The sequence below is a fragment of the Ylistrum balloti genome, unplaced genomic scaffold (genome assembly GCF_031769215.1).
Source record: "Ylistrum balloti isolate Yb309-2 unplaced genomic scaffold, AGI_CSIRO_Ybal_v1 Utg370410, whole genome shotgun sequence".
Taxonomy (NCBI): domain Eukaryota; kingdom Metazoa; phylum Mollusca; class Bivalvia; order Pectinida; family Pectinidae; genus Ylistrum; species Ylistrum balloti.
In genome coordinates this window covers 49556-193734 of record NW_026782279.1, presented here as the reverse complement: position 1 = coordinate 193734, position 144179 = coordinate 49556, and the positions used below count along the sequence as shown (strand labels likewise).

General features: G+C 35.3%; 6 protein-coding genes and 1 pseudogene across 7 annotated transcripts; 1 reads left to right on the top strand and 6 right to left on the bottom strand.

Annotated features, from left to right (window-relative positions):
* Positions 1–6988: 6988 nt before the first annotated feature.
* Positions 6989–30202, bottom strand: LOC132554485 (outer dynein arm-docking complex subunit 2-like). The gene is made up of 20 exons (XM_060218797.1): positions 30181–30202; positions 29049–29313; positions 28399–28571; positions 27671–27923; positions 27169–27275; positions 26719–26861; positions 25993–26106; positions 25081–25313; positions 24793–24846; positions 24353–24509; positions 23767–23913; positions 23264–23473; positions 22493–22726; positions 22039–22149; positions 21526–21741; positions 21074–21255; positions 17482–17596; positions 15540–15728; positions 8278–8499; positions 6989–8040 (listed from the first exon to the last, which is right to left on the bottom strand). Exons 2-20 carry the CDS (start codon positions 29276–29278, stop codon positions 7927–7929), a joined length of 3204 nt encoding a protein of 1067 aa, XP_060074780.1. The 5' UTR covers positions 29279–29313; positions 30181–30202; the 3' UTR covers positions 6989–7926.
* A 3752-nt stretch (positions 30203–33954) lies between these two features.
* Positions 33955–43328, bottom strand: LOC132554489 (uncharacterized). Its single transcript, XM_060218800.1, has 6 exons — positions 43034–43328; positions 40929–40974; positions 35693–35833; positions 35043–35190; positions 34755–34814; positions 33955–34140 (listed from the first exon to the last, which is right to left on the bottom strand). The coding sequence occupies exons 1-6, from the start codon at positions 43130–43132 to the stop codon at positions 34017–34019; spliced, it is 618 nt and encodes a 205-aa protein (XP_060074783.1). The 5' UTR covers positions 43133–43328; the 3' UTR covers positions 33955–34016.
* A 26224-nt stretch (positions 43329–69552) lies between these two features.
* Positions 69553–73385, bottom strand: LOC132554494 (uncharacterized; annotated as a pseudogene).
* A 7622-nt stretch (positions 73386–81007) lies between these two features.
* On the bottom strand, positions 81008–98150 carry LOC132554483 (ubiquitin-conjugating enzyme E2 E1-like). Its single transcript, XM_060218795.1, has 4 exons — positions 97801–98150; positions 90513–90563; positions 86956–87088; positions 81008–83811 (listed from the first exon to the last, which is right to left on the bottom strand). Exons 1-4 carry the CDS (start codon positions 97941–97943, stop codon positions 83566–83568), a joined length of 573 nt encoding a protein of 190 aa, XP_060074778.1. The 5' UTR covers positions 97944–98150; the 3' UTR covers positions 81008–83565.
* A 3459-nt stretch (positions 98151–101609) lies between these two features.
* On the top strand, positions 101610–116770 carry LOC132554488 (histone-lysine N-methyltransferase EZH2-like). The gene is made up of 18 exons (XM_060218799.1): positions 101610–101680; positions 102669–102860; positions 103096–103224; positions 104672–104788; positions 105352–105568; positions 106657–106780; positions 106933–107096; positions 107371–107462; positions 108611–108776; positions 110518–110660; positions 111932–112029; positions 112340–112506; positions 113126–113239; positions 113540–113604; positions 114328–114423; positions 115058–115139; positions 115501–115666; positions 116000–116770. Exons 2-18 carry the CDS (start codon positions 102669–102671, stop codon positions 116058–116060), a joined length of 2193 nt encoding a protein of 730 aa, XP_060074782.1. The 5' UTR covers positions 101610–101680; the 3' UTR covers positions 116061–116770.
* A 1993-nt stretch (positions 116771–118763) lies between these two features.
* On the bottom strand, positions 118764–125487 carry LOC132554487 (tigger transposable element-derived protein 4-like). Its single transcript, XM_060218798.1, has one exon. The coding sequence runs from the start codon at positions 125115–125117 to the stop codon at positions 123009–123011; it is 2109 nt and encodes a 702-aa protein (XP_060074781.1). The 5' UTR covers positions 125118–125487; the 3' UTR covers positions 118764–123008.
* A 6106-nt stretch (positions 125488–131593) lies between these two features.
* Positions 131594–137843, bottom strand: LOC132554492 (monocarboxylate transporter 12-like). Of its 2 annotated transcripts, XR_009554399.1 has the most exons (5): positions 137711–137843; positions 135769–135912; positions 133759–134616; positions 132544–132837; positions 131594–131655 (listed from the first exon to the last, which is right to left on the bottom strand). XR_009554399.1 is itself a non-coding variant. In XM_060218804.1 (4 exons), the coding sequence occupies exons 1-4, from the start codon at positions 137808–137810 to the stop codon at positions 132632–132634; spliced, it is 1308 nt and encodes a 435-aa protein (XP_060074787.1). In that variant the 5' UTR covers positions 137811–137843; the 3' UTR covers positions 132515–132631. The 2 variants fall into 2 exon arrangements, 1 of the variants encoding a protein (XP_060074787.1); XM_060218804.1 differs by lacking the exon at positions 131594–131655 and having other exon boundaries at positions 132515–132837.
* Between the last annotated feature and the right edge of the window lie 6336 nt (positions 137844–144179).

Here is a 144179-nt window from a genome sequence, read left to right as displayed (position 1 = left end):
AATCACGCGGAAATGATGTGGTGAAGAGCACAAACAATAGCATTAGACATCACGTCTTGCGTGCTGTGAGATAACACGGGCTGATACTTCAGAGTGTTAGGATAATTGTGAAGAGGGAAACATTTCAACTAAGTCATTATTACTCATTTATTTTTGTATGTATGTGTACATATATATATATATAACTTACATAATCTGGTTATATCTGCACAAAGAGAATCTCGTTAATCCGGATATCTGTGGTCCATACAAAATATTCCTGATTATTAATTATACTAGAAGTTGTTAATGTTAAATTTATTTATATCTTTTCAACATACTTCGGTGATTTAACCGTGGTGTAATACTAGGTGTCCGGATCATAATTGTTCGGATTAACTCGTTTCTACAATATAGTTTAAAACTATACTGTTATGTGTATCTGTTAAAACGCTGTATTGTCTTTATAATATATAGTTACATCCCTATAATATTTTAATAATAATAAACTTGCTGTTCTCTTTAAATCAGTCTTTGTCTTTTGTGTAAGAAAGAGAGTTTGTTATTCGCCTTTTATAAATCAGTCTTTGTCTTTTGTGTAAGAAAGAGAGTTTGTTTATTCGCCTTTTATAAATCAGTCTTTGTCTTTTGTATAAGAAAGAGAGTTTCTTCATTCGCCTTTTATAAATCTGTCTTTGTCTTTTGTGTAAGAAAGAGGGTTTGTTTATTCGCCTTTTATTAATCTGTCTTTGTCTTTTGTGTAAGAAAGAGAGTTTGTTTATTCGCCTTTTATAAATCTGTCTTTGTCTTTTGTGTAAGAAAGAGAGTTTGTTTATTCGCCTTTTATAAATCTGTCTTTGTCTTTTGTGTAAGAAAGAGAGTTTCTTCATTCGCCTTTTATTAATCTGTCTTTGTCTTTTGTGTAAGAAAGAGAGTTTCTTCATTCGCCTTTTATTAATCTGTCTTTGTCTTTTGTGTAAGAAAGAGAGTTTCTTCATTCGCCTTTTATTAATCTGTCTTTGTCTTTTGTGTAAGAAAGAGAGTTTCTTCATTCGCCTTTTATTAATCTGTCTTTGTCTTTTGTGTAAGAAAGAGAGTTTGTTATTCGCCTTTAATAAATCTGTCTTTGTCTTTTGTGTAAGAAAGAGAGTTTCTTTATTCGTCTTTTATTAATCTGTCTTTGTCTTTTGTGTAAGAAAGAAAGTTTGTTTATTCGCCTTTTATTAATCTGTCTTTGTCTTTTGTGTAAGAAAGAGAGTTTGTTTATTCGCCTTTTATAAATCTGTCTTTGTCTTTTGTGTAAGAAAGAAAGTTTGTTTATTCGCCTTTTATTAATCTGTCTTTGTCTTTTGTGTAAGAAAGAGAGTTTGTTTATTCGTCTTTTATTAATCTGTCTTTGTCTTTTGTGTAAGAAAGAGAGTTTCTTTATTCGTCTTTTATTAATCTGTCTTTGTCTTTTGTGTAAGAAAGAAAGTTTGTTTATTCGCGTTTTATTAATCTGTCTTTGTCTTTTGTGTAAGAAAGAGAGTTTGTTTATTCGCCTTTTATAAATCTGTCTTTGTCTTTTGTGTAAGAAAGAAAGTTTGTTTATTCGCCTTTTATTAATCTGTCTTTGTCTTTTGTGTAAGAAAGAGAGTTTGTTTATTCGTCTTTTATTAATCTGTCTTTGTCTTTCGTGTAAGAAAGAGAGTTTGTTTATTCGTCTTTTATTAATCTGTCTTTGTCTTTCGTGTAAGAAAGAAAGTTTGTTTATTCGCCTTTTATTAATCTGTCTTTGTCTTTCGTGTAAGAAAGAGAGTTTGTTTATTCGTCTTTTATAAAACGGTCTCGCATTTTATATGAGTTTTTGTTTGAAATGTGATCTATGCACCGTGTTTAAGGAATTATAATTTAAGCCATTTGAGTTTTATCAGTTGCAGAGTACTAGGAAACAGATTTAATATCCCCTTTATTTTCTAAAAAAATCGTTGTTCCTATTGTACGGCCATGATCTCTATTGTGTTGTGTATATGTAATGGATGAAGTGATGGGAGATAATTGTTTGGTCTTATCGCTCAATCGCTCACTGGATTAGGTACGATTCAGCATTTAGTTTTACTTATATTGGAACTCTTTTGTATGAAAAGTTGGGAAAAAGAAGAATAATGAAAGAAATAGAGAGAGGGACTCCGGACAAATTTGTTTATCGTCATTTGTTACTATACCCAATTCCCCGATCACAATTGTTACAGAGTGTGTGACGTCATAATCAGGACGTCGTAAAAGATTGTTTTACTCAAGTTTTATACAAAAAATCATCACAAGATAAAAAGGCATTCGCGTGATGACCTAGTCGAAGCGATGAGAAATGCTCAAAAGTCTGAAACATGAAAAAGAACAGGTCAAAGCATATAGATACGAGAACTTAACAGACATAACGTTTAACTTTTATTTCACTCTATTGTCAACTAGTTCGCGTTCATTGACTTGGAGATTTACATTTAAACCTCGAAGCCGTGTTGCCAAAGCAAAGGACGAAGTCCGATTTGTTTTATTTGTAGGTTAAAGTCCTGGAAGTGATGAGAGAGTACAGGGACAATAAGGCCACTTATACACTTTGCTGTGTAGGGCTGTGATGTCACGTGATATCTAGATATTCAAGTTCTAACGAGCAAAGACAATGCGTAGACATAAAAGGTATTTTTTCTGTTCAATACCCTGCTTATTTCATCACTGTTAAGCACACACATTAGAATTCATTTAGATATTTAGTTGGAAAAATAACAGCGAAGTATGTAAGGATGTTGAAAATTAGAAGGACTTATTTCCTGCTTTCATTATTTTTAGTTTGGCGTGAACAACAAGGCATATTATATCAAATCTTTAGTATGCATATTACTTCCTCTGATATCTGTTTATAAGACATCTTTTTCAATTTCTCTTCGTGGATGATTTTATAAAGGATTAATTCTGAAATTCCCATCATATGGATGAACATGCCGTTAGCAGATCACATGATGACCGCTTGTGGCTTTATGGAGAGTTACATAATATATAAGGCGTGTTATATTAGAATGTCCAGTTCACTCGATGAATAATGTTATACTCCCCATTGTTCACGTTATCAGCCGATAAATGCTGGTAGCAGGCTTGTGATAGCTATCCCATCATGATCGCTGTTGGACATATGACGAGTTGCACAGAATAACAGGCATGTTGTGTTAGAAAGATTGGTGATAAATATTGTACCCTAAGCAAGGTAATAACGACAGACCGACTAAGCACTCTAGGAGTGTTAGTAACATGAGCTAGAACGTTTTGTGATAAACGTGGCTCTCATTTTGTAATTCCGATGTGCAGTCTGTGTAAATGTTTATACAACACGGCGTATTGATCTACACAAATCTTAACTGTTTACATACCAGGCAACAACAGGTGTACAGAGGTCAATACCGGACATCCTGATGATGATGTCACAATGACAATACACGAGGGTCGTCAAAGGTTTCATCAAGGAAAAACATTATTATCCAAGTTTCCTCAATATTGACGCGTTTATAGAAACATTACTCTATCATTTGTTAAAACAATTATCATTATCCAAGATTCCTCAATATTGACGCGTTTACCATATCATCTGTTAAAAGAATTATTATTCAGGTGTTGAATTACTCTCTCCTCGTCGTAATATTTCATAAACGTCTTAGAACATCAACGTAAACCTCACAGGTCTTAACCAGAAAACGGATATAGAATATATAAAAAATATGTAAAATGTATATATATAAAATGAGTCGCTATTTAATTAATTCCTTCTTCATTGTTACGAGAGAAAGAAAAGCAAACCTTCCAACTCGTGAAATTTATTTCTGATTCAAGTAATATTTGTCCCTGATTGAAAAGAATTCTGGGCATAGTAGCAACTCTTTTTTATTAACTAGGCTCAATAAGGATACATAATCGGGTGAAGACACTACCTCATCCTGAACATCTGGCCCCACTTGTATAAAACATCTCAACTTGAGATTTCCTCAAGTCAAGATTTTCCTCAGCTGATATCTCCTAAAAAACGGCTTGTATAAAATTTTCTCAAGGAACAGGAGGAAGTCATCGGCTAGGATGTCTTGAAATTCCTTGAGGAATTTTCATACAAGATATTTTCAAGGAGATATCAGCTGAGGAAAATCTCGACTTGAGGAAACCTCAAGTTGAGATGTTTTATACAAGTGAGGCCTGGTCATCCTTTTCACGAGGAAATCTGTTGTTTCTATTTTGCCCTAGCTTCGTCATATTTGTGTTAGTATCGAAATTCTGTTGACCTGTCGGTATTTTTGTTTTTCTAATACACATCTAAGGCTATTATTCACGACAAAATACATATGTTAAACATGTTCCATCTGGTTCGGTGGCAAAAAGGATTGAAATTAAAAGACTATTTCTTGCTTTAAAGTGAACCAAACTTTAACTCCGTAGATAAAGGTGAAACATGACATTGAAACATGCCTATACAGATCATTAAAGAGCACAGCAATGAGATCTTTTCCTTCAGTTGTATCACGAGTCATAAGTGACATGTCGCCTAATGTAAAATGGAGCCCAATTTTTCAGATACGTAATTAAAAGTCTGAGTTGTACTAATAGTAAATGTTCGTATAAAGGTCAGATTAATAAATGTTACTGTTAACTCCTGTGGAATGTTTCTATTGATTACATAAATACTGCCTAACATATATGGTCTGGCTATTTTACAAAAGGTCAGATAAGACTCCGGTAGACATACCAGTGAGGTTCTACAAGTAGGTAGTTTGTGCTACTCAGATGCAGTCTTTGTAATGATTTACACAATCAACGGTTCTTACATTGATGATTTATCTCATATATTCTTAATAACGAAGGAAAAAATTCGTCTTAAAAGTTGGGAGAAAAGTAATCGCTCCCTATATGTGATGTGAGAACAATCCTCCATACCAGGTAATTGCTGTTTCCACTAAATCGTTAATAATTCAATGAGGACACAACGAGAACAGCTATGATCGTTCGACATTAAACTTTTCTGGCACTAACTTGTGAGGTGACATTTCGGTCTTGATAACACTTAATATCCTATAACGGAATTAAAGTAAATGCCACGAATGCAGTAAAAAAATCTCAACATACAGCGATCCCAGTACTTGCAAAGTAAGCAGGAATTTATACACTTTCCTTATTCACACAAGACAAGGTAGATTAAACCATTCAAACGTTGTGTTCGATTGTCAATAGTCGGAACTATGAAAACTTCATGTGTGTATATTGTGTAGAGGTACTTAGTTGGTAGGTGTCCCTGGGCGACATGCAAAATAATACACAGTTTTTAAAGTTCACTTTTAACTAGGACCACAGAACGAATAACAATTGGACGCGAACAATTAAAAGTAATTCAACCAGTTCAACAGTGATCTTTTGAAAACATAAATGTTGTGTTAGATTTTAACGACCACACATGTGATTCTCTTCTTCCATTATCAAAAGACATTAGAACTATCCCAACCTCCATGTTATAAATCAGTGAATCCTATGAATATCTCCTATATGTATATCAATGCAGTCCTCTGAATGGAAACTATCTCACCGTAACGTAAATATACAATAGAACAAAATTGTAACTCGTGTCACGAAATTACAATACACAGAGATAAAAAGAATATGAAGAATCAATTCTTCGGATTGAGTCACGTGGAAAGTAAAATTCACGGATTACTGGCGACATCTTCATTTACAGCAGAAATAAACAGGTGGTGACATACATACATCAAATATGGTTTACCACACCAAGATACAAGAGCAAGATTGGGGCAAAAGTTGGAATACAATACAGATCAATATGGAACTGAAAATATTTCTCGTTTCTTTCAAAATTTTATTTTCGATGATTCAGTGAGTACTCTCAATCCACTAAGTAAATGTGTCAAAAAAAAAAAAAAAAAAAACTTGTTTTCGTAAGTACTCTATCTACAAAATTAAGTGCCAACGATGTTTCTAAGGCGCCTTTCTCTATTTGTTGTGAGTTGATTCTGTAATCGTATCCATCAAACTAGCCAAACATACGCCTACATTCCACAAATATTTTGTAGGTTCCTTAATATTAAACTGGAAGGCATGAATCATCTACTCAAAGTGCAGTGAGAAATAAGAAAATGGTCCTATAGGAGACAATACTATTGCAGATAAAACAAAGTCAAGCATGCTTTAGGGCCAATGGAAAATAGTGTTCTAGTGCATTTCGTTTTTACGTCGCATAGCCACAATATGACAGCACTTCATTAAGGATTCGGTCAGTGACAGAAAATATAAAACACATCAATCATTTAGAGTCATCAACGCCTTACGATTGGCCGTCATTTAGGTAGAAAAGAAATTCGGAAGTAGGTTTTTTCTAATTAATTAAACATATGATTACGAGAATATACGAATGTAGAATATATGTATATAGGAAAAATAAGAAACCCAAACCAACGAACATTTTCACGGAACAGAGAATCTGCTGGAATCCACCTTTAATTTGTAAGCATTGTGTCATATAGAGCCTTACACTTCCTGAAACACACGTAACTTGTTTTTACATTTTGACATACAGAGGTTATATATTTAACTGAACTGGTATTCCTGGAAACTTTCTGTGACGTTCTTTAATCAAGAATTAATTAAGAAAGTGTTGTCACAATAATCGTTAACGTAGCTATTTGAAAATGGCCACAAGAAGTACGCATTCGGCATTCATTGCACCAGAAAGATACTGACCCACTTAGGTTGCTGTGTGTTTGCCCATGTGATCAACCATATTATGCTAATGAGAGTTTCAATGCTATCAAATGATGATGGAAACTTCCCACCGAAAACTGGTTTTCCAGTTTTCAACTTTGAATATTAACGGATACTACTGCAATGAACTGTTAATAACAAATCTAATACAGTTGTATGATTTATATATATCAATATGACATACTGTTAAATAAAATAATAAAAACGTCCCATTTTCTTAAAATTCGTCTTTATTTCACAAGGTGTCCGTATGTATAGTTCTAAATAATAAAATCCTTGTAGACTGAAATAGTTTACCACTTGTGCCAACCCTGCATTATTGAATGTGATTTTCGATCCTCGAACTTATCTTGAGTTGGTATTGCTTGATTGGATAACAATGACAGTACGACTTCATGGTTTCTGTGATCTCGTCTAGTCCAATCGTTGAAATTATGGCATTTTTATCACTGTGCATTTCTAACGTCTAAACTGTTCCAGTGTCTTCAATATGATCTAAGAAATCCGCTAGCGTTTCATAATCATCATCAGATGATCCCTAACTTAAATTTTGCTTAAGAAAAATATATACTTTTATAACACTGACATCTAATTCATTTTCATTGTTTCGATTTGATATTAAAAAGTACTTATTGATGAAAGCAACTGACAGAAACTTCACAATTTGAAAAAACAAGAATAGAAAAAACATCGAAAATATCAGAATTACTGATAACAAACATATACATACACGTACATATCAACACACTTATGACCTCACTACACATATCAATTGACCTTTATAAATCACTAATAAATAATGTAGCTGACAAATATAACAATATAAAGTTATGCAATAAAACAATCACAATAAAACGGCGCCAGAATTGTTTTAGTTTTAAACATATTTAATACTTTACAAACGTTAAAGGACGGAGAAATGATTACTGGAAAGGTGTTGTAAGTATTGACTATAACAAAGGAGAATCTCAAACACGACATTTATTATCACAGTATATTGGAAGTTCCTCTCAGTTACTTTAACGAAAAGGTTTACGAAAGTAGTTCTGAAGCTTTTCGCTTCTGTCGTGTTTTGGCTTGCTTATTCTGATGTATTTATTTTTATCCATTGCTGCCCGAATTTCTTTTATATACTTTGGTTCATTTACACTCGTTTGTCTTTCGTAGCTATGAGTATCGTGCTTTCTCATTTGCCAATGCCAATCTCCTGATGTTACTGATGCAACCTGCTGCCGACTCTTGAAGGTCTTCATCGGATGATCCCACCATAGCCATCAGGGGCTGCAATGTCAAACCAAAATAAATGAGATAATGCCAATATCGAAGCAGCATGACAAAACAGAGCGACCCTTAACACACGGATGCAGAGAAGTAAAGAGACATTGTTTTAGACCAGCCACATGGCTAATTTACAATTAACTAGTCTAACTACATACGCCAGGAAAGTTTTTTTTTGGTTTACGGTTTTTATATGTGCTTTTCTCGTCTTTTGATTTCTAATCAAGGTGATTTGTTTACCTGTACAACTCCTGCCTCGTGCATGGTGATACAGTTATCAGGATTTTTGGACAGCTGGAACAAAGCTCTGGCTGTTGACCTGTGTACGTTCTCGTCTTGGGACTTAAGGTATCTGACTAAGGGAGCTACAGCCTTTTCTCTTCCAAATGCTATCCTGTTGTTGCCCCAATTACAACACCGTGCTATCGCCTCCGCTAACGTCCGCCGCAGTTTATCATCTGTCTGTAATCAAAATCATAATAACGATTTAAAAACTATTAATGATAATACGACGAACTTCATGTAATTCCTTCTTACTGTCGGAAAAATAATAAATTCTGAGTTGCAGCACGCAGGGGTTGATTTAATTATTTATTCTCACAATACAAAAAAGGGAGAGCAACTTTTTGTTAATCGTCTGGGGTCTCCAATCTTCCATATTTCATATGTATAAAATACCATTATAGATACACTAGTAAAGGTACCTTGTGGTTTGTTAAATTATCTAATGAGCTCACGTGAACAATAATAACACTTTGACATAGCAACATATGTTCCAAACAGAATGCGAACATGTGAGGATTCACTTATGAATAACATCTCCGATTACACCACGTGACGATAGACACAATTGGTTCTAAATGGCTGCACAATAAAGTAGTGCAAACCGCTGCTCAGTCAACCTTGTAAAAACAACATACAATGCCACAGAGGCTGAGGTGCGATGAATAAAACATTAAGTTGTATTGTTCACGACACTGTAGTATATAGTTATGGTGATGATAAGTAAGACATACTATGTCGGCACAGAATTATTATCAAACTGTCAGTGAAGACAACACAAAACATCCCTACTGCTGCCAAACTTTTATTTAATACACTGGGGGAATATTAAGCCATGCACGAATGTTGCATCATCTGAAGTATTTACGGTTAACCTTGAGAACAGATCTCGGATTGTCAGCACAAATATTGATCTAAGTCCAGTATATTTGCCCCAATTAACTAAAATACACATGCCACAATGCAAACATGTGACACGTCTTAAATGAGTATACATGTACCCGTCCAGATATAGTCACACAAGGATGAATATTGAGTGACAAGTGTTTGATATATGGTTACGTTAAATGTAATGTCATCTGATTATGTAACGTTTAACATTTCTGTCAAAATAAGATTATGAATTTCATTTGTGAAAAAACACACTTCTATAGACTGTGGTATACGGGTCGTCAGCTTTCCCTACACTACAAATGCATGCCAGATCAGCATTTTACTGCGTTTTCGTTACTCAACCACTGAGGTAATAACATTACATATCTTCCATATTCTCAGCTGCCCACATGTGACACCTGTCTAAAATAACACGTTATGATATAAATATAAAGTATGTAAGGGTATAAACACTTAACATAGATACGTGTGATAAAATGTCTTATACAATGGTACAGTTTATCACAGTATGACCGAAAACGACAATTCGGACTACTGGGTGTGATTGAAAACTGTCTTTTTTTATCATATAGGTGTGATTGGATACCAGATATATGACTTCTGAGGTGTGATTGAAAATCAGGTAGCTGATTGAAAGGTTTGACCGAATTCTAAAATTTTATTGAAGAGTTGTGATTGAATACAGTATTTTAATTATAGACATCATCTTTAGCAGAAATATAGGTTCCAGTTGGAAGGTCAGAAGAAATGAAGGCGTGAGGTAGACATTATCTTTCAAGGGGTAAATGAGAAATGTGGAATGTTTACCTACGACTAAGCCCGGGAATAATTTATCTCTGTAAGAGGACTTTCTAGTCTGACGTCTGCAGCGGTTTGCTTTTATGATTTAAAAAAATACAAGGATATATTACTAGTACTCTGCCACTATAAAGTGTAACCCCTCCAACTTAATACATTCTATTATACAGCTTCTTAACAACATGTAGGGTTTGCACACATTGATGATTGGTTTCTTTTTAACAGAGCAAAACTCTTAATATTCACACATAAAAAGAAGACATTCAAGGAGAAATGATTCAGTACCAGTTTCAAGAACAGAAACTAATACTTCCACAAAATTTCCATAACTTTCTTAGAATTCGAAACGCCTAACCTACTTTTCTTTCAAAACGAAAATTTCCTAAATGTTGTAACTATCACGTGTATCTAAATATATCACTAGACATTCTAAGAATAACACCTTTGTTATTCGCAAGGGAAACATTACGAAATATACTGCATGTGACGATGAACAGGTTAAACACACACGCACGCTGCATAGGTGGTAATAGTGAAATAACACGTGGGCATGAACAATTTAACTACACGCTGGGGTGGTCGTATTTTGTCAATATTTTTTCTTTAGCTAAACAATAAAAATGCCCGTACTTTAACGGATGGCTATAACTTATAGGTCAGATATTCTTTTACAAAATTTTAAGACAGAAATATTTAACGAGTAAAAAATTAAAATGTACGCGTTTAATTTCAAAAACTAAGTATACAGGAAGTTTTAACTTGCGTGTACACTTAAAAGATAAAAAAAAGGGCGTGGGCTGAAAAACATATAACACAGGATATGGCAACATAGTTATGATGTGGTATTTATTGAGTCAGAATATAATATCTTTCTGTAAAGCACCATTAGCTGCTGTATACCCGTCGTTAAACGAATGTGAGATACATTTGTCACCATTTCGTTACTGATATGTCATTGATAGATGAATTGAAACGATCTTGTAATCCCCCCTCCATGAAAACAATAAAATTCTATGAAGAGGGCACATACATATTACTTTCTATGAAGCTTTTTGAACTGTTTGGCATGTTACTTGAATTTTTTGCTACACCCAACATACCACTATAATACACAGTAGTTATAGATAGCCTGATCTACCTCCGAAAATGTCACAAAGTATTGATCCGAAATAGCAAAATATGTTTCTTTACATCTAACATAGACTCAATTATCAGCCCACCATCAAACAGCTGTCTCGATCACTGTACCATAATCTCAGAATATAAATGAATTTATTACCATACAGATCAAAGATATTTTGCCTTATATGCATAAAAGATATAAAATTGCAAGATATAACGATTTTACCATAATATAAAAAAAACAATCGCGATAAATTATCCTTTATTTTTTTTACTCTTTTTATACTTCTTTATTGAATTAACACACAGATCTTATGTGGTGGGCGGGGAGTTGTTAGTATCGAACTATTTTATTAGTATTAGTTTCTCCTAGCCGACATGTGTACACTGTGTTTGGTGTTTCTTTCCCAGAGTACTGGATACGTTTAACAAATCAAATCATATATTTTTACCAGATGTGCCTTCTTCCCTCTCATGGAATACTGTAATATTTACATGTAATTAGTGTTAAAACAACGCAGAAATCAGTATTCTTTCTCTTCATTCAAATCCTTAAAACAACGAGAATAAAATCAAGTGTTACAAAAGGAACTGCGTCTTCTGCTTCTTGATCAATCCCAGTTAGGAGTGAATATCATCTGTCAATACAAGAATTACATACAGTAGCGCCAAACATTGAAGTAAGTTGCATCATACAGCTGTTTCATCTTTCTAGAGCTCGTCAGTGAAGCCCAGAGAATAATTTCCAAACCTAGAAAGTGGTTGTGAAAATTCAGAATAGATCAAAAGAAATCTAGATTGTGAGGTGCACTAGCCTCAGAACTTAAAAGTCGTAATTTTCATACTTCAGATATTTAATAACAATTCCAATCAAGCATCGAAGACATATCGCACAAGGAATAGATCCTGTCGGAGAACTATTTTCGTTTTAATAGCGCATTTCTGTATTGAATAAACAATGGCTTTCGTATGAGCAAACCATGATACATTGACAAAACTTCTTGCCATCGGTACAGCAACATGTAGCATGCACTTATATACTGTGTGAGTGGTCTCTGTAAAACTCCTGCTATATTCCTTGTCAAGTGGACAAGGTTACAAGTTTTTATACTGTTGGCTTAACACTACAGGACAAATCAATGCAGTCATTTCTAATTGATGATGTTCATATGTCAATGATCATGAAACTACATAAAGTTTTATGTCGACATGGTAAATGTGGTAAATACTGATTGAAATTTCAATTTTGTTATGAAATTGTTTGAGGATCTGAAAGAAATTTTTCACAAGCCTGAAATATTCATGAAAATAAGAACGAAATAATTTTATATATGTTTTAATGTCCTTCAGAATCATTTGGAATACTGATAATTATGACAGTATACCCCGAGTCGTTAACTGAGAGGGCTTGTCGTTAGCCTCATAAACATGATAAGATGCGCAGTTCATTCAGTGTCACGTGATGTTTACATAGGTCAGGATATTGAGGTCCACTCAGCCTCATGAATTGTGCTGTGGAAATGAGGTCCCGGACATGACTATGAATTAATCCCTAGGTTAACGTGCTATCGTACATAGCTATTACAGTCAAATTTTCTACACGTCAGTGAAAAGCATCTATTAATACCGAGTACATAAAATACAACCAAATAACGAATTATCCTGTCGATACTTGGACAAGTCAATAATAACACACAATAGTAAAATATCAGTGTCAATAAACGGACAGATAATGTCAGTGTAAATAGATATATAAGTTGTTTGTTTTAGGGTTAACATCATAATACACTGTAACTTAGGACACATGATGTTAAACCGAGCAACAAAATGATTTATCTATAGAACCAGGACGTTAATATCTAGATACAGACAGTACCAGGACGTTAATATCTAGATACAGACAGTACCAGGACATTAATATCTAAATATAGACAGTACCAGGACGTTTATATCTAAATATAGACAGTACCAGGACATTAATATCTAAATAAGACAGTACCAGGACGTGTATATCTACATATAGACTGTACCAGGACGTTAATATCTAGATACAGACAGTACCAGGACATTAATATCTAAATATAGACAGTACCAGGACGTGTATATCTACATATAGACAGTACCAGGACGTTTACATCTAAATATAGACAGTACCAGGACGTTTATATCTAAATATATCTACATATAGACAGTACCAGGACGTTAATATCTAAATATAGACAGTACCAGGACGTTTATATCTAAATATAGACTGTACCAGGACGTTTATATCTAAATATAGACAGTACAGGACGTTAATATCTAGATATAGACAGTACCAGGACGTTTATATATAAACATAGACAGTACCGGGACGTTAATATCTAGATACAGATTGTACAAGGACATTTACATCTAAATATAGACAGTTGCTGAACGTTTTTATCTAAATATAGACAGTACCAGGACGTTTATATATAAATATAGACAGTACCGAGACGTTAATATCTAGATACAGATTGTACAAGGACATTTACATCTAAATATAGACAGTTGCTGGACGTTCATATCTAAATATAGACAGTACCAGGACGTTTATATATAAATATAGACAGTACCGGGACGTTAATATCTAGATACAGACAGTACCAGCACGTTTATATCTAAATATAGACAGTACCAGGACGTCAATATCTAGATACAGACAGTACCAGCACGTTTATATCTAAATATAGACAGTACCAGGATGTCAATATCTAGATACAGACAGTACCAGCACGTTTATATCTAAATATAGACAGTACCAGAACGTTTATATCTAAATATAGACAGCTCCTGGACATTTATATCTAAATGTAGACAGTACCAGGACGTTGATATCTAAATATAGACAGTTCCTGGACGTTCATATCTAAATATAGACAGTACCAGAACGTTTATATCTAAATATAGACAGCTCCTGGACATTTATATCTAAATGTAGACAGTACCAGGACGTTGATATCTAAATATAGACAGTACCTGGACGTTCATATCTAAATATAGACAGTACCAGGACGTTCATATCGAACTATAGACAGTACCAGGACATTTATATCTAAATATAGACAGTACCAGGACGTTTATATCTAAATATAGACAATACCAGGACGCTCCCTTTTCCCTATTTCAAAAACAGAATAGGATGACATCAATTTAAAATGATTCAGTGAAATTACAACATTCCTTTTTTTAAATCAGAGTACAATGAAGGAGATTACATAGGGTCCTATATTTTTGAATATTAGTTGTCTCCCTTGATCAACAAGTCAAAATACAAACCTGTACTCATCCATTTCACTTAGGAGTTAAGATAAACCTTATGGCCCTGAGTTCATTATGAATCGCTTTGTAATTGGTATTTTGTAATTAATATATTTTGATATGTGATAGGGGTCCATGAGAAAGTTAGACAGAACAAACCTCTTTATCAATCCAGTATATATATCACCTACACTATCAGCAACAGCAGGTGATATGATAATACATAAGGTCACATTCATCTGATAATATAATTCAAAATATCACGAATGACCTAACGGACACTTGTGATTTGAACATAAAAGGTCCATGGTCAACATCTTGACTAACCTTAGTATTAAATTATGATAAAAATCCATAAAATTAAAAGTCTGAACATTTTGTTTATATCAGGGTATATATATATAAATCTAAAACACCATGTTCCACTTAGGTGTTGTTGTATACTTTGATGTTTACTATTCATATTTCTGATAATGTTTAGATCATTCTGGATCATATAGCATGCATGTTCTACATCCCTATCTGTATACACAAATCATTCTCCTGTACATGGAAGCTTTCTTATAAATAATGAAAAATCAAGGTACTTTCACAAAAGTACATGTTATTGTATTGTAATCTTACAACACCTCCATAAACAAGGGGGGCTCCATTAAGTAACACACAGGTACACAGTAAACAACACATGGCTATCTTTTATATCAGTATCAAGGTTTATCTGATCATCACGGCTCTACATGTTAAAATGGAGGAATATAAATAACTTCAGCCTCATCACAGCTCTACATGTTAAAATGTAGGAATATAAATAACTTCAGCCTCATCACAGCTCTACATGTTAAAATGGAGGAATATAAATAACTTCAGCATCACCGCTCTACATGTTAAAATGGAGGAATATAAATAACTTCAGCCTCATCACCGCTCTACATGTTAAAATGTAAGAATATAAATAACTTGAGATTTTTTCCTGCTCCTGTCACAAACACATTGTAATGTTAAGGAACTATATGACCACAGCAAGTTGAAATCTATTCTATACCTGATAGGCATTACATGTCATTTTTGACTACCATAAACATTAATATATACCATATTACCTGACCAAGGAGACAGCAACTTACTGTGTTTGTGAGTTTGGCCAGCATTGGTACCACACCGTGGTCAGTGATAACAGCTAGATTCTCTTCATCTTTGGCTATGTTTGCAATGGCAGCACACACACTAGCCAAGACTTCCTTATCATGGGACTTGAGAAGACTCACAATCAATTCAAGACCGCCCACAAATGACCGCACCATCTCACCGGCATCCTATATCAAAGAAGCAATTATTATCTACTAGTCAACACTTACCATTCCAACATAATTAAACCAAAATGTAGAATTTTGTTAACAGCAACAATTTCAATATTTGAATCATTTTTTTTTTTTGTGCTTGACACCTTTATAATCAGCTGTATTCAGCAGTTTGCCAGATATCTTTCCAAAGTGATAAATTGTTTACAAGATTGCATGAATCTTCAGGAAACACAAAGAAAATTTAAACACAATTTTTTTCAGTGATATTCTTTCAGCCTTCTGATGTGAGGTATATGATTCATGCAAATAAATCAGATTTGTATCGTATATCTAATGCTTTGGTGAGATAAGTATTGATATGAACAGCAGGTCAATTTCATCAGCATTCTGTTCCACGTGACACAAGCACTGATGAAGGGTGTTGTTATTGAAGCTGTTACAGCCAGTCAATATATCATTATTATTACTGGCTGGTGCAGTCTACTTCATAACATAAATAATACCTACAACATATTGTATACCACAGAAACATAAATGTAAGTCTGGCTTCATATTCACATAGTTACCAGCAAATAATCATAATTATCTGTGAAAATGTGAACAATCATTTCAAGAATTTCAGATATTCTGTGACTACTTTTTGTGAACATGCTGTCTCCACAACTACACAGCTGACAGGCGAATGCATTCATTCTTTCAGATTTTAGTGTAACATGCCAGGATGTAATCAGATTTCCTGTGTTGTCAGGGTGACTACCTCCTGTGTTATCATGGTGACTCTAACCTCTGTTTGTCGCTATTACAACGACCCATTGTAAACATGCAGACTACAATCATTCCTTACTTACCACCTCTTCCTCATCCTCCTCATCTTCATCATCAGGGTCTGGCTAATTTTATAACCCCAGAATATGTTATGTGCAGTAAGCACTCTAGTTTAATACAGATCAGTTACACGGTTTCCATAAATATTAGAATAGCGAGTCTAACAACAGTTGGAATATGATTTCAGGGCTACCTTTATACATAGATCATCTGTTTATAATGGTTCCTTATATAATACAATTTATATTAATTAAACATCTGTACAAAGACCACCTGTCTGTAATGGTCACTTTTTTTATTCCCTATATAATGCTATTTATAGTAATTGATTCTCTGTACAAAGACCACCTGTCTGTAAAGGTCGCTTTTTTGATTCCCTATATAATGCTATTTATAGTAACTGATTCTCTGTACAAAGACCACCTGTCTGTAAAGGTCACTTTTTTGATTCCCTATATAATGCTATTTATAGTAATTGATTCTCTGTACAAAGACCACCTGTCTGTAAAGGTCACTTTTTTGATTCCCTATATAATGCTATTTATAGTAATTGATTCTTTGTACAAAGACCACCTGTCTGTAAAGGTCACTTTTTTGATTCCCTATATAATGCTATTTAGAGTAATTGATTCTCTGTATAAAGGTCATTTGTGTGTAAAGTCCACTTTTCTCTGCTCCCTTGAGTGACCTAAATAGACAAGTTTAACTGAAACCATAATATGGTTTAAATGTTTCACTCATATTAGAAAATTAATTATATCCTGCTATGAGCCCAGACCTTTTTATGAAATTAAGGGATAGGCTTATCATACACCAGTCTAGGCTTATCTCAGAACATGGAAATGACATTAGTTTCTGAGGTGGGTTTATTACATGACATGGCGTTATTGCTACATAAAGATCTAACCAGTCAAAATAACGGGAACAAGATGTGTTTTACCTTGGCTTTCTCTATACAGGGACAGATAGCCCACGCAGCACTGGCTTGCACTTCCGTGTTCTGGTTTTTCAGGAGTGACCACAACAATCTAACACCGTCCAGTTTCTCTATGATACTACAAAGGGCCAAAACATTAAACAATATCATGTAATACATACAAAATACACAAGCTTATCAATACAAATTAAACATCTCTTATAAATATCATAAAAAGTCATATTTGATTAATATTGATTTAATTATTAACACAATTATCAATTATACAAGGCTACATTTTTGTAAGAGTTGTGAATGAGAACAGGAGAGTTAAGTAAAATTGACACCAAGGACTTGCAGTATCATGTGATTACAAAAGTATAACATTTTTACTACTATAACATGTATAGTCTATATATACACTTAACATGTCAGTGTCAGTTCAATGTTTTATTTCTTCCTGATGTACTTTTCACCACTTGTGACCATCTATACAGACAATCATCATGTGCTTAGCGATCACATGAGTATTTGTGTAAAATTCACCTTGACATAAATTAGTGTACATGTACCGGTATGACAGCAACTTCAAACAACAGAATAGGAAAGTCAAACTTGCACAACCAGAAATCAATTTTGCAACCGAGGTAATGAATTCTGTGATTCAGTATGAATCTGTTGGAAGAATCTAGGTCAGTAAATACCGCCCTAAACCTGTGAATTTGACTCAGACATTGGTATTTATCACATCATGAACATCCCTATTATGTTGATAACTTATCAATGAACATGATAACATGTCAAACATAACATCAAAAAATTTCAAATCGTTTGTATCACTCAATAAACCTTATTATCATGTTAAACACCAATATATTTTTTTTTTTGGCTTTATTTTATCTACAATTGATTCTTTTTGTAAGATTGTTATACATCTAACAGAATTTTCAACATATTCATCATCATTGATTATCAGTTAATTAGTGCTTCACAAAATTTAAAAGTGATCATTTATCCTAAATTCAAGCTTATTCAAGAGCATGACTCTCAATGGTTGGTCCTAATTTAAACCTGTTTTTATCACTAAATCTTTGGAATTGTTCATAGCTTTAAATCTCCATCAAAATTCACCATGAATATAACATGTTTTAAGATACTGGTTTGTCGGTATGTATGTATTTAGATGGAATTTTCTTCAGCTGGAAATTTTGAACATTAGCAAAAAATTGTAAGTATGAAATGGTAAATTTCATTAATTTGAATGAATGATAAAATTGGGTCAAACTTCGATGAAAACTAGCTACCTTTTTATACTTTGACCAAAATATAAAATGTATAATTTGCTATCAACAGCAACAGGTATGTTATTTGAAGATCATGGTATTCTTTATCTTGGTGGTGTTTTTTTTCTGTAATACTTCAGTTTCTGTAAAAATTTGTGTAGGAAAGTAAACCCTAAAGCAAAGTGTAGTGACAGCATCCAATACTCACATGATCAGTAGTCAGGTGAATTTCCATCATATTGGGTTAAACACTGATATCTAATCTTATCTAGCCATAACATAACCTCACAGTAAACAAACACAGGATAGATGACCTGATGTTATCACAGTCTAACAGTGTCTATAAATAGCATTAAAGTGCAACTTATTTCAGTTAAAAACACTTTCTCTAATAATAATCTGAGAATGTCTCCATTAATGAATAAGAGTCAAACAACAGCTCACTTCAATGAACAGATGTCTGAACAGTTCTCTTCAATGAACAGATGTCTGAACAGTTCTCTTCACTGAACAGATGTCTGAACAGTTCTCTTCAATGAACAGATGTCTGAACAGTTCACTTCAATGAACAGATGTCTGAACAGCTCACTTCAATGAACAGATGTCTGAACAGTTCTCTTCAATGAACAGATGTCTGAACAGTTCTCTTCAATGAACAGATGTCTGAACAGCTCACTTCAATGAACAGATGTCTGAACAGTTCTCTTCAATGAACAGATGTCTGAACAGTTCTCTTCACTGAACTGATGTCTGAACAGTTCTCTTCAATGAACAGATGTCTGAACAGTTCTCTTCAATGAACAGATGTCTGAACAGTTCTCTTCAATGAACAGATGTCTGAACAGCTCTCTTCAATGAACAGATGTCTGAACAGTTCACTTCAATGAACAGATGTCTGAACAGTTCTCTTCAATGAACAGATGTCTGAACAGCTCACTTCAATGAACAGATGTCTGAACAGTTCACTTCAATGAACAGATGTCTGAACAGTTCTCTTCAATGAACAGATGTCTGAACAGTTCTCTTCAATGAACAGATGTCTGAACAGTTCTCTTCAATGAACAGATGTCTGAACAGTTCTCTTCAATGAACAGATGTCTGAACAGTTCTCTTCAATGAACAGATGTCTGAACAGTTCTCTTCAATGAACAGATGTCTGAACAGTTCTCTTCAATGAACAGATGTCTGAACAGCTCTCTTCAATGAACAGATGTCTGAACAGTTCTCTTCAATGAACAGATGTCTGAACAGTTCTCTTCAATGAACAGATGTCTGAACAGCTCTCTTCAATGAACAGATGTCTGAACAGCTCTCTTCACTGAACTGATGTCTGAACAGCTCTCTTCAATGAACAGATGTCTGAACAGCTCTCTTCACTGAACTGATGTCTGAAGAATACAGCCTTCATTGTACTAGAAAACATTTCTACTAAAACAGAACAACATCATATCATAAACTTAGTTACAGTATCATGCCTGACCATTAACCTAGATACAGTACCTCACCTGACCTGTAACCTAGATACAGTACCTCACCTGACCATTAACCTAGATACAGTACCTCACCTGACCTGTAACCTAGATACAGTACCTCACCTGACCATTAACCTAGATACAGTACCTCACCTGACCTGTAACCTAGATACAGTACCTCACCTGACCTGTAACCTAGATACAGTACCTCACCTGACCATTAACCTAGATACAGTACCTCACCTGACCTGTAACCTAGATACAGTACCTCACCTGACCATTAACCTAGATACAGTAACTCACCTGACCTGTAACCTAGATACAGTACCTCACCTGACCTGTAACCTAGATACAGTACCTCACCTGACCTGTAACCTAGATACAGTACCTCACCTGACCTGTAACCTAGATACATTACCTCACCTAACCATTAATCTAGATACATGAGTAAATCACTTAACCATTAACGTAGATACAGTTCCACATCTGACCATTTACCTTGCTACATTACCCCACCAGGCCCCAATTGCTCAAAAGTTGATTAAAGTTCACAACTAGTTAGTGAAAATTTTCAGTAGCCACTTAAAACTCAAGAGCATTTAAAGCAAAATTAAAATTTCAAATATTTATCAATCAATGTTTTAAAATTTTCACTGACCAATGGCTATCTCTAACCAGCATCTGAATATAAATCTGGGTACAATCCCACAACTGCATATACAGTGTTTCACGAAATTATTTGCCCACAAAGAGTGCAGCATCTCACAGTTTACCTAGACTATGCTTTCCCTTGACTATCTCGCTAGGTACAGCGTCACATCAACGTCAGCAGTTTTTAGAAAAATGCATTGCTACACTCACCCCATATTATCTTGCTCCTCAGCACACTGCCCCACAGCTTTAGTCACATTGACCAGGAGGGCCTGGTTTGTGCCGGTCAGAAGATTGACCAGTGGTGGAATTCCTCCTGATTTTCGGATAGACAGACGGTTCGGTGGGTCCTTGGCTAGTTCTCCAAGTGCTCCTACTACATTCACTAGCACCTTTTAACAGATATGATATAGTATAAGGAACATGCAGAAATAATTCAATATTGCTATAACATGTAGACATTGTTATTAATTTTGGCATTCATTTTTTAGACAGATTGAAAAAATCCTAACATTGTTTAGATGTCAGAGGCTGATACAGATTTACACTGTGTACTTGACAAAGTATTTGATTTTCATGTGTGTATACAACTTTAATACACTGTAAAGAATAGTTGAAAACAACGATAAATCACAGAAAATCATCAAAATATCAAGGAGTACCTCTTCTGGTTGGTCATTTAAAAGAGCCACCAGCATCTCTATGGCTTTGAGCTCCTGGAAGCGCTGTACATTTTCTGGACTTATGGCACATTTCCAGATAGCTCCAGTAGCTGCTGCTAGGAGCTCTTTGTTTTCTGTCTTCTGTAGCAATGAGACAAGTGGGTCCAAACCGCCATACTGTCTCACCAGGTCTCGGGTCTCTTTCTCTTCTGCACACTGGAGGAAGGGAGATAACCCAATGTAAACTTCAGCCCTTTTTTTCAATATACTTCTAAGCATTATTATATTGCTATCAAACTAATATACTGGTGAAATATTTTTACTAACTTTTGACAAATATCTACTGACTAGTACAAGTTACAGCTGTAACTTCTTTAGATTGATTAGACATGAATTGAATTTCAACTAAAACATCATCCATGAATGATCTATACATTTACATTTCACTGATCATTACAATGAGAAGTTTTTTTTATTGAAAACTAATTGTGCTGTCATCCATCTTGTTAATACCTTGAATATTGCTGAAGCACAATGCATTTGTAATTCGTCAGTCTGACTCTTGATATTCTTCACCAGATCTTCAATCATTCCCTCTGTCCTTATAGCCAATCTGTAGCTAGGCTGTAAATTAAATACTCAATGTCAAATCTAACAAAATAAAAACATTGGTATGTAGGAAAATTCAAATATTTTCATGAACAATTTAGAGAATTGGAATACTCAAGCAATAGAAGAGTAGGTAATTAAATTCTGTGATGATTTTAATCTATTACATCATGGAAATTATTTCTCTCTCAAAAAAAAAAAAAAAAAAAAAAATTAAATAAATCAAGCATTAATAAGAGTTAATTACAGAAGTTTATCTTATAGTGGCTGTTAAACTTCTTTATAAATCAACCTAATTGCAAAATTTAAAATTTCACAGAAAAAACTTCTAATTAATATATGTATGAGAAAAATGTACCTCAGAGGCACATTCCTGCAGGGTGCCGACGACTGGGATCAGCATGTCTTCATGTACAGACTTGAGAAGTTTAGCAAGAAGTGGGATGGCTCCTGCTTTCCTCATGGCTTCCTTGTTCTTTTTACTCTTACTACAACTCCACAAGGCTAGCGCTCCACATCGTGCCACCTCAATATCCTTCTCTATCTCTGGGGTCATCTGGCTGGTCAGCGAGGCACAGTCCAGCAGGCCTACCTATAATCAACAGGTGACATTTGTATAGTAACAACTTCACTAACATTTTGTCAGAACATTGTGGACAGAACTTAGCAAACCTTTTTATCACACGAATGTTCAATTTCACAGCATAAAGAAGTAAGGGAATCTTAAAAACTGGAATTATCTATCAGGTAGGCAATGTTTAGCTTTAGCAAGATGGACACTAACAATGTATTGCAAGACTTCTTAAACAGATTTGCCAGAATCTTATAAATAGATGTTCTAAATTTATGTTGATGATTAATGAACTGTCATCTCTGGACACGACCTTGTGGTTTCCAAAGATGGTTTGGTTTTAGTTAGATAGTAAAGTAAGGCAAGTTTCCTGACTTTATCACAAGTGAGATTGGGGTCTTTATAAAATAACCTGGCCATGCATTGGTAAAAAAATAAACCCGGTTGTTTTTTCAAGGTCACAATTGTGACTTATTTCAATAACATCACTTCATATCTGATAGAATCACTGCAATGATATTCCAGTTCTATTTCAGAATAATAGTAAGCTTTCCTTACCAATTTCTTTATTCCTCCATGTTGCCTAACTGTCCGTCTTGCACGGCGGAATTTGGCTACATTGGCAATAGTTTCAGCAGCCAAACATTTGAGATCCTTGTCAGGGTCACGCAGAATCTTGACCATGGTCTGTAGACCACCAAGATCAGCTATTGCACGGCGTATTTGAGTGTTACGAGAAATTTCTTTTAATATCTTAAGAGAACCAATCTGAAAAATAGGCACATTAATACATCAAAGTATATCTGCAACATCCAGAAAATTCTGACAATGAACAGAGGAAACTAACCAATATAAAGTACTAAAATGAACAGTTTAGTTTGGCCTATACAGGTTGTATATAGCTTTACACAAAATGTATATCTACTGTTAAAAGTGATAAAGATATATTGTTACTGTACTTACAGCATATCAGTATAATATTTGTTATATATAATGGATTCTGAGCTCTAAAACCTCCAGACCTTACAGAAAAGAAGATATTAGTCTTATTTCTATGTTACCTTGCACTTGATGTCCTCTGTGTCCAGGAGATTGATGAGAACCTCAAGTCCTCCAACATCTCTGATGGCCAACTGACAAGTCTCCTGTGCCAGGTTGAAATCACGCATAGCGCACAGGGCAATGATGGTGGCTGTCTGGTTACCTCCCTTTAATGTAAAATTATGTAATTAGGGAGATGGTAGCTGATTGGTTGTCTTCCTTTAATAAAGTCCCTCTTTAAGCTTGAAATAAATGCCTGGTTATACCTTTACTTAATAAATCCATATTCCACACATAAGTGTAATTGTCTGGTAAACTCTGAGGCCCCCTTCCCTTTGATCAAGTCATCTATTTTAATGTAAGCATGCTCTTGTTACCTCCCCTTAATACAGTCACTCTCAAAGTTAACACTTAAATGAATTGTCCAGTACCGTCTATAGAGTAACTTGTTTGTTCATTTTATAAATAATGGACAAAGATAAATCAACATGTACAACTAAAAAGAATAAACTCATAAAGCTTAGAACACATCAAAAGTGGTTATCTACATCTCAATAATCAGAAACTGAAATGATTGTTTCTATATTAAGATAAGAAACTGTATACCTTGAGATACTTGACAAGTTTCTGTATCTGCCAGTACTCTGAGGGGAGGTCTGCATTGGTCTCACTCCTCCTTTCTACAGCCTCCTCCTCCTCTTCACTTTCTGTTGAGCTCTCACTGAATGGATCCTCTGCATCTATCGGTGTTTTAGACTTCATCCTACAACATGGATACTTGAGTTTGATTTTGTCATCATAAATACCGAAGAAACTACAACGATTCCCTTTTAACAGCCAGATATTTAAGATTATTAGTAAATTTACACCAAGACTTCTATATGTAATTCAAGTGTTTGTTGGGTGGGGTTGCAGTTTTTAAGCGAGTGGAATTTCGCCCAAGTCTTCTTGTTAGCTGAATGCTCTAAATAGAAAACTGTAATTCCCATAGAGACCACCCTTTAAATAATAACTGAGGATCTATATTTAGAAGTGGTGTTTTTTACCTTGGTGTAACCTTCTTCTTCTTAAGTCTTCTGCCTTGGTCTCCTCGATTATCTCTGTGAATGAAAAATAAAGGTTTTCATTTTCTGAAAATCACACTGCATTCTGGATATTCTTCTCTTTGTTTCTTCACCAGAGTCAATTCACTGAATGTTTGTGAGTATATTGATACCTGTACAAGTGTGCTATTACTACATGTAAAAAAGTGTATTTAGCTTTAAGTTGTATACTGCATGACAATAACTCAGTCCGAGTAAGGACAGACATTAACTGTGATGTGTTTTACTTACTCCAATTTGTATTCTTCCATGCCCAAAGCCTTCCACTTAAGCGATGGCTCCATACGTTTTTTCCTCTGTGTCTTTTGCTTTGTTTGTTTTTCTTTCTCCTGTTCTTCCATTTCTTTCCTCCTTCTCTGCATGTCTGTTCGCTGGGTTGCTTGATCAACATCGTCATCCATGGTGTCCTCTTGGCGATGCTCTACAAATTTTTCCTTTTCTTCACGTACTCTGAGTGAGAAATCCTGAAGTAAAGAGAAAGGCAGATGAGAACATAGTGGATCTCTGTAACCTGTGATATTGTAAGGACTATCCTGAAATAGGAAGATTTTATCATGCAAACAATCTACAATCACTTGTGCTGATTAATTGCAGAATAAACTTCATCAGAAAATTTCTGAAATTGCTTCAAATAATAGCTCTTCTGAGCTCACATTACATGTCTTATTGTATCTAACAAAAAATAAAAAAATTCTTGTATCAAATGATTTTGTAGAAAAAACATCTAGAACAGAAGTTTTACAGAAGTAAATATGTCCTGTAATTCTTACTTAACTAAATATACAACAAGGTATATAAACTGTAGATCTGTACAGAGAACTTCTACAGAAAAGTTGACAACACTTTGTTGAATCAATTGCTGTCAATCAAAAATGTCATTTTTCTGTATGTTGTTGTGAGCCAAACCGTCAGACAAAAGTTTAGTGTTAGGTTATACATACAGAGTGAGATGAATGCAACTTTTCTGTCTGATTATAAATAAAACTGACTTAATTCAGTCTATAACATGTATACAGAATTTCTAACTTGCCACCAAATTTAGACCTTATGCAACCCTCAAAAAAAAAAAAAAAATAAAAACCAAGATGAACTTTCAAACAACCGTTAAATGCTACATGTTAAACATTCTCTGTGAAACATTACCTGGTTGTCGATCATTTCTGCAAACTTCGGACTTTTCTGTTTGAGGAGAAGAACCAATTCACGACAGGGTTCACCTTCGCGTTCATACTGCATCTCACCCAAACCATCTGGACCCTAGATAGCAGATTATATGTTACACTTAGACGCAGTATGAGAAAGTGCTGAACAGGCCGGAGTCTAACAACCAGGCCCAAGTTGTTCAAAGGGTGGTAAGAGTTAATCAGTGGTTAGTGAAAAATTTTATTTGTAGTCACTGAAAAAACATTTACAGACAAATTGATTCACAAAAAATATCAATCTGACCTGTATTAACAAACCTACAGCTGTGAAAGAATGTTCTCATTTTTATATAATTCATCTTCGAAACTTTTCACTAACCGGACTGGTTAACTCTAACCAAGCTTTAAGTGATTGGGGCCAGGAAATTTATTATTTTACAGGAGGCATATGATAAATAACAAAATTATGTATTTTCTAAATTTTGTAGTTTTCAAAGAGTTTTAAATTTGTGGGAGCTTCATTTCGTCAAGAGACAGCAATAAAGAATTACTTATCTAAACAGTGGATTGATTCAAGGAACTTATGTTTATAAAAGAAAGCCACAAAACCAATTAATCCCCAGAAAAATTAATATTGTGTGTTGGATACCGAAGTTTATTCTATTTGAATAAAACCATAACACAAATGAACAAGTGAGACAAATTTCATGATCAAAGTCTGTTTTACCTTGAATGTGTAATAACCAGATGTATTTGCCATTATGTAAAGAACACTAGTATCAAATGGTTGGGCCTCTATGTAGGCAATATCACCATGGAGCTGGCGATGGGTAGGAGCACGACATCCATTTTCAAACACAAATGTAGGACCTACAACACAACATTAATCAATAATTAATGTACTTTTTCATAAACATACTTAGAAGTTAGAAGTATATAAACAAGAGTGAAAGTTTTTAACAGCATGTAAAAATTGTTTGAAGCCTTGACAAAGCAACATTTTTTTCCAACTTGCAAAGTTTAAAATCTTTCTTATATTTTCCAAGTAAGGACAGAAGATTCCACTATCTCAGTTTCAAAAAAGGTCTATATAATGTGATATGATAAGACCTGTAATAATGTATAGAAACAGAGTTACCTCCTGATGCCAAAAGCCCAGTACGTCATGTATACTAACCATAAAAACCAATGCTTTTTAAGACACATGTTTCCTCCGAGGGGCCAGACAACCCTTGTAAGTTTCGCACCTCTCCATCCACAGTAGGTGGGTTCAGACGCACTTCTCTGTGAAGATGAATTGAAACCATTGATATGGATGCCATACACAAATACAACACACTCATCTACACCTTATAAGTAAGACACTGATCTATATCCTTCTGGTTTATATCAAAGTTTCAATACCTATCCAGAATGTAATGATAAAAGAACTAAATCTTCCCATCCCCATGTTACATGCAGATCCCATCAGGTATTTGTTATATACATTTCCTCACTTAATGACATATACAACATATCAAACCAGTGTAAACTACAAAGCCACACTTCATGTTCTTTGTTTACATATGCAAAATCAGATATCTGTATGTCAGTTTTTTACTGTGTCCACATGATGTTAGAGTATATATGTGTCCATAAAGCTTAACCATTTCTGAAATAATAGTGTATCTGCTCCATACTTTGATATAAGAGAGATGCTTGTGTTCATCAAGTCCTGGTCCAGTTTTGACAGCTGAAGCTTCAGCTTCAGTGTAGCTTTTTTCTCTTCAATCTCTGCTGAACGATCTTCATTTCCCTCTCCATCACTGCTTTGTTTACTCAGCTGTTCAATTTCTTTTGTGATCTCTTCAGTAAACCTGTAGATGGAATTATCCTCCCCTTCGACTGTGGCGAAGCGGTCACCAAGTATGTTGGCTACTGGATCTCTGTTGGCTGTAGGATAACAAACAAAGAGAGGCATTATTATTCAGTTTCACTACTTAGACATAAATTAATGCCAAATCTATAGTCAACACAGTTATAGTTTACAGCATTAACATTTACATAGAACAGTTATTTATCAACTAGACTTTTATCAAACCTGCTCATAATGATGTAACGACAAAAATAATGTGTTCCTTTTCCATTCAATTTTCAAAACATGTGAACTCCTATATATTTCTGAGTTATCCTTGATAGTCAAAATACAAGATTTATTGAAAATAACATTTAACGTGTACTTGTGCTCGCCAAGCCAAGCACTGCAGACACTAGATATATCCTAAATCAACATCTATACACCAATAACACAAGTGAAATAAAAATAAATCACTTATAACGATACAGTTTTTAAAATCATTTCTGAAAGTTTCGGGGTTTTCCAATTATTTTTGAAAATGAGGTGCCCTTAACTGAGAAATGCATCTACCTTCTAAGCAGGCACGAACTTCATGAAGCTTTCTATCCCCAGCTGTTTGAGACACCTTCTCTGCCCACTCAAGGCTCATTACATTGGACTCGTAGGACGAGGCATTAACCTTCATGAGTGAGAATAGGTGGTTCTCCTTATCTGCCATCTCATCTGACACCATGTCATCTCCTCTGTTTAAAAGAATTGTTCCGGTTACAAGGCAATATGTTCAAAACAACAGATCCATTTTAATTTATTATTTCAATTATAAGTGGTGTCAACCATCATATCAGCCTGACAATGTGAATGCATTCCCTGCATGTTATTGAGCACAACCTGATCAAGAATCAGGATTATTTTCTTTACAATAGGACATTTAGTATTTTTACTAGTGTGTAATGTGTAAAAATAGAGATATGGATCCTAAAATAAATATTGTTTTGATTCACAAATTTACAAATCAATGTTTGATTGTTTTACCGCTAATTATTAATCAATCATGGTCTTCTATCTTTAATTAATGATAAAACTTTACCATGGAAACTATCAAGACTTCAGTATCCTTTTTGATTTTGACTAATTGATAATTGATCATCAATCATATGTAACACATACTATATGAATACTGTATCATACTAAGTACCATAATATAAGTTTGAATTATGTACCTTTGTGAACAGCCTGTTACTGAAAACTGGTTTGGTTTTAGGGAGGATGGCCACTTCAATGGTTTTTTGAACACAAGTTTTGACTCTGCTGGAAATTTACTGCTGTAGCCATCAATGAACTGTACAATACGGTTCAGGAGTTCTTCATTAATTTTTGTGAACTCCAACTTTCCCCCTGTCCCATCTTTGGCTGACGTCCATTGGGCAGCCCTGTTGAATGTCTGACCCATCTTGGAGGTCAGTCAAACTTCCTGGCAAACTTTCTCTGCAAACACAAAAAATGGGCTGTAAATAAAACATTAATCTTTTCTCAGATGAAATTTAAAGATGTAAAAAATAACCTTCATGATCATAATGTAAAAAAAATATCTGCACTAAAGTATGGCCTAACAAAAAAGGTGGAAAGATCCAGTATTCTTTGCTTATAAAATATATTTTTTCCGGTTATTCTGCAAAATGTTATGTCCCTACATTGTATATACTGTAAAGGAAAGACTGATACTAAAACAAATGTAACAATTTCCATGAAATGTGATCTTACCAGCTGCATCTGCTTCTCAATTCAATCAGTTAAATCTTTCACTATTTAGATCACAATATCTTATAAAATACCGTTACTATTCTACATATACGTATGTAAAAGGAAGCTTAATCTGACCATCTCGAGTCTGAAGTTTGAGCTGCTGACTATCAGAAAAATGTATCACCGATAAGAATTGTATATGCATGTTTTGTTTAAATCTATACTACAATCTAGGCTATTAACCGCAAAAGGGCATCAACAATTTCATTTTTTGGGTTCAAAAGTCATCTTAAAAACAGATTTCGCAGGTTTACATAGCAGATTACTGTATTGTAATTGTATCTTTACATTTTTCAAAGTTATTCAAAAGTTTTCGAAACAAATAAGATTTAGCTGTCAAACACCACTGGCACTGCTTGGAGACTTCGATTATGACAAAATGCCTAACACACAGACTTATACAGTCTCATTCTAGCATACATTTTACAATCAGAAAATATATGCGTAAAGAATATGTAGCATGTTTGTCAAATCGATGTTAAAATATCTATTTCCATAAAAATAAACTAAATTGCACCTTTAACACCGTAAACTTTTGCCTTTGCTTACCGTAGTGCAGACAGCTTCTAAACAGGAAACCGCGTCGTTGCTAAGGTTGTCAGCGCATGTGTGACCGGAAATCCGATAATACAAGGGAAATAACTGCGACACTGCCACAAAGCTGAACAGATTATGGTAACATTACACAGTTTTTTGGTGTGGTCGTGGGCGATACTTTTGTTCATTAGATTACCCCTTTATGAAGGTTTTGATTAAAATTCTAAAATACTGTTGTTGTTTTTAAGACAGGTGTTCAGCAATAAAATTCTTTTATAAAGTTGCAGTATGAGGTATTTTTACATTTTTTATCATTTTTTTGAGTTTGGTAACCATGGCAATCAAATGTCAGAAATCAGAAGAAATTTTTGATTTACACAATTTTTTCTCTCAACTATTAATGCAATTGTTATGTAGTTTATAGATATATATACATAGAAGGATGCATTTTTCATAACCAAACTGATATACCTGTATATCTCAAACATGACCAAGAATTTCAGGAAAAATGCATATTAACTGTTTTATGCTACCTGTTTAAAATTGCACAATAGTCACATAAGAGTAATTGACGAACATATTTCTTATCTTTAAACGATTTCATAGCAACGCTTATGATGTTTCGATGCGTTGATATATACTGTTTACTTATAAATACTATTGTTGATGATATTGATTATTGTAAAAAATAACTTGACAAAAATATTACAATGTGAATCCCTGCATCCGCCATTTTGCACAAGCTTTCTGTGTTGTGATTGTTTTGAAGGATGCATTCTTCACAATAAAATTGATTTTGTTTTGAAGTTTTGAAATGAAACATCAGCACTTCTCCAGATATAGCGATAACAAGAATCGTTAAGGACAAACGGACGGACGATTTGAACAGATATTGGTGCATGTTAAAAAAAAAATAATGCCCTGATGGTCATCAAACGTATTTCTTGAGTGCCTGTGAAAAAGAGTTTTACTCTTTCCGTAATCTAGAAGAAACCTAATGTCACTCTTCGTCTGAAGGCCAGGAATGATCCTCGATACTCCAGAGGTTACGATTACTTTCATTCTCTGCACCCCTGGAACATGTCATGGCAAAATTGAATGTTCCGTGTGCGACATCTTGCGAACAAGACGAGAAGACTTCAAATGAATCTCGGGGCCGCACAGCCGGGTATATTGTAAAGTCTTTGAAGTTGGGTGTCGCTTCTTTGTAATCTTCAAAAGAAGCATATCAGTCTGTGATATGTTATTTTTCTTCCTCCTGGAACCATTGAAATTACTTTGTTTGTGCTATCAATTTTGTTTCAAGGGCGCAGAGGGCGAAAGTGATCGAAACTCCCAGAGTATCGAGGTTGGCCTGGAATACGGAATACAACATTACTTCCATGACACCTGATTTTCACTTTCACGTCTTCAATTACAAGTCAATAGAGTTCTTCCTTTCCTAAAGTAAACGCTAACAGAGACTGCTTTCAACGAAAATATCAATCAATCTGAAAAAGGCAGGCATATAAACTGAACAGAAGTAAAAGTATCAGGATGTTCTCGATCCCAACTATCCTTGGACAACACCTTTATCTCTAAACGCAAACATTAGATTTATAAAATGATGCGACATCACATCTGATGTTGAATTTGTACCGGAAAGTGCCAGTTTCATGTCCATAATTAGCTATAGTAAACATATTTTATTTTGGGAAATATCTTACCTGATTATCTGTTATTTCATATTGTCTTATCCACGGAGGTCGTTACGCCCCCCCCCCCCCCCCCATTATCTGTTATGGTCGTTACGCCCCCCCCCCATTATCTGTTATTTCATATTGTCTTATCCACGGAGGTCGTTACGTCCCCCCCCCCCACCCATTATCTGTTATTTCATATTGTCTTATCCACGGAGGTCGTTACTCCCCCCCTCCCCCCCCCCACGTTTTATTATCCTACAAAGACTCCTCCTTCAGACGGATGATTCATGACTTTATTTTATTTTTATTGTTTATTTATTTTTGTTTCGGAGTTGGTAACCCTGTTTCTCAGAAGTCAGATGGATGGTGGGCTATTCAAATCGGCCTATATCCGTGGTTCGTGCTCTGTCCACCCGTCCGTCTGTAAAAAAATTCTTGGTATCGCTATACCTTGAGAAGGACTTGATGGATCTCTTAAAAATTTTATTTGTAGGTGCTCCTATGTCACTTGGTGTGCCTTTTTTTAAATTTTGGGACCGACTATAAAAAAGCACAACGGAAAGAGGCGACCATCTTGGATTTTGTCAACGAAAGATTGTTATCGCTACTTCTTGAGAGGCACTGGATTGGTTTTCTCAGATTTCATAGACAGGCTTCACTTGGTCCCTTGTTTTTGTCCGTTTGATTCTGGGACTGCTCAGAAAAAGCAAAATAGCTTTCAGCGGCCCGATCGATATTGAACACGTGCACTGTATAGGCATTTTCTATAGTTGGACAGTTGTGACTTTACCAGCCAGCAAATCAATTTGTTTCAGAGTTGATATCATCGGAAGGTAAAGAGAAAAACCTGTCTTGTTAACACAATTTAGAAAATGTCACTCCGATTCAAGTCCAAGTTCTAGCAGAACAACCGGTTGTGTGATGCCCTTTAGTTCGTTGTTTGACTCCAAAAGTTATATAATCTTATAGTTGTTTCGAAAGACGTTGTTCAGTTAAGTCTTCAGCACAAACTTTATTTGATAAGAGTGTTACTATGGGGCTACATTTGGGGTAATTCTGTTGTCTTTTTGTCAATTTTAGAACATTGAAATAAACCTTGGTGTTGGTGAAGACTTCTGCTCAAAACACCAACACATACTTTGGTGTTGGTAAAGACCAGATCCAAACACCAACACATACTTTGGTCTTGGTAAAGACTTCAGCTCCAAACACCAACATATACCTTGGTGTTGTTAAAGACTTAAGCTACAAACACCAACCTATACCTTGGTGTTGGTAAAGACTTCATCTACAAACACCAACATATACCTTGGTGTTGGTAAAGACTTCAGCTCTAAACACCAACATATACCTTGGTGTTGGTAAAGACTTCAGCTCTAAACACCAACATATACCTTGGTGTTGGTAAAGACTTCATCTACAAACACCAACATATACCTTGGTGTTGGTAAAGACTTCATCTACAAACACCAACATATACTTTGGTGTTGGTAAAGACTTCATCTACAAACACCAACATATACCTTGGTGTTGGTAAAGACATCAGCTCAAAACACCAACATATACCTTGGTGTTGATAAAGACATCAGCTCCAAACACCAACATATACCTTGGTGTTGGTAAAGACTTCAGCTCCAAACACCAACATATACTTTGTTGTTAGTAAAGACTTCATCTACAAACATCAACATATACCGTGGTGTTGGTTAAGACTTCAGCTACAAACACCAACATATACTTTGTTGTTGGTAAAGACTTCATCTACAAACACCAACATATACTGTGGTGTTGGTAAAGACTTCGACTTCAAACATCAACATATACCTCGGTGTTGGTAAAGACTTCAGCTCTCAATACCAACACATACCTTGGTTTTTGTAAAGACTTTAGCTCCAAACACCAACATATACCTTGGTGTTGGTAAAGAAATCAGCTCCAAACAACAACATATACCTTGGTGTTGGTAAAGACTTCAGCTCCAAACACCAACATATATGATGGTATTTGTCATCTTTTCAGTTAGTAAAGTATCCTGATTTCCTTTTTTGATTTGTATTAACTACACAGTTGTTTCCTTATACATATAAATAACTCAACACTGAAATCTGTAACAAACACATTCTCTGTAATCTTTTTTTAAAATATACATGAAGTATCACTGAAGATTCACGTGTCCATAGACTCCTCCTGCAGGAGTTTGTTTTGCAAGTGTTCTTTGATTGTGTCTGTGGGATTTTCTTTGTAAGAAGAATGTGCTAACACTTGCTTGAAAAGAGAAATGTCATTCAACCTGCAATTTAGAAAATGAGAGCATTAAACAACTATCGCTTGTTCATTTTTAATACCTACTGTGACCAATTTGGAATTTTTTCAGTTATCTAATATAGGTTTCAATGATCTATATCCTAAGCAGCATTGATGCATCCTAAAGAATGAAACAACTGTATGATATATTTCTACATCACGAACATTTCTTTTGTACAATGTTCCATACCAAAATTTACTGATATAACATGGCACGAAGCCTCTGAATCCATGATCTGTAATTAATTAGCTATTTTTATTTTCATTGACTTATTGAAATTTCAATTCTGTACTTTTGACACCTACACAAATAACATGTTAGTAGCGCCATTTACAAAACCCAATTTAAACTTTTCATATATTTTACTGATACACCACGGTAAAAAATACAACATTAAAATTTCTCATTATATTCTATATATAAACTGTTATAAAGAGTTTATACCTTTCATGACATCAAAGCTGAAGATTTTGGTCTTTTTCAATGTTAAACATCTGCTCCAGAAAATAACACAGCACATTAACAAAAAGAAATGACTTTAAGTTAAGCTGTAATATTTCTGTCATGTTTATTAATGTATTGTGATGCTGGACACTTACATTTGTTTTCGTCTTTGTTTTTCCTTTGGGACACTTTTCCTTGTAGTTTCTTTATTGTCACTGGAAGTAAAATGATCAAATTAAAGACATCTTTTAGTGATGTCATTCTTTCTACATTTCTTAAATATCTTACCTCTATCTTTAACGAAAAGTCTCCAAAATTACATGTAACAAAAATGTTTCAAATCTTATAATATAAATGTTATGGTTTTATTTCTACTTATACAAAATGAAATATGATAATTTCCTTAAAACAGTGTACGTATCTATTAGCTTTACATCACTAACCTTGACTTCAGCCCTGTTGACCCCTTTAACAGAAGATCAAGTGTAGGCAGAGCTTCACCGAGGATTCCAATATCACCAACTACAGGTGTTTGCTGTCTTTTCTTCTTTGCCTTGGCATCTTTCTTGGCTTTGTCTATAGAACTCAGCTCTGCAAAAATTGATATGATCAGCACTTTCGCCCCATAATTAAGTTAACAGACTAATTAAAGCTTTCTCTTGTCTTCATTTTTGTCTGTGCATTACTTCAACTGTACATATAGACCTTATGTTTTGTCAATGTAATATGGAAATTCTTAAACAATATCAATAATATGACATGCCAGGGGTCTTTTAAGTGAGGGATCATAATAAATCATTAGATAAGTTTAATTAATTCCATATTACATTGGTACAAGTGTAAATATTATCTATCATATAACACATATTCTTGAAAAATAAGCAAACACTCCAAGATTGATATCACTGTGAAAAAGCATATTACGATGAAGATGGAAACCGTATGTTTTTCACTACCATGACAACCATGCAACGTCTTCAAAATGTGACTTATTTATGAGGTCAAAATAGTGTTGTTACACATGATATGACTTTTATGACATGGCCATATGACAAGACAAACCAGATTAGTTATGTGATAAAAACTTTCTTACTTTTCATCCACCGTTCATGTCTTAGTTTCTGTTTGTCCTTTTTCTTTATGTTGAGGCCTTTGAGAGACTTGCTGGTTATTGTACTGCGAGTATCAAAGTCTGGCAGTTCTTGTTTCAGGGTATCCTTGTTAATCTTTAGTCCTAGTAATAAAAAATAACAACATCAAAGTCAGGCAGTTCTTGTTTCGGGGCATCCTTGTTAATCTTTAGTCCTAGTAATAAAAAATAACAACATCAAAGTCAGGCAGTTCTTGTTTCGGGGCATCCTTGTTAATCTTTAGTCCTAGTAATAAAAAATAACAACATCAAAGTCAGGCAGTTCTTGTTTCAAGGGTATCCTTGTTAATCTTTAGTCCTAGTAATAAAAAATAACAACATCAAAGTCAGGCAGTTCTTGTTTCGGGGCATCCTTGTTAATCTTTAGTCCTAGTAATAAAAAATAACAACATCAAAGTCAGGCAGTTCTTGTTTCAAGGGTATCCTTGTTAATCTTTAGTCCTAGTAATAAAAAATAACAACATCAAAGTCAGGCAGTTCTTGTTTCGGGGCATCCTTGTTAATCTTTAGTCCTAGTAATAAAAAATAACATCAAAGACAGGCAGTTCTTGTTTCAAGGGTATCCTTGTTAATCTTTAGTCCTAGTAATAAAAAATAACATCAAAGTCTGGCAGTTCTTGTTTCAAGGGTATCCTTGTTAATCTTTAGTCCTAGTAATAAAAAATAACAACATCAAAGTCAGGCAGTTCTTGTTTCAGGGCATCCTACATTGGTGCATTGTGATCCTAATAATCAGTTTTGGATTGTTTTATGAATTTCCTGTTTTATGAACTTTTGGACGTTTTAACTCCATGTGATACTCTATATCATTGTGACTATCAGACCATGACTTTTACCTACACCAGGTGCCTATTGTTAGCACTGAGACATGTGAAGCATGTGCCTAATCAGCCGTGGCAGAATGTTATTGAGAGACTAAATCTGTGTGCTACTAAGTCTCCATCTACCCTGACCAGTGAATTTTGCTCACGCACTAGGAGAGGTACTAATGGTGGCAGAAAAGTTATAAGAACAATACCCTGTATAACTACAAATGGCCAAAACACCATCAACACTGTTATTAGGCAGTCAGGTGTTAATAGAAACAACTTAGTACACCTAATTACACAGCATGGCCTCTCAGCATCATCTACATCTGATGTTAATGATACTGTGTGTGTTATACCATCTCGTTTCCATAAGGTCCAAGACATCAGGACAACAAAGACTTGTCAATTATGGAAACCTCAAATATCTAAGGAAACATCATGGACATATTCCATCGCCTTCCCCTCTGAAACTGATAACATTAAATTGTCGTTCTGTTAAGAACAAGGCATCGTCCATTAGCGATCTATTGATATCTAATGACTCAGACATTTTGGCAATAACTGAAACCTGGTTGGGTACTTCAATAGACTCGAGTGTAATTTCTGAACTTCTGCCCACTGGTTACAGCATCCTGCATTCCTCTCGTGATAGACGGGGAGGAGGAATCGCAGTGGTTTACAAGTCCAATTTGGTGTTAAAGCAAGTGGTGTCTCCAGATGAGAATGACTGGACTAACTTTGAGCATGCAGAGTACTCAGTAACTGCTGGCTCTACTTCACATTTTAGACTCTGTGTAATATATCGGCCACCGCCTTCTAAAAAGAACAGCTTTCGAAACAGTCAGTTTTTCGAACAGTGGTCTTCCTATCTTGATCTTCAAGCTGCAATATCACAGAATGTTGTTATAACTGGTGACTTGAACTTTCACCTTGAAGACTCTAACAACGGCAACGCCCGTCAGTTTTTGAATCTCTTGGAAGGCTACAACCTAGTTCAACACGTTACAAGGGCCACATACATAAATGGACACACGTTGGATGTAGTAATCACACGCGATGGAAGTCCTCTCATTCTGTCTGTGCCATCCATCTTTGATCCTCATCTCAGTGATTCCAAAAGCAATATCATGTGTGACCACCTGGCTATTTGTACCTCCTTAAATGTCTCAAAGCCCAAACAAATCAGGAAAGAAGTCTCATTTCGGAGATTCAAATCAGTTTGTACGGCAGATTTGATTGAGGATATTAAATCATCCCATACTCTACAGTCTGTAGATGGCACAGTGGATGACCTCGTAACTGCCGACAATACTGGTATAAGTACCATCATTGACAAACATGCTCCATTGATTTCTAAAGTTGTGACATTGAGGCCTAATACCCCGTGGTATAATGAAGAACTCTGCGGTGAGAAACAGAAACGGCGCACAGCTGAGAGGTTATGGAGGAGAACACGACTTGCAATCCACAATCAGTTATACAAAGACCAGTGTCGAAAAGTGAGCAAACGTCTTATTCAAACCAAACGTGAATATTACTCCACTAAAATTGAACATTGTCGCAATAATCATAAACAACTGCACAAACTTGCCAAAGGCTTAATGGGTCAGAAACATGATACTGTTCTTCCAAGTTGCAGGTCTCAAGAAGACTTATCAGAACAGTTTAGTTCATTCTTCATAAACAAAATTGTCACATTAAGAAATGAACTTGCTTTGATGAATGCTTCAGTGGATGTTAATACTGTTTCTATGTCATCAGACAGTGAATTTCAAGGTGAACATTTGACAAAGTTTGACCTGGTATCTATTGACGAACTTCGCAAGATTATCATCAGTGCGCCTTCCAAATCCTGTGAACTTGACCCTATTCCTACATACCTTTTGAAACAGTGTGTGGAACACCTACTCCCGCTGATTTCTGCTATCATTAACAAGTCTCTGTTTGAGCAAAAGTTACCGATTTGTTTTAAAACAGCCATCATTCGGCCATTGCTAAAAAGACATGGTTTGGAAAAGGAGGTGATGAAAAACTACCGGCCGGTATCAAACCTGCCATTCCTGTCTAAAATTCTGGAGAAGGTAGTGGTAAAGCGTCTAGAAGCACATCTCGATGTAAACCATCTTAACGACAGCCATCAGTCAGCTTACCGTCCATTCCATTCAACAGAGACTGCTCTTTTGAGGGTACACCATGACATAGCAAATGCGTTGGACTGCAATTGTTCAGCTGTTCTTGTACTGTTGGACTTATCCTCCGCGTTTGATGTTATTGATCACGGTATACTGTTTAAGCGGTTGGAACATACATACTGTGTGTCCAATGATGCACTCTCCTGGATACAGTCTTACTTAACTGACAGGAGGCAAAGTGTGGCTATAGGCAGTACTACTTCCAAGGATAGAACACTGTCTTTTGGTGTACCCCAAGGATCAGTACTTGGGCCAAGAAAGCACTGTCTTTACTCCAAAGCGATCGGAGATATTTGTCGCCGTCACAACCTGTCCTATCATTGCTATGCGGATGATACCCAATTGTATATGGTTATAAGACCCACTGACAATTTGGTTGACCTATCTGCACGGATGGAAGCATGTCTATCAGACATTAGTTCATGGACAGTTTCGAATATGTTAAAACTGAATCAAGACAAAACGGAGGTCATTGTGTTCACTCCAAAACACAAAATGAAAAACATTCCAGCATTCCAGGTTCAAGTTGGCAACAACTCTATCAGGGCTGTCCCATTTGTAAAGAACCTTGGAGTTTTCATGGATAGCTCTCTGAGTATGGAAAAATAAGTGACTTCTGTAACAAAGTCATGCCACTTTCAAATAAGGAATATCGGGTGTATTCGGCAATTTCTGTCCACTGATGCCTACAAGACTCTAGTGCATTCACTCGTAACATCCAGACTGGACTATGGGAACGCTTTGTTATATGGCATTCCAGGTACATTGGCTAAGCGTCTCCAGAGAGTGCAAAATACTGCGGCGCGACTCATTACACGAACTAAAAAAAGGGACCATATAACACCTGTGCTGGAGTCCTTACAATGGCTTCCGTTTGAATATCGCTGTCAGTATAAGCTGCTCATGACTGTGTTTAAGGCTCTCCATGGGAACTCACCAGAGTACCTCAAGGAACTTGTATGTCCCTATAAACCAACTCAGACATGAGGTCACAGTCTGGTGCATTGCTTATTTCCCCCAAAGCAAGGGCTGCCACATATGGACACCGCTGCTTTGATACAGCAGCAGCACACTTGTGGAATAATCTTCCATTTTCCATGAGGAACTTAGAATCTCTGTCTGCTTTTAAATCCGAAATGAAAACACATCTTTTTAAAACAGCCTTTAAATTGTGATAGGATTTCTACTGATAGACAGTGTATGACATAGTTTTAATGTTTTAGGTTTTTTGTGATGGACATTTTACATTGATGGATATTGAACGATATACTTTTATGCTTATTTTTTCATGTTAATTTTATGTAAAGTGCTTTAGTGTAATCCTAACGAATTAGATAAGGTAATTTAGTATATTATTATTATTATTATTAATCTTTAGCCCTAGTAATCAAAAATAACAACATCAAAGTCTACACTAATCTACCAACCTATTAATTACAGTCTTTTCTTGCTTATCTCCCCTTAAAATCAATTACCAGGTAAATATCTAAGATATATCTTGGAGTGCAATATTTACGATCTGTATTAATAAAAGAATTTTAAGATGGAGGCCAGTTCTACTGAAAATCTAGTACTTCCAGTTTCATTAATTCTTCGTCGACTTTTAGTCCTAACAAGAGGAGATAACCCAGATGTGTTGGTGAGACACAAATGATCTATCACTAACAGATGTAACTGATGATTTCTTAAAATATTTGAAATTCATGAGACATAACTCTAGTTAAAATGATTCAGTTGTAGACCCAAATACAGATATTACATATGTCATGCATCTGCTCATAAGTTAATATAAGCATTACATCTCAGTATATGTTATGACCATTGGACTAAATAAATGGCAAGGTCCGTTTCTGAAACACAACTTAGTATCATAATTGTACTTTTTTACTAATGCCTTGCAAGTACACATCGTACCATTTTTTACACTCTCAAAGCTTTGTTTAGCAGGAAAGTGTTGACAGAAAATACTCCCTTTTTAGGCAAAAACAATGAAAAACATCAAGAATATAATCAAACATGGCAGTAGATGATTTAAAATGATCACAATGGTGGAACTGATATCTACAAGCATCACACCAACTACTACTCATAACAATATATTTATATGACATCTATACGAGTATACCTTTCTGATACACACATGGTTGTGATGATTTCGGAGACTTGTGAATACTTTACCTTTGAATATATTGTCATCCTCCTGTGGCATTGTTGGTGGTGGTACCTGTTAATATACAACCCACTGTGTTATATATCATATATAACCCTATGTATTATAGATCACACACAACCCATCATTGTTTATATTATATACAGCCCACTCTATAACATCATCATACTGTAGTACCTCACACGGCAGTTGAATAACTGCAGCTTTTACTAAAGAATCAACAACACCCAGAACTATCAAGTATCATGACCAGTAACCAAACCCTTTCTGAAAATGTCTGTCCTGCTGCATAAAGCAACAAACTTGAAAATACCAAAATATATTATCACAATCATAATCTAACCTCAAATTCAATAAAGCTAGGGCAAAACCAGAACAAAAGAAATATTTATAAAGAAACTCCTAAGAAAGTACAAGGAGAAAAAGATCAGGTGTTCTGAAGAATAAGCGTCTTCTCATTCGCCAGCGACACCCACCATGTAAATCACGGTCAATCTTAGCAAGTAATGTCATGTTCCCTTTTTAGAGCACAGTACACAACAATGGAACCAACAAGTAGGTAAGTTGATCAGATTAATTGAGAAAAAATCAAATGTGATGTTTAAGCTAAAACTTACAATTGATTTCAATATCAATAGTTTATAATATGTTATGTCACACTGCTAAGAATGGCATCAGATTTTTTTATTCTTTATAATCTGATAACTAGAAAAGTTCATCAGAGACTAGAAAATGTCTACAAGTTTAGGACATAAATACACATACTCCCTTACGTATAAGTTACAATGTTAACTCACTAGAATATTTATACATGTATGCTACCGTTTTAATCAGATTTCTGTTTTTTTATTTTGATTTTTTGTTTCTTTAATATGTAATATATTATATTTTTTTCCTCTTCTAAATGTAAAGAAAATACAATGTGATTATTTTTTCATGGGTATTGATTGTTCTTGTTTCTTGTTTGTTTTCTAGGGGTTAATATCCGGTGAACAGCCAGGATATTTTGAGTTGGAGATTCCTATGTTAGTTGGTAGCTAGCTCACTGAACAACATAGGGGAGGCTAGTCGCATGCCAGATCAATTAATTTTGTGTAACTAACAAACACTTTGGATACAAGAAAGTCAGAATGGTCAATACCATAATCTTATAATTCACTTTTATCGTATGATTCCCTTGATGTTATCCAGTGACCATACTCTTGTTTGTAATATTTTTGCAGAATATATCACTTGTGTAATATGACCTATTTGTGACATCAGGTTAGGATAATGAAATGACATCACCCATCATGTAACCCATTGTGAAGTAACAGGGGTTTTGGTGACTGTTATAGAACCAAAATGAGATTCCAACTTTGAAGTGGACACATATATAGGCAGATTCCTTCAATATTTTTCTGAATCGTCAGTTATTTGATACAAAAGATCTTTAACTTTTTTCCATTAAATGTTTAATTTATAAATCTTGTTCCAAACACCTGTTAGAATTAAAAAGAATTCTTAGACTCCTTTAATAAATCAGAAAATCCCTATACAGTGGTGCCAACTTCTTGTCTGTCTGGTCATGGCCTAGAAAATAAAGTCACAGGTCGATGTTTTAAAGGGTCATCAGGTAAAAAGATCTTATTAAAATCATTTCTATTTTTATAGTTATTTATTTCAGTGATGGTTCTTTATCATGAATGAAAATTATTTAGACAATTTTTATGAAGTCCAAAATTGAATTTGAGACTATTAAATAATGATCAAAGGTTAAAATGATACTAACGTTTTTCAAAATCCCCATAGGTCATGATATGGCCTATATTTTTTGACCTGATGAATTCAAGTGAGTTGGCCACACATCCTATATGTTTGTGTCGTTGCCTTTTTGTAACAGCTGTTTTCTGGTTGGTATGGAGCAAATACATAAATTTGGTGAAAGAGAAACAAACAAAAATATTGATTTTGTCCTAAAAGTTATCGAAGACAGAAAAAGTGCTTTTGATATCGCTCGGCTCGGATTTCTTTTAATCTGTTTATGAAATAAAATGGGGATATTCTACGAATTTGCGTGGGATCAAACACACCCTCTCAATTTAAAAGATAAAAATGATGTACTTCGTCTTACCTTCATGTCAGTTTCCATATCAACTATTTCTACTTTGCTGTCACTATTCTTCTTGGCCCCTGCATGGAACTTTTGACGGTTCTTTCTCATTTTCCCCATTTTGTGATGATGGTTTTTCTTATCACTTAATGTCAATTATCAACTTGGGTGGTACATTAAATATGCCAATGACTTATAAAAATATTGTGAAAATTACATCCTCTTTTCAATTATAGAACTTCAATGATATTAATTTGAAATCTTCCTTGGAACATCACACAAATGTCACACTATATTTCACCAGTGTATGTCCACAAGCACGTTGAATACATGGGCGTCGCCATTTTGGTATAAACTAATAAGTATTAGGATGTCCGGATAGAGCAATCCGGAAAATATGGTGGCTATGATGGCTGATTACTGCAGCGCGGATATTGCAGGGGATCTGTTTTAAAGCGCATCTTACCGACATCCAACCACCTAAACCTTTTCGACCCCAGCAATTTCGCCCCGACATCATTAATTACTCCCGAAAATAAAAAAAAAGCCCACTGTGCCGCTACATCTAACTAACCGTTACCAAATACCCCAATGATAGCCAGAGAGACGTGAAGCAAAATTAATTGATTATGATCTATAAGGATACATAAAAGACACTGGGTATAAGTCTCTATGTCCATATCAATTTATAACTTTACATTATTAAAGTTTCAAACTGTTTGAACGTAGTAGCATTCAAAAGAGTGATTTATATAAGTTGGAAAAGCTTGCTTCGCAAATTGTTGTAAAATAAATAAAGTTTATTATCATACCATTATTCAAAATATGTTGGGCCAGAGACGTATATATCACATATGATATGTACGTCTCTGGTTGGGCCAAGCTGTTTCACAAATTTACAGTATGTTGGTTGACTGAAGAAATGCTTTCTTACATTATGTAAGTCAAAGCGAGAATATTTCTTATAAAGTTTTTGAGAATATGGTTGTAGTTGTAGTTCCCATCTCATATAAGTTTTCAGTAACTCTCTTATCGTACATATTGTTTGTAACTTTAAAGGTGTTGATCATATCCTTCGATATTTCAAGGTCGGAAGATTCAGTTTTTCAAAGCGTTCTTCGTATGATGAATTCTTAAAACCCGACGTTATATCCTATTTGTATCCCCATCATAAAAGTATCCGGATACTTTTTCAGGCCATCATAAAATATCTCCCCTATAGTATTTGTATCCCCCTTAAACATCTTTTTTCGCCAACATCATACAAGTTTAATTTCAGGAAGACAACCAGTGTCATGGTGACTTAATTAGTTAGTTACCTGGACCCACTTGTATAAAATATCTCAATTTCAGATTTCCTCAAGCCCAGATTTTCCTCAGTTAATATCTCCTTGAAAATATCCTGTATGAAAATTCCTCAAGGAATTTCAGGACATCCTAGCCGAGGACTTCCTCCTGTTCCTTGAGAAAATTTTATACAAGCCGTTTTTGAGTAGATATCAGCTGAGGAAAATCTCGACTTGAGGAAATGGGCCTGGCCATGGTCAAGCTGTACAGGTATTATATAACAGGAGAGTAGGGATCATACCTGTCACTGAGGACACCTGCTGAGTACAGGTAAATTTACCTGTATTATATAACAGGAGAGTAGGGATCACACTTGTCACTGAGGACACCTGCTGGGTACAGGTAAATTTACCTGTATTATATAACAGGAGAGCAGGGATAACACCTGTCACTGAGGAGACCTGCTGAGTACAGGTAAATTTACCTGTATTATATAACAGGAGAGCAGGGATCACACCTGCCAGAGAGGAGACCTGCTGGGTACAGGTAAATTTACCTGTATTATATAACAGGAGAGCAGGGATCACACCTGTCACTGAGGAGACCTGCTGGGTACAGGTAAATTTACCTGTATTATATAACAGGAGAGCAGGGATCACACCTGTCACTGAGGAGACCTGCTGGGTACAGGTAAATTTACCTGTATTATATAACAGGAGAGCAGGGATCACACCTGTCACTGAGGAGACCTGCTGGGTACAGGTAAATTTACCTGTATTATATAACAGGAGAGCAGGGATCACACCTGCCAGAGAGGAGACCTGCTGGGTACAGATAAATTTACCTGTATTATATAACAGGAAAGCAGGGATCACACCTGTCACTGAGGAGACCTGCTGGGTACAGGTAAATTTACCTGTATTATATAACAGGAGAGCAGGGATCACACCTGTCACTGAGGAGACCTGCTGGGTACAGGTAAATTTACCTGTATTATATAACAGGAGAGCAGGGATCACACCTGTCACTGAGGAGACCTGCTGGGTACAGGTAAATTTACCTGTATTATAATACAGGAGAGCAGGGATCACACCTGCCAGAGAGGAGACCTGCTGGGTACAGGTAAATGTACCTGTATTATATAACAGGAGAGCAGGGATAACACCTGTCATTGAGGAGACCTGCTGGGTACAGGTAAATTTACCTGTATTATATAACAGGAGAGCAGGGATCACACCTGTCACTGAGGAGACCTGCTGGGTACAGGTAAATTTACCTGTATTATATTACAGGAGAGCAGGGATAACACCTGTCACTGAGGAGACCTGCTGAGTACAGGTAAATGTACCTGTATTATATAACAGGAGAGCAAGGATCACACCTGTCACTGAGGAGACCTGCTGAGTACAGGTAAATGTACCTGTATTATATAACAGGAGAGCAGGGATCATACCTGTCACTGAGGACACCTGCTGAGTACAGGAAAATGTACCTGTATTATATAACAGGAGAGCAGGGATCACACCTGTCACTGAGGAGACCTGCTGGGTACAGATAAATTTACCTGTATTATATAACAGGAGAGCAGGGATCACACCTGTCACTGAGGACACCTGCTGAGTACAGGTAAATGTACCTGTATTATATAACAGGAGAGCAGGGATAACACCTGTCACTGAGGAGACCTGCTGGGTACAGATAAATGTACCTGTATTATATAACAGGAGAGCAGGGATCACACCTGTCACTGAGGACACCTGCTGGGTACAGGTAAATGTACCTGTATTATATAACAGGAGAGCAGGGATCACACCTGTCACTGAGGAGACCTGCTGGGTACAGGTAAATTTACCTGTATTATATAACAGGAGAGCAGGGATAACACCTGTCACTGAGGAGACCTGCTGGGTACAGGTAAATGTACCTGTATTATAATACAGGAGAGCAGGGATCACACCTGCCAGAGAGGAGACCTGCTGGGTACAGGTAAATTTACCTGTATTATATAACAGGAGAGCAGGGATAACACCTGTCACTGAGGAGACCTGCTGGGTACAGGTAAATTTACCTGTATTATATAACAGGAGAGCAGGGATAACACCTGTCACTGAGGAGACCTGCTGAGTACAGGTAAATTTACCTGTATTATATTACAGGAGAGCAGGGATAACACCTGTCACTGAGGAGACCTGCTGAGTACAGGTAAATGTACCTGTATTATATAACAGGAGAGCAGGGATCACACCTGTCACTGAGGAGACCTGCTGAGTACAGGTAAATGTACCTGTATTATATAACAGGAGAGCAGGGATCATACCTGTCACTGAGGACACCTGCTGAGTACAGGAAAATGTACCTGTATTATATAACAGGAGAGCAAGGATCACACCTGTCACTGAGGAGACCTGCTGGGTACAGATAAATGTACCTGTATTATATAACAGGAGAGCAGGGATCACACCTGTCACTGAGGACACCTGCTGAGTACAGGTAAATGTACCTGTATTATATAACAGGAGAGCAGGGATCACACCTGTCACTGAGGAGACCTGCTGGGTACAGATAAATGTACCTGTATTATATAACAGGAGAGCAGGGATCACACCTGTCACTGAGGACACCTGCTGAGTACAGGTAAATGTACCTGTATTATATAACAGGAGAGCAAGGATCACACCTGTCACTGAGGAGACCTGCTGGGTACAGGTACATTTACATGTATTATATAACAGGAGAGCAGGGATAACACCTGTCACTGAGGAGACCTGCTGAGTACAGGTAAATGTACCTGTATTATATAACAGGAGAGCAGGGATCACACCTGCCAGAGAGGAGACCTGCTGGGTACAGATAAATTTACCTGTATTATATAACAGGAGAGCAGGGATCACACCTGTCACTGAGGACACCTGCTGGGTACAGGTAAATTTACCTGTATTATATAACAGGAGAGCAGGGATCACACCTGTCACTGAGGAGACCTGCTGGGTACAGGTAAATTTACCTGTATTATATAACAGGAGAGCAGGGATCACACCTGTCACTGAGGAGACCTGCTGAGTACAGGTAAATGTACCTGTATTATATAACAGGAGAGCAGGGATCACACCTGCCACAGAGGAGACCTGCTGGGTACAGATAAATTTACCTGTATTATATAACAGGAGAGCAGGGATCACACCTGTCATTGAGGAGACCTGCTTGGTACAGATAAATGTACCTGTATTATATAACAGGAGAGCAGGGATCACACCTGTCACTGAGGAGACCTGCTGGGTACAGATAAATTTACCTGTATTATATAACAGGAGAGCAGGGATCACACCTGTCACTGAGGAGACCTGCTGGGTACAGATAAATTTACCTGTATTATATAACAGGAGAGCAGGGATCACACCTGTCACTGAGGAGACCTGCTGGGTACAGGTAAATTTACCTGTATTATATAACAGGAGAGCAGGGATCACACCTGTCACTGAGGAGACCTGCTGGGTACAGGTAAATTTACCTGTATTATATTACAGGAGAGCAGGGATCACACCTGTCACTGAGGACACCTGCTGAGTACAGGTAAATGTACCTGTATTATATAACAGGAGAGCAAGGATCACACCTGTCACTGAGGAGACCTGCTGGGTACAGATAAATTTACCTGTTTCACACTGTACCTAAAGACACCGATGACCCAAACCTCTCTCTCAAGATTTGTTTTCTTCTCATTTTGTAATTATACATCAGCTTGATCATCTAAAATTGTATAATGTATTGATGTGTACAAAATTTGTATATCAAATAAATGAGCCAAATTATTGATGACTGGCAGTTTTAAAATTTATTACACTCAGATATTTAAAATCAAATCTTAATTTTGATAAAGGAACGTAATATATTTGTATGGCATTTGCCTTATATAATCATGATAAAAATACACTTAAAGTAATCCTTCATTTCATACATTACTGTATGATCCTGGTAATGCTGAATCCATATGGAACTAATTATGTATACAAATAGTAACTTGTAAATACTGTAAACATACATGGCCATCAGAAAAGTATCTGGGGGGAGGTTCATCATATATATAGGGAGATATATGATGGCCATCAGAAAAGTATCCGGGGGGAGGTTCATCATATATATAGGGAGATATATGATGGCCATCAGAAAAGTATCTAGGGGGAGGTTAATCATATATATAGGGAGATATATGATGGCCATCAGAAAAGTATCTAGGGGGAGGTTCATCATATATATATAGGGGGATACATATATGATGGTCATCAGAAAAGTATCTAGGGGGAGGTTTATCATATATATAGGGAGATATATGATGGCCATCAGAAAAGTATCCGGGGGGAAGTTTATCATATATATAGGGGGGCATACATATATGATGGTCATCAGAAAAGTATCTAGGGGGAGGTTAATCATATATATAGGGATACATATATGATGGCCATCAGAAAAGTATCCGGGGGGGAGTTTATCATATATATAGGGGGGTATACATATATGATGGTTATCAGAAAAGTATCTAGGGGGAGGTTTATCATATATATAGGGGGCTACATATATGATGACCATCAGAAAAGTATCTAGGGGGAGGTTTATCATATGTATACTCAACAAAAAAAGAAAGGTTAACATGTTTCCTTGGCGAATACCTGTAAATGAATGAAAACAAAATGACGTTTGTGCAATATTAGAAAATGGTAATGTTTTACATTATAAAATCTAAGGGGGTTACCAAAATCATTCAAGCGTGAAAGTATGTATTAGCGAAAGAGCTGCACGAGGTTTTCTGCCACTAACTTGTATCTTCGCTTGAATTTCATAAACATTCAAACTGACAACTATTCCTTAGATCCTTAGGACTTAGAAATCACCGAATCTTGCTATCTATCAACTTTATCATTATGCCCCGGCTGTCACAAGTACAGAGAGAAAGGGCTATAGGCATGATCCAGGCTGGGGAGTCTCGCCGTCGAGTTGCACGGCATTTTGGTTGCAATGTTAAGACAATTTGCCAGTTGGTAAGTCGTTTAAACCAAACTGGGTCAACATCCGATCGTCCCCGAAGCGGCCGACTCCGTAAAACGAGCGCCAGTGATGACCGTCGTATACGATTGATACACTTGCGCAATCGATTCGTAACCGCAGTAGAGACTACAAGGACATTGTTTGGGCGTCGTGTGTCTCCCCAAACAGTCCGCAACAGGTTGAGGGCCTGCCAATTGAAAGCGCGGCGTCCCTACACTGGACCCAATTTGTTGCGACGTCACCGTAATAATCGGCGTAACTGGACCCGTGTTCACCGTCGTTGGGCCTTACGACAATGGAACAATGTTCTGTTTTCAGATGAGTCCAGGTTTTGTCTGCAACACGGTGACGGAAGGCGCAGAGTGTGGAGGCGACGAGGGGAGCGTTTTGCGAACTGCTGCGTCGCAGAACGGGACCGCTTTGGCGGCGGAAGTGTAATGGTTTGGGGTGGTATTTGTGGGGGCACTCGTACCAGGCTTGTTGTATTAAATGGCAATTAAACCGGCATTCGATATCGGGACGAAATTTTAAAGACCAGTGGTTCTGCCATTCTTAAGACGCCATGGCGTTGGCGCCATTTTTCAACAGGATAACGCACCAGCGAACAGCAGTCGCGTCATCAGAACTTTCTTGCAGCAGAATAACGTAGAGGTGTCTAAATCACCTGATTTGTCACCCATTGAGCATGTCTGGGACGTTCTTGGGCGACGCGTGAGAGAACATCAAAATCAGCCGTCAAACTTGCAGGAGCTGGCCCAAGCCTTGATCGCTGAATGGAACAACATCTCTCCTCGAATTATCCGCCGGTTTACGAGTTCCATGCGACGACGCTGCAATGCTGTTTACTTCGCAAACGGTGGCCATACCCGTTACTAATGGTGTTACCTTTGAAATTGACCCCAACGTCCTTTACAGTCGAATAAAATCAACTGAACGCAAAGTTTTATAATGAACCATGACTGCAGTTTTATCAGAATTGATCAATTACTTTATTCGTACATGATTGGTAACGATTTATGAAGGGGTTAATTAATTAATCACAGAATAATGTAGTGTCACCTTTCTTTTTTTGTTTAGTATATATAGGGGGATACATATATGATGGTCATCAGAAAACTATCCGGGGGAGGTTTATCATATATATATATATAGGGGGATACATATATGATGGCCATCAGAAAAGTATCTAGGGGGAGGTTTATCATATATATATAGGGGGATACACATATGATGGTCATCAGAAAAGTATCTAGGGGAGGTTTATCATATATATAGGGGGATACATGTATGATGGTCATCAGAAAAGTATCTAGGGGGAGGTTTATCATATATATATATAGGGGTATACATATATGATGGTCATCAGAAAAATATTTAGAGGGAGGTTTATCATACAGTTATATAAAGAGGGGTTACATACATATATTATTGTAACCTTTAAATTTTTAAATAATATATCATTCTTGTACAGGTAAGTAATTACCTACACTACAGGTAAACAAGCGATTATAGCCTGCTAATTTTAGCTATATCAAGAGCATTAAGCATGACCTGACCAGGTGTGATTAGTTAAGTGCACACCTGTACAGGTACCCTCTTATCTGTGGCCAACTGGCTGAACAACAACCGAAGTATAATCAACAAATTTGTAAAATAGATGAAGATTTAGTATACTGATGGTGAAAAAAGAATCCAGGCACATTTTTGAAAGTGGACACAAATATGATATAATACTGGTATTAATTTTGTTGCTCTCCTCTGGACGTTTTCAATAATACCTATTTCCTTGACTTGGTATGAATTCCAAGCAGTATCAGTTTACTCAATGTGGGGACTTGCTACAACTTTGAATAGCAGTTTGAACATTGTGTAAATAAATAAAAGTTCTTTTGAGTATTCCTGCTATACTGCTGAAAGGGCCTGGGAGCTGCAAGTGAACCTTGACAAGAGATTTCTATTCCCATCCATCGTGGACACAACGTTTCGGCCCGACATGGTCCTCGAATCAACACAGCCAAGACAGTCTCTGTAGGGGAGCTAACAGTATCATAGGAAGAGGACTGTGAAGAGGCGAACGAAAGAAAGAGTCTCAAATATGCAGACTTAGCAGCAGACTGAAAGTGAAGGGTAGTGAGGGTAGTGCTGTTTCATGTCGAGGTCGGCTGCAGAGGATTTCCAGCATAGTCATGGTAAATGAACAAGCTTTTGCAACGACTGGGAGTAACTTAGAAAGGCTAAGTCGACAGCCTTATGGAAACTGGGTAAAGCATCAAAACAAATATCATACTGGATATGGCAACGTGGTTAGCCACCTTACATTGATAAAATGCTGATTTTAAAAATGATTAGTTTTGATGACTTCCTTCTATTACGAATTAAAAAGTGTGTTGTAGACCGGCGCATGAGAAAATAACTTAATTTGAAAAGATTATGGCATAAAGGAGTAGTTAAACAAGATTATTATATTGATGAAAAATTAATTAATATTTATTGATTCATAATAAACAAGAACATCAAAACTTTCTTAATGAAGTACAATACATATAGTACAAATGATCCCATAAACAAGCAAACTAGACAAGTACAATGATATTTACGATATCTTATGTACAACAGCAACACACCTGTCAATATTGTCATGCCACTTTACAGGTGTGTGTATTGCTGCTGATGTACTTTAATTAATTATCATTAATCAATTAATATGACTTCACCTTCGGCGAAACATACATGGATATAGTACCATATGCAGTTTCACTGTCACAACTGCAACATGTAAACATTACACATGGCTAAATATGGAACTGTCAACAATATCGAAAATATATCTAATTGTAGTCAACATATGAATTTCATGTCGTGGAGTGGAAGCTTTGATATTTTTTTATGTTTTATACTCTGAAATATATCAAAGTGTTCATCAATTTAAAAAAAATCATCAAAGACAAATATATCTGATATAATTCTAATTCACTTATACAGTCATGGAGCATAATAAAATAAAATAAAATAAAAATTCAAAATTAATATAGCTTTGTATTTGACGAAATTTCAGAGCAAAACAATTGCAATCTAATGTGCTTATAAGTACGCAAAAGGCGAATTCAATGTATTTGTTTAACCTATATACATATACCATTGTTTAATTCTTTAATGGTTTTTATTGCAAGGATTATATTAATACTGATCTCCAATGATGGAGATACCACTGGCGACTAGTGTACATCTTTATAGTTCCATCTCACTGAAATGACAAAACATGAAATCGCTTGCATGACACCTCAACCAGTTACTTTATACTGATAACGTTTTAGCAAATCGTTTTGCATTCAATACAACACTGAGTATCAAGAAGCGAGCACTATGTACCATTGTTTGTTATGATACTCGAACTCGGGACCCACCACTCCAAAACTTCGAATTGTTACAATCCTGCTTCCTAACCAACTATTCACACAATAGCACATTGAAACTTATCTCGAATTCAATGATATTTTTTACTGCGAATAATCCGTGTAACACGAAGATTAGGATTTGACATACCCTGACCAAGAGTTGGACATTGATAACACCTGTGTATTTATGATATTAGGATTTGACATACCCTGACCAAGAGTTGGACATTGATAACATCTGTGTATTTATGATATTAGGATTTGACATACCCAGACAAAGAATTGACATTGATAACATCTGTGTATTTATGATATTAGGATTTGACATACCCAGACCAAGAGTTAGACATTGATAACATCTGTGTATTTATGATATTAGGATTTGACATACCCAGACCAAGAGTTAGACATTGATAACATCTGTGTATTTATGATATTAGGATTTGACATACCCAGACCAAGAGTTAGACATTGATAACACCTGTGTATTTAAAATATTAGGATTTGACATACCCAGACAAAGAATTGACATTGATAACACCTGTGTATTTATGATATTAGGATTTGACATACCCAGACCAAGAGTTAGACATTGATAACATCTGTGTATTTATGATATTAGGATTTGACATACCCAGACCAAGAGTTAGACATTGATAACATCTGTGTATTTATGATATTAGGATTTGACATACCCAGACCAAGAGTTAGACATTGATAACACCTGTGTATTTAAAATATTAGGATTTGACATACCCAGACAAAGAATTGACATTGATAACACCTGTGTATTTAAAATATTAGGATTTGACATACCCAGACAAAGAATTGACATTGATAACACCTGTGTATTTATGATATTAGGATTTGACATACCCAGACCAAGTGTTAGACATTGATAACACCTGTGTATTTAAAATATTAGGATTTGACATACACAGACAAAGAATTGACATTGATAACACCTGTGTATTTAAAATATTAGGATTTGACATACCCAGACAAAGAATTGACATTGATAACACTTGTGTATTTAAAATATTAGGATCTGACATACCCAGACCAGCGATTTACCAAAACTATCTTAACACATATCCAGACCCAGATTTAGAGTTCTACCACACAATAGTGAATTACAGAGACTAGGCTTTAACATCCTGAACTAGAGTTAAAGCTCTACCTCAACAGTACATTAGATTGGCTAAAACAATATATACCCAAAACCACAGTTAGAGCTCTACCACAACAGTGAATTATAGTGGCTAAACATTATATACCCACAGTTAGAGCTTTGATATCTAGACATACACTTGTTAGTTCTGCCGACCCCGTGTATAACAGAGATTAAGACTTTACATTACCAGACCTAGATTAAGAGTTTTTTACCCCGTGTATAACAGAGATCACGACTTTACATTACCAGACCTAGATTAAGAGTTTTATTACCCCGTGTATAACAGAGATTAAGACTTTACATTACCAGACCTAGATTAAGAGTTTTATTACCCCGTGTATAACAGAGATTAAGACTTTACATTACCAGACCTAGATTAAGAGTTTTATTACCCCGTGTATAACAGAGATCACGACTTTACATTACCAGACCTAGATTAGAGTTTTATTACCCCGTGTATAACAGAGATCACGACTTTACATTACCAGACCTAGATTAGAGTTTTATTACCCCGTGTATAACAGAGGGTAAGACTTTACATTACCAGACCTAGATTAAGAGTTTTATTACCCCGTGTATAACAGAGATTAAGACTTTACATTACCAGACCTAGATTAAGAGTTTTATTACCCCGTGTATAACAGAGATCAAGACTTTACATTACCAGACCTAGATTAAGAGTTTTATTACCCCGTGTATAACAGTAGATTTAGGGTTTAGGACTACACATTATCAGAAAATAATTAAACCTCCACCAAGATCAGACATCTCCGACAATGCGACTCCACATGACCTCGATTTGTACACGCCCTCGAGCATGCGCTATATGTCGCGTCTGAATGTCTAATCTCATATTCACCAGCAATATATTCGCATATCCACATCGAGTAGGAGTAAGTTACTTTGCAATGTAATTGATTTTTGAAATGTAAATGGATTGCTTTAAGATAATCAATACAACGCTGCAGTCAGCATTCATACATTAAGTTCACACATGGATTCATTATACTTCATGACAGATTTATTGTAAATAATTCAGCCCTTTTACACAGAATAAAACTTAATGGTGACAAAATCATAACAGTAAGCCTTTGAACATGTACAGCCACCAAGAAATGAACGCAGAAAGGATGTTTTGACAAATGATAGATGTTTTAATAGTGCAAGCTCACTGAAATATCATTCTTTCAAATCATTAATTTTCGTAGGGGTTTTATTTAGTACATAACTTACAATCAATATCACATGTTTTCCATGTTTATATTTGCATATGATATGTTTGTAAAACCTCGAAATTTGAACCAAACGAAAGTATAAAGTCACTGTTAATCCAAACACAGTATAGTGAAACCTCACACTGGTAAAGGGCTAAAGCTTATCAATAACCATGATGCATGAAGGTTTTGTGACTTTTTGACGAGGTATAGAGGAAAGCATTAGAAAGATAACAACTCTTCCTCAAAAGTGAGGCTACATTCAAGGTGTTACTGTGGATGCGACGGAAAGATAAATTAAATAATGAAAATATAATTTTTGGAATTAAGTCAACTCTTTCCATCATGAAATAGAGACAGTAAGTGCAAATGTACATTCCTGCCAGATTTTACACTTATTTTCCAAAACGTGGGACCGGCGGGGTCAAAGGGACAGGACCCGATAAGTGAAGTAGAGAGAATATCTTTGAACTCATCCTGCATTTTAACACGTCTGTGGAATACTGAATTATCCAGGTGAGTGATCGAGAGACTTTGTGACGTTTCCATACACCATATATGTGTTGCAGCATCAATGCGTTTTATCAGATTCATCGTTTTCATAAATATTTGATTAGTTTAACCTGAACAAAGTTGTCAAAGTAGAATCCTGTACCATGGGTAGGTTGTAGTACATGTATGTCAGTGTATCGCTGCCACCTAGAGAGATGTACCGATATTTCCATACTCACTAATCACCCATTATTATGTTTTTGGTCATGATATTAGGAATGGTTTCTGCCAGAAATGGTAAGTAAATGATTTAATTGGTGTTGTAATGTAAATGTAAATTAAATACACCATATTATTTAATCAACATCTAAATAAGAGCGCATTCGTCACTGGATTCTTACATTTAACAGGTACCAATTCTGTTGAACGAGTGTAGATTGGTTATAAAACCCTAGAACCTTGAACTTGAGCTAAGCTTTAAAATGTTTCTTATTGAGAAATCGATGACCGAAAGGGGGATATTTAACAGAAAAGATATTTCATGTTTAAATCCTAACACGTAATATAAAACTGAATTTGCACTTCCCCGTCTTGATGTTGGCATTTTGTTTGCAGCATGATGTATCTAAGTCTAAATGTATAATAAAAAATGTCATTCTACATCTATATGTATTCTGTACAATCTTTAAAAATGGTTTATTATTCAGTTTGGCTTTTGTAAGTGTGATGTTTTAAAGAGATGCCAAATTTTTAATGTATATATAATGATAAAAAGTTAGTGGTTACTTAGCAACCATGACTGAGGTGAATATGTTACAGAAAGGTTTTCTGTGGACATATGCTGTTTACGTGCAGGAGACATGGAGTATTATTTGTAAATAGGTAAGCATTTCATTTTGTTTTGTAAAATATATATTCTATGCTTATCAGTTTCCGAATGAGATCAACACGTGTTAAGGATGATATAGCTCTATGTGATTAACTTGAAACCATTTCAAATAGCAAAGAAAAGTCCTGTAAAATTAGGATAGCCTATATCTAAATGTCGAGTTATTTCTCGGATTTTTATGTCCCGTAATAACTTGGCATTGTCCTAGAGTTCTGTTTCTGAAGTCATTGTTTGGTGTAAGATCCTTTTCTCTGAACCTGTTAGATATCATGAAGTGTAACACAGCGCGTAGATAAGTTCACGCTTGCCCATACCCATACAAATAAAACATTGAAGAAGTGGAGAAAATATCGATACAAACAGACAACACTGTCTTATAGCTGTCGTCGTCGGTTGGGCGGATGGCGCTTGGTCTTCCGGAGCGCTTGGTCTTGTTCTCCGTGTCCTTTTCCGAGGGCCTCCGTGTGAATCTTTCTTTTGTTCATTTTTGCCATGGTTTTCTTGAATTCGAGTTAGGATTATGTGGATATGTTTGTATTCTTTATAACGATTTTTTACAGTTATGATTTTTAACTGGTTCTGAAGTAAGCTATGATTGTATTGTATATGTGGTATGAATATTGTGAAAACGTCGATTTGTTCCATAGCGAGACTTTGAACAATAATGAACAGATATATGATTTACATGTAAGTATTTAACCATATACATTGGCGCTTTTGTACACGAACGGCATGGAAAATGCAAATGCATCCCCGTTTGTATTATTTATTGGAAACTTGTGCAATTCACCATTCGTCTAAAAAAATAGATATGGTTCATTTTGATTGATTTATGACTTGTAAAATGAAATAATGGCCGGGATGACATTCATTGTGTTAAAACAGAGACAGCAACACAGACATTTCCACACCTATTAACTATTAAAATGATGAATTTACATTATATTTCAAAGGATAAACAATAATTTCATACTGATATTCAATATTCGAAGGTAATAATCACGCATTTTTGGAATAAACAGGGGATTTATTAATCAGTTATTGTTTCTATGTAATACAGAGAAACTATAACAACAAAAATAGCGAGAACATACAGACACACGTGTGTAAAGCATTCATGGCCGAAAAAAATTGTCCAAATGAATGTTTTAAATTATACCACCGCAAGGAAAATAGACAGGTGTGTGCTTTTGTGATTAAAAAGGTTCCGTCCTACCTGTATTTTTTTCTTTGAAGCACAGTTCCCTCCCCAAAGTTTATCATTCATGTTGCATAACAAATCAATAATGACGTTATTTTGATGGGAAATTCTTTTCCTTGTTTCACTCGTTACTGTACTCGTCTTTCATCAATGCAAATCACGATAGCCTTTGTACTGAGAGCAGTCGTTTTTACACAAGAGATACAACAGTACTTAATATAGGTCAATTAGATATGTATAATTTCTCTTAAAAGAAAACAAAAAGTCGGTACATAAAGTTGCACATCACAATAAGTATTATTTTTAGTGGGGTGCTCTGCGAAATTTCCCACCGTTTCCTTTTGTTCTCAGTTGAGAAAAAAATTATCAATCTTAGCAACAATATTTTACGATCGTCACAAATACCTCATTAAGAAATATTTTATTTCGTTGTGCGCTATGAAGTTGGACATGTCTGATGCTCGTTAGTTTGACAGTTGCTTCCGTTGTTGTTTACCTTGTTTTCATTTTAGAACGTTATATTACTTACATGAATTGATCACGATTGACATGGCGGATTTCGTCGATGAAGCAGAAGACACTTACTCTTCCGGAACACCTATTCTTGTTTTACTTCTACTTTTACAGGAGTCTCCGTGTGAATCTTATGTTTATATTTTGCTCTTTTTGTACTGAATTTAAGTTAGGATTATGAGTCTATTAGCATTTTCTCTTATTGTTTTATGAACTTTTGTTTTATCGGACATTATGCATATTTACATTTATTTTTTCAAAAACGAGAATATGAACTAAAAGGATTTACATGGATATCCTTGAAAATTAAAAATGTTCAGGAATAACAAGGCCAGATCTTAAGTAGCTAGGCGTTTCCGGCACCCTAACGAACACATTCTATTTCATATTGCACAAGGAATACGAATTCCTGGCGAAATGATTGTGACAACCTTACCATTTCTTCAAAATTTTTATCATTCTGCATGTGTTGTAAGCTTTACTCTCAGTTGTCGGCATCTTTAACATGATGATTATTAACAGATACAGGATATATTAAAAAAAAAAAAACTCTAGTAGTGAAGAAAAAGCAACAAAGAATATTTTAGATATGGAAGGGGAAAAACGCAAGTTCCCAGCACGACAAGCACATGTGTTTATTCTAAATAGTAAGTTTCCTTACACGACAATCTGAAACTTCCTTAATCGAACATTTACGCTTCTCATTATTATTTTGATATTTCCATAACAGTTGTTGATTGGGAAATCACGGTCATAAGATCCAACGACAGTATCTACAACGCCAGTCTGGATCTGTCGGTGACGTTTTACGAGCGTGGTCGAAGCAATGCTAGTTCTTCACCCATAGTTACCTTGCCGATCAGGACAAATTTCAATATCGCCTCGGAGGCTGTAGTAAACGTCAGTATTCCTGATATAACAAGGCCAACGAAAATAGACCTGTCGGACAACGAAACGGAATCCAGAATCCAACTGAAATTGCTGAAGCTATGTATTGTGCACATGCTTGTACCTAAAATATCATCGTCGTCGACATTATCAATCTTCTTCATCATCATAACAGTGAATTATCTCACTCATTTTTCTATAGTGTCCCACTGACGATACCAACATGCATGTGTGTTGATACATATATCTTAATCAGACTTAACCTCAATTTATCTGAATTTAAAAAAAAAACCAAAACAAAACAAAAACCAAAGCTCTACATTGTCACGTTGGCGAAATGATACATGTGAATACTGTCACGTTCCCTGTGATATCAAACCCTGTGAATAATACTGCTATGTAAAGTTCGGTAATTGACAAAGTCCCTGTGATATCAAACCCTGTAAATACTGCTATGTAAAGTTCGGTAATTGACAAAGTCCCTGTTATATCAAACCCTGTGAATACTGCTATGTAAAGTTCGGTAATTGACAAAGTCCCTGTGATATCAAACCCTGTGAATACTGCTATGTAAAGTTCGGTAATTGACAAAGTCCCTGTGATATCAAACCCTGTGAATACTGCTATGTAAAGTTCGGTAATTGACAAAGTTCCTGTGATATCAAACCCTGTGAATACTGCTATGTTAATTTCGGTAATTGACAAAGTCCCTGTGATATCAAACCCTGTAAATACTGCTATGTAAAGTTCGGTAATTGACAAAGTCCCTGTGATATCAAACCCTGTGAATACTGCTATGTTAATTTCGGTAATTGACAAAGTCCCTGTGATATCAAACCCTGTGAATACTGCTATGTAAAGTTCGGTAATTGACAAAGTCCCTGTGATATCAAACCCTGTGAATACTGCTATGTAAATTCGGTAATTGACAAAGACATGAAATATCCATGCATCACAGATCTAACAGAAAGCCCAGAGAGCCGCTACTACTATGTAAAGTTCGGTGGTTGACAAAAATAGGAAATATTTATGACCATAGACCATAGCTCTAATAGAAAGCCCATTGAGGTGGTAGTGGCAGTATATATTTGATAAAGGTTATGTTCAGAGATGAAGCAATAAGGGCCGTATCGAGATTACAATTGCATAGAAAGCTAAAGATAGGGGACATAAACTTGGTGTAGAGTGAGTGCTTGTAAATTTCTGCTGAAATAGATAATATTTGTATCTTTGAAGTAAAAAATCATGATCTTCATCAATAAAATACGAATCCCTAAATAGCAAGTACCTCTGGATTTAGCAGTAGAAACATTTTATGAAGTTGACTAAGTTTTAAACCATAATGATAACCCCTTACACAAAATTTAACTATCGCAAATGTCGAATATTTTTTTATCTTATTCTTGATGTACTAGCACTCACTTTCTCAACCTTATTTTGATATTATTTCTTATACTTTGTCATATTTCTTTTTGGGAATGCCTGTTTGGTTTTTTTTAAAGTATATTAGCATTTCAAATTTCAACTATAATACCACACGTTTTTAAATGGATGTTTTAAACATAGTGTAGTATAAATATAACAGAGATGTTGTATCGTTATCTCTTTCAGCTGACAATGAAGAGCTCCTCCCAAACATTGACTTTCGAATGTAACTGTTGGGTGCGGACGGATATGAATACCACCATATTCCCAATAGGTAAAATGTTTACATAGAAAGATTGTAAAATGAATTGCTGAGATTTATAAACCTTTTGATCTGGTCAAGTTTCATTTTGTTCGTTAAATAATTTTCAGTTCTTTACTGCTTGATAAGTTGTTTTTTCTTGTTAATAACTGGTCAATCCAATGTTAATAATTTGTCTTCTATTAGTTTATACATAACTTCATTGTTTACTGGTTGATAGATAACTTGTTGTTTACTGGTTGATGGATAACTTGATTTTACTGGTTGATGGATAACTTGATTTTACTGGTTGATAGATAACTTGATTTTACTGGTTGATAGATAACTTGATTTTACTGGTTGATTGACAACTTGTTGTTTACTGGTTGATGGATAACTTGTTGTTTACTGGTTGATGGATAACTTATTGTTTACTTGTTGATAGACAACTTGTTGTTTACTGGTTGATAGATAACTTTTTTTTTCACTGATTAATAACTTGTTTGAAATTCGGTTAATCCCATTTGGCATTTCCTATAATTAGTCATCTTGCGTTTAATCCACGAATTTATACGTCATGAACTTTTGAAATAGTATAAAACAATTATTGAGATATACAAATGTATTTATTCACGCAATGAAGTTTTTATTTAAAAAGAAACAGGACACGAAAAAATATGATTTTACTGTCATTAAACTCGTATTACTTGGGACATTTTCGTTTTATTTTCATCAATCATCCTGAAAAGATAAGTTGTATTCATTGATAAGTGTTATCCATTGCATCTGCATCTGTTATCTATAATTCCAGTTTGGCAGTATCTGCTATAGTGAGATATTTTTTGTCTTGTTGCAGAGGACCAGTGGGAGATGAACACCGTCACTGGATCTGGACAAATTGCTGGTTCCAGCGGACATTTTGTCATCACGATTTGGGACAGCGCTGGGTTCAGCTATACAGCATTTTTCCGTGACTATTTAAGAAAAATGAAAGAAAGACTATATACATGAGGTTACCCCTGGACGATCCTTACAAGTACAGTATGTGGAATATTGGAAAAATAGATTTGTGGTTCTGTATTAAGGTATGTATGTTTAAACAATCAACAACACTTACGACAAGTTCCTTACAGTTGAATAATGCCTCAATATTTCTCATTTCCTTCTTAATCTTACTATGATTCAGTCTCTAATAGTTAGAATCGAATTTTTCAGACATTTATTGTTACCAGTATTTTCTAGCAAAATTTTTAGTTCAATGTTTTTGGGAAAGTTTCTTCAAGGATTTTCCGCCGAAGTGACATAAAATAGTTGCAGCGGTAAGAACCAAACTCAAGCCTCCAACGATACGTGCAAAGGATTCTTCAATGTTAATATTTTGATGTTGATAATTTGCTGGAATGTTTGCTGTTGTCCATTTATCACAAATGTTACTCGATGATCTCTAGTTGAAAAACTGCATTTTAACATGCTAATGGGTTGAACATTTTTGACGTGTGTTTTGAAAGCCAATTAGTTTACATCGGGGACTAAAAGTCCACCAGCAGTGTATACCGTCTGCTATCTCATGAATATTCATATTAGTCGAATTTTATGTCGAAGACTAGAAAGCACTAACCGCAAAGTGCGCTAAATACACACAGTAATATCTACATAGTGATTCTAGGAAGACCTGTTCAGGTACAATTCAAACATCACTATCACGAGCGGTATGTTTTGATTCTATTCAGTCGATTTTGAAAAAAATATTCTTCCTAACCGTTATAATAATTAAACCGCTATTTTGCTGGAAAAATAGCTTTTGTTTCAGTTGGTTTTCGTCCACTTAATATAAACCGCCTTTGCATACTAACAATGAAACGTTGTAGTTATACCCGATTCCTAACTTTGTTTCAGTTGGTTTTCGCCCACTTATCTTCCGGTCGATCATTCACCTTTGGTTGTGGGGGTGTGAAAGGGATAACAATAAGCAGATATCGACAGAATACCGGTAAGGGAGAAATCATGAATTGATATCGTAAACATACTAGTATAACAGTTGATAGGACGTTAAACATCAAAATAAAACCAAATTCAATGGGTTGATGTTTATGTTTTCTTCTCGATGTACTCTGCATCATACAGCTGTTTCGTCCATCTAGGACATTTTAGTGATGCCAAGGGCCTAAATTTTAAAACCTAGGAGGCGACTAAGGAAAATCCAAAGTGATCAAAAGAAAAATCAAAATCTAGACGGGGCGGTGTAGCCTCATAATTAAAGGATTACAAGGATTAGCCTGTGTCCCTAATGCATTAATTACTAGAAAATCTAAAACCCCCTTATTTTTTATAACCCCTACATGCCGCATTAGAGGCTCTGAAGTGAATAGCGCCTTAAGACACAAATTTAGAGATAGATGCAGCCAAGCCAAACAAGGACATTTTCAATTGAAACGACAAAAAGGGAATACTTGATGGAGTTTCGTTAAAATTTAAATGGCAAAAAAAAAAAAAAAACGTCATGGACAGCGCCCGCCATATCAGTCGACATTTGATCTAAATGATGCAAGATCAAGAGGTTTACTTCATCAAAAAGGCAACATCCAACTAATTGACGTGGCCAAATGTCTAGTGGTCTTTACAAGTGCATTCACAAATTCTGTCTTTAGTGTCCGAGATAAAATGTATATATTGGTACTGTTTTTAACAATCCCTCAGAGTATTCCATTTGGGGTAGAAATTTTCGATTTCACACTTACAATGGCATAAAACGGGGTAGTGGCCGTTTGATATACATCAAAACACTGAAAATTGCAGCACCAAGTGCATTTCTAGACGCATATTTACCTACTCGCCCCACATTGAAAACCGAACCATATATCAGGTAAAGTATTAAGATATATCAAAATAGACGTGTTGGTAAACATTTGATCAGTAATAGAGTGCAGGATTGAAATGTTTATTGTTATTCAAATTCATTGTGTTTGGAGATGGCTAGGTAATTGGCAACTTTAAATAATTGGTTCCGTTCCGTTGAAATAGACATGGAAGGTATCTTGTTATTATAATCTTGTTACCAAATATAATGTTTCTTTTAGCTATCTTGTCATTCCATGTGTTATCTCACTTTACACACATGCCTATTTTGTTAGTTAAATGCATCATTGTATTTTGAGTTTAAATGGTTGCATATCGACTTTCACTAATTCCACGTTTGTGATATATCACTACATGATAGCATTATGAATATCTCAGGTACAACGTCAATTTCTATCACCACCAACACGACCACCACCACTACCACTACTACTACTACTACTACAGCCATCGTGGAATCACCACAATCAACTGAGACAGATTCCGTTTCCCAGCAAGAAACCACTAAAGCAATTCATGTTTCAACAAAAATAACCGGTAACGCTGATCATTTTTGTTATTTGATGTTCTGTGGTGTTACTGCTGGATAAAAATGTAATTCCCTGTCTAAACTTGATTTACATTCAAAGATTTTAAAAGAGGAACGACGTATTTCGTAAACCCTTTTGAAGCAAAGATTCATTTTCAGACAATTACGGGTTTCGCTGTAATTAGCACATCATCTCGGTACTCTTATATCATGTTTGAACAGCAAATTGAAGACGCTCTATTAAGGCTTTGCATAACATCAAATCCTTTTTACATATAATTATGCAAATATATATAATTTTCTTTTTTTTCAAATTTGTTACCATAAATTGACTACTTAAACGGATCATTCAATCTTTTTTCCTTTTGGTGTTGCAAAGATGCAATGAAGAATTTTTGTCGAAAATATCGTGTATATATACCATGATAAACACCTATCAGCTTTTAGTCTTTTTTATTTCTGTTGATGTAAGCTGAAACCAATTTGCCTTGCTGTCCCTGCAACCCAAGGAAGCTTGTCGTCAATATGACAACACCACAACTACAGGTCGTTATCAAGGAGTTAAAGACAGAACTGGCCGTACACAAAAAGGCACTTTCATGTACGTACGGGAAATTCATTGGCAGTCATTTTGATATTTTATTAACTACCCAAGTCACTTCCGGTAACTTGATAATTACAGCAAGTTCTATACATATTCCCAAAAGGTGTTACTAACTAATTGGCTGATAATGTTATTTCTGAAGGTATCATCTGATTTTCATTGCACACTTTTACATATATCCACTGCATCGATATCAAATAAACTGTTGTGAATAGATAAGATGATTGAACATGCATTCACTTGCACAGATTTTGTGTTCCATAATGGTTCTCTTTGCAAACGCTTCTTAAGGGAAAATCCCCATTTTTAAGGATGTATGAAACTCATTTTTGAACGGAAGAAGGGCATGATTAAACGTCAAATAAACTCACACTTAAGGATTAGACTGATGTTTATTTTGAAAATATTTTTTTAATAAATCAAAGAAAGCGTTCCTTTTACATTGGTTTGATGTTTAATGTTACAATATGAAGGATGCTTCACTAGTTTAAAAGTTGAAAGGGGGTCATTTGAAATCTGGTTATTTAAGATTTTAGATCGCACCTAATTTATAATATATACATTATATTTTCAGCTCATTTACGTAGGAAGACCAGTGCCAATGACAGTCGTCCCTCCTCGAAGGCGATCGGAATGGTGGGAGTGATACTCCTTGCTATCCCGGTTCTCTTTCTAGTTCTCCTTGATTTGACCAGATTCTGTCAAGTCAACTAATACCTTTGGGGAAGTAAACCAAATGGAAGTTCTGCGGTTGTCATAGTGAACTCAATGATATATATTCCATTTCGTTTTTCGCAATGAAGCTGGACGTGTTTGATGCTCGTTAGTTTTACTGTTTGTGTTCCTGGTGTTTACCTTGTTTTAAATATTTTTTTTGTTAGTATTTACTTATTGTTTTTGGCACATCATACAATGTACATAAACATCATTGCTGTATATCTAGGATACATGTATGGAGATATGATGCTGATTTACTATGATAACTTGTTTAGAAATTCTAACCATTGTGAGTCTATTTCATATGGCATAAGTAATTGTACAGAATAGATAATGAATTAGTTGACTACACGTCAAGGTTTCCTGAAAAGTATATTTCTCAACATTTAGGATACAGTATTTTAAGTGTTAGAAATTGTTTTTGTAGCGGAGGTGATATCGATTGTAGGTATATGATATATATATATATATAAATGTATGTACATAAAGGGAGGTAATTCATATGATCGATATAAATATATATATATATATTCAATTTTACATCATATGACATTTTCATGATCTTTATATTAACATTAGTACTGAAGATTTTTATTAAAACTTTCACACAATAATTAAAAGAATTAGAATGAAGGACTGTTTGATACTTTAGTTTTTTTATGCAAAGTCTTTGAAACAATAATAAAAAAATCAAAATGAGGGACTGTTTGATACTTTGTTCAGTACTTGTTTCGGTATATTTTGTATGGGTTATATGTGCTCTTCAAATGAAGATAACTGTTTTCTGATGTGAATTGTAAAACTCAAAGTTCCAAACAAAGTATAATCCATTCTCATCATAGCCAATATAACTATTTCACTCACGCAGAATCTGTTGATAACTTAGTGTATATGGAGTACCGGTTCTTGAGTTAGAGACACGATCAGCCATCAGCTGTAATTTAGACATCGAGTTGGTGTTATGTTTATATCACAACTATGCTTATTGATGCATACCACATTTCAAATATTTATGAATAAAATATGACGCTTTAACACATTATCAATGTATTTGTTTAATTTTGAAAAGAATTCATCCGTGGTGCGGTGTCTGCCCGTATACCATTACTTTTGTGAAAACTCTACTTGTGAATTAATTGGTCCCTACCCCAAATCAGTGCCGATGACAATCGTCCCTTCTCGAAGGCTGCCGGTCTCTTCTCGAAGGCGATCGGAATATCGTCACTACCCCAGATGCCGATGTATACCATTACTTTTGTGAAAAAAACATCTACTTGTGAACAATTAAGGCGATGGAATATCCCTACCCCAAATCAGTGCCGATGACAATCGTCCCTTCTCGAAGGCGATCGGAATATCGGGGAAGTAAATGGTCACTACCCCAGATCAGTGCCGATGACAATCGTCTCTTCTCGAAGGCGATCGGAATATCGGGGAAGTAAATGGTCACTACCCCAGATCAGTGCCGATGACAATCGTCTCTTCTCGAAGGCGATCGGAATATCGGGGAAGTAAATGGTCACTAGATGACAATCGTCCCTTCTCGAAGGCGATCGGAATATCGGGGAAGTAAATGGTCACTACCCCAGATCAGTGCCGATGACAATCGTCTCTTCTCGAAGGCGATCGGAATATCGGGGAAGTAAATGGTCCTGGTCCCTTCCCAGATTGTAGATGTAATTGACATATCATCCACAAGTCAAAATTGGATGTGAAAGAAAGCATTCCAAGATAAGAACAAACGAGATATTGGAGATAATTTCTAATTATAATGTTCGGCTTTAGAAAATGAAATCAGTGTCTCCAGTCGAAATTAATTATTAGACATAGTGTACTGTCATTAAAAGATATCAAAAAAAAAAAAAAAAAAATTTTAGCCCATCATTGATGATGGTATTCACATCGCTCTCCGTCTGTGGTCAATCATCCGTTCGTCCGTTAAGATTCTTTGTTATCGTTATTTCTTTTGCAGTACTGAAGAGATGCTCCAAAAGTTCCATTAGTAGGCTGCCCCTTGTATGATTTTTGGACTGATAAGAAAAATGTTGACAGACGGCCATCTTGGATTTTGACTATGAACGTTTTCATTGCCATTTCTAAAGAAGCACATATTGAATCTTTCTCAAATTTCATATGGAGTTCCCTTTGATGCCTTGTTGTGTCCGTGTGGATTTGAGACTGATTAAAAAAAACAGGCGGAGATCTTAGATTTTGTCTATGAAAGATTGTTTCTCCTTTTTTTGAGAAGTACTGGATAGACTTTTCTTATATTCCATTAGTAGGCTATCATTTGTCGTTCATCGTGCTTGTGCAATTTTGGGACTGAAAAAAAAAACAAGTACAAAAAAAACCAAAAAAAAACAAAAACAAAACAAATAGCCGACAGGCGTCCATCTTCGATTTTGACTATAAAAGTTTCATATTTAGTTCCCGTTGTCTGTGAAAGTTCGTTTTGCCTATTTCTTGAGAGGTACTGGGTGGGATTTTCTCCAATTTCTATGTAGAGTTCCTTTGGCTCCTAGTTGCGCTAGCTTGATTTTGGAATTGATGACAATGACAAAATGACCGAAGACGGCCATCTTAGATTTTGATTATAAACATTTGTTTTCATTATTTCTTGAAAAGTACTGAACGAATGTTTATCAAATTTCCTAAATAGATTCCGCTTGGCCAATAGATATGACTTTATGATCTTGGTACTAAAGAGAAAGAACACAAATGCCTGATGCATCAAATAATCATTATACCTTCGAGATCGTTGTTCGTCCTCACAGGATGACTGTACACACACCAGTTCGCCGGTGCCCAACCTTGCTCTTAATTCACAAAGTCTAGAATGCTGGTTTCAATCTGCGTTGATGGAAGAAAAGCCAGAGATACGAACTGTTTCATGAACTGTTGGACCCCAAGAAATAGAAATAAAATGTTAACACAAGATAAATGGTTTGTTATTCATTTCTCATTTCATCACAGTTTCAACATTTGTTTGTTTTATGTCTATTCTACCATGACATATTGAATTTTGATTATCTTCGAGTCTGTAACTGTTTCAACCCCATGTTGCTGAGCTTACGCACATCTCTTCAGCTCCGTCCCAGAGAACATGGTCCGGATGGCGGTCGAATAACATCCAACAGAAAATTGGCGCGCATGCATGACTCTGTTAGTTCAACGATCGGAGGGTTGTTCTTTTCGAGCTGAGAGGCCTAAGGTACCATCTAGAGGGTCATCCATCGTGGATGGGTCAGCTGCATTCTACACGTCAAAGGAGGTATTTAATCTGAAAGTATATTTAAAACCCGACTGTTGCATTTACCTTTTTTTTATCTATATACCTTTATTTTCTTTTTAAAAGAAAATGCTGAGCATTACACTGAAGTCTGATACCCATGATCGTCGGGGACATGTGCAACAATCGACTTCATAACGACCTGGGATGTGGTTGTCGTCCAATCCTGGTACAACGAATGTCACTGACAGACGCATCGGCAATATACATTACAATACAGGATTTATACACTTTTCAAAAACTCCAAGAATGTGGTATACTGAATACAAAGGGGAGAAGGCAAATGCGAAAATATATGAAAGAACATAAAGAAAGTTTAATTTACTTTAAATCAAGTAGGAAAGCAATGAAAATATACGCTATAATGGTACACATTATAGACTAAAACAGCTTTAAACATTTTGTATTACTTTGTGATCTGTAAAAGTCCAGTTTAATGATGGAAGATAGTGGTACCATAATATTAGTCAGTGTTGTACTTACACCACCACTATATTTTGTGTAACATAATACTGGTCAAATAAAAAGTACCTATCAAAGCCTCCCACAAATAGAATAATTTTGGTTTTATAGTATAATATACCCTGTCAATAATATGCAAGAGGTTAGGAAAGAAAGTTTAATTACATAACTGCTTAACTCTAGTTAAAACGCACGCTTTAATTATTGGAGTACACGTGTGAACTACCGATCCAATCCATACCTACAACATTCTAGAAATGTTCTGATTAATAAATTCTGTTGTATAAGGCACCATGCTCTGGGACGTCATAGATTGTGTGCTGTTTAGACGGTCACCTGTAGACCCATCTCCTGCAGAACATAGCTCCATAAAGTCTCATTGTTGTTGTCAAATGATTGGAGTTCTTCTTTTATTGGTTTCAAATAATGATTTTCGACGTCCAGATCCGAACTCCGGAACTTAAAAAAAAAAAAAAAAACCCACAACACCGGATCTAGCGTTACACTTCACTACTGAAACAGGTTGATCCATAAGACCAGAATATATACCCAGAACCGTATCCACTGTTCCCTTGGAAAAAGTCAGATGTGGTGCCTTCTTCCATGAAGATGTTGCCGCCATTGAAACATATCTTGCTTGAAGTACTTGTTCTTCGAGGTTCTGGATTTTGGAAGAAATCAACTGGCACTGCACGTGCACCTCTTTCATCATCATTACTGTAGGGACCATACGCGGGACCGACACCTTTTCCTGAAAAGCAACTCATATTTTTGTATTATGGAATACCTTAATTCGAACAATTCTGATTTGTGTTTGTAGATTAAATAATGGAATCATATTGTTAGTAGATCTGCCAATCAATCAGACAACAGGTATATTACAAAGGGATGATACACACTATAGAGTTATGTATCAGCAATAGTTCAGGATGTGATATAATCAGCAACAAGAAATACTCTGAAAAAACAGATCAGTAAAGAAAACCATAGTGAATGACTCTTTATTCTAAATTTGTAAAGTTCTATTACTTTTTGTGTCTTTTGTACAATTTCTGTGAATACAAATGGCCCTGCTCTGCTGTAAGCTCTTGGTAAAATCGAAAAAATGTACATTCAAACGAAACAAAATTTACGGTATGTTAAACGGCGCTTAGAAATATATGTGCATGTTAATTTGTTGGTTATGTATTTAAGCACATTATGCGTTTCAATACCAGAAAGTTTCCTGTTCTGATTTGGTCTAAACAAAAACAACAGATAGAATAGGATGGCTATGTTGAATTTGCGTGGATTACCTAGCACTTGGCTGTTGTAATAAAGATATAACTCTACATGTATACGCTTACTTATTAAACAGTCAATAGAAGATGGCCTACACATAATTTGGCTTTGTACATCATATATTTGATAAAATGTTTGATTGGTTCTAAAACTATCTGTTTGTTTTCGTTTTACCATTGAATTACAATTTTAGTTATAAATATGTTATAAAGTTTGAACTGAATTGAATTGAAATTAAGAAGAAGATAAAGAAAAAAGAAAACACGGAGAGAATATATTGTTAAGAGAAATCATTGCAAAATAGCGTAATTAAACCAAGTAAATGGCGAAATATTGAATTTTAAGAAATTATTTCGCTAAATCATGTTGTTATATGCACAAACTCCGCTGGTACAATATTCAGTTCTTAAGAATAGCAGAAATGGTATCATATTACATGTACTTTTACGTACGGGTCTATGTAATATCTGTTTTCAGTTAATAGTAATTAGTGGTAGTTTTCCAGTTACATGTACCTGTTACTTGGCACTTAGGGCTAATATTAAAGTATATCAGAAAGCTGAAGGTTAATTGAACATGTGCTTATCATACTTGTATTTTTTCATGTGTTTCCGTGTAAATGTTTCTTTTGACCATGTTTTGCTTTAGTTTTATGGAATTTGAGTTTAGATTTTGAGTATGTTGCCATGTTGGTATTTTCTTGCTAATTTGTTGATGGTTAAGGATATGCCATGCTTTCCTACCTTATCATCTTCTTTTTTAAGAATAACAATTTAATGAAGGCTGGTATCAAAACATTCAATTTAACAACATATTTCAATACTGTTTTAAAATATTAAAAACTGCAATTGCATCGCATGGTTTCAATTTATCCCTCCAAGACTCGTAGATATGCAGGAGGTGATTAAGGAAATAAGTGTTAAGATATAAAATAGAAGGCGTAATATAGCAAATACCTGGTAAGAACGTCAATGGACGATCCTCAATGACCTCCAGAGGACCCCCTTTTTCAAATTCGATATTGTCACATGCTTAATATGCCCCTTCACCCAAAACCGAGAAACGATCAACCATTCCAGACGTATTGCCGTATAGCAGCAGCGCCAGCATCTCCACGTGCACTGATGAAGTCTCTGTCTGTTCTTCCTGGCATGACATAAGCAGCAGCAGTACTGGTCCATGTTCCTGATGGGCAAAGGGAGGTATTAACGCACAATAAGTTAAAAACATACTGGTGGTTCAAATTATGTTTTAATAATATTTTGATTTTGTAAATGGAGTATCTTTTACAACGAACAGTATTATTTCAGGTTATTACGTTGTTAATACAAAGTCATCATCACTCATTAACAAGATTTACATGACGGGTGTCGTCGATAAAGCAAAAGGCGCTTACTCGTCTGAAATACTTTGTCTTACTGTGGATTCATTTATTTTCGTTGGGTTCAATTTTCGTTGTTTCTACAAATTAGACAGTTTCGTGGACTCATAAATTCGTGGATTTTTGATTCTGTGGGAAAAAAATAAAAACGTTAGAATTTTCTCTTTTTGCTTCCAGTCGAATTCCTGTTTGTATTAAGGCTTTGTTCACAGGAATTAACACTAATGACAAGAATAAAAGAACGTTTTTTTTCAAGATGGCGTCCTGTGTTTTTATAACGCTGTTTACAACAGTCTCGCATTAATATCAAACCACAAATCAGTATATATCCTGGCGTGTAATCAATCGGTAATTATCAGACACAATTGTTTTCAGTGGATAAACATTGTGTGCTGATCAGTCGGTGTACCGCAGTCATATGAAAACACCACGCGTATCGATTGGACCATGTGTGTAAACAAGATCTGCATTATTAATAATTATTGTGAACCTGTAGTCGGATAGAAATACGGATCCAATCTTCAATCGACAGGATGGTCCGATCAAGCCTAGTGTCCACAGTGTCGCTAACGACTGCGATCCCATCATACTTAGCATCACAATGGGTACTTACCCTTTATTATGTTTAATAATATATAATTATATATCGTTGACACCAATTTAGCGTATCCATGTCGAGCCTCAGACTACCCGACTCCCGACTAATTACGGGGCTTCTGTCATTACCGGTGGACGTTTGCGGTGTCGGCAAAGATTACTTGGTCAAATTTCAAAATTACTTTAGTAAGTAGTTCATATTTCGTTGTGTTTTTAAATTCGTGGATTTGCTCATCCACGAAAACAACGAAAATTGGACCCCCACGAAATAAAATGAATCCACAGTATTCTCCTTTTACTTTCCGGGAGTCTGCTAGTCAATACTTCTTTTGTTCATATTTTGCTCAGATTTTACTGAATTTAGTTTCGATTCTGATTATGTTCACATGTTGATATTTTCTTGATGTTCTTCCACAAAAAACATTCAATAAAAAGGCAGTGAACAAAAAAAGTAGTTTAGACATGGAGTTATATATACAGAGTGTTAAAAGAATATCATATACACAACAAAATCATCGTGGCAGCTTATCATACGGCAACCACAAAGAATTGTATGAAAATTAAATAAAAAAAAGGCTAATAAAGCTTAATACAGATGTAGTATTAACAGAGAGGGTGAAAATCGAAAAATGATACTAGGGTATTCTGAATGGAAAGAGAGACTGTATATAAAGATTTATATATAGATATATAGATATTTAACAGTTAAGTGTGTATTAAAGACAGAATGATTATCACGTGAGATGAGGTAGATTTTTTCTAACCTTTTATGATTTCATCAGGAGGTATCTTGGTGACGTTCCAAGTTTTTGGTTTGAGTTTTCTTTAGAGATTTTATTATCATCTCACTTTCGCCCTTATTTGCTCCCTCCCCCTCGTACAAATAGATGGTTGACATTATCGTTATCAACTGGAAAAAAGTTCACATTTAAAACGGATATTAATGTTAGCAACAGCAGTACATAGTCTATTTTAATCATACAAAAAGTTTACCATTAGATAATACGATAAAGACCTTCTTCGTTTATCCGAAATTTTGCAAAAACAAAACGTATTGAACAGCCATTGTTTCAACTGACTCGTCTACATGTATCTTTGCAACCAAACCTTCTTACTGTTACTCTAAGTACTGTCAAATCAGGGTTACGGCCCTATCGTGATATTTTACTACAGCAGTGGAATTAATGATATATTACTTATGTGGATTTTAAACAAATAGTTTTGACCAATTTTGAACTTCCGTAAAAAGCCTTTCTTCTATAAGAACACTTGAGTTTGTTCACTCTCTCCACTAAAATTGCCCATTCCAAACCGAAATGACACCTTCGTCATCTCATTCTTTCTTATAAAAGGAAGGCCATAGGTCATGGGCCAAATAAAATTAAAATATGAGGATTGAATTTAAACCTGATTTTAAACTAAACTGAATCACGTTCGCATAATTATGTCTTAATATCAGAAGAATTAGACGAAATAGTAAAATCGATAGAATTTCTGGTAAAAAAATATCTTGGTCGTGTTTGGTGGTAAGATCTTCTTACAGGCTATTGACATATCTATGGGAAGTACCTTTGCCCCTCTTTCTTTTCATCAAATCATCTTATTGATAAGATTGCAATGATTATTGATTACCGATTATTGATTACCGAAACACAAGCAAAGCTAATAGAAGTTCTCCTAATAAAAAGTCGAAACTGGAATAAACAATGGAGCAGTAATAGACAATCAGTTGTTTGACACATTTGAGACAAATTTGAAATGGACATTTGATTCAGAAAACTGAAATTAAAAAAGGCTAAGGGTAAATAAATGCTGTTGTTTTCCTTCAATGCTGATGTCTTCGAAGATCTTATCAAAACGGGTAACAAAGACCTTAACAAATCCTCTAATATCAATTTCCTTTTTTATTATTTTTTATTTTTCCGAGATTTTAAGATAAATAAAATCTACATTAGAAACGATATACACTTATACACATCCATATAAACACTCAGATACATCAATACATCATAATTTCATAAATTAATCATCATCATTATCATCACCATCAATAATATATGCCATCAACAATACAACATCAATCCTTATCATTTTTACCATTGAAACACACGTATGCGCGCTCTTCAACATCCACATATTACATACAACCATACATTGCGAAGAAAGAAAGAAATGTCAGACATCAAATCTACTATCGTAATGGTATAAAGACATGCTGAACGAAATGACAATAAATATTGGGCTACGAAATTGCGGAGGGGTTGAGGAAGCAAATATTAGAAATAGAACAGAGAAAACTGGATGGTAGAGTAAATAATTAGAAAATCAGGGAGTGATCCAGGTGAATGACGACCTTGTCAGAGACTGGGTATTTGACAAAAAAGTATAAAACAATTAAAATGAGAAACTGTATTTTATCATTGCACAGATACTGTATTATACTATTGTATATATATCATTTCCTAATTCAGTCTTTACCACATCTTCCTTTCCTGTACAAAGTTTTTTTTTGCTATCTCCTCTTTACCATTGATGTATTTCAGGACTTTATAACGGTTATGGACGACACAGAGTAATGTATTTAGTGACTTGTGTAAACATCTTGTTCTGTAAACATACAGCTTTAAATGAAGTAAAATGACCTGATAATTGATTTTATTGCCAAATCGTAACGTTTGTTTATCGCTGTAAAGGGTACATGATGGGACTCGTCAGTGATGTCAGATTTTGAAGCCGAGGAAGTCTTTAAGGAAAACGAATCTAGATAGGACGGTGCATACGCCTTATAATTTTATACTTCCAATGAACGCCAAGTCTGGACCTTGCAATCGAATGAATTAAAACGAGGCATGTAGGTTACATGAATCCTCGGGGACTAAAAGTCAATCAGTTGTGTCTACCACCTGTATTCTCGCACATAGTATCTATATCACAGATATTGCAAATGTAACCCTTATTTATTCAATTGTTATAATTCCTGTATAACCCCTTTGTGAGAATCCGAGGTGCGTGGTTTAATCAGCTTGATCAGCTCAAGGCCAAACTCAAGCAGAACCAATTATTGCTACAGGAGTAGAATTTTAAGGAATTTGCTCTATTTTCTACATTTGGCATGTCCCTCTCACTCGAGGGGGCAGACACCCACTTGTTTTTAGAAATCGTATTCCCCTTCTCTCGGGATGCTTCAGACTGACGTTGCGCAATATCTAATAATTTCCACAGGAAGAGTAGCGTTTTAAAGAATTTGTTCTATTTCCCCTATTAGACCACACCCCTCCTGTCCATGGTGCCGAGTTAGCCTTTAAAATTTAGGCCCTTAGCATTACAGATGAGTCCAAGAAGGACAAAATGCCTGTGTGATGCAGAATAACTCACTGTTTGGCTCTCATTGTGAATTATGAAAAGGTGTTTTTCACTTGTGTCTCTTTTGTACAATCTTTGACATAGTCTTGTAATCATATATATGAAGTGGAATTTGAAATAATCGATACTTACCTTGACCTGGTTATCTAAGTGTTGATAACACGTCTTAACACTTCTTAGATACTTGGTAGAGTGGGTAAACGAAAGCAATATCATATGTATATACGCCAAAAACGAAAGTAGAATGTCCCGTGGAAAACCCCACTCGATGTGTTAAATACTATATTACTCACTTGGTTACCGCAAATGTGTCTCTGTATAGACCTACTTCTAACATATTTTTGTTATGCATTTTCTGACAGGAAAATGGGTATGCATTCATTTCCACGTTGCGGACTCGAATTATGTAAAGATACAACGAGACAAAGGCAATTATTTGTAGGCGAATGTATAGATTAGAAGATTGTACAACAGGCATACATGTGAATAAAACCATTTAATACAAATTTTAATAAATTTAAATGGAATAAAACAATGAATTAAACTGCATCATACAGGTGACATCCATAATTCGTCGTTTTTTCAAAGACATCATTTATCCTTGACAAGCGTACTGTTACAAAATTATTATTTTATATTATATGGACATGTACTCCTAACGAATAGCACGAAATGTGGCAATTAAAATTCCAATTGATCGTTTAAAGATTCAAATTCCAAACGATCGTGTGCTCTGGCATTTAAATGGCCTTTATATTATCAGAATGGCTTTTTTGATGACGTGGTATGTGATGAGTAGTTAATAAATTCTGAAATCAATTATTCTCCAAAACTTTCATATGTGTAAGATTACATAACCACAAACACACACAAAATAGCAATATTTCATACAATACAGACCTGTCAACAGAATCTTGATTCAAACTCAGCTTAAATGATTGTTGACACAAAGACCGAATGTTCCGGAAGAGTAAGGGTAGGCCTACTCTACTTCCTCTTCGCCGCTCACAATGTAAACTTGGCCAACCCAAGTAAGCAATGTATAATTTAGAATTACAGCCAAACGTTGAGTAAAACTGCATCATGCAACTGATTCGTCCCATCTTCCAGGGTTCGTCAGTGTTAGTAATTGTAGTCAATTGTTTTATGTTCTCAATACAAATATATCCAATTCAGTGTGCACAATATAGTTGGTGAAATTTTGCACGATGATTGAACCATTCCATTTGTTGTGCTTCCGCAATAATGAATCGTGCCCCTCCTGCACTGGAGGGTTCAAGACCTATTGTTAAAACCGTTCACACAAGGATGCTCTTGGCCAAACTCAAACAGAATGAATAATTCTACAGGAGTAGGATCTTAAGGAATTAGCTCCATTTTCCACATTTGGCCTATCACTCGAGGGAGCAGACACCCTCTTTTTCTAGAAATCTGATTCCACTTCACCCAGGGTGTTTCAGAGCAATGTAGCACAATATCCAATAATTCCTACAGGAGTAGCATTTTACAGAATTTCCCCAATTCGGCCCCGCCCCTTCTGTCCACGGTGCTGAAACCCACGGTTTATACAAAAATTAATTCCCCTTTCCCGAATAATTGGCAAAATCTAATCATTCCTACAGGAATGGAGGTGAAACAGGTGATACGTATGTGACAGTCTCAACAGCTGATCGTTGTTTGTAAAAATGTGACTTTTGTTGGTATTTCCGGATACAGTAGTGGTTGAACTATGCGCACCTGCGTATACCTGAGAGTCATCAAGCGTAACGACCAGAATTCGTCTTATGAGCAGGTCTTCACGAACAATTGCAATTGACTATATCCGAAAATTAAGTAGAGATAATGTCACTGACTTAGAAATTATTTGAAATGAACGGTATCTGAAAGCCATATCACGCGATGAATTTCTTTTGAAAAATGGTTATCGAAGGAGACGAATTGAAACGCGAAAATTGGATTATATCAATTACAGAAAAAACTGTAGAAAGACTGCTTTAATTCGCTGCTTTCAATCTGACGTTGTGTCTGATTTACAAGCGTTGACAGAAACTGTGGCCACGATACAACGAGAGAGCCTCGAAATGAAAGCGAATTATCAAGAACAGATAAATAAATACACAATAAACAAACTTTAGAAAGAAAAAGAAAGACTCCAAAAGAGAGCTAAAAAATTAAGGCGTAAATAAAGACAGTGAAAAATAGCTGGGAAAATGTGAGAAAGAGAACGGAACGATTTAGCGTAAATTAGAAAAAATAGGAAAGGACATACAACAGAACATCGAGACCTTCAGAATACAACAAGCTGGAGACAAATGTTAACAAAAGTTGGGAAAGTATTCACGAACAACTTGATACAAAAACTGAATTATCGAAAAGAAAATTAACATTGAATTCATTGAAATAAGATATTTCTGGAACTAAGGAGACATGACAGACTGTCGGAATATCGCACAAAGATATAATGGCGAACAAGAGAACGGTGAGACAAGTCTTAAATTCCAAATAAGGCTTACCAATCAGAAAATGAAGAAACGTGATACGGAGTACAAAGACGAGGCCAAATAAAAAACTGTAGATATCAACTCTACATAAATAAACGATTTCAAAAGGATGGTTTGAAAGGTCCACATGAGTCATTGCTGAATGAAAACACTTGTAACTATGCTGTGTCACGTAAACTCTGTCCGGGATATATTTATCTTTGATATAACCAATTTTACTCATGAACAAAACACCTACATCAAATACAGATATTTAGAATGTATTCAATATATTATTCAAGATATTAACTATGTTTGTACATGTTCTTTATTGTATCAATTATACTCAAGGTTGCATTTGTTACTTATGTAAGCTGTCGCTGTCTGCAAATTGCATAATGTTGTAAACTGAATTGACAGAAGTTTAGAGTGTAGATTTAAGAGCACAAAGGTCCAGCACTGCCTTGGTCTGAATCGCTCTTCTATTTAGAATACTTGTCTTTTGATATAAGAAAAAACTCGCTCCCTCATTGAAGTGGGAGAGGGCTACCTTTTATATCATGGACATTCTGGCCCGAAAGCCTTTTATATGAGAGAGAAAGTACACGTAATGCACATTTATTATCATAAGACATAGTTAACTGAAAAGCTGGTGGATTATAAATGATCTTCTTATAATCCTAAGCTTAAAGTATAAAAGATAACAGTTATCTCCCATTATTTAAAATTACTGTCAATACAAACTTTATGATGTATGTATGTAATGTAAGGTTTGTATGTATGTACTGCATGTATGTTTATGTAACATTATGTTTATGTCTGACCACCGTGTTGTCTTGGGAGAAGACTTTAGCCTGCTGTCAAATCCTATTGTTTATATCAATAAAATATAGTGAAATGACATATGTGATTGTTGTGACCAACATGTCAAATAATACATATTTAATGAACTCTTTTGTATGAGCCATGTGACTTAGAAAAACATATTACATAAGATACTATACAAGCTTTAGTGAGATTTATTTGCATGGGAGTGTATATAGGTCTCTCCCTCACCTTATCCTCCACATTCATAATTTGTGGGATTTAATAAATCTGTTAACTGTATGTACTTGAAAATGTAAAAATACATAACTACACAAAGTCCTATATAATTTATTATAAGTTACCTGGCTTGTGTCTTAAATCTGTATGTTGAAACTTTTTGGGAATACCCTAAATTACCAACTCTCGGTTATTTTTCGCTTTATGTGTACATCCCTATCATATAAAGTTTACATTTATGTCATGTTTATTATGTAATCGTGTATATATATGTATCATAGGCTTTGTATATATGTTTTCCATTCTTTAGTAATCTTCATCACTGGAGGAAACAAAGTGAATAAGACTAGTCGGGATAGGTATGTGTTTTACCAAATTTTGTATAACAGAAACTTCATTTTATAAATTGCTATAAATGTTCACATACATGAATCATTGCTGAATGGATACACTTGAAACTGTGCAGTGTCACAAAATCTATGTCCAGGAGATAATTATCTTCAATAGAAGCAATTTTACACAGGAGCAAAAAAATACCTCTAATACAGACATTGACTATGTATTCAATACCAGATATTAACTATGTATGTATATGTCCTGATTGTACCAATTATACTCATGTTTGCATTCCTGAATTATGTAAGCTGTCACTGCCTACAAATGGCATATTGTTGTAACCTGAATTGACAGAAGGCTAGAGTGTAGATGTAAGAGCACAAATGTCCAACACTGGATGTAAGAATAATTAAGCAACTACTTGTTATTAGTTCACTTTCGAAATCAAAACCAAAAATACTGATGAATTCTGCTGCCTATTAACTATGAATTTTGTGTATACTACTTGTGTACTATATATACTGTGTATGCTGGTTGTGCGCCTTTTGTACAATCTTAAAGATATCAGGTTGTAGACAAATTTTAGACTCATAGCATCAGTTACGAGTCCTAGAAGGACGAAACAGCTGTATGATTTAGTATCACTGATGAGTCCTAGAAGGACCAAACAGCTGTATGATGTAGCATCACTGATGAGTCCTAGAAGGATGAAACAGCTGTATGATGTAGCATCACTGATGAGTCCTAGAAGGATGAAACAGCTGTATGATGCAGCATCACTGATGAGTCCTGGAAGGACGAAACAGATGTATGATGTAGTTTAAATAATTGTTTAGCTCTATTTTATCTCCCTCTTAGTTATGAAAAGGTGCTATGCACTTGTGTGTCTTTTGTACAATCTTTCAGATATCAGGTGGTAGACACTGCTGGTTGACTTGATTCCCCATAGAAAGACATAGCACCTTTCCCATAACAGTAATATCTATGGAAGGATTGACCATTAACAACGTACGAGGTGAACTGTATACCCAATAAATCATGTTGGGTCATGCAGTGGTTAAACATTTGTCTCTCAGGTAGACGTCTGGGTTTGGGTTCCCAAATGAACAAGACAAGGTAGTGGGTCATCCACTTAATAACCTTAGTGTTCCCTTCCCCAGTAAGACCCTCATATAATTCCATCCAGGCCAACAGGAGTGGTATAAACTGACTGCTTATTTTACCACTGTTGTAAAACAAGGAGAGCTTATATTTCTATTAAAGATGTTGAATTTGATAAAAGATAAAAAGAATTCACTTAAAACAAAGTTGTTCTTATTTATTACAACATTAGCATATCACAACATATCATATACAGGTGGCTTATTAACAAAAATTTGTTTAACTGTTACAAACCAATTAACGCCATTATCATCTCCTTTTTGTCCAGATATTATCATATTAGGACAAATGGAAAAGGCAGAATCTTATCAGCAGTACCAAATCTGTTCAAGCTTTGGTATGAAAACATTAACCAAGACCACTGTACATAAGTGGGTTTACTTTTACTTTTAATTTGTGCTGTTCTGGAGGTTGGAAAAAATTACAAATTGCAAAAATGGCAACCTTTAAAAATTACAAATAAGAAATATGTCTACTACATGGCTTTTATAAAAGGGATGTTCTTGTAGTGTCAAACTATTGGTAAAACAACAATTTGTAACAGTATGATTGAGAAAAGGCAGTATTTGTCTTGACTACAATGTACAACTGGAACATGAATGTAGGCTCTTATCAATACAGAGGACAAATAGCCGTAATTCTGTACCTAGTGACCCAAGAAAGATTTACATGCAATTGGATGATGTTGAACCAAGGGACATAACTCTATACATTATGTAAAAAAAGCATAAAAGTCTTCAATAAGGTCTTTAATTTTTAAAAATCAACAATACATAAGCAGTTAACTAAAGCATATTTTGTAACTTATCATTCTCCATACTAAAAAGGCAATGAAATATTAACAAGGGTAGTTTAACTTGCATGTCAGTGGATGACAAAACCTAAACGACCATTCTTTAGAACGGCTTCATCTTAAAGATGTATCCCTTGGCGTGTCATGAAAACACTTGAAAAGTGTGATATACAAACATGGTAGGATGTAAGATCTTCAGAGTTTAGATATATAAAATAAAAAAAAAGAAACGTGAAGATGCAGCAGTGTTTGATATGTAACCAGGTAGATGTTCAGTTTATAGTGTTGACAAAGTGACTATCAAAAGTTTATGTCTGAAGTGTAACCAGATCAACACTATTTGTACTATAATTCCTGCAATCTGTTTTTATCTGATTTACAACCACCTGCACATCTGATTTATTTGCACACAGTAAGGACCAGTACATTTAGTTGTACAGTACTTTTACAGGTCAGTATAGATCCTGTACTGGTCTGATAGAAGTGTAGTCACTAATGAAGTTTTAACTATACAATACAAACATCTTTTCACTAACTTTTGTTGACATCATACATATTCATTATATTTTCAACACTTTAACATATTGGTACATGAAAATACAAGTTTTTGACTCATAAAATTGAGCACTATACTTCTTGTATGGGATCTACATTTTCTTATTTCAAAGCAACTCATCTTTACACAACTCATTTCATACTTGTTGCTATAGGAACATATTCAAATCAATATACTCCACAGTTTGATTAACGACAATGTCTCACACTGTAAATACCCGTTTCTTGGAACAGTAATGATCATTCACAATCAGACATATCCATATAATCATGTCTGTATAAACAAACAGAGTTTTATCACTTTGTCCAAATTCTTGTCAATACAGTCTGCATTCAGCATAAAAGTTACACAATCTATATAACAAGTTGTCACACAAGATATCTCTAAATACAGACTTTTGATCAAATCTTTAAAAATTTCCATTTTGTAAATACACCAATCAAAAAACTTGTAGCAAGACCAATCAGATTTCTTGTAACATTCACATTTTACTCACTTTCAAATCATACTGTAGTATGTGAATATCTCATTCAGTCATGAAAACCATTCAGATAAACGATCCATCTCGCTTAATTTGACTCTCAGTTCTTGTTACAGTATGCCTAATTACTGTAAAGATTATCATTTTCTTGGGTCAAATTTTTGCCATTTTATTTCTTTCAAAAGATCGAATAATTCTTTAACGAATCAAAAATTTTGTGATCGTGATGTAAAAGTACATCTATACACACATCTCATTATTTCACAGATTATATTTTTGCAATCATGTTGAAGTACCGCAAAACAGTGAAAATATCATTCCTGCGAAAATAACTGGCTATACAGTAATAAGAAATTTCAGTGTTAAAATATCAAGTGTAGCTAAATGATATCAGTACAATAACAATGGTGTGCTTGGATTTTGTGCACTTTTCTCATTTTGTTTTTCTCATCAAAATGTATTTTGGTCTTTAGGAAATAAAAATAATGGTAATATTGTCGTTACATTGTTTTATACTTTCCATTTGAAAGATCAATGTTAATGAATTTGGTTAGTCACAGTACAAAAGCTTCATTCCTGATTTCAGCAAAGTGGCTAAACACCAGTAAATTTCAGAATCTTTAAAGAGCAAAGAAAATATCTTTTAATTCAATTTGAATTTTGTAGGTGACGTCTTAGAAATCCATGGAAAGAATTGTGAGTGCCAGTATTACAATTTGATATTAATTGAAAATACTGATAAATCAATTTAAGTGGAATGAACAGTAAACTAGACACATTACTAAATGCTTTCATATTTCTTTCAGTATTCACCAATCAAATCCATTCTGTGTACAAATATTTTAATGAATAACCAATCAATCTTCATGTTGCAAATCGCTTGGTCCACTGCACAGCTATTTTGTCATGCTCCTCACGATTGGTCAAATACTGCTGTGCAATATTCCCAACTAAAGGGTCGTGTGGATTACAGTCTGAGAGGAGGGAAGTCACTGATAGGAGTATTTTTGAGATGGTCAGTGCTGGACTCCACTGGTCCTTGAGGATGTCAAGACATATGTGGCCCTGATTGTTGATGTTACAGTGGTAGATCCGGGTACGGAAAGTCACCTGTTAAAAAATGACATCACATTCAAAATGTATCACAATTTTTCTTTGGCAATTTAGTCTTTTTGTAATGGAGTTTTCTGCCCTTGTAAGCAGGTATTATCAATTCATCATAAGTTTGAAGGAGAAAATTACGCCATTTTCTCAAAAAGTTATGACATTACTCTCAGAAACAAACAATGTAACAATCACTACCAGCTCACAAGATCAGATAACTCTGTATTACTGAAAGGCTAAACAATTATAAATATATGTATATATTTGCAACTTAAATGTGAGATATATTCCATCACATGCACAACAACCAAAATCTTCTATAGAAGATGATTACTAAAGTAAAATTTGAAGATATTTTCAATTAAATCAGTGGACTTTGTACAAAATGTTCAATTCATGGAAACAATTTAAAATACCATAAAAAGAAACTGCCAGTGGCATTGCATATTGAACCCAGAACAAAACATTACAACAGATTACAAATGGTTCATTTTGCTATCGTAAAAATCTGTGTGTAAAGTGTGTATTTTTTCACAAAAGCTTAAAGGTTTGAAGTGGGGAGAGTACAAATTATGTAAGATTTTTTGTTTTCTTTTTTCGTGGAAAAATCAAAGATTTTGCGAGGCTGCCATAATCACTGTAATATTTCCACTAATCAGAAAGCTAGGATTGGTAGTAACAGCTAGTTCCAAAGGCTTTGACCATATAAAGATTGCATTACATTTAACCTAAAAGTGAAATTACGTTTTTTTATGAATTGCAGCTTAAGTGATTTCTGGCAAATTTTTCATTGATGGTTCAGTTTTTGCTCTTCAGATGTGGAAGCCTTAATATCTATATTCTGCATACCTATAAATGCTTTATTCAATCATTGAAAATTCCTGGTAATATTCTGGCCTGTATACAATATTGTCTGACCAACATCTGAAAATGGCTCAATAAATCAGTGAAATGTGATATTCAGGCATGAATAGAGTTAGATATTGATTAAAATTTGACTGCCTTCCAATACTGATGAGCTCTTTATGGTATTTTTGTATGTGATTTATTTGTCTATTCATTTAAAGGATTTGAAATCCACTATTTCAGCCTTCAGGTCTTTCATTTGGAACTATATTCCTCGGAACATTTTCTTCAGGTTTGTAATTACAACATGTTATAAGTTCTTCCAACACTACCAGAAAAAGTTTTAAGTGTAACCAGTGTGAAGTGTACTAACAGACACAAGACGGTGAAGTACTGTAGTCAATTCAACACTGCTTTTTCAGGTGACTGGTCAGGAAGGCTATCTGGATACACTACAGTGGGCTAGTAGTAAAGAGGGACGAAGGGGGCCATAGTTCTTCACACATCTACGACCAGTTCACTGTTACCATTGTAGTAGGGTACAATTTTGTAAATTGACTTTGTAAGGTATTTTTTAATATAAGTGAGCAAGTTGCAGTCCAGTGTTGTGTGACGTAATTGTAGGTCTTATTTTATAATGTATTGTAATCCGGCTCTGTGATATGTCAAAGGGCAAATCTATTTTTTTATTGGACTGCCCAGTGGTCATTGCGCAAGGCGCGCAGTAAATTTACACTCCCATGGACTTTGAATAATGGCGGTTGGGTTTTATTGAGAGAGGCCCTTTTTCGTCCTTTGTTGTTGGGAAATTATAGTAAGTACCGATCATGTTGTATGTTGACTGCATTGTAAGTAAGTAACTTTTTACAATTATTGTAATTGCATCCTCTTGTAAAGATCGACGTCGAATTATATTTTATAGGCTCTGTTAAATTGTGAGTGAATCGATCTTTGGTAATTTGAATTTCATGTTGTTTGGAGTTCATGGTTATCTTTTACTTTATTCAGAGGAGGTGTGTTGAGATATATTTTTGATCATTATAATTGTTTCCTGAATTCTCTTGAAAGTTAACTATTTGTTATCTTTGCTAATTATTTGACATAATTTGTAGATCCACTGTTTTGTTCTGTGTCCAGCTAAACCATCATCTGCGGGTTGTGTCCCTTAAGCCCTCTTCCCTTTTTGAAGAGGTAGGTTGTTGCCTTAACGTATTGTGTATTGTAACTTATACTGTACGAGTTTCGGCTCTGTAATGTATGATAGTGACTGGGTTATTCAGTGTTTTACTTTAGTAGTATTTGTATAGTGAAGCGTGTTTGTACCGAGCACGTTAAACTGTCGTGTTCGATCTGGACGAGTTCATAACTTGTTCAGGTAGTGTGAGTTTGAGAATTGGTTTTAATGTATTGTTATATTGCTGTTATAGGGTTTAATTGGGCATCCAGAATAAACCATTTGGTAATGAACTGCCGGATCATAGTATACATAGGATTATATTACCGCAAGTATACTCCACACTGGTCATTTGTCTGATGACGATGACCATGCAGTCATTGAAAAGCCACGCTTAAACCACTGGTTGTGTTATAAGAACTTCTATTCTACTGACATTACCAACCTGAAGAAAATGTTTGAGAAATATCATCCTTGTTGTATGTGATAAGAGACATTTTACAGAGACGTTGCTGTCAGATTTTGTTCCTTCTCAATGTCACCGACCTCTAGTCATCTCATACATGGTCACAGCCTTCAGAGTCAGGACTGACAGGGTATGTCTTATCATCAGCTCTATTAAATAGTTCTCAAACCTTTATTTATCTAGATACATCCTCAATACACCAGAAATCACCTTCACTCTACATCACTGGAACAATGCAAAGTTCCATGTGTGAAACCTTTTGATGAGACAAGGCGACTTATTTGATCCTTTCATGTACATCAAATTAATCTGGGTGTCGCTCCTTTGCAATCTTTAAAGAACTGAATCAGTCTATAATTGGTCAGGGTTTTTTTATCTCCTGAAACCTACTCCAGACCAATTAAATCACTTGTCTAGTTCCTTGAATTTTGCCTTGACAGGTTCCAAAGGAGTAGAGAGTATTAAGTGATTTAGATGATGTAACTTTGAAAAATTTTTAAGTATCTGGTGATTCTAGCACTTTCTGCATTTTCAGGTCATATTAAGGTTACTATCAAGTCGACCTAATAAAATCAGGTAAGTTGGTGACAGTGCCATCTCATACAAACAGAACACAGAATGGTATCAAACACTGTTATCTTTGTGAAATTCTACAATGACATACCTTTGGGGGTTTAAATGGGTAATCTTGTGAAAAGTTAAGGTCCAAGAAAAACACACCACCCTCATATACAGAGCTCTTTGGGCCAAGAATGGTGGACACCCATTCATATAGGTTGTCTCCCTTGGGTCCAGCACTAAAAAGAAAGATGAAAATTGATGCTGCACCTCATCCATAAACAGACTCAGTAACGTCATAATCATTGACAAAGAAACATCATACTAGAACGTAAGTCTTAGTACAATTGATGGTATTTCTTGTTTGGAATTTGACCTATCAAGCCAAATTGTCTCTTTTCTTCGTACCACATAAAAATTATGCCACTTCACGACAGTGAGAAAATGTCTAAGAGTGAATATATGTACAATAAAGAAAGTGTTTCTATTCTAAAGGGTTATAGAAAAAATAAAAAATGTAATAAAAAATCATATTTCAAGACAGGCATAGAATTCTGAGATTTATCACATGTATTTCTATATTTCTAGTCTTTATACATGTACCTACAGTAAGACAGGGACTCATCATATTTTAGTTTGACCTACAGTAAGACAGGGACTCATCATTTCATCATATTTTAGTCTGACCTACAGTAAGACAGGGACTCATCATTTCATCATATTTTAGTCTGACCTACAGTAAGACAGGGACTCATCATTTCATCATATTTTAGTCTGACCTACAGTAAGACAGGGACTCATCATTTCATCATATTTTAGTCTGACTTACAGTAAGACAGGGACTCTCATCATATCTGACTTTCATCATTTCATCATATTTTAGTCTGACCTACAGTAAGACAGGGACTCATCATTTCATCATATTTTAGTCTGACCTACAGTAAGACAGGGACTCATCATTTCATCATATTTTAGTCATACAGTTCATCATTTCATCATATTTTAGTCTGACCTCAGGGACTCATCATTTCATCATATTTTAGTCGGACCTACAGTAAGACAGGGACTCATCATTTCATCATATTTTAGTCTGACTTACAGTAAGACAGGGACTCATCATTTCATCATATTTTAGTTTGACCTCCAGTAAGACAGTGTCTCATCATTTCATCATATTTTAGTCTGACCTACAGTAAGACAGGGACTCATCATTTCATCATATTTTAGTCTGACTTACAGTAAGACAGGGACTCATCATTTCATCATATTTTAGTCTGACCTACAGTAAGACAGGGACTCATCATTTCATCATATTTTAGTACCTACAGTAAGACAGGGACTCATCATTTCATCATATTTTAGTCTGACCTACAGTAAGACAGGGACTCATCATTTCATTTTTTAGTCATCATCATTTTTTTAGTCTGACCTACAGTAAGACAGGGACTCATCATTTCATCATATTTTAGTCTGACCTACAGTAAGACAGGGACTCATCATTTCATCATATTTTAGTTTGACCTACAGTAAGACAGGGACTCATCATTTCATCATATTTTAGTCTGACCTACAGTAAGACAGGGACTCATCATTTCATCATATTTTAGTCTGACCTACAGTAAGACAGGGACTCATCATTTCATCATATTTTAGTCTGACCTACAGTAAGACAGGGACTCATCATTTCATCATATTTTAGTCTGACTTACAGTAAGACAGGGACTCATCATTTCATCATATTTTAGTCTGACATACAGTAAGACAGTGAGTCATCATTTCATCATCATATTTTAGTCTGACCTACAGTAAGACAGGGACTCATCATTTCATCATATTTTAGTCTGACCTACAGTAAGACAGGGACTCATCATTTCATCATATTTTAGTCTGACCTACAGTAAGACAGGGACTCATCATTTCATCATATTTTAGTCTGACCTACAGTAAGACAGGGACTCTCATCAGATTTTAGTTTGTGCTAAAGTAAGACAGGGACTCATCATTTCATCATATTTTAGTCTGACCTACAGTAAGACAGGGACTCATCATTTCATCATATTTTAGTCTGACCTACAGTAAGACAGGGACTCATCATTTCATCATATTTTAGTCTGACTTACAGTAAGACAGGGACTCATCATTTCATCATATTTTAGTCTGACCTACAGTAAGACAGGGACTCATCATTTCATCATATTTTAGTCTGACCTACAGTAAGACAGGGACTCATCATTTCATCATATTTTAGTCTGACCTACAGTAAGACAGGGACAGGGACATCATTTCATCATATTTTAGTCTGACCTACAGTAAGACAGGGACTCATCATTTCATCATATTTTAGTCTGACCTACAGTAAGACAGGGACTCATCATTTCATCATATTTTAGTCTGACCTACAGTAAGACAGGGACTCATCATTTCATCATATTTTAGTCTGACCTACAGTAAGACAGTGTCTCATCATATTTTAGTTTGACCTACAGTAAGACCTACAGTAAGACAGGGACTCATCATTTCATCATATTTTAGTCTGACCTACAGTAAGACAGGGACTCATCATTTCATCATATTTTAGTCTGACCTACAGTAAGACAGGGACTCATCATATTTTAGTCTGACCTACAGTAAGACAGGGACTCATCATTTCATCATATTTTAGTCTGACCTACAGTAAGACAGTGTCTCATCATTTCATCATATTTTAGTCTGACCTACAGTAAGACAGGGACTCATCATTTCATCATATTTTAGTCTGACCTACAGTAAGACAGGGACTCATCATTTCATCATATTTTAGTCTGACCTACAGTAAGACAGGGACTCATCATTTCATCATATTTTAGTCTGACCTACAGTAAGACAGGGACTCATCATTTCATCATATTCGTTAGTCTGACCTACAGTAAGACAGTGTCTCATCATTTCATCATATCATATTTTAGTCTGACCTACAGTAAGACAGGGACTCATCATTTCATCATATTTTAGTCTGACATACAGTAAGACAGGGACTCATCATATTTTAGTCTGACCTACAGTAAGACAGGGACTCATCATTTCATCATATTTTAGTCTGACCTACAGTAAGACAGGGACTCATCATTTCATCATATTAGTCTGACCTACAGTAAGACAGGGTTTCATCATTTCATCATATTTTAGTCAGTAAGACAGGGACTCATCATTTCATTATTTCTGACCTACAGTAAGACAGTGTTTCAGTCTGACCTACAGTAAGACAGTGTTTCATCATTTCATCATATTTTAGTTTGACCTACAGTAAGACAGGGACTCATCATTTCATCATATTTTAGTCGGACCTACAGTAAGACAGGGACTCATCATTTCATCATATTTTAGTCTGACAGTAAGACAGTGACTCATCATTTCATCATATTTTAGTCTGACCTACAGTAAGACAGGGACTCATCATTTCATCATATTTTAGTCTGACCTACAGTAAGACAGTGTTTCATCATTTCATCATATTTTAGTCTGACTTACAGTAAGACAGGGACTCATCATTTCATCATATTTTAGTCTGACATTTCTAATTCTACCTTCCACATGACAGGGACCCATCACTCCTTCACATTTCTAGTACTATTCTTACCTACAACAGGACAGGAATTCATCATTTCATCACATTTCTAGACTTACCTGCAATTAGGTGGAGGATCTAGTGTGATCTCTGCGAGTTCCTTTTGTAACCTGTAAAGGTAACAGAGTAAAATCTGAGATACAGGACCCTTATAAAAGTAATTATAAAATTTCTGCCTAAACTGCTATAAATAATGCCACATATTCTTTTTCTCTTATTATTACATTGTAATTATATTACTTTCAAATCTAATATTAAAATTTAAATCAGCTCTAATCTTATTTGAAATGATCATCCATAAGCAGTTAACCACAAACCACAGGAACTTGGCACCAATTCCTGATCCACACTCAATATTGGAACCTTATAACTGATAATTATATACCAGTACATTCATTCTGAATTATAATTTTTCTTTTTTTTCTGTCAGGTTTTCAAACATCTTTTATATCAACCTAATAAACTATTTTTAATAATTTGTAAGTGTCAAGGGCATTAATTAGAGATAATATGGAAAAGGTTTAACAGGATAAGAGAATGTAAATGATGGGGTGGTCAGTTGGCACAGTGTTTACGCCTCCACTTCTACCTATAACTAACTGTCTGGAGTTAGATGTGAAAAGATATGGGGTCACATGCTCGACCATGCAAGTTTTCCCCGGGTACTCTGGTTTCTCCCCTTAATAAGACCCCTCATGTGCTTCCATCCAGGCAAACATGTTTAATATAAGTTAGAAAAACTTATTTCACAATTGTTGTCAAATAAATAAAGTTTATAAAATGATGTAAATTGTTAATCATCATCACATGTGGTTATGTACCTCACTGTATCCCATCTTAACTAATGACCTCAATTAACACTGCATCAAAGTTTCAGAAAGAATGCAAAGAGAACTAAAGTGACTTGCTTTAATTAGGTAAAAATAATCAGTGTATGGTGTTTCTACCCTTGAGGTAAGAATTTGACTTCAGAACCTCAGCAAAGTTCCAGATCAGACCCAACACCCTCTGTTAGAATTGCTTTCACAATTAGTAAAGGGAAGCAACTCCTGGACAATTATGCAAAAGATACACAATAGAACAGCAGATTTTACACAAAATTTAGAATCAACATCACTAAAGGTGTCAAGCTAACGCTGTTCTTCTCATGAAAGTACTGTAGGTTCCATAATCTCCCTAAAGTTTTATTTTAAATAACAGTAATATTGTTATCCTTGTCTATACTATGTTTAGAATGATGATTTGATAGTCTATAACAGAATATTGATATAAATTATAATAAGTTGGATATGAACAGTGTGATCCCACCAGTTTAATCCCAGGATTGTTCGCTGATAGAACATGAGTAGGAAACGTTACATACATCTTGAGTTACCATTCATAGTTCTAGTCATAGGACTATTATCTATAACGTCACAATGAACAGTATAAAAAATACCACATTTAGAGTGCTTTAGGGGTATATTGTAAACAACAATTTGTCCTGAAGAAGCCAAAATGTTCGGGCAAAACCAGTAAATGTAAATATTAAAGATATTAAACTGAAGATCCTAAGTTTGTTGCGAATGACCACATCCATTGAATTTAGAATAAGATAATAATTAAGAATTAAACAGTAAGATGATCCACATGATTCCACACTGATAGTATTAGTAAGCAAAAAGATTTTAAATTGTCTATGAACTATAGATGATCCACATGATTCCACACTGATAGTATTAGTAAGCAAAAAGATTTTAAATTGTCTATAATAAATTGTTTTCTATTTCTGTATATACTGCCTTCATATAAAATCAATTTGCCTCTGGCCTCATACTCTAGTGGATTGCTACAAATCTATCAGTTTAATGCTGATCTAGAATTCCTACCATGCTACAGAAGTCTGTACAGATTTAACAGAAGTATGAAGCTATAAGCTTAAAGGCATATGGGTATATGAAATATGAATGAATTTCAACAATGATGATATTGGACAAGTAAGGGTGAGTAAAACCATCACAATAGTCGATAAATCACAATAAATTTCAATATGCGTCTTACCATTAAGTGGTTGGTTTCAGTATCATACTATGTTTCAATAATTTTCTACAACTGTCTGCGGGATTCATCTGCAGAATTTTAAATAATTTGCAGCGATTTTTTTTCTAATCTGAATTCAGCTTGTTTGATATGTTTTTAATCTTATAAGGTGTTGATGCAACAAAATTGCAATATTGTTCCTAATTAAAACAGATTCCAGAAGGATGTTGGTATCAACCATCACATCATCTTTCTTGACTCTATATGTAAGATGGATCACTTCTAATCTTTTCTTTTTATTGCTTTCTAATTCTTTGTTGTATTGGCAGATGAATATATCATACAGCTATATCACAACATCAGGGAAACTGACAAATGAAATCTGAGATATCACTGTTTCAGCAGGGAAACTGACAAATGAAATCTGAGATATCAATGTTTCACCAGGGAAACTGACAAATGAAATCTGAGATATCACTGTTTCACCAGGGAAACTGACAAATGAAATCTGAGATATCACTGTTTCACCAGGGAAACTGACAAATGAAATCTGAGATATCACTGTTTCAGCAGGGAAACTGACAAATGAAATCTGAGATATCACTGTTTCACCAGGGAAACTGACAAATGAAATCTGAGATATCACTGTTTCACCAAGGAAACTGACAATGAAATCTGAGATATCACTGTTTCACCAGGGAAACTGACAAATGAAATCTGAGATATCACTGTTTCAGCAGGGAAACTGACAAATGAAATCTGAGATATCACTGTTTCACCAAGGAAACTGACAATGAAATCTGAGATATCACTGTTTCACCAAGGAAACTGACAATGAAATCTGAAATATCACTGTTTCACCAGGGAAACTGACAAATGAAATCTGAAATATCACTGTTTCACCAAGGAAACTGACAAATGAAATCTGAGATATCACTGTTTCACCAGGGAAACTGACAATGAAATCTGAAATATCACTGTTTCACCAGGGAAACTGACAAATGAAATCTGAGATATCACTGTTTCACCAGGGAAACTGACAAATGAAATCTGAGATATCACTGTTTCACCAGGGAAACTGACAAATGAAATCTGAGATATCACTGTTTCACCAAGGAAACTGACAATGAAATCTGAGATATCACTGTTTCAGCAGGGAAACTGACAAATGAAATCTGAGATATCACTGTTTCACCAGGGAAACTGACAAATGAAATCTGAGATATCACTGTTTCACCAGGGAAACTGACAAATGAAATCTGAGATATCACTGTTTCACCAGGGAAACTGACAAATGAAATCTGAGATATCACTGTTTCACCAGGGAAACTGACAAATGAAATCTGAGATATCACTGTTTCACCAGGGAAACTGACAAATGAAATCTGAGATATCACTGTTTCACCAAGGAAACTGACAAATGAAATCTGAGATATCACTGTTTCACCAGGGAAACTGACAAATGAAATCTGAGATATCACTGTTTCACCAGGGAAACTGACAAATGAAATCTGAGATATCACTGTTTCAGCAGGGAAACTGACAAATGAAATCTGAGATATCACTGTTTCAGCAGGGAAACTGACAAATGAAATCTGAAATATCACTGTTTCACCAGGGAAACTGACAAATGAAATCTGAGATATCACTGTTTCACCAGGGAAACTGACAAATGAAATCTGAGATATCACTGTTTCACCAGGGAAACTGACAAATGAAATCTGAGATATCACTGTTTCACCAGGGAAACTGACAAATGAAATCTGAGATATCACTGTTTCAGCAGGGAAACTGACAAATGAAATCTGAGATATCAATGTTTCACCTGGGAAACTGAAAAATGAAATCTGAGATATCACTGTTTCAGCAGGGAAACTGAAAAATGAAATCTGAGATATCACTGTTTCAGCAGGGAAACTGACAAATGAAATCTGGGACACTGTTGTGTCACCTGAGAAACTGATGAATGAAAAAATACACATCATTGTTTTACCTTGGAAACTGACAAGTGAAATCTGGGACATCCTCTTGTCACCAGAGAAAGTGTCGAATGAAATAATACACATCATTGTTTTACCTTGGAAACTGACAAGTGAAATCTGGGACACTGTCGTGTCACCTGAGAAACTGACAAATGAAATCTGAGACATCATACTTTCACCAGGGACACTGACAAATAAAATCATACACATCATTGTTTTACCTGAGAAACTAACAAGTTAAATCTGAGACAACAGTGTTTTACCAGGAAAATTAACAAACAAAGCCCTAGAAGGAGAGATGTCTTTCCATCGATCCCAAATATAGACACTGATAAACTCGGGACAAAGGTGAGCTTACATACAATCCAGTTCTTCTCAATAACAGCGATAACAATTATTGTTTACAGATGAAACACTAACAAAGGGTGATTTTAATAATCCACTATCTAATGATGGTAAGCATAATCAACGACAGACATATACCATAGCTTTGTCTGAAAGAAGAGTCGAAACACATAAATATTTATGAGAAATTAAATTAAAGAAAAATCAAATTAAACTAAAATGCTTCATTAAAATTACAACATCAGGGCTCTCGATCTGCCAGATTTGGGGCCGAATATGCAAAATAGTATTTTTTTCCCAATTTAGACCCCAAGTTTACCAAATTCTAAGAAAAACACTGTTATTTTTCCCAATTCTAAGGGCCACGGGCCCCAGTCCAAAAATGGGGTGTGAGAGCCCTGAACATTAAAATAACAATTAATTTAAAAAGTAAATTCACCTCCTAACATGTCTACTAAAAACTATCTCTTGGTGTTGAGGTTTAAAACTTCCATGTAATGGATAGGGTTATTATATATAATTACTATTCAGTACATCAGGTTTCCTATATCAGATATTACCGGTATACATATTTTTTAATTCACATTTAACCTGTGCATTTCCTGCTTATTTTGGTATCTGTGTTACATTTCAAACCTTCAGCTTAATGGTTATGAACCTGTTTTGTGGTAGATATGTCTAATAAAGGAAACATGTTCTGCGTTTATATGTATACTCACTTCCCATACATAAAGTGATCATTTTATTATGTTTGAATGTTAATGCAAATGCTGAAAAGGACATCTTATCAGCATTTCTTAACTAAAAAACCAGTTTGAACTTTAAAAACAAGTTTTGCAAGCTCTTTATTTTAACATCCAAATCAAATCTTTTTAAGCATGTTTTCCCATCCAAAATGTATCATACTTACATATATAATATGTATGTGTAATACAAAATGTATTGTTGACTGTGTGTGATACAAAATGTATTGTTGACTGTGTGTGATACAAATGTATTGTTGACTGTGTGTAATATTGTTGACTGTGTGTAATACAAATGTATTGTTGATAGTGTGTAATACAAAATGTATTGTTGATAGTGTGTAATACAAATGTATTGTTGATAGTGTGTAATACAAATGTATTGTTGATAGTGTGTAATACAAAATGTATTGTTGATTGTGTGTAATACAAATGTATTATTGACTGTGTGTAATACGAATGTATTATTGATTGTGACAGTGTAATCAAACACTACCTTACCAAGAAGCAGTTTTAAGTGTCATTGACAAGTACTAAAGGAGGCAGAATGCTAAGACACCAAAAAAAGTGAAATGGACAAAGAACAAACCTCCCCTTTCTAGTTCCCAGTGACTTACTACCTCCCCTTTCTAGTTCCCAGCGACTTACTACCTCCCCTTCCTAGTTCCCAGCGACTTACCACCTCCGATTCCTAGTTCCCAGCAACTTACTACCTCCCCTTTCTAGTTCCCAGCGACTTACTACCTCCCCTTCCTAGTTCCCAGTGACTTACTACCTCCCCTTCCTAGTTCCCAGCGACTTACTACCTCCCCTTCCTAGTTCCCAGCGACTTACTACCTCCCCTTCCTAGTTCCCAGCGAGTTACCTCCTCCCCTTCCTAGTTCCCAGTGAGTTACTTACAGGTGTGCACAACCTTAAGACTAGAGTGTCAAGCAGTAGAGCCAACAGTACATATACAGTTGTCTTTAATACTGTACATGTACAGCTGATACTATTTTAACAAGAATAGAAATCTTAAGCACTGAACTTCCACTAATGACAGAAATGTTTCCTGTTTTATCTGTTTAAAGGGACTCTGCTATCCCACAGGGTGACTGTTACTGGCAAACCGTACAGAAAGAAATATAATTGTGTTACAGGAAATAATAGTTCATATATTCCCATAGTAATGTAATACTTCACTGTGAGAATTCCCTGACTCCCTATATTCAAGGAAACTTACATTTGACCTCCGCAATAGACTTGGATATTTAGCAATCTGCACACAATTTATGTTAACTTTACGCCCTGAGAATAGTCCATATCATCCTAACATTTGAATGTTTCATATCAACTTTTTTTAAAATAAAATTCTTAACCGCAGATCAATATTATAAGAAAGCTTGGTTGATAAAACGTCTGAATCATTTGAAACACAAGAGAACTACATGTATCCAATTTAAATATCTATTCTACATTCAAACATTTAAAATAGCAGGCTCTGTTGCCAGGTGGTTTCATCGTGAATTGGGTATACATATATGTAGTGATAATGATGTTATTCTCACAACAATGCTACTATTTTCAAATGACCTTGTCTAGATATATATACCCCATTGTTATACTACATAAGTATACAGCATCGTAACTGGACCACCCACATATCTGATTTCGACAGTGAATTTGGCACAGTTATAGGTCACAGAGGTTATAAGTTATACCAATATGGTCAGAAGGAAATAGCGTCTACAACTGGAATATAACTGACAAAACCACAGGTGCTTGTGTTTCACTCCATTAACTGAATGTATAGAAAGACTTTCTCAAGATAATCTTCTTGTAATTTCAGACACAGCGGATTTTAATTTTTCGTGATCTTGTTTATTCTACAGTGACCAGACCTAAACCCAACAGTATCAATTGACACATCACTTGTTATCTGTGATTATATTCAGTTACGTTTACACAATGAGCGGACCCTGTTAAGTTGGAATGTCGATTGTCCCCTTTATATGGCCTCATGCATTAGTGGCAAATATTTCCGACATATTTTCTTGTAAATCCTAAATATTTAATCAAACTTGCTCACGGCAACATAAAAACTAATGTTGATAGAACAAATCGATATAAATAATTAAACCAAAAACAAAACTCTTTTCAAGTAGTGGCCCGTTAAAGCTTATATGCAAATGAGATATATACTACAAGAGGCTCCCACGGGGTTACAATACCATTTCACTTTACAACGTATTACTCTAGTTAGGCTTATACTGTATTACCTTTTGGCACTTGAGCTGTGGTTTTTGGTTTGTTTCGAAGTCTTGGAATCTTTGACAGATGGAGCAGAGGTACGTCTCTGACCGGACACTGTCGCTGGTGAAAGGACGGGTTGTGTGCTAGCGTTAGCACTTGACGAAGCCATAATAGTAACTCCCAAGGTTTCTCTGTATCTCTCTCTCTTCTTCAATCGACAAGTGCGAATCTTCCTTGATTCGAAGTTCACACTTTCCTACGACAGGACAGACACTTATCAAGAATCCATCGATTTAGTGTTTCGGTTCTTCTGAGGAGTCCTGTCAGTAATTACAGTAAGCGATTGTTATAAGTGATATGCCCGTCTTACTGTACGGTCATCTGTTCCCATTCATGCGTGAAGATTTTTTTTCGCGGAGTACGATAGTTATAGTTTGTTTCAAATTTTATAACTCAGTCGCTATTGTGTTACTAGTTGGTCCAAAGATATGCAAGCTTGATAACACCACAACAATAAAATGATTGAAGGTATCACTTTCAGATACTTTACTATATCCTTATCACATGAAAATGTTTTGGACGAAAATTATTACAATAGTGAACGATCGATTGGGACGAAAACATTGAATATTGTGATTAAACAGAAGAATACCGAAGTATTCAAGGCAATTATTTGCGGGTGAAACTAACAATGTGAACACGACCATGCTTTGTGTCGATGTCTTACGATCCAAGTGTGACAGTTTAATGAACAATGAACAGTGATAATATCTACTGCAAGTTTAGACTTCCTGTACAATGCTTGTTAATGACGTTTAGACATGTACAGCTTTCTGACGCGTACTTGGTGCAAGGAATTCACAGATTTTTGTTTTTGGTTTTCTTTTGGATCGGCAGCACAGTGGTGGATTTCGTTATAATTTACCACTGTCATGATTCGCTGTACTAACCTTGACATGTAGTTGATATATTCTATATGTATGCCATTGTGCTATTGTGAAGAAACAACCAGAAATTATTCAGGAACGTAAAAAGATGTGACAACATTTAAACTAAAATATCTCGAATTATTTTCAAGCTTTGGGTAGAACACAAAAAAAACCCAAAAAGTAATGTTCGAATTATTCATTGTCATGTATCAGGAAAAACACTTGCTCACACGCCGACGACATTTTGACCACAATTCTACATACCATTAACCTATTATTCCATAAGAGATAATTTTACCTTTTTCAGATCAATTTTGGTAACACCTGAAGACACAGCTTTATTTTCACAACAGAATATTCATCATTCTTTACTATACATGATTAAACTTGTTCTAAATCTGGACAGCTAAATGGTGTAAAGGAAATACCTTTCCGCTGCATTCTGACCTTCACTGAAATAAAGAGTAACATTCATGGTCCGCTCTCACGTGATCTGTGTAAACTGATATTTTTTCAATCCAATCGTTTGATTCCTAACAGTACCCAGGCTCGTATAAACGTCCAAACAAACAAAGAAACAAAATAAAATAAACGAAATAACCCTCCTAGTCTAATTACCACACGAATCAGACTCTACAACTCCAGTTGGAGATCCCGGAAGTACGTGTGTGCTATCTCGGCTTCTCATCAGGAAACTAGGTAGTATTCCGGACTTCGAGGACACCTGATTACCGTGGAATAGCCATATGCATCCCACCAGTTGTTCAGTGACGTAGCCACCAGCTGTTCAGTGACGTAGCCACCAGTTGTTCAGTGACGTAGCCACCAGTTGTTCAGTGACGTAGCCACCAGTTGTTCAGTGACGTAATCACCAGTTGTTCAGTGACGTAGCCACCAGTTGTTCAGTGACGTAGCCACCAGTTGTTCAGTGACGTAGCCACCAGTAACTACAGAAAATCCACCTCAAAATTACTGACACTGCTCATAGGGCGGGCAACCAACCAATTACTAACAACCAACCATTTCAAGGACAAATGTTTATTAAGAGAACTTAGAACGGAATACATTTTACTTCAGAAAAAGTAGCAGAATCCAATGTAATTGAAATATATAATCACAGAATCCCGAGCTTAAAAGAAAAAAAAAAACGAAAAGAAAAAAAATAGATGAAGCACAAAGAAAAACTCATTAGAGAAAAATAAAAAAAAAAAATAAATAAAAACAAAAGTTGCTGTGGAATTGTCTGACATTCAAACTTCAATTAAAAATGTGAATGTTCTTATGAGGCCTATTTGTTTCTTTATGTATGTGCTTTTTGTTTTATTCGGGCTGTGACAATGCCATAACATACATTACTGCGAGGTGCTGGGTAATGACAACCCGAAGACAGAAGATGTCTCACTCGGAACTACGATTCCTTTCTGTATTAACAAGCAAACTAACACATCTGTTTTCCCCGTTTGTATCATACAACTGTTTTCTCCGTTTGTGTCATACAGCTGTTTTCTCCGTTTGTATCATACAGCTGTTTTCTCCGTTTGTATCATACAGCTGTTTTCTCTGTTAGTATCATACAGCTGTTTTCTCTGTTAGTGTCATACAGTTGTTTTCCCCGTTTGTGTCATACAGCTGTTTTCCCCGTTAGTGTCATACAGTGTTTTCATACAGCTGTTTTCCCCGTTAGCTGTTTTCTCTGTCATACAACTGTTTTCTCTTTGTTAATACAGCTGTTTTCTCCATCACACAGCTGTTTTCTCCGTTTGTATCATATAGCTGTTTTCTCCGTTTGTGTCATACAGCTGTTTTCTCCGTTTGTGTCATACAGCTGTTTTCTCTGTTTGTATCATACAGCTGTTTTCCCCGTTTGTGTCATACAGCTGTTTTCCCCGTTTGTGTCATATAGCTGTTTTCTCCGTTTGTATCATACAGCTGTTTTCTCCGTTTGTGTAATACAGCTGTTTTCTCTGCTTGTATCATACAACTGTTTTCCACGTTTGTATCATATAGCTGTTTTCCCCGTTTGTGTCATATAGCTGTTTTCTCCGTTTGTATCATACAGCTGTTTTCTCCGTTTGTGTAATACAGCTGTTTCCTCTGTTTGTATCATACAGCTGTTTTCTCCGTTTGTGTAATACAGCTGTTTTCTCTGTTTGTATCACACAGCTGTTTTCCCCGTTTGTATCATACAGCTGTTTTCTCCGTTTGTATCACACAGCTCCGTTAGAGACTTAGGTTGCTGAGGGTCCAGGATTGTAAAATATATTGATGGGAAATTACAATGACCCTAAAATTCTATATACTTTTCTCAATTTTTCATATTGACTGGAGATTTCAAAAGTAAGTCCAATATATGCGTATAACCGGAGGCTCGGCTCAAGTATAATCCGCAATATCATAATTTATGTTACATATTGAAACCTCAATGAGACAATACCCTCAATGGAACTTATCAAACATTGGTTGAAAATTGGCTACATTGAAAAATTGAAACATGAAATAAATAAATCATTTCTAATAATTCACAAAAACTTGTTTTAAATGGAGAGAAATATTGGATGTTTGCTATTGTGTTTTATGATAAAGTGTGAAATTTTAAACAGTCGTCTTCAGGGAAAGGGTCGTGTAAACTAAACATAGGTACCGCTGGCATCTTCAACCGAATCTATTTATATCCCATGACGTTACATAATCATTCGTTGGTCATACTTATCAGCATCTACAGTTCTGATATATAGGAGAGAGAGTGCTTTACATAGTAGAATAATATTTCCCTCCTTTTTACACAATAATTGAAACAGACTATAGAGTATCAAGGGTTGCTTTTGATACGTCTTTGTTTATTATGAAAACTCTGGTTGTTCCGAACGGAATGATGTCACCGCTAGGTGGCACTTTGGACAAGGTGGCGGCAGTTTCCTAACAATGTGATGCCGTCTTTGTAATTATCTGTGATTTCAGCCATACTTTTGTTACAAAGGTAATACGCTACATTGTTTCACATATCTTTTAACACGATGGGCTAGTTTGATTTCTAGAATGCCGCTGTAGCTTTTATCGATTACTGTACATCATCGATAAAGTGGATGTAGCCCTTACGCACGTTTCAACTTTCAAAATGAATTCTTCCCCTCGTACCTTAGGATATGTTTTTTTCTGTCCTCTCTCGAGTTAGCGAATGACACTTGACGCTTTTCTGTCCTACATTTCCCATATTCATCCAACTGTATACGTGGTTTGTGAATATCATAAAATAAGAAACCTTTGACGATGATGAGAGAATGCCTGTTGCATTACATTGTCGCTCAGCTTCTTGTGGGGTCGCATCTTATCCATCAGACTCCGTCACTGTTTTAGAGAAATTCAACACCCAATTGTATGCACGACTACATCACGAGAAGGACAAAATATATTTCAATAGCTATTTTTATAACTCACTACCAACAAACATTGCTTATAACATATAAAAGCAGATGATATTGTGTAGATATCGCATATTCACATTATTTGTCTTCTATTGGTTGAGAGGCAAGCGACTGGGTATGTGATGATAATCTTATTAGGATCTGGGTATTATGTTGATGGTCATACAAAAAAGAGAGAATAATAAAAAAAAAAAAAAAAGAAAAAGAATCAAGTTGGGTGACATGATGAGAACACGTGAAATATGAATTTAATGTCAATTTGAATGTCAAGGAAAAGTTCATAAGTATCCATCTAAGAGTCCAAAAATTATGAACAGTCAGCATTGAATAGCTTAATTGTCTAAAACATGCACAAGGGTGTTATATCCACCTTAATTTGTCCATATACTCTGTTAGATTTGATAATTATCTAAAAATTAAAAAAACCCAAGTTTAGTATTTTGTAGACGACTGGAATTTCTATTCTTTGTCAGTATGTTTTTTTTCTGATAATTCTAATTTCAATGTAGTTGACATTTTAATTTTTAAAACTGTTTTTTACAGATGGCAGACATTGAGACCATATCTGTGACAACTCATGATTCTGTAGACTCCACAATGAAGTCTACATTACTGGGAACAGACACAGAGAGTGAAGCTGGAGAGAAACATGTCATTGACTGGAAAAAACGTGTTCGATCAGAATTTATGAGGATACGTCATTTAAAACGATTCAAAAGAGCAGATGAAGTTAAGGTACTGTTTGTTTTTGGATGTACTTTTTTGTTTGTTTGTTTATTTTTTTTTTGGGTTGGGGGAAAGGGTATATGGTTAAATGAGATACAAATGTGTTTGGCACACAAATGAACGATACAAGTAATCTGCAGAATATGTTACTATTGTCATTGCTTTATGTCACATAATGCTGAATATTTTCTTAAGATATATTTTATGTATGATGTTGCTACATAGCCAAAGCTGTATTTTTCAGACTGCATTTACCTTGAACAGACAGTTCATCAATCAACAACAGGAGGTAAACAGCGGATGGTTAAAACAACAGCCAATCCAGTCACTTCATACCCCAGAGACCTTTAGTCATGTTCCTGTAACTAGAAAGGTATGACAGTACTTGTTTAGTATGTTGTATATTCAAAAATTCCTTTACTCATCAGTGAAAACAGAGATAAGGTGATGTGGATATTGACCTGTGAGGCATTACATTAAATGAATACAAAAGGTTTCAGCCTCGCTGTGAGATCTGATTACATCAAATAGCCACATACAATATCAGCTGTGATAAATCTACATATTCCGAGTCCTAATGAGACTTGTAGTATTTCTAGAAATACTTCAATGTTACGTTGTGAGACCCATTGTTTTTTATCAAGTTGAAAAGGACTTGTGAAACTGTTGATTGATCACTATCAGTCAGACTGTCCATGATTTCTGTGTTGTTTTATGTATTGTGGTAAATATTTGGAATTTCTTCTACAAAAACTATAATGAGAACAAACCTTAAGCATCATGTACCAGGGTCAGCATTCAGATAGTGATATCTATCCTGCAACTGCGCTGCCATTGTCGGAATACACCTACCAAGTATACTTTTGCTGTATTCGGCAGTGATGGAAAACAGCTATACTTTAACATGCTTTTCTGAATTACTTCAATATTGAATGTAAAATATGTATAATGTTTAAATAAGCAGTTATATTTGGTGTAACAAACAAGTTTATTTACAGTACTAAACGGAAAGTGCTTGTTATATCCATGGTGGTGTGGAACTATATTTCTCTGTTGAGTATTTTTTTTCGAAAATTCATTGTAACATCAAAGTTGGGTATTAAGGAACATTGAAAAGACCGAACAAATTGAAACTTCCAATAGTCTGAATTTTCAGTAAATGTTGCAGGATAAGTTGAATATTTTGTAAGTATCAGAAAATATAAGCTACAATTTTGCTCTGGACACAAAGACAAAATTGGCTTACCACAGACTTGTCGCTTTTGTCTCTCTTCATCCTCGTCAAAATTCAGCTTATATTTTAAGACACTGACCATGTATTCTGTAGATATATATCATAATCATGTGGTTGTTGCAAATATTGGTGTAGTGAAGAAATATATTTCTTCTAACGTTTGTCACTAAGAGTAGAAAATGGTGACCATCATTAGAGTTTTGGAGAGTTTTCATCGTGAACCTTTCGAATGGCAGACTCTTATTAGATGACAGTCATTTTCAAAATGTTCTTGAAGCTATGACAGCTATTGATGAATAATGATTCACAAAAAATGATTTTGCTCTGTAAACAAGTTTTAAACATTTCTGTAAAATGTAATTAGCTTTTAAGAATTGAAAACATCCACCTGGTTTACTAATTTAAATGACAGTGCTTTGATGAATAACTTTTTTTTTCATTTTATTGTTGATAATTTGAGAAATGATGATGTATGATCATGTAATTGGAAAATTTCCCAATTACATCAAGAGATTTTTTATGTTATGTTGTTGATACTAAAGTATATGTTGTAAATGTGATTAATTTAAACCTGTCTTTATTTCAGTGTGAGGTAAAGAGTGGTATGTTTAATCAAACCATGTCTGTTTCTCTACGAGTGATGAACATTGTCAAGCCCATCCCTACCATGTACAGTTGGGCTCAATTACAACAGAACTACATGGTAAGAATGTTCAGTGCAGATTTCAGTAAATAATATTTGACAGCAAATTTTATTTAGGTGAACAAACAAGATCACTATAATTATAGTTTTAGTAAACAGATTTTATTGTGTTTTCTAAATTGCAAGTGCAGTCAAACCTGTCACCTGTAACTGCAGTCAAACCTGTCAGCTGTAACTGCAGTCAAACCTGTCACCTGTAACTGCAGTCAAACCTGTCGCCTGTAACTGCAGTCAAACGTGTCACCTGTAACCTTCAAAGGGAATCAATAGATAAGGTCACATATAACAGGTGGTGTCTTAATACAGGTTCTATGAAAACATCAGACAAGTTAGATTTGTTTATTATGATAGGCATCATGAATTAACTTGAGTTTGGGAAGCACAGCTTATTTATGTGATTGTCATGTGATCACATATGACAGAAAGTTTAATTCAGGTGGATGCTAAGTCATGTTTGACTGTATTTATAGCTAAAATTACCAGACTTTGGTTAGTTGTCGATGATTATAGTAAGTTAGAAATGTGTAAAATTAAATAATTAAACCTTTGTCTTTTGTGAACAGGTTGAAGATGAAACTGTTCTTCATAACATCCCATATATGGGTGACGATATATTAGATAAGGATGGAGCTTTTATCGAGGAACTCCTAAAGAACTATGATGGAAAAGTCCACGGAGAGAAAAACTCCAATAGTTTAGATGATGAGACTTTTGTAGAACTTGTCAATTCCCTGTGGCTCAATTATCCTGACCCTGACCAGGAAGATGCAGAACACAAAGGTATGTATAAATGGAACCAATAAGACATCATAGAGCTATGTTATTTTAGTTCCTTACAGTTTCTATTGTTAGAAGGTAAATTCTGTGTAATATTTGTGATATAATGTATAATGTAATATAGTGATAATATTTCCTTGTCAAATTTTCATCAAAGTCCAAAGAAATTTAATAAGTTCCCTAGGGGTGTGATATTTATCCAAAAGTGGGAGTTTGTAAAAGAAAACTAATTTTCAAAGTCTTTAGGTCATTCATAGACTTTTAAACTGAAAGTATTCGAAGTAGTTATATGTTGCGGTTTATAGCATAATTACCCCTCATCAAAACCACCTCTTACATAAATTTATATTATTGCTATTGTACTGTTAGCTAATGATGTCATATGTGATGTCACCAAAGAAAGTCAGGGCTCTCACACCCCATTTTGGGACTGGGGCCCGGGGCCCTTAGAATTGGGAAAAATAAGGGTGTTTTCCTTAGAATTGGGAAAACTTGGGGTCTAAATTGGGAAAAAAATTCTATTTTGCATTAGGAATGTGGCCGATATTTGGCCCCAAATCTGGCAGATTGAGAGCCCTGAAAGGGATGAGTGAAAATATCAGCAATGTATCAGTAATTTAATATTTGTAGAAAGTGAAAGCTTTTTTTTCTCTTCTTTTCCTGTTACTATACCTCACTTACCTAGAGTTTGCATTTGAATGAATATAATTTGGGATTGTCATCTTAATAAAGCATTACATGAATTCAGTTTTTGCTAAAATACAAGATAATATTAACATACATATAATCCATTTTGAAAAGTTACAATCAATCATCACATCAGATAAGGTACAGCCACTAAACATCGTCCATCGATTATGATCTGTGTTCTCAACTTTCTCAGGAACACAAGCTGAAATAGGTAGAGATCTAGACACACATTTCAGATCTTCACCTGAAACACAAACTGTTCTGGGTAGAGATTGAGCCACACATATCTTCATCTGAATTCTCTATTATTGAGCTTTTATAGCCAATGTAATTATTATTTTTGATGATTAAAAAGTGTGCACATCAGTGAATATACAAAATGCTTTTTGTTGGAGTTTTAGAATCTACAGGGATGGCAGAATGCAGTGAAGACCTCACAAAAAGTGTGTTCCCGAGTGATATGATATTTGAAGCTATATCCAGCCAGTTTCCAGAGAGAGGCACAACTGACTCTCTAAAGGACAAGTAAGGTTTTAGTGAGACTGATCATGTCAAGGTTAAGTGAATTAAGATGTTTTGAAAGTCCAATGAGTTTTTAATCATTTTTTTTGTTGAATTTGTGTAAGATTTTTAATTAGAGTCCTCAAAATCACCCAAAATATCTGTTTGTGTTTTAGATACCGGGAATTAATAGAACTTAGAGATTCGACCGCTCTGCCTCCTGAGTGTACACCCAACATTGATGGTCCTAATGCCCAGTCAGTCCCTAGAGCACAGACTATGCATTCCTTCCACACCCTGTTTTGTAGGAGATGTTTCAAGTACGACTGCTTTTTACATCGTAAGTATTTTCTAATCAAATGTTTCAAGGAAGGTTTATTTTTGTAGAATTATAAAATTATCTATGAATGTTTTACAAAAAATCAAGATGAAATATTAGATGTTAAATTGACACTCATCCCTTTGAATTTATGAAATGATAACTTTTTATTCCATGACCAATACCACTGCATGTCATTCAAAATTCCAAAAACGAAAATGTGAAATTTGTGTTGAGAGCAAACACTTAAAAGTATTAGATTAATAGTATGATAATACACTCAATTCCTTTGCAGCATACCATCCAACCCCGAGCATGCTGAGCAGAAAAATTCCGGAGGCTCGTACAGAGAACGATCCCTGTGGTCTAGACTGCTACCTACATATGGTTGGTGTTTATCATCATTCACAGGGTTAATCGTAGTGATCTATATAATTATCTAATTGTTTAACCTCAACTGATGTGATGATCGTTTGTTCATTTTCATAATCGACCATTTGAACCTTAATACTTTCTTGTGTTTTAGCAAAAACAAAATTTATATCGTGTAATATAGAAGCCAATAGCCAATAATATTCATTCTTATGTAAATTTTAGGTGAGTGACGTATTATAGATTTTAAATGACTAGAAAGAAAACATTACTGCCACAGAGAGAATGCATTCTATGTCTATTGAACACACATTCATCCTATTATATAATAAATTAACTACATGAAAATCCTATCCTGTTTTAATTGATAATCAGGTTTAAATTTCCCATCACTTCTTCAGAGGTTACTAATATCACTCTCTATTTTAGGGGGACACCAATCAGCAGAGCTATTCAACAGTTATTAATGGTGACACTTAAAATGGATCGAAAATTACATTAGAACAAATGCATCAATAAAAATATAGAGTTGTTATAAGTTCTTACTTAAACCAGGGTATTAAAGATTGCAATTTTCCTATTTTATAACAACATAAGATAGATAATCAGTTGACCTTTTCAAAATAGATGTTATATCATAAGAATACAAAAAAAACATTGTAGTAGAAGTGAACTCAACATCAACCAGCTTCAAAAGGTTAAGTAGGTGCAATACTACTTAACCATTTGAAGCTGGTTGATGTTGAGTTCACTTCTACTACAATGTTTTAATTATATTATTAAGTGACTCCCTGCATACCTTTCGGTATCCACCCTACAGTGATTAACCAACCTGAGGATCCTATCTTACTTACTGGACTGGCATCGGCTCCTTCCTCCATTTTCAATAAGAATACAAAGTTTTACCAATCTGGAATGTAAAGAAACTAGTTTATATGATGAAAGGGAAAAATCTTGGGAGCTGAGAGCAAAAGACCATTTTCAGAGGTGTTTTGTAAATGTTAGAAAAAGAAGGTGGCCATTTTGTGTAAAATTCAAAAACCTTTGAGTGGCCAAATCCAGCTTTGTGGAGTTGTTTTGTCCCCTTCAGGCTTCTTCCTGTTTTAATAATAAACATAAATTGTTCCCTTTACTAAAAATCTGAATGTTAATTACTATTTCAGATCAGTATTAAACAAGAAAAGGAGCTTACTATCGCTGATGTGGAGAGGTGGGAGAAAGGAGATAGACTGGAGAGAAGGGAATGTGGCACTAGTTCACCAATAGCTGGCAAAAAAAGGAAATACTACGGAGGGCCCAGCAGTGGAGAGGAGAGCAATGATGCACCTGGTAAATTATACTCATCAGAGCATTGATCTTACTGTTTAGTATAGCCTGTCATTTCTGATCCACCAGACAGAAATATCAGAAAAGTAATGCTGGTGGTTTCACTGTTAAGCGTAGCCTGTCATTTCTGGTTTATTAGACAGAACTTACTGTTAAGCGTAGCCTGTCATTTCTGGTTTATTAGACAGAACTTACTGTTAAGTGTAGCCTGTCATTTCTGGTTTATTAGACAGAACTTACTGTTAAGTGTAGCCTGTCATTTCTGGTTTATTAGACAGAACTTACTGTTAAGTGTAGCCTCTCATTTCTGGTTTATTAGACAGAACTTACTGTTAAGTGTAGCCTCTCATTTCTGATCCACCAGACAGAATTATCGGAGAAGTAATGCTGGTGGTCTCACTATTAAGTGTAGCCTCTCATTTCTGATCCACCAGACAGAAATATCTGAGAAGTAATGCTGGTGGTTTCACTGTTAAGCGTAGCCTGTCATTTCTGGTTTATTAGACAGAACTTACTGTTAAGCGTAGCCTGTCATTTCTGGTTTATTAGACAGAACTTACTGTTAAGTGTAGCCTGTCATTTCTGATCCACCAGACAGAATTATCGGAGAAGTAATGCTGGTGGTCTCACTATTAAGTGTAGCCTCTCATTTCTGATCCACCAGACAGAAATATCTGAGAAGTAATGCTGGTGGTTTCACTGTTAAGCATAGCCTGTCATTTCTGGTTTATTAGACAGAACTTACTGTTAAGCGTAGCCTGTCATTTCTGGTTTATTAGACAGAACTTACTGTTAAGTGTAGCCTGTCATTTCTGATCCACCAGACAGAATTATCGGAGAAGTAATGCTGGTGGTCTCACTATTAAGTGTAGCCTCTCATTTCTGATGAAATATCTGAGAAGTAATGCTGGTGGTCTCACTGTTAAGTGTAGCCTGTCATTTCTGGTTTATTAGACAGAACTTACTGTTAAGTGTAGCCTGTCATTTCTGGTTTATTAGACAAAACTTACTGTTAAGTGTAGCCTGTCATTTCTGGTTTATTAGACAGAACTTACTGTTAAGTGTAGCCTGTCATTTCTGATCCACCAGACAGAATTATCGGAGAAGTAATGCTGGTGGTCTCACTATTAAGTGTAGCCTCTCATTTCTGATCCACCAGACAGAAATATCTGAGAAGTAATGCTGGTAGTTTCACTGTTAAGCGTAGCCTGTCATTTCTGGTTTATTAGACAGAACTTACTGTTAAGTGTAGCCTGTCATTTCTGGTTTATTAGAAAGAACTTACTGTTAAGTGTAGCCTGTCATTTCTGGTATACAATACAGAACTATTAGAGCAGTGAAACCCCTTGTAAGTACTGGATGATGTTGGTACAATATTTTGCTGATTGTGTTCTCTTGTCTTTTTTGGTCCGAAAAGACTGGAATTTGTTCCTTGTAAATTTAGATAATCTATTTTAAAAAATTTTTGGACTTGATGTAAAAATAGAACAAACAAAAAAAAAAAAACAAAAACAAAACAACATCAACAAAGTTAATTAGTAGATATTTTCAAAATCCTTTTTAATTAGTCTACTGTAAAAAGATGTTTGGTGATATCATGAAGGAAAGGGGTAAACTTACTTTCTTCACTGATTACAGAGGAATGTTTCAGGTGAAGTAATAAATTATTTCTTTGGATGATTGATTTAACTATGAATCCTAAAAATAAGGCTCTGAGAAATGTTAAATAACTTCTGTTTTGCAGAGTTCTTGGTGCCAAAAAAGCAAGCAAGGATCACGCCTGCTTGGACAGGGGCAGATGAGTCTTTATTCCGTGTTCTTCACGACATGTATAGGAACAACTACTGCGCCATAGCTCGCCTTATTAGTACCAAGAATTGTAAACAGGTAAAGTAGTACTGTGGTAACGGTCTATCTCAGCTGTAGAAAGGTTGAGAACAGCCAATCTGTTCTGTAAAGGTTGAGAACAGACAATCTGTTCTGTAGAAAGGTTGAGAACAGTCAGTCAATTCTGAAGTAAGGTAGAGAACAGTCAGTCAGTTCTGAAGTAAGGTAGAGAACAGTCAGTCAGTTCTGAAGTAAGGTAGAGAACAGTCAGTCAGTTCTGAAGTAAGGTAGAGAACAGTCAGTCAGTTCTGAAGTAAGGTAGAGAACAGTCAGTCAGTTCTGAAGAAAGGTAGAGAACAGTCAGTCAGTTCTGAAGTAAGGTAGAGAACAGCCAATCTATAGGGGAGTAAGGTAAAGAACAGTCTTTTTGCGCTGAAGTAATGGGGAATAGCCAGTCTCTACTGGCCAGTCATGTTAATAATTTACTTCTGTATTTGCGTTTAGTTTAGTTTTGCCTTGTTTTTTTTATTGTTTAGATATTTTTAGTTTTTTACTAAAAGATGAACTAAAGTAGAAACACTATGTTTTTCATGGAAACAGGCTGATAATTTCTTTATCAATTTTTATTTTCAAGGTGTGTTTTATGATTTCATATCATCTTCCAAATTAGTGAAAACCATAACCCATGAAAAATTACTTTTACCTTGAATGAATAGGATAAAATTACAGAATTCCATTTAGACATCTTTGAGCATTGTATTTACCTGATTATTGAAACTGACCCTAATTACGGACGCCTAATTTCTGACCAATCACTTGTTGATGTTCAGGAGGGACTTGTTGAAAACAATTGTGTGGAGTACATGGATGTGGCTAGATTCATTACTCCACTGTATGTCATATGCCAAATCTTATAGGATGAAGACTAAATTGTTTAAGGCAGTTGAAGCAGGGCGTTTCCCTTCGACCCTCTATTCTATAAGTGGAGGATTCTAGAGACTCAAATCACACATGCTATACAGTAAAACTATCAATTTTGAGGGTTTTTTGTCAATTAAAGCAGTCAAAATGCAGGTTTTTGAGAATAAGTGCAGTTATTCCCATTTGTAATATATCTGTATGTGTAATATTGTTTAAAATACTGAATAAAATGCTGTTTAAACTAAACGTTTTCTTTCTGCAGCACAAAAATACCTTTGTTCACATTGTAGTGTTAGACAGGTTTTGATACCTGTTCTGAATAAATAATGAATTCATAATTGTGAGACAATCTGAACATGATTGACACAGACGTATGACTTCACTATAAATCTGAACATTATTTGACACAGGTGTATGACTTTGCTAAGAAGGAAGCAGCACATATTCCAGATGTCGGGGAGGACAAAGCTCAAACTCCACCGCGCAAGAAAACAAAAAAGAAACACAGGTATCGTCAATATAATGCTCTTGAATTTTCCTGCTCTAGAGGCAATCAGCTCCAGTTTTTGCTTTTTGTTGTTTTTTTTTATCTGTTTTTTAACATCAATGAAGAAATTAGTTGAAACATCACTTTTCAAATACATGAAAACAACCAATGTGTCTTCTGGAAATTCTCAAAAATTTTTAAGTCATGACTATTTTGTTAAAGAACATTTCAACACTTTGAACTTTGAATGACTATTTTTGGTTGGCTCAATATCTTCTAGAAGGGTTGGAAATATTTCAGTAAATACAATGGAGATTTTGTTCTGTGGCAGGTTATGGTCCATGCACTGTAGAAAGATTCAGCTTAAGAAGGATTCCTCTACAAAGACAGTTTATAACTATCAGCCTTGTGATCACCCTGGTCTGCGTTGTGATGAAGCTTGTCCATGCATACTCGCTCAAAATTTCTGTGAAAAGTTTTGTCAGTGTAGTGGTGATTGTAAGTGTTCTAAGTAGTGTTGTTCTGATTAATCGAGTTAATCGAGTATCACTTGTTTGAGATGTTTGATCAATTAATCGATTAAGAAATCTGTAATCGATCATCGTGATGTATGAAAATAGATTATTTCAACATTGAAATTATTTTCAACATTAATAAAATTATTTAAAAAAAACGACATTTGTTTATATTAAAAAGTATTCTGTGCAATAAACGAATAACAAGCACACAAAATGATGGTGTAGGTACAACAGTTTTAGTAATTACGTAAATTGCTGTTAAAACATAACACAAAATACGTATTAAGACTTGAATAATATCCAAAAGCAGACACTTAAGAATTAATCGATTTTGATCGATTATCGATCGGTTACACAAAGTTGATGATCGATCAGGAAATTTCAACCAATTCCCAACACTAATTCTAAGTGCTTAAATGGGTTCTTGTGCAATATTTTTGTTTTTCAATAATGAGACTTTGGGACAATCTGAAAACTTTTTGCTTGAAATATTAATATATTTGAGGTAAAGTTTCTATGATGTGTTACGTTTGTGACAAATGAGAACTGCTTATCTTGCCATACCTGTAATGTAAGTTTTTTTTATTATTTTATAACAGGTGAGAACCGCTTCCCTGGATGTAGGTGTAAAGCTCAATGTAACACAAAACAATGTCCCTGTTTCCTTGCTGTTAGGGAGTGCGACCCAGACTTGTGTCAGACCTGTGGGGCAGGTAACGTGATTTCTCTTGTTAGTGTAATCAGTCACCAGACTTTATCTCAGTGTGACATAAATGTTTGATCAGTACAAATATCTGTACCTCAACAAGCTGAAAGTGTACAGCATTCAAGCCACGATCCTATAGCATTAATATCAAGGTATTTAACAGCTTAACAGGAGTAAACTGAAGCTTGGCATCAGTTAGTTTGTTTGATACTGAAAGGATGCAATGTGCTTTACTTCATTGATTTTTGACACAAAGCATTTTGTTATTGACAATGGGATTCCTAATGGCTGGTTTGGTTATTTTCAGATCATTTTGGTGACAGCACTAAGATATCTTGTAAGAACGTCAGTGTACAGAGGGGTTTAAGAAAGGTAAGAATCAATACTGTGGAAGGTTGAATTTGATCAGTTGTGAATTTGATCAGCTGTGAATTTGATCAGCTGTGAATTTGAAAATGAAATACAGTTAATCAGTTGTTATGATAGTATTGGAAAAACTTAAGTGATATATTTTCTCATCTTTGTTGTCACTTGATAGGTTAATGTGATTTCTGGTTCATTTGTGGAAGTCAATGTCAAGATTTAACTGCAAATGCTTTAATATGAATATTGGGAGAAGACCTGTGGCTTCTCCACATACGAAAGTGAAGGGAGATAATAGAATTGTCCTGTTGAGGTGACCAGGGTTGGGTGGCGTATTGGTAACCCACTTACCCTTCACCTAGCCATCCGGGGTTTGATCCCCGGAATGGATGTGAAAAGATATGGGGTCACCCACCGGACCACATGGGTTTTCCCCAGGCACTCTGGTTTCCTACAACAGTAAGACAGCACTGTGCTTCCAGCTGGACAAACAAGTGTGATAAATATAGGTTTAAAGGTTGTTTCGGAATTGTTGTAAAATAAATATTTGTTTTATTTATTTTATTCATGGGATCGCTGAGATAAGAAGATACACAAATCTTATGAGTCAAAAGATTTTCAATATGCTACGAAACATATTTAATGTTTATGAAAATTGCTGAGCACATGAAGTAAATTATGTTTACTGAAATTTTTGGTTTTTCCAATAAACAATTTTTTTACTTGTTTCAGCGACTACTACTAGCTCCATCAGATGTAGCAGGATGGGGGATTTTCTTAAAAAGTCCAGCAGAAAAGAATGAATTTATATCAGAATACTGTGGAGAGGTAAGTACAAAACCTTACATATCATAAGGCATGATTGTAGTAGTTATAGATCCTAGTGGTAGTAGGTACAAGTGAACTCATCCTCGATACTCCTGGGGTTACAGTCACTTTCACTCCTTGGACCTCTGGAATATGTCATGGCAAAACTGAAGGTTCCATGTGCAACACCTTGTGGGCAAGCTGAAAAGACTAGTTTGATCCTCAGATGTACATCAAACGAATCTCGACGTTGCATTACGGTAAATCGTAATGACTCAGAAGTTGGGTGTTGCTCCTATGTAATCTTCAGAAGGCTGTGGTCATTTTTTTTTTCCTGGAATAAATTACCTTTGTTTGTTCCTTTGATTTTGTCATGACAAGTTCCAGAGGTTCAGAGAGCCAAAGTGATCGTAACCTCTGGAGTGTCGAGGATGAGGTGAACTATCTATATTGTAATACCATCAATTACACATGATGTCAGATTAATTTGATTCTTAAGGAAAATAAGTCTTACTGTTGATTGAACTTTACATTTCAGAATGATTTTATTTGTCAAGATTTAACGACAGTAGGAATTGGGCAGCAGGTATAGCCTATAGAAGTCCTCTCCTTATTTGGACATGTTGTTGTCATTTCTGAATCTTCATTGTTGTAGATAATATCTCAAGATGAGGCTGATAGACGAGGAAAAGTCTACGACAAGTACATGTGTAGCTTCCTGTTTAATCTCAACAATGGTATACTATAGTCTGTTTTACCGAGTCTTTCAATATTGACAAAGATTACTGGGACTTTTAAGTTTAAGGAAATCTAGCTTGGTAATTTTGAATTGATTGATAAAATTGATTGATAAAGCTCACAGCAGCTATAATTGAAAGGACCAAACATGTATTTTCTGACCTGGAAATAAAATGATTTTTTAAATAGCAAATTTTAAACCAATGAAAAAAATGTGAAAGTTAGGGAATTTTGGAATTTTTTGGGAGGGAGAGGGGATATTATCTATTGATTTATAAGATAATTTTTGAAACAAGTTTGGAACATTTGAAGATTACATTATGGTTTCATGTTTGGATTATTTTTGTTTCCCCGTGGCAGATTTTGTGGTGGATGCTACCAGGAAAGGAAACAAGATCCGCTTTGCCAACCACTCGGTCAATCCTAACTGTTATGCTAAAGTAATGATGGTGAATGGCGACCACAGAATTGGGATCTTTGCCAAGCGTCCCATACAGTCTGGAGAGGAACTCTTTTTTGACTATAGGTAGGTTATTTGAAATTTTAAGAATTGTCCCAGACTGAGTAAATTCTCTAAGTAGTAATCAACTGTTTAGCTTTATGTGTCATGTAGGCCTAATTTTCGTGTATTACATTTTCCCATAGTATCAAAAATTTATTAAAATATTGATCTTTGAATTTAATCGAGAAAGAGCATCTTCTGAAACCTAGATTTATTGCAGACCTGTTTTGATAGCCTCCCTTCCATTGAAGGGGGTGGGGAGGAGGGGGGGCATTAGAGAAGTTTTGTAAAATATTTTATTATGTGATAGTGATTTGATAAAGAAAGTAAATATTTGGAGTTTTCTTCCTTTGACAGATATGGACCAACTGAACAGTTGAAGTTTGTAGGAATAGAAAGAGATGCTGAAGTGACATGATTTTTAACGAGACACTGAAGTCACTGCCTTGGAATACTACAACTTTTTCCATCCAAAAAAACAAATGGTGTTGAGATTAAAACTGACCAAGAACTTTAAACAAATTGGAACTGTTATGAATGAGACTAAACAAAATTGGAACTGTTATGAATGAGACTAAACAAAATTGGAACTGTTATGAATGAGACTAAACAAAATTGGAACTGTTATGAATGAGACTAAACAAAATTGGAACTGTTATGAATGAGACTAAACAAAATTGGAACTGTTATGAATGAGACTAAACAAAATTGGAACTGTTATGAATGAGACTAAACAAAATTGGAACTGTTATGAATGAGACTAAACAAAATTGGAACTGTTATGAATGAGACTAAACAAAATTGGAACTGTTATGAATGAGACTAAACAAAATTGGAAATGTTATGAATGAGACAATAGTACTCAAAGTCAGGAGGTGGGTATATACAGGGCAATGAAATATCATTTGTTTGTTATTTTACGAAGAAGAGGTAGATGTGGGCAGGCTTGTATATTGTTAACAACCAACTATGTCAGTGTATTAGGTAAACTTTCTAAATGAAATTTTCTCTAGTATTTTCATGACAATAGGGATCATTTTTAGGTCAGAAATATTAATGTGGATCATGTTTAAGGGTTCGTTAAGTCAATGTGGATCATGTTATGGGTTTGGAAGTCAATGTGGATCATGTTTATGGGTTCGTTAAGTCAATGTGGATCATGTTTATGGGTTCGTTAAGTCAATGTGGATCATGTTTATGGGTTCGTTAAGTTGGTGAGTTAAATTTGGCTGACACCTTTACTCAGCATATCGTCTATGTTTGATGACAACATCACTAACTTACCCTTATCAATCATGGTTCTATGTCATTGTAATCTTGTCAGGACTGAGTAAATTTGTAATCCCAGCAAACAACTGGATGCAGTTTTGGGGATGGTTAGTGTAAACTTTCCAGGTATGAGAGTGTTAACATGTGTGTACTGTCCTCAGTATGGTTAGTGTAAACCTCCCAGGTATGCGAGTGTTAACGTGTGTACTGTCCTCAGTATGGTTAGTGTAAACCTCCCAGGTATGCGAGTGTTAACGTGTCTACTGTCCTCAGTATGGTTAGTGTAAACCTCCCAGGTATGCGAGTGTTAACATGTGTGTACTGTCCTCAGTATGGTTAGTGTAAACCTCCCAGGTATGCGAGTGTTAACGTGTGTACTGTCCTCAGTATGGTTAGTGTAAACCTCCCAGGTATGCGAGTGTTAACATGTGTGTACTGTCCTCAGTATGGTTAGTGTAAACCTCCCAGGTATGCGAGTGGTAACGTGTGTACTGTCCTCAGTATGGTTAGTGTAAACCTCCCAGGTATGCGAGTGGTAACATGTGTGTACTGTCCTCAGTATGGTTAGTGTAAACCTCCCAGGTATGCGAGTGGTAACATGTGTGTACTGTCCTCAGTATGGTTAGTGTAAACTTTCCAGGTATGAGAGTGTTAACATGTGTGTGTTGTTCTCAGAAGGGTTAGTGGAAACCTCCCAGGCATGAAAGTTAACAAATGTGTACTATTCTCAGGATGGCTGGAGAAAAACTATTAACAGAATCATGATATTGCCTTTCTTTGTTACGATTCCTTCACGTGTAGGGGGATTGTTTTTTGAAGCTGAGAAACAGATCGGTCTGGGCTGTCATGGTTGTGTTCCTTGGCAAAACTTTTTACCTTTGTTTCTGTGGATAGCATGTGAAGGGTCTATGTTGTTCAGTTTGGTAGCCGTCAGTGACAAGGAGACTCCGACTTAAAAATGACCATGGCTGTTTACAGGGCAGTTATCCCAGCAAACAAATTTAATTGCAGGTTATTCAAATGGTTCTTCCTGACTTAAAAACGTTCACTATAATGAAGAGGGAGAGTAATATTTTGAAATTACACTTTATTAAGTGTATTTGTGTCAAACATTTAAACTGTTCATGTATTTCAGCAATTCCCATTCCATCCTTATAATAATTGCTGTATTAATATATTCCATATGGTCAACAATAAACAATGGAAATGTCTTTTTAAAGTAGTTTATATTTTTCCAACTTTAGCCTATCATTATCTGATTAGTTGATTGTTCAAATGTCATTTTTATATCCGTGAACAATTATTGTATCACTATATGTAGAGAAGCTGTGGATAAATAATTCTAGAATGTCATGTAATTATACGTAACTAAATCGGGAAGGTGGGGGAGTGGATGAACTGGAATCAGCATCTCTGTAGAAAAATTTTGTACAGAAAACTCCTCTTAAACTCTTGTGAAGCAATTTCAATGAAACTACACATCAATGTTATCCATCAAGTGAAGATGTGCATGAAGTTTTTTTTTTAAGAAGAAAATAGGGTTGCTTTGGTAATCAGGTCACTATGTACAGGTTTTTCAGGAAAATTTTTGTACAGACAACTTGTTAACCTGTGAACCATTTTCAGTTAAACTACATGGGTGTCCTCCAATATCCCAAACAGCTTTTATTCCTTTAGTGGCCTGCAGTCTCGGTCACAAAGCTGATGGAGCATGCTTCCTCGGATCAGTTGTTAAGAGTTGGAAAATCATCACCTCATAGAGAGAGAGGCGCTCCTCTATCTACAGATAGTATGAAGCAAAAGACCACATTGTAAACAAAAAAAATCAATGAAATAAGAAAACAAAGATCAATTAATTGAACAATGAATTTAATCAATCAGTGAAAATGTACTTTCAACTGCATTTCTAACTCCTTTTACAAATCATCAAATTTTGTACAAATTATATATGGACACAATTACATACAAGGTACAATAATATGAGAGAATGTACATTTGTTGTTCAATAATCTAAACATACATACAATATCTCAATTATATTTCAAACAATATATGGTAAATGAGATCCTTGAATGGTTACAGTGCTCAACATTGCAGAATTTTTACAAGATCTTCTTAGATTTGTTACACACCCCCCTCCCCCACCTCCAGAATTCAACTTCAAATACAAGATAGCTACATATTCCTTTGTCTGATAACTTTCACACAAAACATGCACAAGTATCTGGGAGTTACCTGAATCCATGTAGGAAGATTGAGATCAGAAAAACCTGTAATGCTTTCTTAGAAATAATAAAAAATCAAATTGTTCAAAGCAAACCACCTATCAGTCTTAACTGAATTAATATCAAAATTTAATATACCGGTACACAACAAGGGTCAAAGTGAAACATTGTATGAAATTCAATAGGACTGATGCAGTACTATCAAAGGAAAAATGAGGCCCTGCTGTCAAAATCCCAAGTCACATTTTGGCCACACACAAGGGAAATATACTTATGAAATTTGAGAAAATATCAAGCATAACTTCCTGGCAAAGAGCAAAACCAAACTTAAAACATAACCAACAGCCCCATCAGTTCTTTTATTTTTTGTCCAAATTTTAAAACAGGTCTTGCATGTAGAATATCAAAAACAAATGTATATGAAACATGAGATTGAAAAGAAAGAGTAAAAAACTTCAACAGTTACATCCAAGAAGGCCACTTTACTGTAACAATGGTCCGAGTGGGAAAACGAACTTTCTGAGAAATTGTAAAAACAAACTTAAACTGTTCAAGTTTAAGATGAATAACTACCTGAAACAGCCTATATGTTTGTTTATGCAAAAATTCAATTGGGTACATGTGGTTAATCAGAATTTAATTTAAATTTATGTAGGTATTAATCTGGTTCCTCTAAGAATGAACATGTACAGCTGGAGTCAAAAATGCCTCTACATATGAAAGTTGAGAAAGATCAATGTAAAACTGCATATGGAGGGTGAGAAATACTGATAACATTTAAATGTTCAAATTACTGATGGCCAATATTGGTTAGTTAATATCAAAGGTGAAGGTCAGGAGGAACAAATATCCACCTTTCTTCTATTACATTAAAGAATATAAAAGTTTTACGGTAATCTTAACTATGAACGGACAAATTGTCAATTACGTCAGATTGAGATCAATATAGTCAAAAGGTACAACATTTTCTGTCTACATGAATATATCAAGACAATAAACATGCCTACAATAAATAGAAAACATCCAATTTATGTTAACAGATGTATGATGGGATATCTACCACGACAAACTGTATAAACAACTAGTATAGAGTCTGAATGATGTCGCAGTCACGTCAAAGTAATTTACCAAAGCCAATACAACAACAGATATTTTAAAAAATTTTGATTACTTCTGAGACTATGAGTATTATAAATGTATAATTCTGGTACTCTATTAATAATGTTTTTTTTTGCATAAACCCTTTTTTAGGTAAAAGCATCCTATCAATTAAATCAAATAAAAGTTATACAGGTTATTACATTCTTAGTTAATTGTGTTGTACAAGACTAGAGTTACTAAAATGTTACTCTGACTAATACACCTGTACTGAAAAATTTGTCAACAAATTCAGAATCAAATCCAGAAATTATTGTACATGAATCTACATAATTGTACTGTACCCAATTTAATGTCCCATGTTTGCCATTTACAACATGTATACATGCGTTTCAAAATTCACAAAGAACTGTAACATCTGTTCATCATTTTGGTATATAATTACAAATACAAAATATTACTTTAAATATCCATCTACATTATATACATACATGTATATGGAGATCAGAGATCAACTCTTTTAATATTGACTAAAAGGTTATGATTGCTGGGTGGTTTCCAAGAACTGAATCATATTATGTATTTACCAAGGCCCAGGACAACTGAAAGTCAGTGATAGGCTGATTTATATAAAACAATGAAGTTGTATTAGTGTATAATTTTACAGTACAGTAATATTAGTGGGCTTATTGCCAGGTAGATACTGTAAAAAATAAACAAACATGCATGTACATCTTCATTATCAGTCTATATGTATACTGACACTCGGCTGATAGCCGTTACTATTTACATGTTAAGACCAATTCATTAATTTTCTTCGTCAATCTGAAGTAATAAACAATAGTGGAAGATAAACTCCTAATTGGATTTCTGTTATGTTACACTTAAAGTATCTAATGTCATACCTAGTGTTTGTATTGTGAGTTTGTGTCGTACAGTTTAGGCTAGCTTGTTTGTCAGTGATCACTAGTACTATAAAGCTATAACAATGTTGAATACAAACACTAAGAGTCTGGAAAATCTGGAGTTTTATCATTTTTATAATGATTTACAGGTAATCTTACTTTGCAGCAGAAGAATTTGAAGCTCAAACTAATATAAACTTCTACACTCACTACCTAGAGTGCTTTGTACTGGTCTGCTGCACTCCCTACCTAGAGTGCTTTGTATTGCTCTGCTGCACTCCCTACCTAGAGTGCTTTGTACTGGTCTGCTACACTCCCTACCTAGAGTGCTTTGTACTGGTCTGCTGCACTCCCTACCTAGAGTGCTTTGTATTGCTCTGCTGCACTCCCTACCTAGAGTGCTTTGTACTGGTCTGCTACACTCCCTACCTAGAGTGCTTTGTACCGGTCTGCTACACTCCCTACCTAGAGTGCTTTGTGCCGGTCTGCTACACTCCCTACCTAGAGTGCTTTGTGCCGGTCTGCTACACTCCCTACCTAGAGTGCTTTGTACCGGTCTGCTACACTCCCTACCTAGAGTGCTTTGTACCGGTCTGCTGCACTCCCTACCTAGAGTGCTTTGTACTGGTCTGCTGCACTCCCTAACTAGAGTGCTTTGTATTGCTCTGTTACACTCCCTACCTAGAGTGCTTTGTATTGCTCTGTTACACTCCCTAACTAGAGTGCTTTGTATTGCTCAAGAAGCTGAGAAATGAATCAGTCGGTCAAGGTCATGTTCTTATGCATGGCATGTGGCCAGTCTCCTGTATGTTATTCAGAGTGACCCTGTTTCCGCGGTGACCAACTCCACTGACAAACAAACTTTATCAACTTCTGTATTAATATGACAATTATAACAATAGGTTTGTGGGCCTTGACAGTCCACTGACTAGACCTATATATAACAGTAGGAACATTCATTATATAATTCAAACAGTTACAGATATCTTAGTAGTAAAGGTGAAGAACACCCTTCATTTCAGTTTCTTAACATTTCCACAGAATATCAACTCAATGACACCAAACTCGAGAATCCTAATGTGTTTTTTCAAGATGGCAGTCAAACTGGATTTGGATTGAACCGCAAAAAAGAACAACACTTGATCAGGATCATCTCGGGACAATTTCATTTCCATTCCACTGATAGAACTTAAGAAGAAGTTTAAAATATGTATTGTTCAAGGAAACCACAAATGTGCAAGCATATTACAAAATGGCCACTATGGTTGACATATTAAATATTTGACAAGGCCTTAAATAAAAAACAACACTTTGTTGACTTACCTTCTGTATCATTCTCACCGAGTTTTAGCACAATGGCACCAGCGGAACTTGAGAAGTTATTTTAAAAATTTTTTCAAGATGGCAGCCATATTGGATTTTGGACTGACCCCAAAAAATAACATCTTGTTAGACTAGCTGCGCATCATTTCAGGTACGTTTCATCTCAATCCAACTGACAGAACTTGGGAAGAAGTTTAAAATGTAAAAAGTTCATGCATGGTGCACGATGATTGATGGTGCATGATGATTGATGGTGTACGATGATTGATGGTGCATGATGGACAAAAAAATTACATATAAGCTTACTCTTGCTATAGTAAATTTAATGTCTTATAAATTTTATTTTCTGACTCGCAGAAGTAATGAGTTGGGTTCCCTTGACTCATTACAGTATGAATATGTTATATAAATACAACAGTACATTGAATCTCTTGCTGGAACAATGGTACAACTATTTACTGAAACATCATATCAAATAATCTCATGTTCAACTGACAGTTTCTCTATAACTTTAATCAAAGTCTACATTTAAATTTCCGATCTCTTTTAAAAGTTGATATTTTCATGTTTAACATGAAACTGTTCAAGGTCACTGTTAGATGTATGGGTCCTACTAGTCCTTTCAGCACCAGTGTTTAGCTGTGACTGGTGTTCAACAAGAGCTTCTTTCATCACACGATCTGATATCTTTGCCAACGTTTCCAAAAGATCATTTGTATTATTCTGTGCCTCTAGGTAGGCTCGAAGAGTAACACATGCTTGCATAGCATCCATAGTGGAAGGAATGGAATGGTTGCCTGCAGATGCACTCTGTGACCTTTGCGTATGACTGGTGTCTGTGCCATGGTCAGTATCTCCATAATTTTGATTTCGCATAGTCATCACATTGTCTTCAGAAATGTCTGTCACTGGTAGTTGGGACAAGTGACCACCAAATGAATGCTCACCTACATCTGCCTGTCTGCCGTCAAACACTTTACGAGATGTATCAGCATTTCTTGTCACAAGAAACATGTTGGCATAGCACTTATCTGATGCATCACTTGTGACTCCAGAATCATCTATTGGTCTACAGGTCTGAGGTTGACAAGTAGATATGTTTTCGTCAACGCGAGCATATTCATCCAAGATTCGCTGGAAATTATATTTTTGTGAATGCACGCTTCGATCCTCATCCTCTTCATCAGTTGTAGGCATTGTATCGCCTTCATCAACATCCACTGATTTGATTCCCGACAGCTTAAAGGAGTTAAAAATTTTTGCTGGCCCAACACTGTTCCAAGCTTCATCCAAGAGCAATATAGCATCTTTAATGCTGATTTTTAAGTCTGTGTCTGAAATCTGTTCTTGCCTTGTGATGAGGCTTTTTCTGTACTGTACTTTGAGGCTATGTAGAATGCCTTGGTTTAATGGCTGCAGTTTCCGATCAGATGCAGGAACAAACACAAGTGATATTGCTTTCAGTCCTTCTATCGCTGGATGAACAGCATTCCTGTCCAATATCAAAGTAACTCTTCTGTTCTTTTCACGAAATCTCATATCTAAATCCAAAATCCAATCTGTGAAAATATCAGATGTCATGAACACATTTTTATTTGAAACATATTTGAAATTTGATGCAAGTTGTACATGGTTTCCCGAATTGAAAGGATTTTCTTCTTTACCGATCACAAGTAGAGGTAACTTATCCGTACCAGTCATATTTGTACCGACCATCAGTGTTAGTCTTTCATCATCATTTTGCGCCTTTGGAAAATTCAAAGTGCTGATATTCTCTTTATTTGGGAGAATGCAGTACAACAATCCAGTTTCAGTGGCATTGTAGATGTCATTTGGGTGTGACTGGGAACACAATGTTGGATAGTATTTGCCTTTGTCATTTTTGAAACTTATTGCATATCTTCCTTTGAATCTGTCCAACCATCCTGTTGAACATTTGAAGTTTGTTTCTCCCATATTACTTGCAATTTCTCCTGCTATATTCTTTAGAATTGTACCAGAAATTGGCAAGTTTTGTCGTCTGGCTTCATCATACCATTTATAAAGAGCTTGTTCAATATATTCAAAATGTCCTGTCCTCATTTTCTTCCTCTCTGGGCCATAGGTACTATTTAAGAAAGCATTTTTAATTTTGTCAGCACATTTCAGCCACGATGACAGGGTATTTGATGGTATGCCAAAATCCTTTGCAATATCAGATTTTCTCCTATTCCCACGTTCAACAGCAAGTATAGCTTCATACTTTGTCTCAATAGATTTGACATTCAGTTTCCTTTTGACTGCATATCTACCATTGGAAGTCAAAATAAGACCTGTTCTGTCTGGGATACATAAATTACCACGTATATTTCCAAGGCCTACATTCTCGATTTCATCAGGAACATCTGCATCAGGAGATATTGCTATACCATTCTCTATCTGTGATATTGGTGTAGAGGGACTTGCCCCCTCATTTACTTCAGTGACGTCAGGGGACTCATCTGTGACGTCAGGGGATTCATCTAATTTCCATATTGATTTCTCACCAACAATTTCATTCATGATCAATGCAGTTGGAATACTTATGTGTGATGTTGGTGTCGAGGGACTCACAGCTTCATTAACCTCAGAAACATCAAGAGATTCTTCCAGTTTCCATAATGATTTGGCAGTCATTTCTGTCGAAATGTGACTGTAAACAACACTTGGTTAGGTAAGTACACAGTCAATCACTTAATAAATACTCAACAAGCCCCATTTTTTTAACTTGTAAGCAACAAACTAAAAATAGAACAACTGGTATATCGGAGAATTATTAAAAAAGTCTTTCGCGTATCATAATCACCGTCCGTATTATCACAGGCCTTTGGTATGATAATGATTGAACCAAGTTCGTATTGATGTGCAATTCCCATAATGGCTTGTGGTTATTAAGTTTCCCGGAGTAATTTTCATGCACTGTCTTAACACATATTAGATATTACTGAAAACAAATATGTAACCAAAACGGCGTGTAGTAATATCATCGATGCATTTGCAGTAATTATTACAGCACATCTAGCTCCGACAAAGACTCGATTCCAATACCGGAAGTCAACTTTCATTAACTAAACCGAGTTGGGACGACGTTACATTTTCTCCGCTTTTCCGTTAATGGACATTATGTATACAACAATTACATATACTAATATATATTACCGGAACTTATGGACAATCAAATATAGATTAGATCACTTGTAGTAACACGAAAAAAGAACGACATGACGGTACTTTAAAGTGAAGAATTAAAAGGGGATTGAGGTCGGGGTACGTCAGTTGTTGTTTCAGTATTGTTGGGTCAAGATCACCATAAGTTTTTTTTTAGAAATTCGTTATCAGCTCTGTCGCGTTTTCATTCCTTTCGCGAGTTTTGATCAAACCCCACACAAATGACCATAAAAAATATTTACAATGGTGATGAAACTGTATTGTCATACGTATTTACCGTACTGTTCCATTTAAATCAGCTCATTGTTAGCGCCAAGGAATATGAATGATTGCTTTGTTGGCTCAATATTATTCTGTCGGTATCACGCTACTTCTTTGATTATTTTTGTCTCTATCCCATGTTTTCACATATAATAGTACGAGAATCAGCGTCTACATCTTCACTTTCCGCTTGTTTCCATGTAACATTAATTCAAGTGCATCAGAAACGAAGACGGATTTATACAAGTTAACAAAACTTGCTTCTGAATCCAATTCAGATGTGATTGTTTTTATATAATCGCGGTGTTTACGTACACATCAATGAATGAAACAAAGTTTATATTAAATTGGTTACAAACTTATTGTATGCTTTACTTTTGAAAAAAAATGAACGCCAAACGGCACCATCTTTATAAACCATAACAATGTAAAGGCTTGTGGTACCAATCATATGTCGCTTAAGCAAAATCCAGTATGCCAGTTGAACATTTTACAAGTCATATGTTAAAGTGTCTAGTAAACCATTATTGGCTGGGTACATTTTACAATGTAATGTCATTTTATGTATAATGCAATTATATAGTGTGCGCTTGACACGTAAATGGAATGTTTTGAATTTGAGATTTGAAATAGCTTCTTGAGTTATGTTCACAATGGACAGATGTCGGTAAACGCCCTTGATGTTGTTATAAACGCTTTTTTTTCAAATATCTCCGACAGGTGTGAACAGATTGTTGGCACGTATGGTCTTCTTAAGGTTTGGCACGTGTGGTCTTCTTAAGGTTTGACACATGTGGTCTTCTTAAGTTTGGCACGTGTGGTCTTCTTAAGTTTGGCACGTGTGGTTTTCTTAAGGTTTGGCACGTGTGGTCTTCTTAAGGTTTGGCACGCGAGGTCTTCTTAAGGTTAACAAGTTAACTGACCTGCTGTGTTGACTTTTGGACAAGCGGATTTGCGTATTTGCTTACTGTTACTGGTCTGTGGTTAAAATAAAAACAATTAAACTCAGTAATACATGTACGTACAGTTCAAGTGAAACAAAACAAAAATGATATGAGTGGGCATGCGCCAATAATATAGATACTGAAGAGAAAATGAGATTTCTTGATCTCGAAAGATGGTAATATGTGGGGTCAGAAGAAAACTGAGATAAACACAACACATGTATAATTACATTTTAAATAGTTATTCAACACAAATGTTACTTATTAATTTGAAAGTTTTGTAGCCGAAACTACGAAAAAATTCAAGCTTTTTATCATCCTGTCGCGCGCCCCAAAATGCCTTGATCCTACGAATTAATATGACCTAGAATTCCCCATCAGTATTCTATAATTGTTTCATGCATTGGAAATCATTGATCAAATTTCACGGACTTGACGCCATTTTTATTACACGTTCACCACAACTGTATCATTCGCCACTCCTAGTGTTTTAATTGTCACCTTTTGTGTCCATACGTGGAACTGTTCGGAGCACATACTGTTGTCCTTCGTCGTCATTGTTTTCTATTGGCTTATTTACTTTTTAATGGATGTACGTATTGGACTCTAGTTTTGTGTAGTTGAGTTATGTTTTTTATCAGGTTAAACTTGAGTCAGAGTAATGACCACTAAATATAAAAAAGAGAGTAAAAAGAAAGGCAAAAAGAGGAGAAGCTTGTCAAACTGCAGTTCGAATTTCAAAAGGCGTTAAGGAAAAGAATAACCAAACCTTGTTTAGAAGTATACGACAAATGGCCAATGAAACAATTGTATCTGATTTCATTGCCTGAACTCTCTTGATGCCCTGTAACAGTGCTTGCTCATAATTTCTAAACGTAAAATTTAATTTTCTTTCCCTATGATTACACCTGTATCTCTAAGTTCATTGTAGTTATGCTAATGACTTCTTTTACTACAGTCCCATAAGCTATCATTGTAATACAAGGTACACCATCACGAAAATTACCTTTTGTCATGGCAATTCCGTTTTCTTCGACACCTACATCAAAGAGTTATTTTTCCATCCCATTTTGCTTACATGTACTAATTTCCTGCTGGTGAAAACGGGCTGCCAAATTACAGGAGAGTCCAAGATATTTCATTGAGACGAGAAGTCCCATTTCCTGTACATATTCTGCCCCAAACAGCTGAAACATTGACATCATACCATGGTCTGGACTTAGAACAGGTATAGCTTTGGGCCTGTGACTATTGTAAATCCAATATCAGGAGCTAGACTGAGGCAAGACCATCATTACGGCACACCAGCACAAGGATTATGGTTTATCGCACTTTACATCATTAAGTACACTCTCAAAACAATTCACACACACCATTCTATAATTATCGATATTAACACGTTTAACTCGGCTTACTTTGGATCTGAAAGTCACTTCATGCAATTTCTGAATCCTTTGTTTAGTGGCATGACGTTGATCTTGTATTACAATCAAAGCACGTGGCATGGGCTTATATTTGTAATTTTTAACAACATGATGACAGCGGATGCGCATCATACATGGATAGAAATGCTATGAAGGAGTTATTCGGACGTCCAACTCTCAATGATTTTCCAGTCTTCTTCGTAATACAGAGTACTTGTCACCTGCTTACCCAAATCTGCGTTTAATTTCCAATGTGTTTTCATATATACATTTTGGTGCGGGCAATTCCAGGTCTAGTCATTACAGAAAAGGGCGACACTTCAGTTTAAAGTCATTAGAGGCATGATAGAATTGGAATATTGACATTAGTCGGGAGTGGTCAGAAAGGTCAATGACAGATACTGCAGTACATGCATGAAATGAGAGAAATGAACATTTCAGTCATCTGTATCCGTAGTGTGTGGACTGTAGTTCTTCGTCGATGCTTCCATACAATTTCTGTTTTAAAACAGACATGAACATACTAAACTCGAATAAACCTAATCTGGCAAGTAAAAAAAAAAAAAATCGAGATTTACACAGAAACTCGTGAAAAAGTACTAAGAGAACATAACCATGTGTTCAGGAAGAGTTAGCGTCTTCTGCTTCCTCGACGATATCAAATACGTAATGTTACATTCCTAAATAACAACAAAGTCTACAACCATGGAACGAACAAGCAAACTACCAAGCATCGAACAGTTTCATATCACACACAGAAACATACCATTTCGCAATGAGATCACTGTAACGACCTTAAACTTGTGCATTAGATATAACATAACTAAGGGTTTAAGTAAGAAGCTTTGACAAAGGTCTGGTTAAAAATTATAAAGTGATGTGAATTTAAGAATCCAATATAACTGTAGGAGGTCCGTATCCTCATCCTTAATAAGCAATCTAAATGATAGTTGATAGTGATTGCAACGATAAAGGGGCTTGGGCTTGGTTCTTCGTTATCAGCTAGCATATCGTTTTGTATGTACTTACCTGCAGACACAATAACATATTTGTCACGTGCATGTTGGAGTGTTGATCAGTATTAAGGATTATGACCTGTGGCTTAGCCTTTTAGATTTCAGCTGCTAAATGTTTTAAGAATGATTGACCGAATGGATTTAAGACACTCCGACAATAAATCTAGCGCAGCGTTTCACCCCCTCTCTGACATAGTCTTCAACAGATCCTTAACTATATTGAAATTCATATTCCAATTAATGGACAGAGTTTCAGGATATTTAAAACCCTTAACGTTTTGGATAATGCTACTACATCCCCAGGTGAACCTTAGTTATAAGGAGAGGTAGAACAAAAACAAATTGATGGGTAGTTCTTAGGTCATCTACATTAAATTTGCTGCAGGTTCTGTTTGTGGTTGAAAAAAAAAACTTGAATGCAATTGTAACCCTGTTAAAATACTAGCCGCAATATACCACTCGGCTGGAGAGAACTTCTCTTTAGCTCGATTGGTTGACACACACAAATTTAACAGGGTGCTACACAATGGCCTTTGAAAAATGTAAGAAATTACAGAAATATTTCTACATTGGAAGTACTGCGGGATGTTAAATTTGACAGATTCTAGTGTAAAATATTGCCGATATTAATACCATCAGTAACTTTCCACATGAGCCAATGCGGTCATTGATGCCATACAGCTCAACTGCAAGTAGGCCAATATAATATATTTCAAGCGGCATACGGTATAATGTGATACGTGTTAAGTTATAAGTACTGTGGCACTGGGTTTGTTTTTCCTAAATACGGAAACTTATCGACAGTACAGAATGATCAGTGAAATGTTGATTAAAACATTGATTATTTCCATGGCTAACCACAGGACAATGATTTTCAGCTTTTGTTTCCACCAACGCATGTTTAATAAACAGAGCACATTCTGTACCAAAACAACGTTGAAAGTTTTACAACTTAGGTTGCAGATTGTAGCATATATCGTGCTTTCTGTGGACAGATGGCTATCTCATCCCCGGATTACTTCTTTGTGTAAACATACAGTTCAACACCATGTGTTCCATAACATATAACAACTTTAAATGACTTCACATTGAAGAGTTCAACATATTATTACAGATATGTAAAGACGAGTTATGTCCCTTACCTTACTGGTATTAATAATAGACAGATACCACACAAATCTGGTAGGATATTCTCTTACTCATTCCATTTTCAAAATATTATTTTACCAGCTTTGTTTATCATAAGTATACAATATTAAAAAAACAGCCAAACTTTGAAACGTAATCATTGATCAAGTGTGAGCCCATTTTCTGGAAATAAATAAGTGTCGTCATATCTTGTCTTTTGCCCTCAGCATCTTAGAGAGTTCAGCGATACTGTGTCCATTCTAATGTTACTTTTGGAACATTCTATTGAATTGTAAGCCTTTTCTACAACCATACTATGAAGAAATTAAAGATAACGAGAAAATATCAGGAACATATCCATTTGCACTTCATTGTTGATCTAAAGTACCTATAAATTATTGTAAAGTATGGACGTCGTATTTTCTCACAGAGTGAGTGTACACGACAGCTGCATACATTCGTAAAACCTCACTATCTCAATATTTCAAAATATCAGGTAATGCTTGTTATTTACTAGTCATCTTTTTTAACTTTCATGGCCCTCGTTCTGAAAAAAAACCGAGGAAATAACACGAAGTCAACAAGCCAGCGACTACAGTAAGTTGTTGCCATCTGATGTATTTATTTGGTTCATAATCTGTTTACCATCTCGTCACACTATTTTCGACCTTAGTGTACATAGGATTATAGCGAAGCCGAAAAAGTTGGTCGGTTCCGTACCATCCTGTACGCTATGTACATCAGTGCTAGTACGCTCCACACTGGTCATTTGTCTGACGAAGGTGAATGTGTAGTCACCGAAACGTCACACTCTAATCTTCTACTGGTTGTGTTATAAGATGAAGGTGACCGTGTAGTCATCGTCACACTCTAATCTTCTACTGGTTGTGTTATAAGACGAAGGTGAATGTGTAGTCACCGAAACGTCACACTCTAATCTTCTACTAGTTGTGCTATAAGACGAAGGCGAATGTGTAGTCACCGAAACGTCACACTCTTCAACTGGTTGTGTTATAACATTAAGTTGACTGTGTAGTGATAGAAACGTCACACTCTAATCTTCTACTAGTTGTGTTATAAGATGAAGGTGACCGTGTAGTCATCGTAACGTCACACTCTAATCTTCTACTGGTTGTGTTATAAGATGAATGTGACCGTGTAGTCATCGTAACGTCACACTCTAATCTTCTACTGGTTGTGTTATAAGAACTTCTATTTTATTGACATAACCAACCTGAAGAAAATGTACAAAAGTAACATAATCATAATCCAAACTCAACTCAATTAAACTTAGGTCAAATCATGATAAAAAAACTTACACGGAGACCCCTGAATAAATTATAAGAATAAGCCCGGTTGTTCCGGAATAGTAAGCGTCTTCTGTTTTATCGACGGCACCCGCCAAGTAAACATTGGTCAATCCAAGTAAGTAATGTCACGTTCTCAAATGCGAACATGGTATACAACAACAAAACCAACAGGAAAAGTAACGAGCTCAAATAACGTATATCACATAACGAAATACCGTTTAGCTGACTATGTTTGCGGGAATGATATTTGCGCGGTTTCGCTGGTCATTTTTATGATTAAGAAAATATTGTCAGTGATATAAAACGCTTGGAGTGATAAAATATAAAACATGAATTTCCAAATTTAAACGGCCCGAACAATGAGAAAATACTTCCATAATGTATTTTCTTCAAATAAAAGAAAGTTAAACTTCGACTCTGTTGAAGAGCTTCATCCCAAAAACACGTGGTTTCAAACAGGTTTTTATTTCGGTATCAACATTTGGTTGAATGAGTCACCTGTACCACCCTGCTTTATGTCCTGCGATGATGATGGTTTGATTTGACAGATATATGTACACATTTTGATATAAGTTTAGGTTGCATTCCTATATAAACGCGAGATAAACAAAGATGTGGAAACACAACGGAACACCGAAGAACTGTACAGAACATTTACGTACACAGCTCGTCTATTAATGCCACATCGCGAAATTATCATTCAAGAAAAAATTATTTCACCTTGGAAAATAAGAGGCTATACGGTAACCTATTTCTCAATGTGGTCACAGTAACGACGTGAAACTTTCCCTGTAATTATAATAAGCATGTACCTTTTGAAACCTTGTGTTACGAGTTCGTTCGTCAGTTGAGGATTTCTTGCATGAAAATCATGATAATGGGAACTGGCCCATAACTAGATCAAGAAGTCTCAAGCAAGGAAGGACGGCGGTCTGATTCACCTTGATGTGTGCCTATCGCTTGGCTCAGAGTGGCCTGATTGTCTTGGGGTGGACAACATCTTCGTATCACAGCAGCCGTAATAAACAGACAAACAGCCACACCCTGTACAGCTGACATGCCATAATATGATGCTTCGTATGAACCAGTGACGTCGACTAACCAACCTGAAATAGCAATAGGAAGTTGTTGATGCAAACAAAACTGCAAAATCAGTCTTGGACTTTAATTATAATGGCAGTTGTTAACGTACAAACGTGATTTTTATTATTAACATAAATTAATATATATTTTTACCATTAAATGAAATCTAATTACATGCAAAAGAAAGGCAGACTCAATTTCTTGGTAATATTTGTTATTAAAAAAGGACTAATTGACTTTAGAGTTAGCCATTATCTCTTTGACAAGAAATGTGAAGAGGTGGTAGACATTGACAGTTTAAATTACCCCCAACCCATATCGCACACCCTTCCCCGTTAGCATTTGTTGTTGCTCGAATTCTGCGATACATAGAGTTTGTTGCACGTCTCTTGTGCGAACAGCGTGTTCAGCCACTCTTCCAGAAGGAACCGACACTGAATAGGCAACGTCTCTGATCTTTAGACTGTGCAAACGTATTTCTTATTAAACCACGGCATGATAAATTAATATATTGTTCTTATTTGTACTTAGACACAAAATAAGAATATGTTTGATATAATTAAGCCGTTATAAAAATGGGTCACTGTCACCTACTTTTCGACGTAATTCTAATTCGTGCTATCACTTTTAATGTTTTAAAGCTTGGAGTTGCATAATGCTTCAAAATGATGAAGAATGATTCCAGAATAGCGGAGATTTGTCAAAATGGTGCCATTTATGAATTTGACTCAGTTTACCCCCATAGCTTGGAATGGTTTCTGACCTCACCTTGATTTCATATGACGGCCTAACCCCAAGTTATTAATTTACAAATAATACAACTTATCTTATCTTTGAAAGTCACTAGAAGTTTAAACTTGGAACCATACTTTATAAAAAAATCATCTTACGTTCACTTGATGTTTTAGTGAGCACGTTTCATTTCTTAATGACAGTGTACATACCTGATACAGCACCAGCACAAATGTTGCTTACACCAATAACAGGCATGAGGATTCCCATTCCAACGGCGTAAGTATCGACACCCACAAGTTCCATTGTAGTCATAGATAGGACTGTGTTACTACAACCAAAGGCCAGTCCAAACAAACACATTAGCATCACATGGTGGTAGTATGAGGCTGCCTCCAGTAAACCGACGCTCGCTACACAACTCAAACAGGTAAAGATTGCGGATACAATAAGACCATCTATGTGTGGTACCAGTATACACAACCCAGGGATTAACCTACCGACAGTTGTGGATATATTCATATAGAAATACAATAACAAAGTTTGATGTTCATCGAAGCCTTTAGTTCGAAGGAAGTCCAACATGTAGATAGAAGAAGCACAACAGGAAGATATGACCAAGGAAATTCCAAAAATAAAAATGATAAAAACAGTGTTTACGCAAAGTGATTTTAACTTTTTAGTATAGGCATTTTGGTCCCTGGGTATTCCAATGATATTAGCATTGTTTCCGTTTTTGCCACTGCCATCTTGCAGAAGGTGATGAAGCTGTGATGTTTTGTTTTTGTCATCTTCCAGAATGTTTATAAGTTTACGTTGTGGTTTTCCGACCAGTTTGGGTTTACAAACGGCAAAAAAGCATACCATTTGCCCCATGATTCCTCCCACAATTAAAATACATCCTCGCCAGCCATATTGTTCTGTCAGATAGTTCAACAGGAAAGGAAACACCATGGAACCACATCCAGCTCCCACACCAATTATTGATATCGCAACCAGCTTTGCTTGTCCGTTAAAATGTTCCCCAACGGATGTTAAGCAAGACACAAACGTTAGAGAAAAGCCGAATCCTGTTGATTAAGTGCAAAAATATTAAAAACATATTTTAAGACAAATCAAAGGAAATCCGAGAGATATTAAGAGTCTATAAGATGTAATAATTATTATAGACATATAACATATCACAGCATGTTTTTATGTTAAAATCCACAGGTCTTTTTATAAGTATATATTTACGTTTGCCCACCGCTGTTTACAGAAGCTACTACTACAACTAATACTGATGTATTGTGACGTCATACGAGCCATTCCATTTTCCGACTGTCCCCATTACTAGATCTTTGGTCAATTCAATTGGATATCTGATTCATTTTGCTGAAAATGTAGGAAATGTAAATATGGGCAAATAAAGTTAACTAAATTTGTCTCAGGGGTAAGTAAATTCATCATCCCATGTAATCAACTAATGTCAGATTCAGTCCTTATATGAACTGTCTTATTTGGCATTCAATGACATTTTGAATGCCAACTTTATGAAGAAGAATCAAACATAAAGCGCTTACTTACCATTTTCTTTTATGTTGCCCATACATGCTGCATGAAAGCAGTTCGATACTGATATTGATATGTGTCAGAGAAAATAACTTTTTTCATTAGACAAGAGTTCACCAACAAGCTTCGACAAAATGCAACGCTAATCTGATGAATTCCTCTACGAGCGCTTAGCATCACAAATTAATAAGACAATATATAGTAATAAGGAAAATATTCTTATGTTTCCTATCTATATAAGGTTATCCAGGTATATCGTCTGCAAAATGTAACTCATTTACGATATAATGTATATTAAAAGTACCATGAAAATGATTGATGAGGATGTAGCCGCTGTGGGCGAGGATAGCGTACAGAGGATCTGTAAATAAAACACGCGTAGGACATCACACTAAAGGCAATCTGACGTTATAGTGCAGGGCGAGTGACCAATCTGGGTACCGTCCATATTCAGATTTGTTCATTCTTCCTCCATAAATCAAGACTCATTTGTGATGCACCTTGCACCATATCAATAACATAAACAATGAAAATACTTGTTTACATAAATTGTGCTTCGAGTTTGATCTCTTGCTGAACTGCAATTTCTCTTTTTAACTAAACTACATTACCTATACTAGCTATCCAGTCACGGGTAATTAACAGGTTATTGAAAAATTCTGTGCACTGACCTGAAACACCACCGATGGAGACGATTAGATAGGGAATACTTGTAGCGAAGAATGAAGAAGCGAGTCCCAACAAAACCAGCAGGCCACCACACATTCCAATTTTTCTGACTCCAAACTTATTAACACCCGCTCCACCAATGATTCCTGAGAAACGTTCAAATCATGATATATATTGGCAATCTTCAATATTTATATTGGAAGTTAAAATGATCAACAATGTATTACATTTGGTCGTTATGAAGAAATCGTTTAAATATTTTATAACATTTGAATCCCCTATGACCTTTGAAATAATTAATTTTTTGTAGATTACAGTCTTTGCATCTTCAGTATCAAATTTCAAGACTTTCAATAATTTAGAACTTTTGAAGTCTGTTACTGCCTATTCACCTGTAGCGGAAATTGAGCTTTTATAACAAAATTCTTTTGAGAGTGTTCATGGTAAGTTACAAAACCTTTCCAAGTCGTTGATTATATCAATAAAGCAGACTTTCTAGAATTTGAGAAGATTTTAAAAGTTTGCTGCCCAAAATAACACTTTTGAACTTTAACTCCTACCGAAAACATTTTCACAACTTAGCAGACAAATCTCCAAATTTTAGAGTGTTGATACGTAACATATAATTGTTATAATAATTGACCACCCAGTTTATGGAAATGGTTGTCCTGATGTTAGAGGTTAAATAAATAAAAAAAAACGTCATATTGTTAGCCAACAATTTTTGATAAAAGTTTTTAATAATATTGTGGTCTGATGTAATAAAACCACAGTAATTGTTATTAGGTTATTAGTAGAGGCGTAACGATTCACCGATGCACCAGCTTTCGAATTTAGCAGTATGGATAAATATCAATTGGAAACTCATAACATGATATCTTACACTATGTATAACCTGTTCTGTTTAGATTTCAAAATGGTTCATGCCTTGCAATATTAAGTGTATTCGTTGTTATTTGATATTGAATACTGTGTTATGATTTGTTTTCATTAATTGAATTTTCATTATTTTATTCAGTATAATTTAATTATCAATGAGAGTTAATCATTAACACTATCACTAGGGAGTGTGGAGAAAATTCAATTAAGTATGGAAGCAATGCTCTTCATATAGTGTTACTTTTAAACTAATAACCATATAAATAAACTCAGATCTATATGTTTTCATAATATAAACATGTGTTGAGATTGTTTTCTGAGCTTTATGTTGATGACCTTGCTGATAGTGAAATGAACTTTGGACCTGTACCTGATAATGTAAAGAAATTTGACCTCAACAAATATTTCCAAATACATAGCCTAACTTCATTTTTTAAGGAAATTAAAATTTTGTAACCAAATACTAAATAGCATAGGTTAACCTAAAATCTAAGGAAAGCTACTATATTTTTATAATATTGATTACAATCTAACCGTTTAAAATACAGCAGTGTCTAAAAAATTAATTTATTATTGGTCAACGGGGTCCGGTAACACACGATACACCGGGCGTGGGAAGACAAACCAAAACCTGTGTACTGGTTCTTTCAAACACAGATATGCTTCAGTGCATGAAGTACCGGCAAATGATATAGTCTATATGTACACATGTCCTCTGCCATGGTATGTATGCAACGTTAGAGTCAGGTTTCCAAAGAGATTTACTGGAGACCATGAATGGTTCATCACCCTAAAGCTGTGTCTGCCACTCTCAATCAATATCCGTAACACACATACATACTGATCCATGAACCACATTACAATGTTTTATAGACTTATATCATCGTGTGTGAGGTAAGTTCAGGAGTGTAAAATCGTGTTTATTGGTGTAATCAATAATTGGGTCATCGTAAGGAATAATAATATATACATAAGATCTCTTAAGTAAATTATCATGCTTTAACTCCATAATGACATTTCTTGTTAAATAAAAAAATTCAAAACAATAGATAAAAAATGACTCACCTGCGATATCCAATACCCCGGTAGTAACAGCTTGAACCAGGGCCGTCTGTGCTTTACTTTCCCCAAAAACATGTAGAAATTTCAAGTTTAACACTGACATATTGAAAGGAAAACCGCCACACAAAAACAGATTTAGGAAGTTCACTATTAACACAGCGTGTTTTCTCCTTAGCTTCCAGGCGTGCGAAGACATGCTTCGTGTTGGTTCTTTGAACAAGGTTATCTGTACTACAGAGCGTTTGTAATATGCACATACATGTTGTTATAGAAAAAAAATAGTGAATTATAAAGCTTATATATTCCTATCAGTCCCTGATACACTTGTACAAGTCTAAGGAACCTTGAACATGTGCTTCTAAAACTGATATGATAATTGATTCCCTTTTAAATCGTGACATTGGTTTTCGATCACTTGGATTTTCCGCTCGGTCGCCTGTTATATTTTAGGTCGTTAATTTCATTGACATGTCCTTGAACTGCAGTACAGCTGTTGCGTTCTACATAAAATTCTGTAGTTGGTTGTGTATATATACAGTTGTCACAAATCTGCCGTATTGTTATGCAACAGATGAATAGTATGTTACTACACAGCATAGGGACTAACTTAGTGGTAAAAATATCGACAACGTAGACTCGAGGATACAACCAACATTCATTGTTAGAACATAACCGGTGGCTCCAGAATGTCTGGAATTAAATTTGAAATTGGATATATTTGATAACCTGGATCAGTTCGGGTATCCATCAGATTTGGTTTCATTCCCACTCAGCCAACAAATTTGTTTTTACATGTAGTTACCTGTATTTACCTGATGAAAATAAGTATTGTCTATTTCAGTATTTCCAAGGATTATTCACCTGATCATCCAAATATGCTTTAGGAAAAAGTAAAGGCTAAGAAATAAAAATGTTTAGATAAAAATGTTTAGATGAAAATGTTCTTATAGATAGATATATATACCGTTTGTATAAAGATATGAAGAGAATTGGTGGTTTATATAACAGAAAAACATTATCGTAGTTACATAGTATTACTATTCTTCATCATGTTGTTTCAACATAAACAAACATTCAGTAGTTATTTTTTCATACATTAGTTTATGAATTCATTATACTGGCTGAGCAATAGATTGATTATAAAAGTAAAATGAAATTGTCGATATAAAAACAATTATATATTATTCATCCTTAATGTGAGTAAATGATGATTTACTTTACACCAATAATTCTCTTTGTAGTTTTCACTACTATATCTTTATGAAGATATTTGACTGTTGAATTAGATATAACTATTTGATATGGCCAATGCTCAAATTAGAGTAGATTTTCTGGACAATGGTAGAGGTGGACACTCGACGTAATGATAGATGTTATTGGAGATATGTAGGTCGCCAGTGTCAAGCAAAATGACCACATTGAACAACATCTCTATGATGTGCACGAACAATCACAATAATCCAGGAGATGTGATCGGTGTCGTAAGGAAACTGAACCAATTCCTTCTGTGTTTGATGAGGAACTTAGGAATCTGTATAACAGAGATTTTGATGCTGACGTTAAGGTTATACAGAAAACCCCAACTATCAACGGCTGTAAATCATCCCTGTACAAAGGCCAGTCAAAGGATATCCCGAAGTTACCGAAAGCGATACGAATTAGCCACGACGAAACAGATGGACATTCCAAAGATGTAGACGTGTAAAAGTCACAAGAAACTGACCAAGACTTGCAAGAAAGGTTACGTAACAGACGAGCAATCTGGACAGGAGACTACGTATTACCTGTCAAATGTTGATTCAGATGACCCCTAATTAAGACTTCATTCCTTAGATACTAAAGGAATGGCAATAGGTCAGCATCATGATATATGCTCACATGTCATATGATATCATGCGAATCTTTTTCGCTTGATTTATAAGAATTTATCCCAACATGTTGAGAATTGTTGAACATGTCAGACCAGGAGCTAAAGCAATCACATTCCACCTCGCACAAGTCACAGAAATCCCTCCTAAACCATTTGCGAAGATGACAATGGACTTGTCAGAAGCTTATCCAGAGAAATTGTCCTGAAACAAATACATAGTATCCTTCATCGATTTTCTCATGATGATCTGAAGTTTTTCCTGAACCAGAAAAATCCACAGAAAATATAGTATATATCCTACTTTAAGAAATATTCTTAAGCTATGGACAAATCTTAGAGCTTGTCCCGGACAATGGGTCTGGAAAGGAGACATTAGAAGCTCTCAACATACACCAATGGATAAGCTGATAGGTCCCATAGAACAATGATTAAAAAAGTGCAATAAAGTGTAAAAAACTGGATATTTACGTGAAACAAACCCTAGCAGCCGTGCGACTTCATACCAGTGAAGTAACAAAGGCCTAAGCTTTTCTGAACAAACTACTTCCGGTTATCCCCTTTATTTCTGAATACAAGCATTGATGACAGTACTTTCATTAGAGAAAACGACGTTTTTTTCGAACGATACAACCATCACCAGATCGAAATGGTTAGTAGTCTTTGTCTTAACTTTTGCTACCTCAAGGATGTCGTGAATAAATTAAATAATAATATATCTCGGATGACAACAAGGACATTTACAGATAAGGACTAAGACATGGCCTCATGGTACTTCAGAACGAATGGTCTAGTTTTGGAAAAATCAGTAAGAAAATAGCTTACATTCACGCCCTGTATCAGTGTAGACCGAGGAGATCACTTGTCGTTCCTATTTCGTACTCTTGTTACAGATGACATAGGTGCAATAAATAATAAGGTAAGCAATGAAGTTACTCTATAACTCGTTGTAGGAGAAATTAAAGTATTGTTAACTCATCCGATGAACTGATAAAATTCAACCGAGAAAAAAACTAGAAAGCGTGAGAACAAACTGTCGGAATTAACTAGACCGATTCAATAAATGACACCGATACATTACGTAACACTTTTACAAAGGTGGATGAAGCAATAATCGTAGCTGTAGAATTAGAATTAGCCAGAGATTACCTTAACCACTTAAAACTACTGGTTAACATGTTGTCATTAGGACACCCCAGTCACTCAGGTTTGTTAGAATATCAAAAGATTCATAGGATATATAGAGAGCAGACTTGACACCGGAAGCCACTTTGACTCTGACGCTGACGTTTGGATATTTGACAAGATGGCGACATGAACCACACTCATTGGTTATGGCAATCTCATTGTATATGTAGCTTTATTTGTACCGCTGCTAGACATTGGAGGCAACTTTACTCATTACAAAGTTCATAATCTTCCGCTCCGATCTTTTAAAACGAATCAGTCTTTTTGCACCTTACAAGTTAGCGACAGAAACATTCGCAGTAAATGGAGATAAGACACGATTTGTGATCTTGACTTCTGACGAAATAAACCAGTGCATGTGTGGCATTTGGCACAATTGTATGTGTCGTCTTCCTATTCATGTTATAATGTCTAATACCAGGTGTACAATATCTTTTTGGGTCAAAAGTCTTGGCAAAGCGTTACACTACAGTAGTACAAACAAGAAAATCGACTTCTCTCGTCCATAACTTAAGTAAAAGTCATTGAGTTATTGGGTACAAAATGTACCTGACCAACCCCCTCTATAAATTTGACAAAAAGACATATTAATGTTTTAACTCTTAATGAGGAGTTTGTCGCTTCTAATGAGCATGCAACTCTGTCTCTATTTCATACCCTTAAAAGTATTTTTGTAACCTCTTGAACAAAACCCTCCTGTAAATTAAGAGAATAAAAGCACCTGCTAAATTTAAACCTTCGTGAAGTGTTTCAGTCAATAACATACTATCTCATATTGATGATTTAGAAACTGGGAATATTTAAAATTCAATATGGCCCCTGGAATATATATAATAATCATAGTTTTAATTTTATCATGTTCATTAATACTATTTTTCTACAGACAAAATGATTAGAAATCATTGTAAAGAAGTTAGACTTTGTAAATAGTAGTGAAAAATGGAAATCTGGAGTTGAGTTCTTTGGAAGTCTCAGCAGTGCCTAAAGAAAACGAAATACAAAAACAACACCATCTGTCTCACAGACGAAAGCCATATCGACATAGCAGCACTTGTGACCTTGACAATCTCTTTAATTTACCGACAGGCGATTGGCAGAATGATCAATAACAAAAAAAAATCAGTAAGTTGGAATTCCAATTAGAATCCCACGATGAAACACAAAAAACTTCGGGAGATTGTCCTGTAGGTGACAAATTCGTCGAGGCTTACACATTAGCCGCATCTGATTGGAAATGTAATAAGGTATATACAACTGGTAGACTTTTACAACAAACAAAACCAAGCCGTGAAAACGTTTTCACGGATTGTATCTTGTTATCCTTAAGGAACTTAAGGATGTGTCACGTTAAAGATCATTGTCTATAGTATGCCTTATCAGGCCTGGCAAAATTGTAAAGGGAATATGAGGAGGAGTGTGAGTGTGTATGTGTGTGTGTCTGTGTGTCTGTGGGCGGGGGAGGGGTTATTTAAGAATAGGAGGAAAGAAGAAATGTGTGATAAACTGTGGTGTTAGAAAAAAATGTGCGCTTATCTCAGAGAGTGGTGTAATGAAATTTACAACTATATGAATCATATCATTGCTTATTGTACGTAAAATACGTAAGTATTTACATAACTAGGACGCATTATTCTGTTATTTTTTTTTATTGATTTTTTAAAAAGTTCTTCCATTCTTTCACGAATTTATCCCTAAGCATCTCCCAGTGTGGACTTTATAATGGACAAGGATCAAACACTTTAATTAATGAATTGATATTTATTAACTTGTGTAAGTTGAGTTCAGATATTGTTTATATGCATAATAACCTGATTGTCAAATTATCTCGTCTACTGAAATGTTTTAAGGCCAAAAGGCCGTAATAGCGGACGTTAAACCTGCCAAATAAATACCACGGTAGATAAAACCAACTTTATATATTGGAGTGTTGTTATTACTGATATAACCAAATAGGGATGTTTGTTTATTTAAATGAAAAAATGTATGATCGACAGCTGAAGCTTGGTGGTTTTGAATTACCATACACAATGCCATACACCGCTCGTTAAGCTCGTTTGTCACCATATACGTATTCAAGAGTTGCCCCCCTTTGTCTTGATTCCAGATCTTGTCTCACTCATGTCCATTTTAAGTATCGTATCAGCGTTACTGTAATATTGACGAATCAGAATGTAATAACACCGAGTTGTCGTGGAGAAGCCATGCGGCTATCGTGTCATGTTCATGACATCGCATACAAAGTTCAGGAAGTCGTCACGTATAAAATGTACAGGTGTAGTAGGTTCGTTTACATTTTTGTGTGATGTCGCATGTACTGCATGCTTTTCCTGATGTCATATCTCACATATAATGCCGGTGTTAAGTAAGAAAGGCCTGGTAGTGTAAAATGTCAACTTCCGTTTACTGGTAGGGGAAAATTGTCATTATGAGTAACAAACTTTGAAAAATTTCTTATCAAGTTCCAGAATGTCTAGAGTCTTGATATTTGATCTTCAGTAAGCATTCGCCATTGACTATCAAGCAGGATAATATAAATGAACTTGACCCATGTTCAAGGTCACAGGTGTCAAATTTATTAAAATCTTTAGATGGCATTTCCTCAATAACACGGTGATCAAAATGTGTCAGTAGCATACTGTGATCCATTGCTATGGAATGTATTAATAAAAACAATATATATATATATATATATATATAATGTTGTAGACAAACAAATCCTCGTGCGATGTTAACCAAAATGAAAATACAAAAAGTTAAAGTTGGGCTCTAGACCGCACTAATAAACTCTATTGCAAATACTTTCCGAAGTTACAAATTTCCTTCCTGTTACGGACAGATAGAAGTTGGACAAGTTTATATGAAGATGGGCGGTTGGACGGTTCCAATAACACTTTTTAGTGACTTTTTTACGAAAACCTACAAAAAAAAAAAAAAAAACATATTGGACAGATCAGAATAAATGATGGAACTCGTCTCCTATCTTGTTGGTGCTGATTGCAAAACCGACATAACTATTCTCCCTCGGAATATTACGATAACGACCTTTCTTCTGTATATAAATGAAGGGATGAAAGTCGTTATTTCGAGGCTTAATGCATGCATCTGGGATTGACTTAAATAAAATTGTAATGTAAAATTATCTATCAGTAATTTACACAAACATCATTTTGATGACCGCTCAACAAAATCCTCCCTTATTGGAATAAAATTATCTGTCGAACGCCGCCTAAAACGACGTAAAAATACTTGTTAATTATCAAAATAATGAGTTAACAAGACGTTACCAGAACCAGAGGACAACCATAATCTCTTATCTTGACATAAAATAACCCCTCCCCTTCCATCAAGCCTTCAGCATGAAAAGAAATAAGACAACTCAGATTGATACCAAATACAAGACTTTAAACTTTCATATGA

Excerpts from the sequence above, each read along its gene's own strand:
- LOC132554489 (XM_060218800.1), bottom strand. The coding sequence starts at position 43,132 with ATGGGGAAAATGAGAAAGAACCGTCAAAAGTTCCATGCAGGGGCCAAG. Across the intron at positions 40,975-43,033 it reads ATATGGAAACTGACATGAAG|GTACCACCACCAACAATGCC; the intron begins GTAAGACGAAGT and ends GTATATTAACAG. Across the intron at positions 34,141-34,754 it reads AAACAAAGACGAAAACAAAT|GTTGAATGACATTTCTCTTT; the intron begins GTAAGTGTCCAG and ends TCTAAATTGCAG.
- LOC132554487 (XM_060218798.1), bottom strand. The coding sequence starts at position 125,117 with ATGACTGCCAAATCATTATGGAAACTGGAAGAATCTCTTGATGTTTCT.
- LOC132554485 (XM_060218797.1), bottom strand. The coding sequence starts at position 29,278 with ATGGGTCAGACATTCAACAGGGCTGCCCAATGGACGTCAGCCAAAGAT. Across the intron at positions 28,572-29,048 it reads GTAACAGGCTGTTCACAAAG|AGGAGATGACATGGTGTCAG; the intron begins GTACATAATTCA and ends TCTTTTAAACAG. Across the intron at positions 22,150-22,492 it reads TGCAGGAATGTGCCTCTGAG|CCTAGCTACAGATTGGCTAT; the intron begins GTACATTTTTCT and ends TTTAATTTACAG.
- LOC132554492 (XM_060218804.1), bottom strand. The coding sequence starts at position 137,810 with ATGTCAGTGTTAAACTTGAAATTTCTACATGTTTTTGGGGAAAGTAAA. Across the intron at positions 135,913-137,710 it reads CGGGGTATTGGATATCGCAG|GAATCATTGGTGGAGCGGGT; the intron begins GTGAGTCATTTT and ends AACGTTTCTCAG. Across the intron at positions 134,617-135,768 it reads CTCCATCGGTGGTGTTTCAG|GATTCGGCTTTTCTCTAACG; the intron begins GTCAGTGCACAG and ends CTTAATCAACAG.
- LOC132554488 (XM_060218799.1), top strand. The coding sequence starts at position 102,669 with ATGGCAGACATTGAGACCATATCTGTGACAACTCATGATTCTGTAGAC. Across the intron at positions 102,861-103,095 it reads AAAGAGCAGATGAAGTTAAG|ACTGCATTTACCTTGAACAG; the intron begins GTACTGTTTGTT and ends TGTATTTTTCAG. Across the intron at positions 107,463-108,610 it reads TAGACTGCTACCTACATATG|ATCAGTATTAAACAAGAAAA; the intron begins GTTGGTGTTTAT and ends TTACTATTTCAG.
- LOC132554483 (XM_060218795.1), bottom strand. The coding sequence starts at position 97,943 with ATGGCTTCGTCAAGTGCTAACGCTAGCACACAACCCGTCCTTTCACCA. Across the intron at positions 90,564-97,800 it reads CACAGCTCAAGTGCCAAAAG|GTTACAAAAGGAACTCGCAG; the intron begins GTAATACAGTAT and ends TTACCTTTACAG. Across the intron at positions 87,089-90,512 it reads GATCCTCCACCTAATTGCAG|TGCTGGACCCAAGGGAGACA; the intron begins GTAAGTCTAGAA and ends CTTTCTTTTTAG.